This window comes from Canis aureus, chromosome 19 (assembly GCF_053574225.1).
Source record: "Canis aureus isolate CA01 chromosome 19, VMU_Caureus_v.1.0, whole genome shotgun sequence".
Lineage (NCBI taxonomy): Eukaryota > Metazoa > Chordata > Mammalia > Carnivora > Canidae > Canis > Canis aureus.
In genome coordinates this window covers 40,229,283-40,338,332 of record NC_135629.1, presented here as the reverse complement: position 1 = coordinate 40,338,332, position 109,050 = coordinate 40,229,283, and the positions used below count along the sequence as shown (strand labels likewise).

The window sequence follows — 109,050 nt, the reverse complement described above, 5'->3', positions numbered from 1 at the left end:
GCAGGAGCTGCCTGTGTGAGGTCCACACTCTGCCCACCTGGGAAAAGGAGGGACTCGCAGGACCCCTCACCCGTTCGCCTGGCATCCGGCACTGCCTGTGGGCAGCCCTGTGACCTGGGGTGGAGGAGCAGCCTCTTGGGGCCTCAGAGTTCCGCAATGATAACCCCCGCATCTCTGGGGTTTGGGGCCTGCTGTGGATATAGGGTGAACAGTGCTGGACACACCTCAGAAGGTTTCAGCTTCTGCTTTGCCTGCTGCCTGGGGCTGGGGGCGGGGGTGTATCGACCTTTAATGCATCTTTGCCCAGGAGGGACTGTCCTGCTCTCTGTCTCCTGATGGGGTCTTCCAGATAGTGCAGGGGTGGGGGCTGTGCATCCCGGCGGGCATGGACCCAAGGGCACACAGGGATTCCCGACCACCTGACTGCACCCTTGCTGCCAGACCTTGGGCCGGTGGGGGGTGTGAGGCTGCCAGCCCCTTCCTCTGGGGACTCCAGAAAAGCAGTGAGCGCATCCCCCAAAGTTCATTTTCCATTTCCTGTAGGTCGGCTCTCAACCTGACAGGCGTCCCCTCTCACCTCCCAATCACTGTTCCTCACGCCCCTCCCCCCCACTTTCTATTCCCCACCCCTCCCGCCTACCTAATCGGACGCCCCCACCCCCACAGGGCGGCTTCCTCTCCCGGCGTCTCACTCCCACCGTGGGAGAGGGGGAGGCGGGCCCTCCTGCCCCTGCCTCCCCACAGACCCAATCCTCTCCCCTGCACACCTCTGGGACACCCAGAGGTCCGTCCTGAAACACCCCACCCTTCTGGATCCCTTCTCCCCAACCTGGGATTCGGTGTCCCGGCCCCCACCCTCGGCAAACTTGGCTCCTTTCAGCTCCCCTCCCTTGCGGGCAGAGGCAGGGCGTTCAAGTCCATTTAATCTTGGCAGAATGCAATTTCCTGCTTCAGGGAGCTGGCGGGTTTAGGAGGCTTAATGAGGGGGGAGGGGGGAGACGGGGAAGAAGGAGGCTGCGCTGGGCTAGAGATGGAGACGGAGTCCCGGAGAGGGGTGGTCCAGGAAGCTCGGGACGGGTGTCTGGGGCTTGCCTGGGGGCGGGGGCGGTGTTTGGGATCACACAGGGGTCAGCCCTTGTCTTTGAGCTCCCACTGGTGGTAGGTCAGGGGCTGGGCTCCCACTGGTAGGTGGGGGGCCTCTCTACAAACCTCCCCACCCCCAGCTAGGTGGGGTGGAAATGGGGCGTGGGGGGGGAGTGGAGGGGCCTCAAAATGGCCCACTATCAACAAAATGGGGAGGGGAAGGATGTGTGTGTGTGTGTGTGTGTGTGTGTGTGTGTGTTCGCGTTCGTGAGGCACGTGTCCTCTTGGCCAACAGGGCAGTAGGGGTGCAGGTCCAAGTGTACAGACGGGAGAGGGAGTCCTGGGGAAAATGTGCAGCTGGGGGGACTTTAAATGGATTGTGCGCTCTGGGTGCGTCCTGGGGAAAGTGCAGCTGGCAGGTCCCAGACCCCTAGGTGGGGGACCCGGCAGCCAGGCTGGAATTTCAGTCTCAAATAGGATGCTTATCTGGATACAGCCACCAAGGCAGAGAAGATAAGAGACAAAGGGACCTCTCAGCTGCCGGAAGCCCCACACCTGGTGAGGGCAGGATGGCCCAGAGCCCTGCCCAACACCCAGAACACAGACAGCCCCTGGGGAGACCGAAGCTGAGCATCTTCTGAGGGCCCCTGCACTGCCACCCCATCTCATCCCCTCTCCTCACCCCTCCCCATCTCTCCCTGATTCTGTTCAGCAGATCTGTTCCCGGGAGAAGCCCTTGGAGCAGCCATAACCCATGAAACTGGGAGTCCCCAGGCGGAGCTGGTGGAGAGGGATGGTCAGGGACTGTTGTAGGACCCATCCCCAGCCCACAGGGAGCAAGCCAGGGGTGGAAGGTCTTCACAGAGAGAAGCAGGCAGCCTGGCATCCTCCAGGAGCAGCACCCAGAAAGCCTGGGGGCCTTTGGGGAGAAGATGGGGCAAGGAGGATGGAGCAGGTTTAGGGGCTCTGGAAGGCAGGGCTGGGACTGCCAGAGGTACTTTAAAGCCACTGTGCAGTCTGCGCCCACTCTTTGTTCTGGGATTTCTCATTTCCAGAGGCCTGGGAAGAAGGCCCATGGAGACACTGGAAGGCTGAAACTGGGCCAGGCCCTCTTCTGGGCCTCGGTTGTACCATTTGTGAACAGGATGCTAGGAGAGGGTCTCTGAGGAATAGCCCATGGTTCCTTGGAAGCTGGTGGGCCCTGCTCCTGCCCAAGGGTCGTTGTGGGTGTACATGAGTGGCAGCCAGGTGTGTAGAGGAGGACACAAGGAAGCTGGGGAGGGTGAAGGTATGTGAGGGACACATCCTAGGCCTTGTGCCATCCTAGATGCCTCAAGGCCCTCCCAACCCCCCACCCTCCTGAAAGCAGCATGTTCTCCAGAGGAGGCCACCTATCCCATTGGGGAAGATAACTCACCATCTGCCAGTAGATCGAGCTCAGAGGCAGCAAAGGCCCTGCAGGCTGGGGGTCTCTAAGAGCCCCCTGCCCCAGCCCCTTGCAGGAGGATTGTCTTGGCTCCTTGCCCCTCTGCTTCCCCCTCCGCCTAGTTTACCAGTTCCCTGGGGTCACTGTCTTCTCACTTGGCCTCTTCATCTGGCTGGGGCCTCCCCAAGGACTGCTCCAAGGCCCACATCTCCCTTCCCTCTGCATCTTTGCTGAACTCAGCCCCAGCCACTCTGGCTCTTGTAAGCATTGGTAGAAATGGAGCTCGTGGGCCACTGCTGCTCCCCATGCCCCCCACCCCTGCCCCATGCCCACCTCTAGTCAATTCTGACCTGCGAGTCCCCTTCCAGACAGCTCCACATCTGACCTCTAGGACAGACCTTGGCAGGTCAACCTCCAGGTTCCTGCCCAGGTTTTCCCTTCAGCCTTCAAGCTGTAAGTTTTCTAATTGGTTCTCTGAAGGTCAGTGGCAGGGACTCCTGGGTGGCTCAGCAGTTGAGTGTCTGCCTTCGGCTCAGGTCCTGATCCTGGGGTCCTGGGATCGAGTCCCGCATTGGGTTCCCTGTGAGGAGTCTGCTTCTCCCTCTGCCTATGTCTCTGCCTCTCTCTCTCCCAGTCTGCCTCTCGTGAATAAATAATAAATAAATAATCTTAAAAAGAAAAAAGATTGAAGGTCAGTGGCAGTGTCATCTCCTCTAGGTGGCCTTCCCTGAGTCACCCTACCAGCCCTCTGGTTACCTACCTTCCCCACACCCACCAGGAGACCCCCTGTTGACCCAGAGCCTCAACACCTTGCTGACTCCCACAGCATCTAGTTCATAAATGTTTGGAGGAATTGTGGGCTGGACCCTGGGGTCATGGCAAAGCTGGAACAGGCAGGCCTGTTTGAGGAGGTGTGATCCAGCAGTTCCAGGTGGCTGCTCTCCTAGCACTGCATTCCCATGACAACCTGCATGCAGGTCCTCTCCCAGGGAAGATATTGAGGTCACCTTTGTGGTGAAGGCTCCAGTGAGGGTTAAGTGTGGGTGCCACTATGCAGGTACTGGATTCCTGCCAAGCGGGGGCAGTGGCAGGATATGGGGTCAAGGTGGCTCATCCTGAGCAGACCCTTATCCTGGATGAAAAGGCAAACACTGGGATGCCTGGGTGGCTTGGTGGTTGAGCATCTGCCTTTGGTTCAGGTCGTGATCCCAGGTCCAGGGATCTAGTTCCACACTGGGCTCCCTGCAAGGAGCCTGCTTCTCTCTCTGTCTGTATCTCTGCTTCTCTCTGTGTGTCTCTCGTGAATAAATAAATAAAATCTTAAAAAAAAAAGAAAAGAAAAGTCCAACACCGACCTACTCTCCCATGCAGAGCAATCCAGGTAAGCCTTCATGCCCCTGGGGATGGCACCCAGCTCTCCCTGTCATCCACTGGGGAGACACAGTGAGTCAACAAAGAGGATACAAGCAGAGTGTGTCCTACATATTAGATGCTGCTCCCAGCAATCTGCTCTTGGTAGCTGGTTTCACCCTCCCAGCACCTGGGTGGGGTTCAGTGGGGAGAGGGAGCAACTCGATCTTGTGTCCCAGACAGGAAACATAGTCCCAGAGGGTGGGTGAGTAAATGCATGGGGGCAAGTGAGAGCCGCTTGCATGCAGCCAGACTTGGAGTTGAGGGGTCCTTGGGGGAGCCAGTGGCCTTCTTCCCATGCATGCATGTGTGTGCACACATCTGGCACTCTAGACTTCCTGGCCCTGACACTTGAGTAAGTAGAAGGAGGCACAGTGAAATCAGAGCCCAGTGGCCCTGACTGCATCTGCCCATGGTCGCACATCCACGGAAGCTCTGGGGGTTGTGCAGACCACAATGCCAGAGCCGCCCAGCTTCTGCCTTAGCCCAGGCAGCTCACTGACCTCCATGCTTCTGCAGGACTCATGCTTCTCTAGATGTCAGGCCCTTTCCCACCTGGAATCCATCTCCCAGCCCTCATGGAGCTTTTCCAAGATGTAGGGATCTGGGTGGGGCCTGGGCCTCTCAGGAGCTTGAATCTCCAACACTGACTGTGCCATCAGGTCCCCGAGGCAGCCCCTACCCCTCAGCCCCAAGCCTAGAAGCCTAGCCTCCCAATCCTTGTAGTCAATTTTGTTGAAATTTCAGGCCAAACTGGAGTAGAGAATCAGCAGTAGGGGAGGGGATGAGAAGTTGGTGCCTTCCTCACTGGTGCTTTTCCTCACCCAGTAAGCAGGAGTTCAATGGTAGTCTGGCCCATTTTCTCCAGAACCAGCTCTGCACCCTTAGCCCAGGGAAGACTCCATAGACCCTCTGGAAAGTTCATGGCTCAGAACGCAGATGAGATGTGCAGGATATCAGCACCTGTGGCCTAGTATTCAGCACGAAGCTTGGGCACACATGATGTCTGCAGAATGAATGAATGAATGAATGAATGACATTTGACCAAGACACAGGCAGAGGGAGAGGCTCTCCCCTGGAAGCTCAGAAAACAGACTAGCTGGACAAACAGGGGAGGCTTTTTGTGGGAGACAGCGCTTGAACCAGGCCAGAAGGATCATGACAACCTCTCCAGGGAGATCAAAAAGACATTCCTGGGCAGCCCGGGTGGCTCATCGGTTTAGTGCCGCCTTCAGCCCGGGAGTGTGATCCTGGAGACCCGGGATCGAGTCCCACATGAGCCTGCCTCTCCCTCTGCCTGTGTGTTTCTGCCTCTCTCTCTCTCTCTCTCTCTCTCTCTCTCTCTCTGTGTGTGTGTCTGTCGTGAATAAATAAAAAAAAAAAAAAAAAAAAAAAGAGACATTCCTGGTGGAACAGTAGCCTGGGCAAGGGCTTGAGAGCAACATGGTCCTGGGTGTGATAAGGAGATGGCCCTCCAGGAATCCCGTAGGGGCCCAAGGAGCTGCCTGGTCCTGCCGTGGGACGTGGCTTCCAGGCGCTAAGAGGATGGCCCTCTGGCTGACTGCCTGGGCCCCATGGCAGGCAAAGCAGGCTCTGTTGGTTCTGCCTCACACTTTCCCTGGGATACCTTCAGGGTCCTTGTTCTCTGCATTTGCCAAGTGCTGCCTTTGCCTCAGGTCTGGCCTGATAGAGGGGTGAGGGGTCCCTGGCATGGGAAGATACGAAAACAGCATCCTGGAGTCCTGTGGGGAGAACACGGGGTACAGGTGAGACTTCTAGAGTCCAGGACCTAGAACCTAGGGTTTGTGGTCCCATCTGCCAGAGTGGGGAGTAGTGCCCTTGATCAACAAATGACAGAGGGAGTGGGCTCCCAGCTCTCCTGGGAGCCCCTATTTATCCCCCACAATGAGCCCCATTGTGAGAAGACACTGGGTCCAGGGAAGCAGATGAGGAGCAGTGGTGCTCAGGAGAATTCAGCATCAGAATTTCTTATTTATTTATTTAAAAATAAACCGTACCTCCAACATGGGGCTTGAACTCACGACTCCAAGTGGTGAGCTATACTGACTGGGCCATCTGGGCACCACAGCAATCAGAACTTCTTCTAACTCTGGCTGGAGGAGCTCTCATGCCTTGTGCCCCCACCAGTCCAGGCCTTATCTCCTCCTCCAGAGTCCCTTCCCCATCAGAAGGGAAGTCCCCATCCCAGGATAATGGGAGCCCAGCCTGGTCCCCTTGTGTCCATAAGGCTGCAGAGCCTAAGACCTGAGCAAGCCAACAGTCCAGGACTGGGTCCCCTCTCTGGGTGACTAAAATTACAGCAAGAAATGCCCAGTGTTGGGATCTCTGGGTGGCTCAGCAGTTTAGCTCCTGCCTTCAGCCCAGGGCATGATCCTGGGTTCTCAGGATCGAGTCCCACATCGGGCTCCCTGCATGGAGCCTGCTTCTCCCTCTGCCTGTGTCTCTGCCTCTCTCTTTCTCTGTGTCTCTCATGAATAAATAAATAAAATCTTTAAAAAAAAAAAAAGAAAAAGAAAAGAAATGCCAGTGTTATCCAGAGAATGGGCCCCAGCCAGCCCTGCTTGACCCCGCCCAGCCCAGGGAATAGGAGCCCTCCATAGCCTAGCCTGAGCCCAACCGGACCCCTGGTTGGGAAATGAGGGCTTTCTGAGGCTCTGCATTGACCCAGGGCTTTGGGTTGTTGCCTGAGATCCCTTCTTTGGGCCACTCCAAGCAGCGAGACCCCTCTCAGGCTGGGGTACAGCTGTCCTTGGCTGGGAGGCACTGATTTTGGGGGTACTCAGAGGCAGCTGCAGAGAGGGCAGGGGGATACTTGAGATAGCCCAGGCTCAGGGAAGGAAGTGGAGATGGGTAGTCTGTGGGCCCTGGCCCTCAAGGGAATAGGTCAGGGAGCCATAGCCCAGCCCTCCCCACAAGCCTGGCTCTGCCCCCAGAATGGGTGCCTGAGGCAGGGGGAGTGAGGAAAGAAGACTTGGGGTTTCCTCCTGGTTCCAACCGCCCACGTCTCCAGGTACGTCGTCTCCCCTAGGCAGGAGTTGGGTGCACAGAGGGAAGACAGGAGAAAAGGCAGCCTGTGGTAAGGGTGGTGTGGGAAGACCACAGTGAGGCATGGGGGAAAGAAACTGGGGTACGCAGCACTAGAAGACAAGAATGGAGGTACTTTGGGAGAGGACAACGCGTGGGCATGCCTCAGTTTCCACTCAGGGATTGTGTGGAGCCCAGCGGTGCGTGGGTAGGGGGAGGGCACTTGCCTGCTTCTGAGGAGGCAGCACCACTCTGTGCCCCTGACCAGCATCCTCAGGAATCAGAACCTGTTGGGGCCTAGGCCAGGTTAAATGCCTGGGACTCTCTCCTGTGGCCATGACTGAGGTAAAGGTGGCACATAGGAGGTGTCGGGTGTGCTGTGGGCACAGGAATGCATCCTTCTAGGTGGCAAGGACGAGGTCCCTGGAATTAATCTGGAGACACTGGAGACCTGCAGGGCTGGGAGCCGAGTGTGGGTTTTGGCTCTCTGCCTCCACAGGCCCTGCCCCCTCCCTTCCATGTCCCACCCTCTTTATCCCTCCATCTCGGATGGTGCCTGCTCCTTCTGGCAGCAAACATGAGCTTTGCAGAAACTTGTCTTTGGATTAAAGCTTCAACCACTGTCTCAGGAGAAGGGGGGGCAGGGAGGCCAGCCAGCCAGACCCCATGTGGAGAGTATATGGGACAGGGAAGGAGGCCTCTCTTCCCACCTCAAAACCCCAGGTCATACCTGTGGATGAGCCCCAAGGGAAAGATGAGGGGCTGGGACGCCTGGGTGGCTCAGCGGTTGAGCACCTGCCTTCGGCCCAGGGTGCAGTCCTGGAGTCCCGGGCTAGAGTCCTGTGTCAGGCTCCCTGCATGGAGCCTGCTTCTCCCTCTGCCTGTGTCTCTGCCTCGCTCTCTCTCTCTCTGTGTCTCTCATGAATGAATAAATAAAATCTTAAAAAAAAAAAAAGATGAGGGGAGTCTGGCTGAGTCTGAGGGCAGCCAGCAGCGCCCCTATGATCCAGCTGGGTCCCTTCCTCCCTCTCCTGGATGCCCACAGCTTGCTTTATGGCCCTCCAGGAGCCAAAGGAATCCTTTTAAAATTTAAATCAGGGGATCCCTGGGTGGCGCAGCGGTTTGGCGCCTGCCTTTGGCCGAGGGCGCGATCCTGGAGACCCGGGATCGAATCCCATGTCGGGCTCCCGGTGCATGGAGCCTGCTTCTCCCTCTGCCTGTGTCTCTGCCTCTCTCTCTCTCTGTGTGACTATCATAAATAAATAAAATTTAAAAAAAAATTTTTAAATCAGACTATGGCATGCCTCATCACCCTCAGGCCAGTCCCCCTCTCCTCTCAATCTGAGGCTGCACCTCAACATTCAAGGGGGCTCTAGTCTGGAATCCCAGACAAGGCTGTCCAGGTCCCTGCCCCTCCAGGTCTCGGTATTCCCTTCTATTAAGCGGGTATACAAAGATGTTCTGGCCACTGTAGGGCAGGGGCCTGATCCTTTCTAGGACTCCATAGGTAGTGCAGATAGAGTCCCAAGTTTCTTTTCCTTTTTCTTTCTTTCTTTCTTTCTTTCTTTCTTTCTTTCTTTCTTTCTTTCTTTCTTTCTTTCTTCTTTCTTTCTTTTTCTTTCTTCTTTCTTTTTCTTTCTTTCTTTTCTTTCTTTCTTTCTCTTTCTTTCTTTCTTTCTTTCTTTCTTTCTTTCTTTCTTTCTTTCTTTCTTCTTTCTTTCTTCTTTTTTAATTTATTTTGACAGCTCAGTGGCTTTACTAAGGAGAGCCAGGATTACAGTGGACTTAAGAGTTGGCACTGGAGGGATCCCTGGGTGGCGCAGCGGTTTAGCGCCTGCCTTTGGCCCAGGGCGCGATCCTGGAGATCTGGGATCGAATCCCACGTCAGGCTCCCGGTGCATGGAGCCTGCTTCTCCCTCTGCCTGTGTCTCTGCCTCTCTCTCTCTCACTGTGTGCCTATCATAAATAAATAAAAAAATTAAAAAAAAAAAAAGAGTTGGCACTGGAAAAAAAAAAGAGTTGGCATTGGGGCCCTAGTTCTTGGTTCTTGCCAAAGGTGGGTGCAATACTGACAAAGTGTGGGTTGTCCAGCAACCCCCCTTGGCTTGGCCTGTCTTCTCTTTTTCCTGTTTGACCACCTGGGGAGACTGCCCTCATACTTTCCTTTCCCACCCCTGGCCAGGGAACCACAGGCTTCACCTCTCAAAGCATGCAGCTGGCTACTTCCAGGGCGGTCAGAGCCTCAACGCCACACTGACCCAGGGTAGCCTCAGCCCCTAGGGGCGAGCCTGCCAGAAGCACGGCTGGATCTCTGGGGACCATGGCCTCTCAATCTGGATGCAGCTCCTGCCGGTCACCTGGAGGGCACTGACAAGGAGCTATGTGACTAAACCACAGACCACCGAGAGGATGCAGTAGCAAACAAGTGGAGCCCCCAGTTCCCAAGAGCAGGTCCAGAGGCCAGGGATGGCTACAGTCTCCACGCTGTCCTGTTAAGTTTGGAAATCAGCCCTGGGACACCTGGGTGGCTCAGCAATTGAGCGTCTGCCTTGGGCTCAGGGCGTGATCCCGGAGTTCTGGGCTCGAGTCCCGCATCAGGCTCCCTGCATGGAGCCTGTTTCTCCCTCTGCCTGTGTCTCTGTCCTTCTCCCTCTGTGTCTCTCATGAATAAATAAAAATCTCTAAATCTCTAAAAAAATAAAAAGGATATTAGCCCCTCACAGGACAGTAAGCCCTATCCAGGGGTGGGGAGCCTGGGCTCCACTTTGCCCCCCTGCCAAGCACACACAGAAGCCAGGAAGCTCATCACTGTGATGGAGTGCTAGCAAGTGCCCCGTTGGCCAGGGAAGACCTAGCTCGCCCCCACCTACATTAGCCCTGCTGCCCAACTCTTGGAGACCGTGTGCTATGAAGGGAGACGGTACACAAGGACTGTTTCTTCTTGGCCGGTCCTAATGCTACTATGCCACAGAGGCCCTGCGGTGCAGCACAGGCAGCAGTGCTGGGCAAGGTCCTCCATTTCCTGGCTCACAGGGGAGGGTGACCAAGATGGGGTATTCTTGCCTTAGACCTCTGGTCTGAAGGTACGGACACTGACCTCATATTGCAACACTTCCTCAGGGAAAAACTGGAGCCCGGCTGAGAGAAGAGGGCCAGGATGGCAGGGTGCCCAGGGTCTGCCCACCAACCCCTCCTCTGTTCAGGGGGCTGCCTTCATCTGGGCCCCACTTCCCTGCAGGGAGTAAGGGACCAGGGAAGGCCACACTGCAACTGTCACGGAAGGGACATTCCCCAGTCATTTGGAACTAAGTAAGTCCAGATCCCAGCTTACAGGCCTGGCTGCAGGACTCTCCTTGGGGCCCCCTCCCCCAGGACTGGGCCACACAGACACATGGACCGGGTGTGTGCAGCAGATGTGAGCCTGAGAGGCAGCCAGAAACCCCACGAATCAGAGCCCATCACCGTCAGCTTTGTTGGGGACTGCCCAGGTCTCCCACCAGCTCTGAGGCTCTGCCTAAGGGACTAGACCCCTCCCTGGGGGCAGGGGTGGGGGTGGGGGCCACTCACAGCTGGAGCTTCACTGACTTTTAAGTCAAGGCAGAGTCTACCCTGAGACCCTGCTGCTGCAGCTTGAGACACTCTCTTCTCAGCTTAGCTTTTAGGTAGAGGAGGAAACAGCAAATGTGCACCCATCTCTGCCTCATCCTCAGCTCCAGGTGAATGTGAGGAAAGGGTCCAAGATGAGGGTAGAAAGCTGCTCCCCATCTCTGATCAGAAGGCCCTGGGCCCCGGATGCCTGGGTGGCTCAGCGGTTGAGCATCTGCCTTTGGCCCAGGGCGTGATCCTGGAGTCCCATGATCATGTCCCACGTCAGGCTCCCTGCAGGGAGCCTGCTTCTCCCTCTGCCTGTGTCTCTGCCTCTCTCTCTGTGTCTCTCATGAATAAATAAATAAAATCTTTAAAAAATAAAGGGGGGGATTAAAAAAAAAAAGGCCCTGGGCTCAGCCCCTCCCGTTCAGGGGTGATGATGATCAGATATTATCTGAGCAGAGACCTGAAGGAGGTAAGCCATGGAAGTGTCTATTGGAAGGCCACCCAGACAAAGGGAATAGACATTGCTGGAGCCCTGAGGCAGGAGAGGTGTGGGAGGAGGAGTGAAGAGGCTGTGGCCAAGAACAGGGAAACATGAGTCAGAGGTGGGGAAGGGGGCTGGCAGGTCAACCACTTTTAAGGACAAGGCTTTTACTCTCAACAAAGTTGGAGACTTTTGAGAGCTTTGGGCAAGAGAGAGACCCGACCTGGCTTCCATATTAACGGGGTCTCTGTGCATCCTGGTTGACTAGATTGTAGGAGACAAGAGCAGAAGCTGGGAGCCCAGTAAGGAGACTGGTGTACTTGTCAGGAAAGAGACAAGGTTGGCCATCTGAGTGGTGGCTGCATAGGCAATGGCTGCAGAGCCGGGCACCAGAGAGAAGGTGGGAAGTGGTTACCTAATATTTTGCACACTTTAAGTTGCAAGTATTTGCTGATGGTTTGAATGTGGATGTGAGTGAGAGAGTCCAGTCTGGTTCTGTGGCTTTTTGGCCTGAGCAGTTGGAAAGATAGAGCTCCTCCAACTGAGTTGGGCAAAGGCAAGAAGTAGCTGGTGGGTGCTCCCAGGTGGGCTCCAGATCCAAGGTCTTCTGCACACAGCCCCTGTCTTAAAGCAGGCTCCACACCCTTGCCCCCCCCCCCCCCCACCGCAGTGGCTGGTGCTGCCCAATCATTACTACTCCAGCACCTGGAGCAAAGGCCTCTGCAGTGACAGCAGAGGAAACAGAATTCCCATCCCAATTCTTAGTGAGGAGGCCTCTCTAGAGCCAGATAAAGATTGAGCTCTAGACCCAAGACTTCGGCTCTCCAGCAGGGGCTGGGCAGGCCCAAGTGAGTGAGGGATGGCTGTCTGGCTTCTGTCTAAACAGGATATGCTCAGGCTGGCCGACGGTCATGGGTCACTTGGCAGCCAGCCAAGCCTGGGCCCACCCAACCCCCACCTCCCTCACACATTACACACACACACACACACACACACACACACACACACACACCCCAGATGAGGGGCATGGGGTAACATGTGAGGATCTCAGAGCCCTGTGTTCTCCCTTTCTTGTTCACTCTGAACTCAGAAGGACCTAGGTCCCCAGCAACATCTCTTAGGGTCTAGCTGGGAGTGCAGGACCAGCAGCAGCCCAGGGAAACTCCACTGGGATTGACTTCCTGGGAGGTAATATCTTCCCAGAGGCCTAAAGGATCTAGAAGTAAATAGGAAAGGAATTCCAGGTACAGGGGAGCAGTACGTGCAAAGACCAGAAGATGAGACAGTGGAGAGCTCCTGCCTGCAGGAAAGGAATGAGGCAGCCTCCAGAAGGGAGGTTTGCCCCTTGTGCGGATGGGACAGTGTTTGAGGGTAAAGGAGGGGGCCGAGGGCTCAGGTCTAGAGGAAACTCGGTTGACACTGGTGCTGAAGTCTGGGAAGAACATTCCTGGTAGAGGCGACAGCAGCAGAAAAGGCCTAGAGGAGGATTTGGGAAGCAGCCAGGAGGTGGCTTGTTCCAGCTTTTGATGGGCTCTGAGCCAGCCCCTGGGGCTGGCTGGGCAGGAGGAGGCTGAGGTGAACCCCATCCTGAGCCTGGGCTGCAGGCACTCCTCACTGCCCCACTCCTGGTGCTGCCCGAGCAACACCTTGCACCCCCTCTCAGGGCCCCCTTTGCAACACTCCCCTTCTCTGGGATCTAGTTCCGGGAGGCGGCGGGTGAGGGCTGCGCCTGGGGCAGAGGAGATGAGAAAACCAGAAAGTGGGGAAACCTGAGCCAGCAACACTGAGGCGGGCGGGCCAGGGCTTGCTTAGCCTGCTAGGCCCGGGAAACAGGTTCCCCGGAGACTGGGCCAGAGGAGGGGGGGCTGGCTTTGTTGCCACCTTCATCCAGGGGGCATGGCAGGTCTCTGAGGCCCAGGCCTCCAAGTCTGGCCTTCTAGAGGCTGAGGCTGGAAGGGCAGAGCATCTCTCAAGGTTGCCCAGCATAGCAGGCTTCTCTCACCCACCTGGAGGTAGGCCCAACAGAGGCAGACAGGAGAGACAGACAGGATGGACAGGGTCACACTTCTATCCCCCACAGCACAGTCTGGAAAAGCCAGAAGGAACAGAAACAGGCATGTGTATGGGCAGAAGCAAGGGCTGGGCCAGGTTGAAAGGCTGGGAGTGTTTTGGGGAGGAACCCCAAAGTGCTCCTGCCCACTGACAGCACCAGCCCATCACCTGGAGGTGGTGACTAGGACAAAGGGGCCCAATTCCTTCCCAGTTATAACCCTTGTGGTTGGGTTTTGTAGCATTTCAGAAGCTCTGGGAGGCTGAGCCATGAGTGTATGACCCAAGACCATATGGCCAGGATGTCATCCCAAGGGTCTATCTTATAGGTACTCAGAGACCATCTTGAAAGGGAGAGGGGGCTACACCAGGAGGCTAGGTCAGAGGAGAAACCGGACCTGGCCTAACCATCTCTGTGTCCACCCTCACCTTGTATATCCGGACCAGAACCAGGAATGTCCATGAGAGCTGGAGGAGAAGCATGCCTGAGATCGAGTGTCCTGCAGAGGAGGCAGAGAGGCATGGCATGGCAGGGTGGGGGGTCAGCCTGGCCTGGCTGTTTCACTTCAGGTGACCCCACAGGGCATCTGAGGTGGCTCTCAGGTGGAGATAGCAGCCAAGCAAGGAGCTTGCTTTTGGAGAGCAAGACAGGAGGACTCTGGGTGTCAGCTGAGTGTTTGGTGGGGGCAGCCAGTCCAGAGGAGCTAGGTGGTAAGACCAGGAGTTGGCTCTTGGCCTCTTGGTTCTTGGCTCATGTTCCCTCTTGGATCTGGTGCTGCAGGGATTTGCTCTCTTATTCATTCAATAAAGATTTATTGAACTCTGGAAGTGCTGCGCCGGGCTCCAGCACTCATTGCCAGCCCTGAGCGCCTGCCTTGGTTATAGACCCTTGGCTCCATGTGGGCCCCACAGCCTGGCCCTTCCCTCCTGGAGCCTTCCCATAACTCCTGAAAAGACCAATTTTTTCTAACCCCACAGCCCAGTGGCTACAGGCCTCATGCCACTTCTCTCAGTATTCTCTCCTTTATCCGAATAGTGGGGACTCAGGAGGAACTGCGAAGTACCTGGAGGTAAATAACCATAAATTCTGCTGGCACACAGGGCCCCCCAACCTGGCACCCAGGGTTGGTGTCAAGGCATCTTTGGATGCTTACATTAAAGGATAATTGTAGGAGGGCCCACTATATTCCTCCCAATAATGCATATTTCATATGTATAATAATGTAAGTAGGGATAGAAAATGGCCAACTCAGCATGGACACCAGATGGGGGTGCAGTGTGGCTTCACTACTGCAATGAGAATTGCTTTTCTTTTTTTTTTTTTTTTTTTTTTTATTTTTCTTTTTTTTTTTTTATTTTTTTTTGAGAATTGCTTTTCTTTCTCTCTTTCTTTCTCTCTTTCTTTCTTTTTTTCTTTCTTTCTTTCTTTCTTTCTTTCTTTCTTTCAAGATTTTTTTTAAAGATTTTTATTTTATTTATTCATGAGAGACACGGGGAGAGAGAGAGAGAGAGGGTCAGATATATAGGCAAAGGGAGAAGCAGGCTCCATGCAGGGAGCCCGACGTGGGACTCGATCCAGGGACTCCAGGATCACACCCTGGGCCAAAGGCAGGCGCTAAACCGCTGAGCCACCCAGGGATCCTTTTTTTTTTTTTTTTTTTTAAGATTTTATTTATTTACGAGAGAGAGAGAGAGAGAGAGACAGAGACATAGGCAGAGGGAGGAGAAGCAGGCTCCATGCAAGGAGCCTGATATGGGATTAGATCCTGGGACTCCAGGATCACACCCTGAGCAAAAGGCAGATGCTCAACCACTGAGCCACCCAGGTGTCCCAAGAATTTCTTTTATTTCTATCTATTACTCAGCCTTCTCAAATTGTTTAGAAGACAACTGGCATTCCATTGTGAGGTGGAGATAGGTCTCTTCCCTCTCCCTGTCTCCGCACCCCCCTTCAGAAGGGCTTCATGCACTAGGTCCATTCTATGTGTTTGAGTAGAGATCCATGGACAATTCAATTGAGTCTCTTTTCTTCCCAACCTAGCACCCTGGAGCCTTCAGTAAGTCTTAACAGTTCTGCTTCAGTGACATGATGATGATCATGCTGGGGATGGTGACAGGGGTGGCTAGGGAGACTGGGGGTGAAGGGGAATAGGAGAATGTGGAAGAGTTGGTGTTGGAAACCATAGTGATGGTGATGTAAGCTGCACTGGTAATGGGGGTGCAGTGGTGGTGACTTCAGGGGTGACCCTGGTCCAGAGGAGTAGGGATTATCACAGTGTTAATCGTGTTAAAACACGATTATCACAGTGTTTTAAATGAGACATAATGGGATGCCTGGGTGGCTCAGCAGTTGAGCGTCTGTCTTCAGCTCAGGGTGGCTCCTGGAGTCCAGGATCAAGTTCTGCGTCGGGCTTCCTGCATGGAGCCTACTTCTCCCTCTGCCTGTGTCTCTGCCTCTTTCTCTCTCTCTCTGTGTGTGTCTCTCATGAATAAATAAATAAAATATTTTTTAAAAATAAATGAGGGCAGCCCCAGTGGCGCAGCGGTTTGGCACTGCCTGCAGCCCAAGGCGTGATCCTGGAGACCCTGGATCGAGTACCACGTCGAGCTCTCTGCATGGAGCCTGCTTCTCCCTCTGCCTGTGTCTCTGCCTCTCTCTGCATGTGTGTGTCTATGAATAAATAAATAAAATCTTTAAAAAAATAAAAATAAATGAGACATAACAGAGAAGAAGGGTGTAGGTACTGTCACTGTAGCCAGCATAATCCAGGCTGGTGTGTCCTTGCTTCAAATGGTCTCTGCTTGGAGCATGTGGGCCAGCATTCCAAATCCAGTCCAGGAGACCCTCACCTGGGTTCTAAACATCTCACCTGATCCTACATTCACAGTCAACCAGTCAGTAGGTCAGAAGGAGAGATGCCTTCTTCCTGCCTTAGCCAGGAAGAGAAGGGGGAGGAGGAAGAGAGTGAAGAGGAGGGGAAGGAAGAGAAAGAGACAGGAGAGAAAAGAAAGGAGAGAGGAGAAAGGAGAGGACAGGAGAGGGGAGAAAGAGGGAGAAAAGAAGACAGGAAGAGGAGGGAATAGAAGAGGGATGGAGAGGAGGAAGGAGAGGACAAAGAGGGCCTGTGCCCCTTGGGACCTCAGCTAAGTGCATGGGGCAGGGCTGACACTGTGGTCCTGGCTGGTGAAGCTATGGTCTTGGGAGTTGGGTTGGGTGTCAGGTCCCTTCCTGGGATCAGGGTAGGCGTTTGGCTCAGTTGCTGGGCCCTGGGGTCATCATGAGGCCAAAATGTCCCTTTCGGGAGAGGAGGCCCAGCCTACCTGGCTTCTCTGGCCGTATGGAACTGTAAGGAGTGGGTCTGTGAGGCTGCTGGTTTGAAATAGGGCTGGAGGCTGGGGAATCACAAGTAGCCCTTGGGTGGTTGGAGAGCAGTGAGGCTGGGCTGCTGCGACCTGGCGGGGCTGGAGGCGGCGAGCGTGTCCGGCGGTGGTGCCAGCCGTCCCAGGGGCTGCACCGCCACCTGCTGAGCGGCTGGGGCAGTCCTGGGTCCTATACTGCGGGACTCAGGCGCGGGGCCCGGCGCGGCCCGCAGCAAGTGGGAAGGAGTGACACGGCAGTGTGTGCGCAGGTGAGCGCAGGCTCGGTGCTCCCCGGCGCGCCCGCCCTTCCCGCCAGGGAGTTGAGTGCCCGGGTAAACACCAGGCGCGGTGCGCGCGGTGTATCCACGGAGAGACAAAGCCAGGGCGGGGCGGGGGCGCCGCCCGCGAAGCCGGGGCGGGGGCGCGGGGTGCAGATTGGTCTCCCCTGGCTCGGGTTGCCCCACCGCCCGGGAGCCCCGAGCCCGGCTCGCGGACAGGTGGAGCGGGGGGCGGGGCGGCGGCCGGGCGGGTCCCGCCCCGGGGGTGGGGCCGGGCGGGGCGGGCGGGGCGGGGCCGCGCTATGCAAATGTCGCCCACGGGCGGCCAATTGCCGGCGCTCCCCGCGCGGCTCCGAGCGCCCCGTCCCGCCGGCGGCCGCGAGACCAGAGCGAGCTAGCGAGCGAACGGCCGCGGTCAGGCCAGCCCCGAGCGCAGCGCAGGGCCAGGGCGCGCCGCGAGCAGCGGCGCAGCCCAGCGCGGCCGCCGGGCCCCAGTCCAGCGCGGCCGCCCGGCCCCAGGCCAGCCAGCAGGCGAGCACCGCCGGGCCGAGCCAAGCGCAGCGCCCCGGAGCCGAGCGCGCGCCGTCGCCCGCGCCCCGCGCCGGGGAATGCGCCCTCGGCGCGCCGGCCAGGGGGCGCCCGCAGCCCACCCGGGGGGAGGCGGCCCCGAGCGAGCGCCCCTGAGCCTTCCCATGGCCCGGGCTGGGGCCCGGGGCCTCGGCTGCTGACGCGCCCGAAGCCCGGGGAACCCGTTCAAGCCGGGCCGCGGCGTCGACCCCGGCTCAGGCACAGAGGCGAGAGGGCGCGGGCAGGGCCATGGCCCCGGGGGGCCGCTAGCGCTGGCCGGCCCGACCCGGAGCCGCTCAGCCGCCGCCGCCGCCGCCGCCCCCGCCGCCCGGGAGCCCAGGCCCCGCCGCCGCGGAGGAGGTGAGTGCGGCGGGGAAGCGGGAGGGAGCGGGCAGGCGGCCGGGCCACCCCGCGATCCCTCCGGGACCTGCGGCACTGCAACTCTGCGGAAGTGTCCGGGGCGCGGGACTCGGGGAGGCCGGGGGCTTCCCGGGGACGCAGGGGCGGTGGGACTTGAGTGGGCGCTGTACCTGTTCGGGCTGCCCCGACCCTTATCGGTGCGACGTGGGCATGTGGCGATGGTGTGCCCTGCGGGGTCACCAGTGTGCAAAACAACTTTTTCTCCTAAGATTCTGGGTGTGTGTGGGGTGTCCCATGCGCCCCCCCCCCAACGTTCCTGGAGCAGGAGTACGACTGCCCCTTCTCCTGGCTCAGCTCTTTCCCACCAATGCCTCAGGCAGAGGGCTCTTCCACGTAGCCTGTGCCTGGCCTGCCTCAGTGTCCCCATCCAGATCGTCTGCTCTAAGAGAAGAGTTACACCGGCAGCCCCCACGTGGAGGGGGGACTGATCAGCAAGGCAGGAGGACCTCCAGCCCTGAAGGTTTTCTCCCAACTCTGTGCTAGCCCCTTGACCCCCCAGATGCCAGCTTGGGTTTGCTTTTCCAGCAGGGACTCTTGCTTGGCTTAGGGGCCTGTGTGAGGAGGTGTAGAAGATCTGGGAAAGCCTGCAGTTAAGCCCCCCACTTGGGCAGGCTGGGGCCCCAGGGGTGAAATGGAGCAGGGGACTCCAGAAGCTTGGTGGGCTCACCTAGAACAGGTGAGACCAGAGAGTGTCAAGGTGGCCCAGGAATGAGGCAGGCCTGGCAGGATGGGTCAACTGGAGCTAAGGCTGAGGTCCTGGCTGCTTAAATAACTTGTAATTCTTGAGATAGCTTTTGAGAACACTATCCCATGAGCACGTGGGGGGGTGACCTGAAGGCACTGGTGTGTCCACTCTGGAGCTGGGCCAGGTTGGGGGTTCCTGTCTTCCTGAATTCACCCAGATTGTCTCCCAGAAGCCTCTGTCCTAGTTGCAGAGATAGGAAAACTGTATCCAGGGGTTGGGAGGCTCATCCCAGGCCCGGGGGTTGGATGGAGCCGGGGCCGGGTTGGATGGAGCCGGGGCCTTTTCCGAGGCTGCCCGGGAAGTGTGCCTAGATCCCTGGGATAAGGTGTGCTGGAAGGCCAGGGCCCTGGGCAAGCCTATCCCTGCTGCTGACCCTCGGTTCTGAAGGAGCCAGGCCCGGAAGTGTGGGAGGTGTGGGGAGAGAAGACCAGCAGCCTAGCCTCAGTGCCCCCCATGTTCTGGTAGGCATATCTTGGTGGGGAGGATGAGGCTGAGCCCAGGTGACCTTGACTGGGAAACCCCTGACCATGAGAGGGGGTTTTCAATCCCACCTATGGTGGGGTGGCTCTGCTTCCTGGTCCTTGGGGTATTGGGGGAGGGGGAAAGCCAAGAAGCCAGAAAGGAGCTCTGGCCTGCGGGGGTGGGGGGTGGGGGGTGGGTACCATAGGGCTAGGGTGCTGGTAATAATTTCATCTCCATGTTCCCCCGCAGCCCCTGCTCCTGCCTGCCTTCCATCCAGGCAGTTCTTAGCTCAGAGGAGCTAATCTCTCTCCTCTGAGGCCGGCTGTTCACCCCCCACCCCCCCTACAAGCCTGGGAGGTCTGGATCAGGCTGGACGATTCGACCACCTAGCCCCCTGCCCTACCCCCAGGTGCCTCCAGACCCCCTTGTCTGGCCGCCCCTTCTCTGCACCCCTTGCCAGCCCCAGCTCCTCGGTTCTTTGTTCGAACGTCTTTCCTCCGTCCCTCCCTCTCTCCTCCCTCTCTCCTCCTCCCTCCCGCCTGCCTCCCTCCCTTGCTCCCTCCCGCCAGGCTTCTTTCCTTCTTTCTCTGCTCTCCTCCTGGTGGGCTCCCAGGTGGCGGTGGCTGTTCCTTCTCTGTCCACCCACCTGGCTCGCCTGACTGGGGGCTCCTTTGGGGCTGGGGCTAAGTGGAGTGCATTTAGGGGCTGGCAGAGGGGAAGTGACTGTGGAAACCTCTCTCTGTCCCTCTCTTCCTCTCATCCCCTCTCTCTTCTCTCCTCTCTTCCTTCCCCTATGCTGCCAAAGAGGGGTCCTGGACTGGGATCTGAGGCCCCAGCAGACTTCAACATCCCCCACTCACTCCTTTAAAGGGCTAGAGCATTGTGGGAGGTCCCTGTAGGGGCCCCAGTGGGGCAAAGCCCTCCACCCTCCTGGCTACCTTGGGGGACTCTAAAGCTGTCCCTGGTGACCCTGACCTTGTTACCATGAAAATGGATGCAGGAGAAATGAGGTCATGAGGGGGTTGTGAGTCATCCTGAGCCCCCTGATACATAGGATCAAAGATCTCTGAGGGACCCGGACTGCATCCTGCACCCCTAAGCCAGGACTGTGTTCCCCAGCTTCTTTCAGCCCCACCCCACTAGCAGGTCAAGTTCTTAAGCAAACACATGCTTGTGAGGACGTGTGTGGGCATGCAAGTGTGGACGTGTGTACATCCACAACTGTTAGTGGGGGCCCCCTGGGTGCACCCGAGGGTGATGGTGGCTGCTTAGCCCTTTCTCCTGCCTGCCCCCCCTCACCAGAGCCTTCAGATTCACTCAGCACCAGCTTTGTATGCCCGCAGACTGGGGGAGGGGCTGGTTCCAGTCTCCCCTCCCTCAGCCAGCCTCCCCAGGAGGGAGCATCTGTGATGGGGGATCTTGAAGGAATTTGAGAGGTGTGTCAGGCCCTCTAGAGAGGGTGTTCCCGCAGAGGGCACCACCTGGGGAACAGGCCAGGAGCCCTGAAGCTGTACTTCCTGTCTGAAGAACCACCAGTGGTTTGTCCTGGCAGGAGAGGCAAGGGCTCCGGGGAGGCGAGGCGAGTGTGGGGAGGGCCTCGGGGTCTGTTGAGTGGGGCCTGACAGATGTGGAGGCTGGGCCTTGCCTCAGCATATGTCAACCAGTGCAAGGGATTAACAGGCTGCTACCTCTCACCCTCACTCCAGGGTCCTAGAAATGGGCCTAGGGTCCTGCATCCCGTGGGAAAGGGGAATTGACAGGGCAGATCCAGAGGATGGGGCTCACATTCTCATTCTCTGTGCCCCCACCCCCAGTGTATCTGGGGGGGGGGGGAATTGGCGCTGATTTTTGCCGGGAGGGAGCAATATGTTCCGACAACTGGTGCTGGGCTGCGTTTACCCAACAGCCAGTCTGCCTGGGGAGACAATATTGGAAAAACATAATATCGAAACTTGGACCTGCTGGGGGTATGGGAGTTCTGCTGGGGACACTGAGGTTGGCTCAGACCCTGCCCCAGGCCTGCTGGCTATCCTAGCTCCCCTCTCTTTGCCCTCTAGAGGCAGAGCTGGAACTTTACCTGGCAGGAAGTCCTTCTGTACATCTGACCTGGATCCCTCCTGCTGTGATTTCAGTAAAAGTAGACCCTGCTATTCTTTGCCTCTCCTTTTCTGGCTGCTGTCTCTTCCACTTTAGGCTGTCTATGTGGGTCTTACTTATCCTCCACTCTTCTCCCATGCCCTCCACCCCAGGAATCAGGTCCGGATTTTCTTGTATGGGGAGAAGAGGTTTGGCTGGAGCAGGCAGGGCTGGATCCAGCTCTTCCCTCATTTCTTGAGGAGCAGCCCATTTGGTTGGAGGTGGGCACTGAGGAGAGAGGCTACTGGGAACTGGAGGAAGCTGTAAGATGGCCTGTTTGAGCCAGACCCTGTGGGTGGAATTTAGGATGCTGGAGGGTGGGGCATTGTTTGAATTTCCAGTGGCCCCTATTAGCTCTGGTGACCCCAGGCTGCACCTGGCTGCTTGGTCTCCAGGCCTGTTGACTACACCTTTGCAGACAAAGGCAGGGACAGGAAAGCATGTAGGGTTTGCACACTGGGGCATTCATAGCTACAGGCTGAGGGTGTGGACAAGGAGAGTTGGTAGGGCAGGACACCCCCATCTGCCTTACACATTTCTGATATGGATTCCCCCTTCCCAGGTGTCCAGAAAGCCCAGCCAGTGTCCTGGGCCCTAGGCCCCTCCCACGATGCCTGTCGCTGGTCTCCTCCTCTGGGCTTCCCTACTGACTGGGGCCTGGCCAGCCACCCCAAACCAGGACCACCTCCCGGCCATGCCTCGTGTCCGGCTCTCATTCAAAGGTAAGAGACTGCCTTGCCGTTGCCCAGCATCATCCTCTGTCCATAGCACTTGGCCCGCTGCAGAGGCGACAGGAAGAGGCAGGCAGAAAAAGATACTTTGTGCAGCCCACGCGGGTCACCCTGGGTATGTGGGTGGGGAGGAGAGGACCGTGGTAACTTGCCAGGAAAGGCTAGAAAGTGGGCCATGTAGACATTTCAGGGATGTCTTCTGAGTCTGGGCCCCTTCTTGAGGCAGAATGTGGGGTCTCTGGCTGGGCGACATAGGGTCTGCAAAGCACCTCCCTCGGTGTGTTAGACAACTGAGGAAGAGAGATGCCACTTCTTCACACTTGTGTTTGTGGAAGCCCTTCCTTGCCACAGTTCTGCATCTGGTCCTGCCCTGGGTGGCCCCTGAGGTGGAGGCTCAGGCAGTCAGGCAGCACTTGAGGCCACAGAAAGCTGGAGGAGCAGGTGTGGGTCTCCATGTGGGAGGGGTTCCCGGAGAGCAGGGAGGGTGCTGCTGGGTGGGAGGGGAGGGGAGGGGAGGCCACCTGGCAAGTTCAGGGACAGCGCATGCTATGTGACAGGTCTGAGTTCCTGAGCTCCCCAATGAGCGCTTTGCTTTGGGAGGCACTGGAAGGCTTTAATGGTGGGTTGGGGTCTGGAAAGTGAGAGACAGGCCCCTCAGCTCCATCACCTTTGTACCTTACCCACCGGCAGGTGAACACACATGGCACACACTCGGGTTCAAGTGTCACTAGCCACTTTCTCAAAGGTGTGTGTGTGATCAGAAGACTCCCCCCGCACCCCTGCCTACGGAAAGGGGATGCTGGGACCTGGGGGACCTATGGTCACTGCTGACTTCTCCTCTGGCCCAAGGTCACTTTGTCCAGCCGCCTGCCTGGGGTGGGGCTGACTTCGCCCTGGCTTGCCAGATTTCCGGGCACATATATTGGGGTGAAAGGCTGGGCTGACTTTTCCTTCCTCAGGTTTGGCTGAGGTCCAGCCTCTACCTCATCACGTTCCCATGTCCCCTTGTCCCCATGTCCCCAGCAGAGCTCCTCCCCTGTCCTCATCCCACCCTGTGAGTTGATAGGGGGATTGGGGAGTGAATTTCTGAGGATGTGCCTGGAAGGAGTCCAGCGTGGGGCCTGAGGAATGGGCGGAAGTGTGATGGGTTTAGTTGTAAGAGCACCCCTGGCCCCCAGGCCTGGGAAGGGGAGAGGTTTATTATGCTGATAACTCCACCCTTCCCCAGCGCATTTCCTCAGAGCAGATTAATAAATCTTGAAGGGGCTTGGCCCTCCTCTCCCTGCCTTCCCAGCCCAGGATGCTGGCAAGGGGAGCAGAGTGTCCCCTCCTCACACAGGGGAAGGAAACAGGGGCTTGTCTCCATACCCCTGGGATCCTAGAACCCAGACATCCATTCTGGGTGTTATATTTGCCATCACCCAGAGACCCATGAGGGGAAGCAGGAGGGATAAGACACAGGGAGGTCCTCTGGACGCATCTTTTAAACCTTAGACCTCCAGAGACAGAGGGCCTAAGACTTTTGTTCCTGTTTTCCAGAGAGAGAAACCGAGTCTCAGGCAAGGGTAGGGCCAAGGTCAGGCAGGAGGCAGAGACGAGGCCAGAAATAGAACCCTGGTGTCCTGGCCTTGCTGACGCCCACATCAGTCAGGTCGATTCCTTCTCAATTAGCTCTGAAGCCGACACCCGCGGTGACTAAAAGCCTGGCTTGCTGGCAGCCATCCTGTGGTGCTGACTGCTATGGCAGCCTGTGGTGGGGCCATAGGAGGCCTGGGGCCACCCCATCCCAGGCCCCTGTGCCCTCATACACACAGGCTTCCCTGCCTTGAATGACCTTCCCCATTCCCCACTCACCATATGGCCTAGTTGTGGCTTAGATGTCACTTAGTTTAGCAGATGCTTGAGTCCCCACTCTGCACCAGGCCCGGTGCTGAGTACCAGGGAGTCTGCAGTGAACAAGATGGTGAGCTCACTGTTACACTGGCTGAAAAGATAATGGACACCCAGTTGGTCAGTACCAGCCAGGAGCCCCGCACTTCCTGCGCCCCGGGCGCTGTGCATCCCCTCATGCTGGATGGCCTCAGCCTGGTCAGGTACACAGAGTGATGCTCAGTAAGGAGTAGGTCCTCACCAAGCATTTATAGAGTGGTTACCAACACCCATAGAAACTGGGATTTTGGGCAGCCTGGGTGGCTTAGTGGTTTAGCACTGCCTTCAGCCCAGAGCATGATCCTGGAGACCCAGGATCAAGTCCCATGTCGGGTTCCCTGCATGGAGCCTGCTTCTCCCTCTGCCTGTGTCTCTGCCTCTCTCTATCTCTCTCTGTGTGTATCTCACGAATAAATAAATAAAATCTTAAAAAAAAAAAAGAAAAGAAAAGAAAAGAAACTGGGATTTCACAACCAGGCCAGGAACTGGGAAGGAGGTGGAGGCCCCTTCTCCTGGGTACACATGAGGGGCACAGAGAGGATTGTTCTCAGAAGCACCGGTGGTCACTCTTGCTCTTTGCCTCAGTTTCTCCATCTGTGCCTTGCCTGGATATAGCAGTGCATACCAGGCCTCAGGGACTCGGCCTAGGCTCCTCCCCTCCCCACCCCTGAGTCCTGCTGCCTTCGGGAGGTGCTAGTTCCTGCCTGGTTGGGCCAGACCCTGCAAGCTGGAGGTGCTGGCATGAGGGGCCACGCTGTCCGGAGCAGCTAAAGGAACAAAAGCAGGAACTGGTCCAGGCTTGGTCTTGCTGCCTATGCATCCGCCTGGGCACCCCAGCCAGGCCTAAGGCTGAAAGGGTGGAAGGGAGATGGGGCCCAGAGTTCAGTTAGAGTCGAGGTCGGAGTGAGGGAAGGCAAGGTGGAGGGTGCTCCTATGGCTCATCTCCTGAGCTTCCATTATTAGCACAACCAAAGTAAGGCAGAAGTGAGAAGATTTCCAGGAGAGGTGAAGTGTTCCCTGATAGCTTCTGCTATCAGACGGCCTGGCGAGTAGCACCCTCTCCTCCACCCATCGTGCCCTGGAATCCCCTTAACCCCAGGGTCCCTGGCCAAACCTGGGTGGGGAAAGCTCTCCCTTCCCGTGTCCTGAGATGACCCAAGCCAGGGGGCACCCCCTCCCTCTGTAGCAGGGGGGTGTGAATGCCCTGCCAGCTCCTTTGTTCAGCTCAGGGAATGTTTACTTTATCCCGGGAAGCCACCTCCACAGTAAGCCACTGCCTGCTGCCTGGGCTGGCTTTAGTCAGGACATGGGGCCAAAGAGGCCTTTAGTGGGGGAAAGAGGTCCTATGATGACACGAGGTGGCTGGGCTACTGGGGAAACTGAGGCAGGAGTAGGGAGGTGGTGAAAAAATCAGGAAGGATGAAAGTAATAGAAATAACAGTAGTTATTCATGATGATAACCACGTGGTGTTCTCTCCAAGGCCTGAGGGGTTCTCCCTGGGTTTCCTGTGAGGCTTCCCGTCACTCAGGAGCAGGATGAAGCTGGAGCCTGGCTCTGCCTGATGTCTGAGCCTGTCCTAGGACTGAGAGAGCAAAAGGTCGGTTGAGGGAAGCAGGCACTGCTCTCCCCCATGAGCTCAGGACAGGATTCCAGGATCCTACAGCATTGGTCTTAGCCTTCCCAGCCTCATTTCCCAAGGAGATGGCTGAGGTCCCACTGGGGAGGCTTCTCATGCCCTCTGCTTATGGAAGCAACAACACTTGAGTTTGCCTGCTTCCTGTAGATCTGGCCCTCCATCACCCAGTCTTCCAATGATCATAGTCCCCTAGGAAGCTCTCTCCTTTTGGAAAGAGGAGAAGGAAAACCAGGGTCTAGGAGAGGCAAGGACTCTTGTGTCCAGAGTAGCCTTGGGATTTGGATCTTCTCTAACTCCAGGTGTAACTGACTTACTCTGTGGGGAAGGACACTCTGCAGATGGAGGGCAATGGGTGGGTGCTGGTCACTGCCTGCCCACCCGCCTCAGCCCAGCCTCCAAGCCTCTGGGGCTAATGGCCCAGCATAGTGCTACTGCTTACATCATCTGTATGTGGCATCAGACAGCCAGAGTGGCCAGGCCTCCTTGTTAGGAAGTGATGACATTGGAGGTTAGGAGAGGTCGTGGTCCATTTACTTCACCCAAGGGGGAATGGAAAGTGAATATGGGTTGAGGTAGAGGTGACTTTAGCTCTGATGGAGCTAAAGCTCTGATGGATGCCCCATCCCCAAGCCTGACTGTAGGGTGAAGAGGGGGCTTGGAGCTAGGAGATTTAGCATCAGGAGAAGGAAGGAAGGGAAGGAAGTTGGGGGGCAGGGGGAGGCCCAGAAGCTTAGGGCCCAGAGGTGGTACCAGGGAGCTGAGTTGAAATCAGGTGTTCCTGACAGCTACAGTGGGATTTGGAGCTAGCAAACTGGGGAGGGGCCAATATTCCAGATAAGCCAGGAAGAGGAAGGTAGAAAGACCCAAAGCATGAACTTGAGCCCAGATTCCTGCATTTGAGATCTCAGTTTTCCAGGAAATAGGAACTGTCTTACTCCTGAGAGGGGACTTGGAAGTGGCCACTTCGGGAGTTGGGAGGTCCTGGAGGCTGACTGGCTGCCCCTTAGCTGACCAGCACTTGACACTCAGAGATAGTGGAGCAAGTCCTGGTGCATGCTGAGAACCTGTCTGAGGCCCACCCTGAGTCATCCGGGCCAGAGCCGGGGCTGTGGGACTTCTACCGTGGTCTTTCCAGGTCCAGCCAAGCCTCAAATGGGACCGCCACTAGCTGGGCCTCAGCAGCCTAGGCCTTGTCTCTGGTTCCCTGGCATGTCGCCCGCCCCTCCCTCCCTGGCTCCAGCTTTCCTTGGCACTGAGCAAGGAGCTGGTGCATGCTCAAGGAGTAAATCATGTTCCTTGGCAGCCCCCGCTGCTTCGTAATCGTAAAGAATTTAAAGAGAAACCGCCAAGATAAAAATCTCATCTCAGCCCATAAAGGTATCTTTCACTCTGGCTTTAGAGGCAGCAGCCTCGGAGTGGGCTCCTGGCTGTCTGCACCTGTGTGCGTGCACCTCCAACCCTGTGACCTCTCCAGAGGTGGTGGGGGCCCAGAGGGTGTCTTCAGAGCTATGGGTACTTGGCCCTGATCCCTGGGAGACCTGCTCCTTCCCAGGCATTAAATGTGGTAGAAGGCGAAGGTGGTGGTAGTGGTGTTTGAAAGGGCTGTCCCTGAAGGCAGACAGACCTCCATTCTGCCCTTGTCAGCTGTGTGACCTCAGGCAGGTGGCTTAGCCTCTTTAGAATCTGGTTCCTTCTGTGTAAGGTGAGGATAGCTGTGGCCCAGTGGAAGCGACATCCTAAGGGCTCAGGCTGCCTTGCTGGCGTCCTGGCCATGGGTAGTTCTCGAGTAGTGAACTTCTCTGTGTCCCTGCTGCATTGTCTGTAAAATGGGGATGAGAGTGGGGCTTACCTCATTGTGCTGTGGGAGGATTAACTCTGTGAGCCCAGTTACAGCCTTGGAGAAGGGCGTCTCAGTAACTAGGAGCCGCACCTAGGGTGGCAGAGGGGCTAGGGCTGGTCCTGGGAGAGGCCCAAGGAGTCCCGCACTGCCTCACCCCTCCCTGTAGATTTCTAACCTTTGCTGAAGGTGACTGTGTTTGGAGAGAACTGCAGGAGGTACCCTGAGCCCTGTGCCAGGAGTGGAGTCAGGTGGAGATAGGTTGCCTCTACTGTGGGCATCCGATCAGGCTTCCTGGAGGAGGATGCATCTCAAACGGAGGAAGGGAAACTGTGGGCAGGAAGAGCAGGAACAGAGGTGAGGTGTGTGTGGCCTAACACGGGTGGGGGGGGGGGAGGCAAGATACCATGGAGTCTTGCTCTTGGTGCTAGGATGGAGCGTTTGTGCTTGCTCTTTGTGGGTTTTAAGTTCTTTGTTCTTCTTGGCAGAGGCACCAAGTGCATACGGTGAGGAAAATCCAATGAGAGTGGTGCACTGGGGAGGGGATGCCTTGTAGGGAGCTCCCCCCACTGAGATGAGCTGCCCACTCTGATACCCCTCCAGCAGCTGTAGTGACCCCTCCCTGAGTGCTGTTCTGTCGTCGTCTGCAGCTAGGGGCGACCAGACGTGGATCACTCACTTGGGCATCTGCATCACTGGGCTGAGAACATGGCTTCCTGGCCTAGCCTGGTGCTGACCTGGGAATCTGAGCCCTGTCTCAAGGGAGCCCTTGGAGTTTTGGAGAAGCAGAGAAGATTCCTGCTGCATTTTTCTTAGAAATAGCAAGAGGGCCTTTGCCAGAGGCCTGGATGCCAGAAGGCTCCGGTCTGAATCCAAAGCTCAGCTCACGTGGGTGCCTGAGCTTGGCAGGCCTGCAACCACCACTGCCTGCCCCTCAACATACCATACCCCAGGCTGCTGAGCGGTCTCAGGGAGAGGGTGGAGGCCTCCTGGGTTCCTGACCACTGGTCCTGACCCAGCGAAGAATGGGCCTGGGTGGTGGCTGCTGTACTAGGATCCAGGAGGCCTGTCTGTCGGGGAGGGAGGCCTCAGCTGGGCCGACTTGTGGCATTCTCACAGGGGCTGCTGGCAGGTATCTCTGTATCTCTGCCAGACGGGGACAGCCCCAAACCAGCAGGTCCCTCCAGGGGTCAGGAAGTCTTTGGGGCATGAGGCCTCAACTCCAGAACCCCCTGCCCCCAGTCTTCTTCCTTCCTTCCTCCCCCTTATCCCCCCCGCCCCCTCCCCCTGGCCTCCCTCCCTCCCATCCCCACCCTGACCCCTCCTTGGCTTCCTAGCCGGACATGCTCTTTCCTCTGAGGTCTGTGCACCCAGCCAAGAGCCATGTTTCTTTCCATTCAGGGCTCTGTGCTGATGCTCTCATTTCCCTCCACGGGCAGAGTCCACGGCTGTGTACTTGCTAGTCAGCCAGCAGGGTGGGCCCCTGTGGATTAGACACTACAGTTGGCAGAGGAACAGCTAGAACTTGGAGGGCCTTGTGGGCTCCTGCGGCACCCCGGGGGTGCAGGGCTGCTGCCTGCACTGGGACCCCATCCTGTCCCAGCACCAGGCCTGTGTGGGGAACTAGCTGCCTTCCCAGATGGATGACTGGCTGAGTCCTGCTTGGGGTCCTGACTCTGTCTTACTGCATCAACCAAGGCTGACCCTGAATGACTCACCTGTTGGATGCCTCACTTTCCCCATCTGAATGTTGGAGAAGGGACTGAGGCTGTCTGGGATGTCCTGGGAATCTCTGGGTGGGTGGTATGTAGGGCTGCAGGGGCCCCAAGAGTCCAAGGAGGGCAGCAGAGTTGGGGGCCGGGTGCAGGGCAGGGGGAGGGTCTTGACACCCACCAGCCTGTCAGTCCCATCCTGGCCTGTCCGTCTGGTTGATTTATCGGAGTAAATGAGCCATGGAGAGTTTGTTGTCTTTTGCAGTCACAGGGAGGAGGAGGTGGGGGGGGGGGGAAGGAGTGAGGGGTTTCCGGGCTAGGTCTGGAATGCAGGAGGCGGGCCCCCGAGGCCTGTGGAACTGGAAGCCTGATCTACTCTCCCCACCTGAGAAATGGATCAGTACAACCCTCCCCTCAGGGCTAACTGTCTTCCCACCCCCTTCACGCTTCTTGGGGTGCATTCCTGTGTGAACTGTTTGCCACCACCTCCTGCCCCATGCCCAGGGGCTACCTGTCCCTCCAGGCCAGCTTCTGCACTGTGACCTTTCTGAACTGGGCTAGAGCCCTGAGCTTTCGCCGGGCTGGTGAATGCCCAAAGATGTCCTCATAGGCAGCTGTGCATGCCGTTAAGGATCCACGGAGGGCCTCCTGGCCTCCTGAGTCACCAGCCCAGACCTAGAATGACCAGGAGCCATGGAGCTGTGGGGGCGGGGAGGGATCACTGGAGGCACTGAGGCTGGAGAGCCCCCTAGCTGCTGGGGCAAAGTGGTCCAAAGTCATCAGACATCGTTGTGGGAGAGAAGTGTAGAACCTTGGGTTTCCGGCAGGCACCATGTGCCAGGATGTGACTCTGCTGCCCCTTCCCCCTGGCTTTTCCTGGGTCAGGATGAGCTGTGCCCCCAGCCTGTTCTCTCCTGGGCGGAGCAGACGGGCACTGGGGCGGAACGGGCGTGGGAACAGCATGGCTGAGCCTGCGGGCCCCAGCCCCAGCCCCAGCCCCCAGCCCCCAGCCCCCAGCCCACAGCCTCCAGCCCCCAGCCCACAGCCCACAAAATGGGAGGGAAGCCTACAGTGCAGCTTTAGCCCAGCTGGGTGGCTCCAGCTCGGCTCTGGCTTGGTGTTTACTGAACAGCTGGGATGTTTACAGTAGCCCTTAAGGAGGGGCCTCTAGTTCCAGAGGATTTCCCAACTTGAGGGTCCCACTGGAACTGTTCAGACTTCACTACCTTCCCACACCACTGGAATAGCACGTTAGGGAGACAGAGATTGCACCCATCCCTCCCCTCACCCGGGCTGGGCCAGTGTCACAGCACCTGCCCCTCCACCCTCCATCCTGGCCTTGTGTCCCTCTCTCCTAGAGGAACCCACATTTCCAGGAAGTGGCTGCTCTAGATGGTGGAATACGGTAACTGGGTCCCCAGTTCAGACTTTTAAATTAAATTCAATCAGAGCGGTTATTGAATATAAACACGCCAAGTCATTTACATGTTAATTATGTTGAATGGACTACGAGGCCATAATTAGTTGCTAATTGGGTGAGAGCGGCTGTAATTGGTTTTGTTGGCACCGACCTGGCTCACCTGCCTGGGGGAAGGGGGCTGAGTGTGGATGGCTCCTGGGGATCTTGTGGATCTCCAGTGCTAGAGAGCCTGGCCCAGGGCTGGGATTGAAGGGGTCAGATATTGAGGGGCTTGGGGCCATAGGAACTGGAGCCTACCCCCCAGGGAGGAGGCAGTTTAAGCCTCAGGCAAAACTCTTGGTCTGGTCTCTAGGGATTCCTATCCAGAACATTTCAGGGATAGAAAAAGGGCTAGGAGAGCAAGCCCCTGGATCAGTAGTGACAGCCTCCCCTGCCCAGCTCTATGTGGGACCTGGCCCTGAAGAAATGGGAAATGCCCCGGAGAGCCCATGGGAGCACCAGACAGATGTCACCCTGGAATATCCAGGGAGATGCTGGGGCTGTTGGTTGGCCAGGCCAGTGTTGGGGTGTCGGCATTGTGTATGAATGAGGTGGGTGTGCTGAGTAGAATGGGGGGAAGGGTGCATGCAAAGGCTTTAGGGGCTGCCCTGCCCCCAGCTCGGCCTGGCTGGGGCTCCCAGGGTTGTAAGGCTGTGGCCAGGGGCTGAGGCCTTCCGGCTGGCCGCTCATTAAAAGAGGATTAGGCTAGGAGCCAGGGGGCCAGCCCAGCCCCCAGGCCTTCCTCTGGGGCCCCTCACAGCTTTGGGGGAGTGTTAAGAGGCTGGGGGCCACCTCTCCCTAGAGTGCATGGGGACATCCAGTAGGGACTGTCTAGGTCCTGCCACTCCTGCTTGCTGCCACTGCTGCTGCCACCTTGTTCACCTCAGTTTCCTTCCTCGGAAGAGCAGGAGGATAAAGCACTGACAGACACCCTGGCCAGCACCCCCACCGCTCATCCCCCACCTCATCGCTCTGCAGCTCAGGGATTAGGGCTGCACTAGCCTACATGAGGTCAGAGGTCAGGGCTGGGCTGCAGGGACCCGTCTATCACCCCCCCAGTACCCCAGCACAGGCCCGGGAGGTGACACTGTCAGTCAGGGCCTGCCACTTTGTGGGGCTGTAACCAAGGGGGCGGGGTGCCCACCTCTGCTCCAAAGACCCCCTTTTGACAGCAGCCTTTGCCTCACTGGCCACAGAGCCCGTGTCCTAGAGACGGGCAGCAGGGGTCAGGGCCTCCCACTTGGAGTCTGCGGGGGTGAGGGCTGTGGACACACCTCCTCAGGGCTGCCCACGCTCACTGCCTCCTTTAAAGTAAGGCACCCGCTGCTTCCCAGAGGGGAGGAAATGGAGACCCCCCAAGACTAAACCCCTATATGCTGAGAATGCTCCTGTCTCTGGACCTTTGCCAGGCCATTCTGGGCCAGGACCCTGAGTGTCTAATGGCCACAGGGAAGTTCTAGAGGCTGGGAACGGCTGCGGAAATGAGGTGTCTGATGCCAGAAAAGGCTCTTCCTTCCCGATGACGGGAAAAGCCTTCCCGGATGTCGCCCCACCCAACCTGTGCCCAGCCTGGGTGAGGGTATGGGGGTGGGGAGCCCTTCCCAGGAGGCATTATCCAGGCTCACCATCCTCTGTCCCCAAGGTCAAAGCTTATCCAGATTTGAGTCGTATGTCCTCAGAAACTTTGTGTCCCAGTCACCCCCATCCCCCCTCCCACCCCAGTATTGCCATGGAGAGGGAGGAGGAGTGACACTCCTGCTATCAGAGCTGGGCCTGGGACAAGTGCATTGGAGGAAAGGACTGGCCTGAGCACATAGCCAGGTCTGCATCACCAACCCTCCTCAAGCACGAATGCCCCCTTGGGACCCCAGGACCCCCTTGGCCCAAGTCTCTGCTCCTTAGTGGGCTGGGGGCCAGGAGGATCTAGCTCTGCTGACACTACAGGTATCAGAGTAGGAAACCTAGGACTACTCGTCCACTTCCTTCCCCCACCCAGGCTTCTTGGAGGAATGAAGGTCTCTAGCTCCTTTGCCCTATGACAGGGTGGGGAGGAGGAGACAAGACACCAGTTTTACTTCTCACCCTGTGACTTGAGGGGAACATCACTCTTCCTTGGGCTTCAGTCTTCCTGTCTGGAGCTGGGGTACAGGACTGTCATGTGGCCCCTTGTTTTAATTCTTTCCTACAATCTGGCATGAGTGAGATGAGCCCTCCAGCCATGGGTTGCTAAGTCCAGAGCCTGACACCCAGTTCACTCTGGGATCCTGGAAAAGCCATCCTTCACTTCAGTTTGTCTTTCTGTAAGCTGGGTTTAGATGGATGATTCAGGATTTTTTTGTTTGTTTTAAAGATTTTATTCATTTTTTAAAAGATTTTATTTATTTATTTATTCATGAGAGACACACAGAGAGAGAAGCAGAGACACAGGCAGAGGGAGAAGCAGGCCCCATGCAGGGAGCCTGACGTGGGACTCAATCCCAGGGCCCCCAGATCACGCCCTGGGCTAAAGGCGGCGCTAAACCACTGAGCCACCTGGGCTGCCCAGATTTTATTCATTTATTCATGAGAGACAGAGAGAGAGAGAGAGAGAGAGGCAGAGACACAGGCAGAGGGAGAAGCAGGCTCCATGTAGGGAGCCCAATGTGGGACTCGATCCTGGGACTCCAGGATCACGCCCTGGACCAAAGGCAGGCGCTAAACTGCTGAGCCACCCAGGGATCCCCTGATTCAGGATTTAGCTCTGCTCCTGTGAACTGGGGGTGGGGTGGAGTGGAGACAGGCTGGAATTAGGGGAGGGTAGCGCTGAGTCAACAGGAAGCCCCTTCCTGCCCCATTATCGTCTCTGCTCTGTACCCCAACACTAGGAAATAGTATAGCAGGAATGGGACTGAGGGTGGATATCCTCCAAGAGATGGTGATATCTGGGAGCCAGCTTGCATGGGGAAAGAACTTGGACCCTCATCTCATTCTCTCCTGGCCAAGGCAGAGACAGCCTGTGAAGAATAGTCGGGGGAGGGCCCAAAGAGTGCTCCGCTGTCAGTATTTCCCGGAGTTCAGAGCAGGACCCTCACCTTAAAGGATCACCTTGAATATTGGTACTAGGAGGGCTCAAGAGACCGTCTAGAGAGGAAAATGAGGACAGAATGCCCTGACTGGGGTCATGAAGCCTGCACCGGAGCCAAAGACTTCTGACCCTTGGTCCCACCCCTTTCCTACCCCTCATGGCCTCGTGGGGACTCCCCCTCAGAGTTTCCACAGTGACCGAAACATCACGTCCTGTGACAACAGAACCATTGACGCCATATCCCATGGCCACTGGGAGGCATCCCCAGGGTCCTGAGTCATGTGCCGTGTTGATGGAAGGGGAGTCACCTTCAGGCCCTCACCCTCCCAAGGGCAATTCCCTGCCCAGGACAGTCCCCCCTCCACCCCCAGGACTGGCTCTGCCTGGGCTTGCCTTTCCTTCAGTCCCAAAGGCCATAGACCTGGGTGGGAATCCTACCCCCATGCTGTTGGGCCTGGTCCTTCTCTGTGCTTCCATGTCCTCATCTGTAACCTGTTGTGATGTTGTGAGCTCAGGGTTTTGCACAAAATAGGTGCTTGATGAGTAAGTGGGAGGCTCCCTCCATCCCCACTTCTGGGGCAGGGAAGGCAGGGAGGGAGGGGAGGGATGAGGGAGTGCAGGTTTAGGAGGTAGGAGTCTCCCAGTCCCCATATAGGTCCCCATGTAGGCCTCTCCCCTACCATTCTCCCAAAGGGGGATGGAGCCTGGAGAGCTCAGGCTCTGAGTGTTTTAAGCTCAAAGGGGGACTTGGACTTGAGGCTTGGGCACTGGTTCCTGCAGAGGGCGAGGGTCCAGAGCGCAGAGGCTGGAGGCTGGGCAGGGATGGAGGGTAGGGATTATAACTGCTTGTGTCTCTGGGGCTAGATGTTTGGAGCTTCTCCTACCCCAGGTGCCTATGTCTAAAGGTACCCACTTGAGCCTCTGCCTCCCTCCCCTCCATTGCCCCCACAAATGTCCCCTAACCCAGAAGGACGGGTAAGGGTACAACTCAAGGCCGTGCCCCCAGCCAGGGTATAAATAACCCCTGGCGGGCTGTCCCAGCCTGGGGGGGCTCCGCTGGCAGCCCCACTTCCTCTCTGGCTGCTTCCTGGCCCTGGGGGTGGGGGAGTGTTTACTTTCCTGTTGTCACTATGGCTGGGTGGCCAGGCGGGGGACTCCAAGTGGCCCAACAACAGGTGCAGGACAGGTGCCCAGGCTGCCCTGCCCAGGACTTCAGAGGCACCGCCGGACAGGCGGGCAAAGCCGTAGCCAGGCAGGGATCGGCCCTTTGATCCCTTGGCGTCCCTGCGTCCCAGCGGTTGGCCAAGGTCATCACCTGTATTCTCTTGTGGCCACATAGGGCTGGGCAGGGCAAGGCCTTTGCTTGGCCCGCAGCCCCTCAGATGTAGGCTCTGGGTCTGCTGTGGGAATCTCCTGGCTCCCTGCCCACCTACACCCATCTGAGCACATCCTGGAGCTCCCATCGAAGCTGCTCTCAGGCCCAGCCCCTCCAGCTCTGCTCCAGGGTTCACAGCACACACCAGGGTTCAGGGTCAGCCAGGCCCATCAGAGACAGCTGCCTGAATCAGTGGGATGGGATGGGGCCACCTGCTGGTCCCATTTTCAGACAGCATCTAGGGCATCTGATCCCAGCTGTTCTCCCTCTCCAGGCCTCCCTCTTGATTGCCCCACCTGGGAAATGGGTTACCAGCCATAGGGCAGGAAGGTGGGATATGTATGATTGCCTTCATGAGTGCCTCATGTGATGCAGGATGTGTGCGCACATGCATGTACCTGGGCCGTGTGCATACATGTGCGTGCTCTTCTGTGGGCTGCCATCTCGAGCCTCCTGTGCTGGTGAATATTCATCACCTTCATTACAGTCTTCCCTCTCCTGCTAAGCTAAAAATAGCTGGAGATGGATGGAGGAGGGGCTTGCCAAAGACCCCTTGACTCTCCCCCTCAGAGGAAGGTTCCCAAGTTATCTGGAGTCCTGTGTTTGTCATTGGCCAGTCACTGGCCAAGTTCCTTCCTGTCCTTCATCCCCAGGAAGGAGGACTTTCCCCCAGCCATCGAGGGTTGGGAGGGCCAGGGCTTTAAGACTCATGCAGAAGAGAAACTAAGGACTCAACCGGACCCTGCCCCAGCTTGGGGACATGGTTGCACTAGGAGGAAGACTTCTTTCCTAGCAAAGACTATTCCTGACTGGCTCAGAGTGGCCTGAAAATTCCACCTTTAGCAACCCAGTGGGATCTGGGGGGATCCGGGGGGATCTGGGGGGAGCCCAAAGTCAGTTGGACAGGATAGCTCCAGCGGGCCTTTCTGGTGTCCTGGCCAACCAGCTTCAGACAAGGTGGGGACCCTGTTGTGTGCCAGCTTTGCCCTCTGTCTGGTGGGCAGCTGGGGTGAAGACCAGGCATCCCGGCTCTGTGCCAGCATCTGTGGGCTGTCCTGAATGCACCTGCCCCCCACCCTCTTGCTCATTAACCCTTGTAAGCCCCTGTGGGAAGCAGGCCCCACCCTGGGCGTGGGATCATTAACCCCCACCCGAGTAAAGACTCTTTGATGCCATCACGCGCCCTGGCCCGCACCCACTGCCCTTTCATTGGAACCCAGAGACTGGCTGGGGCTGCTGATGAATCAGGGCTTTAGCTTTGGGTGTGGTCCCTTCGCTGGCCTGCCCACCTGTCCCACTTTCTCCTCACAGCATGTTAGGGACTAGCAAGGGAGCTAAGTAGGCCCTGGGCAGGGAGGAAGCTGGGGTTTGAGATGATCGTGTGGTGGAGGTCCCCCCTTTGTCAAAGGGTCCTGTTGAGATGGTCTCCGATGATCCTAACTACTGCCCTGCTCTCTACCCACAGAGCTTAAGGCCACAGGCACTGCCCACTTCTTCAACTTCCTGCTCAACACAACCGACTACCGAATCTTGCTCAAAGACGAGGACCACGACCGCATGTATGTGGGCAGCAAGGACTATGTGCTGTCCCTGGACCTGCATGACATCAACCGTGAGCCCCTCATTGTAAGGGCCAGCCTAGGTGTGGGGTCAGAGGGATGAGGGATATGGGGCCCTGGGACTGGAAGCCCCATTTAGCGGGCTGTACCCTCTGACCCCCATCTCCGGCAGATCCACTGGGCAGCCTCTCCACAGCGCATTGAGGAGTGTGTGCTCTCAGGCAAGGATGGCAATGTGAGTGAAGTGGGATCTATAGGTGGGATGAGGGGTGAATGGGGGTAGGTGACCTCAGGGAGGTTGTGGGGCCAGGCTGGCATCTAGGCACCTCCTTGGCTTTCCCTCTGGCCCCAGGGTGAGTGCGGGAACTTCGTCAGGCTCATCCAGCCATGGAACCGAACACACCTGTATGTGTGTGGGACCGGCGCCTACAACCCCATGTGCACCTATATAAACCGCGGCCGCCGTGCTCAGGTAAGCCGTGCCCACGTTGGCCTTGTGCTCCCCTGTTAGTAACCACATGCCAGGGTTCTGATGGGAGGATGAGCTTGAGCCCCAGCCCTGCCACTTCCAAGCCCTGTGACCTTGGGTGAGTGACTCCTTTTACTGCCTCACCTGAAGATGGGGCTAATAGCTACGTTTCTCACAGGTTGGTGTGAGGAGGAGGCAGTGAGCTAATGCTCCCAAAACTGTTAGCCTTGTGCCTGGCACGTAGTAAGTGCTCATTCCATTAGTGCAACAGTTCTCCTGGCTGTGCCTGTGGACCATGCCCCTGCAGCCAAGCCAGAGGGCCTGGTGGAGGCCTCAGCATCAGGAGGCTGGACACCTGGGTCAGCTTTTTCCACATGGCCTGGGGAAGAGCTGCCCCTTCCCCAGCTCTGTCTTGCCCTGCCCGCTTCTGCCCTTTTTCATTTCCATGTGTGCATGTTGTACGTGAGCTGGTGTGATCTGGTAGGACATATGTGAGAGTGATTGGACTTAGGGACATGTGTGTGCAGGCGCGTGCCAAGCTGTGTGCATGTGTGTGTGCATAAGCACATATGTGTGCTCTGGGGGCCTGGTTGCTCACGTGTGTTCCTGGGATGTGTGGTGTGAGAGGCTGGCAGCCCGAGCCCGCTCCCCCAGCCCCTGCCACCCCCGACTCTAACCCCCTCTTCCTCATCTTCTCAGGCCACGCCCTGGACCCAGATGCAGGTGGTCAGAGGCCGAGGCAGCAGAGCCACGGATGGTGCCCTCCGCCCGACGCCCACAGCCCCACGCCAGGTGGGACTCATCCCTCCAGGCCCTTGCCAGGCAGCACTGCCTCCAAACTGAACTCACCCCGGGCCTGGCCTTCCTGCTGGGAACCCACACCCCCGAGAGCTTCCTGAGAGAAGACCCCTGTCCCAGTCCTTCCCCCACAGCGCCCTCAGGCATTCCCAGCAGGATTCATGTCAGCCTTGGTGAACCCCCATAGGCAAGACATCATGAAGCCACAGGCAGAAGACAGCCTTGGAATAGCAGTGCCTCCACCCTCAGAACACATGTGTGTAGACATTGCATGAGCATATACCAACATACACTTGGGCATGTGTTGTGTACTCAAACCCACATCTCAGGGTCAGAACACAGCACATGTATGCAATCTGACATATTACTCTCAAGTGTCCATGCCCCATGCCTCTGTGGGTCATGGGTAGACACAGATGTCCTGCTTGAGACTCTGCTCCCCTGGGTTGGAAGGGGCAGAGCTGTCTGTCCTCTAGTCATGACCCGGGACTGGGCTGGGGGGGCTGGGGCTGCCAGTGAATGATAGAGCAAGTGGTCACTTGAGCGTGTGTGTTTGTGACAGGGAGTGCTGAAAAGTGGGACCGCTCAGACTGCACGTGTGCCCAGGGTGTGAACGGTGGGTTCCATGTGCTGCCAGTGATATGTGCCAAGATGTGTGTGCAGCCCCATGTGTGCAGAAAGTCACGTGTGCAGAGTGTAACTGGAAGCAGGCCTGTGTACACCTTCCCATCACCATCCCTGCCACCTGCCACCACCTCCTTCCTGCCTCTGTCCCTCTGTTCTCCCTCCCCATGAGCTCATCTTGGTCCCAGTGCCTTCATCAACTTTTCTGCTAGCATCTTCAGAGCTGGGCTGGGAGGTATGGGGGGTTTGCGAATCCCTTGTGATCTGGGCTGGACCTCTCAACTCCTGACTCACTGGGAAGACATGGGGATCTGGGGCCTCTGCTGAGGGGCAGGGGGAAAGCCATGACCTATTAGTCTGTCCTGAGGACCACAGGTAGGACATAAAGCTTGAGGACACAATATCCTCAGGGCCCTCTGGCCTGGTGGGACCTGGCAACAAAGGTCAGGGCCACAGGGTCTTGGCCCATACCTCCTGCCCTGGTCAGGTTGGCAGCCCCATGTTGGCCCAGGATGGCAGCCACAGCTCAGAGTTGTACCTCTGTGGCCCGAGGGGCCCTGACCAGCGTCTCCCTGAACCAGTTGGCATAGAGGGGCTTCAACCCCTGATTCTCAGGTCTTGTCTGTTACCTGGGACCAGGAATTACTTCCCTTGGAACGTGCATCATGGCCCTGCCCTGGGAGACCTGACTGGACAGAGTTAAAACCCAAGGATATCCAGGGAGTGAAGGGATGAGGCTTCAGGGTGTCTCTGGAGACTTGCTCTCACCCTGGGAGCCTGATGACCCTTACCCTTCCTGACTATGGGACCAGCTTGGACAATGCTGAGCTCCCCTCTGCCCTGCAGGATTACATCTTCTACCTGGAGCCGGAGAGACTCGAGTCAGGGAAGGGCAAGTGTCCGTACGACCCCAAGCTGGACACAGCCTCAGCCCTCATCAGTGAGTGCTCCTACCCCACCCTGGTTCTACAGCCTAAGTGTATGCCTCTGCCTCTGGAATAGGGAACATGGTACCAACATTTACACCAGGGCAGAGACCATGACCATGCCATCCCTGAACCACCCTCCCATAGGGCCCCATCCCATCAGGGGGAGAGGTATGGACCAGACCCCCTTGTGAGCTGAGGGGCAGACTAGTGGTTGTGAGGGTCTCATCTTGGATGGGAGTGTTTAGCGGGCCAGATCTTACCCTGAAATAGGGTCTATGCAAAGCTAGCCACAGGCTGCCTGTGAGAGAAGATGAGTTTGGTCTGTACTGGGAGTGGTAGAAGGGGAATGGTTCCATATATGTTCTTGGTTTGTCTGGGAGGCTGGGAAAGGCCCACAAGGAAGCACAGATGGAGAGTCCTGGCCCTCTCACCAACTAGGGAGGACAGGGTTTGTTTCTGGTCTGGTCAGGTATCTAGGGGAGCTAGGGGAATGTTGTCTGAGGAGGAGTCCTGCCTCAGGAGCAGCTGCTGCCCCTACCTCCAGGTTGGGCAAGCCCACCAGGACCCTGGTCCTTGTACTTTACCTATTTTCTGGCTGCCTATCCCAGTCTGCCTCTCAGAGCAACTGCTAGGCACTGTGCAACCTCCAGCCCTGGGAAAGGCCTTGGGGCGGGGGTGGACTTCATCCTCCCCCTCTTGATGAGTGAAAAGGTCCTAGCCTGATGGTGGCCCCCCAACCAAGGAGTCTGATGGGGGAAGGCAGGGCCTGTCCTGGGCACATCTAGAGGGAAGAGGTGGAGTGGTATGCTAGAGCCAGTGTGGTCACTAAATTTTCTGCAAATTTTCAGGTTTTTGTGAGCCAGCTATTACTAAACACCAGGTTATATAATTTACAAATAAGTTGCTTTCAAAACAAAGGTAAAAATACTCAAAACTCATTAGTTCCTAATCATACTACTATATTTTATTATTATTTTTGTTTGTGAGGTTATTTACATGTGTTATATTTGTGGGGTAGAAATATGATACGATGGTGCCAGCAGCTCCCCAACTCCACTGTCAGTGATCCCAGGTTAGTGGCTCGAAGTCAGCTGTGGTGGGAGTATTTATACCACCAAAATTGGCTCTTGCTACTAATCAATGCTAATTGCTCCTTTTTTTTTTTTTTTTTAAGATTTTATTTATTTATTGATGAGAAAGATTGAGAGGCAGAGACATAGGCAGAGGGAGAAGCAGGCGGGGAGCCCAATGTGGGACTTGATCCTGGGACTCTGGGATCATGACCAGAGCCAAAGGCAGATGCTCAACCATTGAGCCACCCAGGTGCCCCCCGCCCCCCACCTTTTTAAAGAGCTAATTGCTCCTAATCCCAATCCTCCCTGAGGCAGTTCTTCAGCATTAACCAGCACCCCACTGGTGAGACAGTCATGCCCTGGGGGAGCCTAAGGGGGCGACATTGGGCTGTGCCCCGGTCCTAGCCAAGGGCGGCCCCTGACTGAACCCCCCGCCCACCCACAGACGAGGAGCTCTATGCTGGTGTGTATATTGACTTCATGGGCACCGACGCAGCTATCTTCCGCACGCTGGGGAAGCAGACGGCCATGCGCACGGACCAGTACAACTCTCGGTGGCTGAACGGTGAGGGCCACCTGTGAGATCCTGGGTGGGAGCATGTCCGGGACGCCCCCAGGTCCCCAGGAGGCGCTCATTGGAGGCCTGAGCCCATGACAGGCTAGGACGGGGGAGGGGTCTTGTCTGGGGAAGAGTGGCCCCGGGGTCCTGTTGAGAAAAGAGCCCTTGGGGGAGAAGAGCTTGCCCCGCTGACCGCTTCCCACCCGCAGACCCTTCCTTCATCCACGCCGAGCTCATCCCTGACAGTGCGGAGCGCAACGACGACAAGCTCTACTTCTTCTTCCGCGAGCGGTCGGCCGAGGCGCCACAGAGCCCCGCCGTGTACGCCCGCATCGGGCGCATTTGCCTGGTATGCGCCCGCGGGGCCCCACGCCCTCCCGGACCCAGTGCTGGCTCCAGCGTCCCTGCTCTGGCGGGGTCTTGGGAGTGAGAGCTGACCCGACCCTGCCCCCTGTCCCCAGAACGACGACGGCGGCCACTGCTGCCTGGTCAACAAGTGGAGCACGTTCCTGAAGGCACGGCTGGTGTGCTCCGTGCCCGGTGAGGATGGCATCGAGACTCACTTCGATGAGCTCCGTGAGTACCCAGCGTGCAGGCTGGATCCTATGGCTGTTCTGGGAGGGGTAGGGGCTGGTTGGGTAGTCAGGGCATGTTTGGTGGGCCCCTCGGGCAGAGTGGGCAGGGCCCTGGGGCTCTTGGCTAATGTACCCCCCCAATGTCTTCTCCCTTTGCCCCCAGAGGACGTGTTTGTCCAACAGACACAGGATGTGAGGAACCCAGTCATTTATGCTGTCTTTACCTCTTCGGGGTGAGGCTGGGGCTGGGGCTGGGGCTGGCGGTGGCAGGGCTTGGCTAGACTGAGGGGCTATGACGTGTGGAGGACCCCAGCCTGGTGGCAGGCTATGGGATGGGGATGGGCTGGGGACGGGCCCTGGGCCGAGGGTCAGCAGCAGCCTGCCTTGCCTGCAGCTCCGTGTTCCGAGGCTCTGCTGTGTGTGTCTACTCCATGGCTGACATCCGCATGGTCTTCAATGGGCCCTTTGCCCACAAAGAGGGCCCCAACTACCAGTGGATGCCCTTCTCAGGGAAGATGCCCTACCCACGGCCCGGCACGGTGAGAACCCCAATCATTCCACCTTTTCCTTTCCTTTCTGTTTGTGAAGCTTGCTCTGTGTTAGCTACTTAGCAGATGTGGGGCCCCACCATCCCGGAGTTCACAGCCAGGTAGGAGAGGTGGACCTTACACACAAATAAACCTACCATTTATCCATTTAAATAAAGCTGCATTAAAAACAAAACAAAACAGGGGTGCCAGTTGGCTCAGTTGGTAGAGTACGCAACTCTTGATCTCAGGGTCATGGGTCTGAGCCCCACATTTGGCGTAGAACTTACTTTAAAAAATAAATAAATAAAACAAAATGAAACAAAACACCGTTTACAGCATCAGGCTGTGAAGAACCCAGCCAGGAACCTGGAACAAAGATAGCAGCCAGGTGTGGCAGGCTGCTTGGGGGTGGGGTGAGGGTGCTGCATGGGAGTCAAGACAAAGCTGGAGGGCAGGTTGGAGGCACTGTAGCTAGCTAACTGTAGCCAGGGAGGTGATGGCAGGCAAGGTCTGGCCTGCAGGACCTTCATGGTGGTAGGAGGCGACTCACTTGCTCTTGGTGTAATGCGGGCCCCTACAGCAGTCGAAGCAGAACAATGGGATCCGTTTGGGCTCCTTGTTGTCAGGGCTGGGATGGGGGAGCTGGTCTCAGCCTTGGCCAGGGAAGTCTTCCCCTGAAGGTGAACTTGGAAGCTGGAAGGATGGCCTGGAGTTGGGCTGGCAGAGGTGCAGGGCAGGCAGAGGGAAAGGCACCAGGAAAGGGCACGGCACCTGAGGGTATGAAGAGAACTTGGGGCATAGTCCCTTGAGCAGGGGGGTAGTGGGTGTAGGGGGCAGATTAGAGGAAGGAGACAACAGGGTGGGAGATGAGGACATGAAAAGGGAGTAGTCAGCTTTGCCTAATGCCACCCAAAGCCCTGGCAGTGAGGCCAGGGAGCGGCTGTGGGATCTGGCTATGTAGGACCTTGGGACCTTGGCTGGAACAGCATCTGCAAATAGGTTGGGTGAGGGGGAGAAGCCCGGATGGGGGTTCTGAGGAGCAGAGCCAATGGATGTGATGGGGACGGACAAAGGAGAGGCCGCTCCTGAAGCTAAGGGGTTCAGCAAGCGCCAGGTGGGCCTGACGCTCATCACGTGCCTGCAGTGCCCTGGAGGAACCTTCACACCATCCATGAAGTCCACCAAGGACTACCCTGATGAAGTGATTAACTTCATGCGCAGCCACCCGCTCATGTACCAGGCCGTGTACCCTCTGCAGAGGCGGCCCCTGGTCGTCCGCACAGGCGCTCCCTATAGGCTCACCACCGTTGCTGTGGACCAGGTGGATGCAGCCGACGGGCGCTATGAGGTGCTTTTCCTGGGCACAGGTACCCACTGCTGCTCCCAGACCCTCCCACGCTGGGCCCATTGGGTGGAGGGTGCTGATCCAGGGGGTGGGGACCTACCCTGCTTCAACTCTGCTACCTTCATCCTTTGGAGCCAGGATAACTGAGACAAGGGGTGGGGAAACCCCATCATCATCCCCAGCTCTTGGGGGCTGGGAGAGCAGGGCCACTGGGCACCTGGGAACCCGTGTGTGGTCAGAAAGAGGGAACAGGTGGTAGACACCTCCAGGATCCGTGGGTCCAAATACTGACATACGTGTTCTCGTGACACGTGCACCACAGATCCAGTCCCTCAACACAGGAATACCTCCAGCATCCTATTCTCAGCAGTCCCAAAATGAGGGTCTGGGGTGGGAGGGGCAGACCCCAGCCATGACATCCTCCCCACCCACCCCCAATCCCTTATCCTGGGCCCCTTCATCTGGGGGACATTCTTCAACCTTGGTACAGGTTGGACCTGTCCTGCTCCACTGCCCTTGGGGGGTTGGGGCCTGGTGGGGGAAGGGGCTGAGGCTGGTACCCCTTCCCCAGCGTCCTCAGCCCCACTGAGGCCCTGCCCGGCCCGTTCCAGACCGCGGGACAGTACAGAAAGTCATCGTGCTGCCCAAGGATGACCAGGAAATGGAGGAGCTCATGCTGGAGGAGGTAGAGGTCTTCAAGGTGGGTATGATGCCCAGTCCTATTCACCCTGGCTCTCCTTAGTACCAGCCCCTTACCTTGGACCTCATACCTCTAGATCAGGGCAGGGAAGGAGTCCCCAGTCCCCAAGCTATCCCTGTCTTCTTCTAGGACCCAGCACCTGTTAAGACCATGACCATCTCTTCCAAGAGGGTGAGTTTTGGTGAGGTGGGCTGTTCTCCCTTGGGGTCATGCCCTTGGTATAGGGATGGGGGAACTGAGGCATGGAACAGGAAGGGAAGGAGCCCAACAGGCTGCCGATGGGGGCTGGCCATGGGGAAGGAACTGACCAGCCCCTCCCCCTGCCCTCAGCAACAACTGTACGTGGCCTCAGCCGTGGGTGTCACACACCTGAGCCTGCACCGCTGCCAGGCATATGGGGCTGCCTGTGCCGACTGCTGCCTCGCCCGGGACCCCTACTGTGCCTGGGATGGCCAGGCCTGTTCCCGCTACACAGCATCTTCCAAGAGGTGTGGACCCCTCCCCCCAGATCCTTGGAATTTTAACCACCAGACCGAGGGTCCTGTCCTGGGGGTTTGGTGGTGGATGTGATATTACCCTGGGGGTGATGGACAAGACTCCTTTGGAGTGTTGGAGGTACAGGGACCTAGAGGCGGGCAAGCTTCCTCCAAAATACTTGTTCAGGAGCTCTCCTCATCTAGGCGGAGCCGCCGGCAGGATGTCCGGCATGGGAACCCCATCAGGCAGTGCCGCGGGTTCAACTCCAATGGTGAGTATGTGGTGCATCACCACTGGGCACCCCTCATAGTGCGTAGAGCTGTGCAGCTCTGGAGCTGCTCCCAGGGCTCCCCACTGGAAGGACTCTCACAGAATGAGGAAGCTTGTAATTTGGGAGATGGGATGTCCCTAGCCACCCACTCAAGGAAGAAGTGGATGCCCGATAGTACAGCCCTGCCTTTTTCCAGGGTGGGTTCCCTATATGGGCCCCTTGGCACTTGCCCTTTGCCAGCTTGCAGTCTGCCCGGAGGCAATGCTGCTTTCATGCCGCGCCCTCTTGTTCTACAGCCAACAAGAATACTGTGGAGTCTGTGCAGTACGGTGTGGCAGGTAGTGCGGCCTTCCTTGAATGCCAGCCTCGCTCACCCCAGGCCACTGTTAAGTGGCTGTTTCAGCGAGATCCCAGTGACCGGCGCCGTGAGGTGATTTCCTGTACCCTATAGTCCTCACCGTGGATGTGGGAGTCCCCCGTGCAGTAGAAATTCCATGTGGGTGAAATGTGGTAAAGGAGCCAATCTGGGGCAGCCCCATTCTAAGAAAGCCCTTCTAAGTTCCCTTCCTTTTTTAAAAAAAAAAAAAAGATTTATTTATTTATTCATGGTCTCTCAAGACACAGAGAGAGGGGCAGAGATATAGGCAGAGGGGGAAGCAGGCTCCTCACAGGAAGCCCCACGTGGGACTCGATCCCAGATCCCGTGATCACGATCTGAGCCAAAGGCAGGCGCCCAACCGCTGAACCACCCAGGCATCCCCTAAGTTCCCTTCCTGAAGTGGATCCAGTTTTGTGGAAAGTCTAGGATTTCCATATTACATGGAAACCCCTTATAAGCATGCCTTTTTCCATGAAAAGCTCATACGTGTGCTCCATTGGAGGTATACTTCATTGTATGGAAATACCATGCGGTTGGGTTCCAGGATGTGGAAATTCTGTGGAGTAGCTCTCATTTTATGGAAATGTGTTCCAGACACCCCTCCTTAAGATAGAATCTTCCTGGAGATTCTATAAGGATACCTCAGTTGGGTATTCCCCATTAAAAAGAAATTCTGTGCGATTGCTCCAAAATTCTCTAATTGTACAGAATCCCCTCACAATCACTCCTCCTGAAATGGAAATGTGTACAGATGCCTTATTCAGATGCTATGTGGAAACTTACTGTGGGTTTTTCTTTGTGGAAATTCCACATGAGCCCCTTACATGGCCACTGAGGTGGTCTGCTCCGGGAGCTGGCTGGGCAGCAGGTGGGCACACAAGCCCTGCCTGAGCCCTGGCTCCCTGCCCCTGCAGATTCGTGCAGAGGACCGCTTCCTGCGCACAGAGCAGGGCTTGCTGCTCCGCGCCCTGCAGCCTGGTGACCGTGGCCTCTACTCCTGCACCGCCACCGAAAACAACTTCAAGCACATTGTCACGCGGGTACAGCTGCACGTCCTGGGTCGGGACGCCGTCCACGCTGCCCTCTTCCCCCCGCCAGCTGTGAGCGCCCCGCCACCACTCCCTGGCGCGGGCCCCCCCACACCCCCTTACCAGGAGCTGGCCCAGCTGCTGGCCCAGCCAGAAGTGGGCCTCATCCACCAGTACTGCCAGGGCTATTGGCGCCACGTGCCCCCAAGCCCCAGGGAGGCCCCAGGGGCGCCCAGGCCTCCTGAACCCCAGGACCAGAAAAAGCCCCGGAACCGCCGCCACCACCCGCCGGACACATGAGGCCAGCTGTCTGAGCCCTGCAATGGGCCAGCCTAGGCCTGTCCCTTTTAATATAAAAGATATATATATATATATATGTATATATATATAAAATATCTATATTCTATACACACCCTGCCCCTGCAAAGACAGTATTTATTGGTGGGTTGTATATAGCCTGCCTCAGCGGCAGCAAGGTCCAAAACTTAGACCCACACTGGTCAGAGACCGCAGAAGACAGAGCCCGCCGAACCAGGCCCAGCCAGTTGGCAGGGCCAGGCCAGGACCACACAGTCCCCAGACTCAGCTGGGAGTCCACCTGCTTGACAGCCACCACCGGAATCTACAGGACACAGGGAGGGAGCAGGCTCTACCTGGACAGGGCACGGACTGCGTACCTTTGCCAACGTGTGCTATCAGGCTGTGCCGCTGGCACAGACACGGACGCGAGGACTGCTTTGGAGACGGGGAGTGGGGGTGGGGGGCTCAGATGCACTCAGAGAAGGGAAGAAGGGGCCGTCACAGGAGGCCGGCCCTGCCTGGGAGGGGGCACTCAGTCAAGGCCAGCCCCCTCCCGGGTATTTATTCTCTATTTATTGGGGACAGGAGCAAAGGAGCCCTGCCTGGCTGGGGCACACTTCCAGCCCCTCCTTCCCTCCCTGCCTGGCCACTCTACCTCCTCTTCGCTTTTTCTGGGCCACTGTGACTTGGGGGCTGGGAGAATAGTAGAGGGGCAGGTGCAGGCAGGGCTGAGGGAAGAGGGGGCCATGGTGGAGGCCTGGGGCCTTTAGCCCTCACCCCCCCCCAGGGCTCCCTTCTGCCCACCACTTCAGATGATGGGTGTAAATAGCTCTGGGGGGCTTTGGGGGTAGGTGGGAGGGGCTCCTGGCAGCCCTCGGCTGCCCAGGCCATAGCCTCCCTTGGGTTCCATCTTGCTAATAAACACTGGCTCTGGGACTGGACTTTGGCTTTTCTCCTTGGCAGGGGAGGGAGGATGGGGATTCAGCCTCTGCGCAGATTGTGGCCTAACTGCTACTCCCTTGATGTGGCCTGGCCATCACCCCCACAGCTCCCACAAGCTCAGCTTCCACTCGCTCATTCACAGGTTTGATCACTGGTTTCTCATCTGGCCTTGCGGTGGGCTTTGCACTGGGTGTTAAGGGCTCAGTATTGGCCAGACAAAGCTATAGCCCTCACTCACAGTCAGGCTGCCCCTACTCTGAAAATTGACAACATTCTCATCTTTCCTGCTTCCTTTCAGTGGGCTCTCAGCAGAGGGACTGGTGTGAGCAGATGTCCAGAGGCGGTGAAGGCCAGGACAGGTGGGGTGCTGCTGGAAGAGAGAGAGGAGAGAGGGGCTGAGGGCCCTGGTTCAATTTAATGAGTCAAGCCCTGGCAGAGGAAGCTAAGAGCTGGGGAGGCCTGTGGATCCAGGAGGACTTATGGCCATACCTGGCTGGCAGGGAGAGCCAGGTGGTCACTGGGGGACCGTGTATGGCCCAGTTTAAATAAATACAACAGAAACCAGATTTGCCTTCATGTAACAAACCTGGGCTTCTGCATGGCCCAATATCCCTAGGAGCTGCAGAACCACTTCCAGTGTGGGAGGTGGGGGATGGGTGGAACCTGGAAGCTAAAAGTGGTGCAGATCTTCTGTTGCTCCTGGTGGTTCCTTACCAGACCCCACCCAACAGGGTAGACCTGAAGACACCAGCCTCTGCCCAGAGGCCAGTATCCATTTCCCACTGGTTAGGGACAGTCTCCAATACTGAAGATCTGAGGCCCTGGCACCCCCTTGTGGTCTCTTGGGTCTGCAACAGAGTTGAGTACTAAAAGGCTTTGGGTTTCCAGGAGGAGTCCAACCAGAAGACTCGGGCTCTGAAAAACTTGAGAGCCCAGGGTTTGGGGCTTTCTACAGGAAGTGGGAAATCTCCAGAGCCTGGGAACTCGACACTTCAGGCTTAACTGAACAACTTCCACCCAGCAGTAACTCCTTGTCCCATCCGAACCTATACACAGACTCTACACCCCCTAAGCTGAGGCAGGCATGCCCTACAGATGCCCTTAGGCAGGTCCCAGAGCACCCACAGGGAACAGATCAGGAGTAGAACAGGAAATGAGTCCCACTCCCCCGTGCCCCTGGAAACCTGCTCTAGGACTCATTTTCCCCATCTGACCACAGGCCTGCAAAATATTCTCTGGAAGAGCCAGGCCATCTCTGCACATTAGAGACTTTGTTGCACTCAGGTATACATGTATACATAGGCAGAGGCACAGCAAGTATGCACATATACAAGCATACACGTGCATAAATGCATACCCTCACAGGCACATGCTCACATGCACAGGCACATGCACACTAATGCATGCACGGCTCATGTACATGCATTTATACACCCAGACACAAATACCTTGGTGCACATGTTACCACATAAGCAAAGTACACATACAAGCACATGGAGAAAAATTAACAAAAGTGTGTCTACATATGTGCACACATGCACTCACAAAACACAGACACGCAGGCACATCTGTACATTGAGTATACACATGGACAAGCATATCATATCACTGTGGTTGATGCCAGCAAAGGAGACACACACACACACACACACACACACACACACAGGCACATGTGTGTAGCAGACATGCAGGTCCCCTCCCCAAGCCTGCTGAATCGAGGTGTGTAGAGGCCCTGCTCAGGTCGGATCCAGCCCTCAGTACAAGTCAAAAACAATGTCTTCCCTTCCTTCTTGACTCTCTCAGAGTATGGAACCCTGATCCAGAGTCACCCAGCCCTTCTCAAACACTTCCTTCTGTGTGAGCCTCTACTTCCTCATCAGTAAAATGGGGCTGATGATGTGGGCACCCATCCACCAGGGCTTGTATGAGCTTACAAAATAAGGAGTCCAGGGCTGGGCAGGGGTAGGTGCTCCATGCTTGCTTCTCCCTCTACTCTCTGCTACCCAGCCCCACCCCTACTGCCCTGACTCTAGGGGCTCAGGGTCCTATTTGCCCCTTTCTAAGCCTGGACCCTACTGAGCTGTGGCGCAGGGGCTAGACTGTTTCCAGAGTATCTCCCAGAGGGTTGGGGCTCATAGAGAGGGGTGCAGAGTCAGCAGTTGAGGGATTGGGGCCATGCCAGCCTGATTAGAAGGGGTGGGGGCTGAGCTGGATTCACCTGTCCTTGTCTCTCATTGGCTCTTGGGAACTCCTGGCCCCCAAATCCTACTAAGTAGCCCTACCAGGGGGTGCACAGGTCTGTGGAAAGCCAGTTGATTGCCAGTCCTGGGGTCAGAAGGGTGTTGGGAGACCTGAGGCCAGCCTGAGCCCGGCTCTGGGGATCCTCTCCATCTAGAAGAACCAAATAACCATCCTGTTCACCTGTTGCCAGGACCATGGGGGCTGGGGCCAGCGCTGAGGAGAAGCACTCAAGGGAGCTGGAAAAGAAGCTAAAAGAAGATGCTGAGAAGGATGCTCGAACCGTGAAACTGCTGCTTTTGGGTACGGGTGTGGGTCCAGGTGGGGCCACTGCCACTAGGTGAGGGGCTGGGGGGTGGAGAAGGGGACAGGCAGGTAGCCCTCCTGTGAAACATGGGTGACTTGGGAAGCAGAATGACCCTAAGACAGATCAGGGAACCCAGTGGGACCCCTGGTCCTGATATGCAATACCTTGACTCCCCAGGGCTGGGTACCCCATAGAACCCCTCTCCAGAGAGCCCTGCCTCAGGCATTCCCCCCTCTGGAGAAGTCCTGCTGGGCAGGGATCAGAAACCAGAGGCTTCCTTGGGAGTCTTACAATAGGGCTGCTTCCTTAGAAGAAGAAGATAACAGTCCTCCTGGGAGTGGGCATCCTCTAGGACATCCACAGACAACGGCCCTTAGATTCCAGAGCTTTGTTGTTGGCAGACCTAAGAGGGTGTCCCTTTTTAGAGGTAACAAGGCCCAGTGGAGAATAGAAAAAACACTGTCCATAGTCCCATGGGGGGTGAGGAGAGGTGCAATGTCTCCAGGCCACTAGCTCCCTACAAGTGGAAGAAGGAGCTGCTTTGAGGGGGCGGTGCAGGTTCCACCCAGGTTCTCCAGGATCCAGTCAGGCATCAAGATATTGGGCAGAGGGACCAAGCCAGAGCACCCCAGGGAAGACAGAGGCTAAGCCAGAAATCTCATTAACTGTGCCCAAAGCCCTCACGAGGGCAAGCTCAGAGGGGTTGTCGGCTCTGTCTTCTCCCCCACTCAAAGGCGTAATTCCCTCTGAGCCTCTTGGAGGCACTCCTCCTCCCTGCACCAGGTGAAAGCAGAGGTTGACCCGGCTCTAATAATCCCCTGAGTGCAGTACCAGAACCTTCCACAACGTGGCGCTCCAGGTTTTCTTTATTTTGGTTTCAGCCTAATCAAGAATGCAAATATCAGGGGGCTTGGAAGCTCCCCAGCACACACGAGGTCGAGGTCGTTGATTGCCCTCGCCAGCCCCCTGTCACTCCTGGCATTTACGAAGAACGTTTTTCCTCCAGGGTGCCAGGACCTTGCTTGGGGGGAGTCGGGACAGGTGGAACTGGGGGCTGGACTGGTACCTGCCTTGAGTCCGGTGGCCTGTCCCCATCTCCCGGGCCTGGTTGCAGGGTGAGGGGTAGGGGGAGGTTGTGGGAAGGTGCAGCCAGCTCAGCTCTGAGGCAGGCCTTCCCTTCCAGGAGCGGGGGAGTCCGGGAAGAGCACCATCGTCAAGCAGATGAAGTGAGTGCCTTTGCCCTTTCTGAGGTCCCTGAGGGTGGGGACGGATGCGCTCCGGGCCTGTCCTTCCCCACCAGTCCCCTGGCCCTGACCGGCTCACCCTGGCCGCAGGATTATCCACCAGGACGGGTACTCGCTGGAAGAGTGCCTCGAGTTCATTGCCATCATCTACGGCAACACGCTGCAGTCCATCCTCGCCATCGTGCGCGCCATGACCACGCTCAACATCCAGTACGGAGACTCTGCCCGCCAGGTGTGCAGGGAGGCCGACTGAGCAGGGCCTCTGGGGACTCGAGGCGCGAGACCCGGCTCAGGGCCACGGTCGCCACCAATTCCCACCCTGCCCTCAGGACGATGCCCGGAAGCTGATGCACATGGCAGACACCATCGAAGAGGGCACGATGCCCAAGGAGATGTCGGACATCATCCAGCGGCTGTGGAAGGACTCGGGTATCCAGGCCTGTTTCGAACGCGCCTCTGAGTACCAGCTCAACGACTCCGCGGGCTAGTGAGAGCGCGGGGGGCGCGCGGGGGCGGGGGGTCCCCGGCGGGGTCCCAGGCGCCGCTCCACCCCACCCACCCACACCCCGCGGTCCCCCGCAGCTACCTCTCGGACCTGGAGCGCCTGGTCACCCCGGGCTACGTGCCCACTGAGCAGGACGTGCTGCGCTCGCGTGTCAAGACCACGGGCATCATTGAGACCCAGTTTTCCTTCAAGGACCTCAACTTCCGGTACGACCCGCGCCCGCCCTCGCCCTCGCCCTCGCCCTCCCTCTGCGGCCTGGCTGCTGGGGCGGCGCCCCGAGGCCCCAGCAGACCCGGAGGCCCCTCCCTAGGGGACCCTGCCCCTTCTCTGATACCCGCCGGGAGAAAGGCCCGGGCCCTTCTCAGGGCAGGCCCCTCTGAGGGTTCCCCCCGTCCCAGCCAGCATTAGGAGGCAAGGGGATGCTTGTGGGGCGTCCAGGGGGCTCCCTGCGCGGGTTCAGGCCTCAACTGCCCCCCCCCCCCCAGGATGTTCGATGTGGGCGGGCAGCGCTCAGAGCGCAAGAAGTGGATCCACTGCTTCGAGGGTGTGACCTGCATCATCTTCATCGCGGCGCTGAGCGCCTACGACATGGTGCTGGTGGAGGACGACGAAGTGGTGGGTGCCAAGGAGGGCCTGAGTGCTTAAGGGGGAAGCCGGAGACAGTCCTGCGGGAGCGGGGCGGGGGGGGGGGTCCGAGAGCGGACATTCGTCCCAGAACAGCCCGAATGAGGACACAGGACGGCCAGCAGCCACGCTGAGGGGGGCCGTGGGGGAAGCGGACTTGGGGCTGTCTGAGCCGGATGGCCCCGGGCGCCCCGCAGCCTGTGGGCCTCCGCGCAGGGACGGCTGCCCGTGCCCCCCGTGCCCCCCACCCGACAGCTTCTGCCCTCCTCAGAACCGCATGCACGAGAGCCTGCACCTGTTCAACAGCATCTGCAACCACCGCTACTTCGCCACCACGTCCATTGTGCTCTTCCTCAATAAGAAGGACGTTTTCTCCGAGAAGATAAAAAAGGCGCATCTCAGCATCTGCTTCCCCGATTACGACGGTGAGAACCGCCCCCCCCCCCCCCGCCGCGGCCTGGCCGCCAGGCGGCGCCCCACACCCGTTATCTGGGCCTGCGCTTCTCTCGCCATGGGAAGGACCTGGGACCCCCGAATGGGAGCACCCCTCTTTCCCCGCCAGGGCCCAACACGTACGAGGACGCGGGCAACTACATCAAGGTGCAGTTCCTCGAGCTCAACATGCGACGTGACGTGAAGGAGATCTATTCCCATATGACTTGTGCTACAGACACACAGAACGTCAAATTTGTCTTCGATGCCGTCACCGACATCATCATCAAGGAGAACCTCAAAGATTGCGGCCTCTTCTGAGGTGGGCTCCTCGCGGGCTGGGATGCTCTCCTGGCTTGCCCTTTGGTCTCAATACCTCTCACCCCGTCCCCAGCTCCCCACCCCACCCCACTAGGGAAGACCCCACTGGAGGTCCTGCCCCAGCTCTCTGGACGCATTCCACTGCCTAATGCTGGCCCCCAACTTCCAGGCCCCTACTCTGGACCCTCAGGCTCCACTCCACTGCCCTCAGGCCCTACCCCCTCCAGGTGCACAAGTCCCACCCACCCAATCCCTTTTGACCTTGACTGATCCCTCTGGTTGTCACCACTTACAAGCCCACCTCCACAGGGTCTCTCAGGCCACCACCAATTATTTTGGAGGCCAATTATTTCGGAGCTCAGGGATGTTGACTCGCTTCCTTTTTCTGTTCACAGGTGCCTGAACTCAGGCTTGTTCCTGACACCCTATAGTCCTAGCCTCCTAGTAGCCCTAGCCCACAGGAGCCTATCAGCACCCCCAACACACCCCCAGAATCCTGGGCCCCAGCCTGTGGTCCCACCTGCCACAGACCCAAAACCCTGAGCCCCACTAGCCTTGAGGCCCCCACCCCCCCCCACCCCCCACCCCCTGTGTCTCCCAGAGCCCAGTGCCCCCAACCCCACTGCTGCCCTTCACGGCCTGGCTGCGCTGGCCTTGAGGACCCACCCCAGCCAGCCCCAGCTAGGAGCAGGCAGGACTTGGGACAGCTAGAGCTCACAGTGACTCAGCAGTGCCCAACTGACCAATCTCCTGCAGGTCTCTCTCCCCAGGGGGCCCATGACTCACCTGGTGGGTCTGGGCTCAGCAAACAGCCCTCCCTCCCAGTTTCAAGAGGGGGGCGGGGCAGGCAGGGATTCCTCCTCCAAGCAGACCTGCTGCTTACCATCAGTCCAGTCCAGCCTTACCACCTCCATGTGACAAGTCTGACACCTGCCTACCCAGGGGCCAGTGACTGTCCTTCTCAGTAGCTTCAGGGGTCCAAAGTCCAAGCACTCTGGCCTGTGTAGCTCCTGCATAGATGAATTAGTTAGTAGGGGGCAGGCCTAGGAGCCCCTGGGTGTCGGGAAGAGACTCAAGCTGGACCCTACCCCACATAGCAGGCTCAGCGTAACTACCTGTCCCCTTCCCCCACAGGCTCTGCCTCCTCTGTCCTTGGACACCAGATCCATGTCCTACTTCACCCCCTACACACACACCCACAGTACTCTAGGCCAGCCGGCCAAAGGGATGGTCTGTTGAGGGAGGGTACTGTTGACACCAGCTCTGACCAATGGTCAAACTGTCCTGAGGGGTGGCTGGGGGCAGAGTCCAGCTCCATCGATCAGCCCCAGGCAGAGGATTTGGGACATGACTGAGGCCCACGTTGGGCCCAGAGGGGTCTACCTCAGATGGGGTCACAAGCAAACCCAGGTAACCCTCTTGTCCCTGCCAGCAACTTCTCATACTCTTTCCAATCAGGGCCCATTCCCTGGCATGAAAAACTGAGGGCCATGCCCGAATTTTGTCAGGGACAGAGGCCCATATCCCTACATCCCTGCTCCCTACTTCCTCATCATGCCCTGAGTCCTTGCTGTTGCCTGTGGGCCAAGACCTATGCTGCAGTTGAGGACAGGGGCTTCCGTCTCTCCAGACCAGAGCACAATTCACACTCCCCTCAGGTAGATGCACAGACTCAGCAATAAACCTTTGCATCAGGCCCCGGCTGTCCTTTCTTGTGGGAAGAGAAAAACGTTAATTATCATGAGTCATGGGCATTTACAAAGTGTCCAGCGCTAGGCTGGACATAAATGGGAAGATCAGCCCTTCCAGGGAGAAGCCCCTGGCCCGGCATAAAAGGAGAACTCATGGGGGTATGGGACCAACCTGTGCCTCTGGAGAGAGGTTGAAGGGGAAAGGAGCATGGGAAAGATTTACAGGGATTATTTTGGATCAAGAGGGAGTTCTGTCAGGGAAAGTAGGGTGTCTAAGGCCCAGAAACACAGGCTTGTGGGCCGTAGTTCAACAGGCAGGAGCAGGCAAAGGGGACATGGGGTGGGTAGTCAGTGGGCAGGAGCCAAGTGCCAGCCTGAGGGCCTGAGCTTTCTCCAGAAGGTGATGGGTCTCAGAAGCCCTTGAAGCTAGAACCTAATAGCAGGGCTGAAGTAAAAGAGGCACTCACCTGGGGTGCAGAATTTAAGGTGGTGCCAAAAAGTTCAGTAATTGAGATAAATAATATATGAATGCAATACTTTTTAAATTCAAAATTACTGCAGGGGCGTCTGGCTGGCTCAGTGGGTAGAACATGTGACTCTTGATCTTGGGGTTGTAAGTTCAAGCCCCATATTAGGTGTGGAGCCTACTCAAAAAAAAAAAAAAAGAGAGAGAGAGAAAGAAAGAAGGAAGGAAAGAAAAGAAAAAGAAAGAAAGAAAGAAAGAAAGAAAGAAAGAAAGAAAGAAAGAAAGAAAAGAGAATGACTGCAACAACAAAACCCCATGATGAGCAAAATATCAAAATTGTAAATAAAAACAAGATCCAAGAGAACTCTGCTGAGCTATATATTGGAGCCTGAAGCAAAAGGAAACTGTTGACTCCTATATATGTTTTTATGTATTTTTAATGGTAAATGTTGAGAATATTAAAATAGTTGAAAAAATTTCAAAATAGGTATATGAAAACTCAACATTATTTTAAGCTTAGCTATTTTATCTGTATCTTAATTTATAATCTTCTTTTCCTGGCTTTAATGGAAATAAAATAATCAATAATATTTTACCACTCTTTCTGGAAAAAATAATCATTAAAATGTTTCATGAAAACAGGTATGTAGGGACGCCTGGGTGGCTCAACGATTAAGCGTCTGCCTTCAGCTCAGGGGGTGATCCTGGGGTCCCAGGATCAAGTCCCACATAGGGCTCCCTGCATGGAGCCTGCTTCTCCCTCTGCATGTATCTCTGCCTCTCTCTGTGTGTCTCTCATGAATAAATAAATAAAATCTTAAAAAAAAAAAAAGGTATGTAGGGGCACACATTTTTCCTGGGGGTCAGTGTGAGAGGGTATGGGGGAGGAGAACAGTGGGGCTATGGAATCCATGAGGAAGAGAATTATGTCCCCATTACCCCATGGGACCAAGATCTGCGATGGGGTTCAGCCACAAGGGTTCTGGGTCTGTGCTATTGACCAAGTGCATGTGATGCCCCCATCAAGCTGGGACTGCAGAAGTGTTGAGTGGACTGGGTTTTCCAGACCTTTGGCGACCTGAGTGAGATGTCCAGGAGGCAGACAGATACCCAGGGCTGTGCAGAAGGCAGCATTTTCAATGTCCAGGTGGAACGCTAAGCTCTGAGCCTGAAGTGAGCTGCAGAAGGGGTGTGTGAGGGTGCCCAGGCCTGAGCACAGGGTGGTGGTAGAGCACTGGATGGGTTAGAGAGCTCAGCCACGCTGGTGCTGCTCAGGTGCCTGAGGGGGGGATGGGGCTTGGGCCAATGGTTCAGGACCCTCACTGGGCCGTCTTGGTCCTGGCTGAGCCTGGCTGCTCATCTCCACTACAGACCCTCTCATTGAGCAGTTTACTGGAGTGAGGTGGAGCAGGGGAATAACCTCAGGATTTAGTGGGAGGCCAGGCAGCAGATAAGAGGCTTTGAGGAGCTAGAAGTGGTAGGCTTGGGAGGGAGGAAGGCGTAAGGTGAGGTGGGCTAATAGGGTCTTCCCTGTAGTCACCTTGTCTTGGAAGAAAACTAATGAGCTCCCCAGCCTTCTTGAGCAAGAGGCAAAGAGAATTCCAAACACCAGGCAAAGGCTGCACTTCACCTTGCAGGAAGTCCCCTCCACACACAGTTCTGATTGCAGGGTTCGGGATTGGTATTCCTGGATCTTATGGGCTGGGAGACAGAGCCTGGCCCCAAGTTGCCCTGCCTATGGCCACAGGTATGCTGGGATCAGGGTGGGGGTGAGGAGTGGTGCTGAGTCTCCTAACTCAAAGCCTCCTTGGCCCCATTCACCACACTGGTGTAATTACACCCTAAGGAGCAGGATCAATGGGTGCTCGATGCCTGATTCACAGTGGAGGGCAGAGGATCAGAGCTGGCCACAGTCAGCACAGTGGCCACACCCTAGTCCCATAGGTAGGGGTCATATACTGTGGGCACCTCTAATCACCGCCCTCCCTGCCTGACCTGCAACCCTAGGGTACACCCAAGGGCCCTCACAGCCTTCAGCTCTGGCTCTGGCGGGAATAACCTGGCCCAGCCACTGACCAGAGATTAGACAAGCCTGGTGGACAGTAATGCCGCTGACGTCAGGGCCTGGTCGGGTGGCCACTGGGGGCTTGGGCCCTCCCCACAGGCAGTAGCACAGCCCATGTGACCTGGGCTCATTAAGCCGCTTCAGTGGCCAGAGAGGCTGGGGGCCAGATCTCAGGGGAGAGAGGGAGGGCATGCCAGAGGTGTGGGAGCAGGCCTCAGCCAAGAGGTCGTCAGCTCTGGGGACCCAGGCTGGGGGAGGACTGTCTGCCTGTGGGTCCCTCACAGGGTTCCACACCCTGTATCACACCAACTAAACCCCTGCTTGTCCCTGAAGAAGAGCCTCCCAGACGCCAAAGTGGGCAGAATATTGTCAGGAGCTACGGGTGTGGGTACCCAACCCTGGGGCGTGGAGGTGAGGACCATCCTCTCCTATGAGGCCTTGAAACCCTGCACACGACTCTAGGCCAGTGTCCTGGCCCTGTACACAGCCCTCTACCTGCTGGTGCTAGTCCCACACTCGTACTTATGTTTTCGTGTAGCCAGGCTGTTTCCTCTATCCTTATGGCCTTTCCCCAGACCCTGGCGTGTGTCTTTCTTCCCCTTGGCAGAACCGAGCCCGCAGGCTTTTCCCAATTCATGCCCTCCAACCTGGCAGGAGTTTTCCTGTCTAGACAACTCAGAGGGAGCACCTGGAGACATTGAGGCTGTGTGGTGGGATGGCAGGCGCGGCCATATGAAGGACAGGAAGAGCTGGCCAGGATATTCAGGGGGCATCTTCTATTTGAGTGTCGAAGGACATGTACGAGCCTGCTGAGGAGTGAGGGAACCAGGAGGGCCGAGGGCCAGGGAGGGGAAGGCTGGTGTGTTCTGAGAAAGGCAGGAACATGTGTGGCCAGCCAGGTGGGGTGGGCAGAGGCCAACTGGGACAAGAACTCGGTTGGGAGGATGTCAGGAGGCCAGCTGAGTGCAAGGCAGGCCCCTGCAGTCAGTGGGTACCGATGCTGGGCTCTGAGGAGGACTGGGTTGGAGGCGAGGATGGGCCTCACTGTCAGAGAAGAGTCTTGGGGCACTGTGTGGATGATGTGCTGGGGGAGGTGGTGACGTGGTGAGAGGCGGCTGCCTATGTGGAGGCTGGGAGGACATGACTGAAGAAGCAGGAGGAGAGCAAAGGGCTGCCAAGACCCCGGAAGAAGAGTCTGAGTGATCCTGGGACCCTAAGTTCTGTTTCAAGTCTCTTGCAGCCTGTGTCTCAGGTTCTGGAGATGGCGGAGTGGTAGTGGGGGCTGGGCGGAGGGCTGAGAGAAAGCTCCCCCAACTCTCTATTCCAGGTGGTTGCCCCCATCACTGTATTACAGGGATGGACCTTCCCTCTGGTCCCTGGGAGAAGGCACCCGGCAGCTCTCAGAGTCCCATCCCGGCTGCCAGCTGTCCTGCCACCACAGGCTGGGCTGGGAGATTCGGCAGGTGGCGGGGAAAGGCCTCGGGGCTGTGTTTGCCCTGGCTGGGGCCCAGACCTAGCATCAACAAACAGGCAGCCCCTCCCCTCCTGGCCACAACTGGTCTGGCCCAGGGACCCCACATCATGCTGCCTCAGGCCACCCACAGCAGCCCAGCCCAGCCCAGCCAGCCCCTGCTCCCTCCAGTCAGGATTGAGGACCCCAACACCCACATGCTGGGTGACCTTGATGCCAGGCCTGGCCCCTCAGGAACTGCCAGTGGGAGCACTCAGCCCTTTGGAAAAGGCTACAGTGAGCATCTAGGATATATGTAGCTGGGAGGTGGGGGGCAGACCCTGGTCGGTACCTCCCCTCCTGACTATCCAATGGGCAGTCCTCAAGCCCCTTTGGAGGGCTAGAGACTTAGGGTCCCTCATGACCAAGGTAAGCTCTGATCTGGGGATTATGCTAGCCCCAGATCAGGAGCGAAAGCCAGTCCCTGCCTGTTTTTCAGCCATCAGCCAGACGGGAGCTTGGGTGGTTTAAGGGATTGCCACCATCCTAGTGCTTTTCTCTTTAGTCCTCCCAGCTCCCTGGCACTCCCAGCCAAAGCTGAATCCCCTGCCACCCCCCCTCCCCCATTTACACCTTCTCCTTCATCCACTCCCCTCAGGCCAGGGGAGAGGACAGAGCCATTTCCCTATGATACAAGGGGAAACTGAGATAGGCTAGGGTTTGGCTCTGGTGGTGCTGTGAGTCAGTAAGAAGAGAATCCAGGAGTCCTGACTCCTAGCCCAGGGCAAGAGAGAAGTTAGGCCTGTCTTCTGAGGGCATTCCCTCAGTACCAGGACTGGGGCAGACATGACACAGAGACATCCAACTTGGCTAGGAACAGCAGAGGCCATGGGATTAATCGGATCAGAGCCAGTGGCTGAGAAGCAAGGGACACAGCTGTTCTGGGAACCCCCCCCCCCCAGCTCACCCCCAAGGTCAAGGCCTCTCCCAGCTCCCTGCTGGCTAGGCCTGAGGGGCCTTAACATCTACCACCCACCTCTGAACACCAAGGCCTCGGGCAGGAAGGCAGGCAGGGGTGGGATAGGAGTCCCCAGCCAAGAACAGGACAACCTAAAACCCCTCCCCCATGGCACTAAGTTCAGGGCCCCACTTCCCATGGGCAGATACAGTTGTCGCTTACTCCTTAGAAATAAGGAAATGAGGGGCACGGCCAGGGAGAGCCCAGCGAGGGCTCAGCACAGGCCTAGCCATGCTCACCTCCTGTCCTCACTGGCCCTACCCTGTCTCTCCTGGATATCTGGGGTGAAGACAGAAGACTTGATGCAGGTAGCCCCCGTCCTCACCCCCATCTCATCTCTGTTTGGGGAAGGGTGAGGCAGGCAGAAAAGACATTTTGTGACTGATTGCTATCTGGAAGTTCCCCCACTGAAAGCACCCCTCACCGACGTGAAGCATCGCTCTGTTCCCTTCTGGCTCCGGCGAGGTGAGGGCAGAGCATTTCAGGGGTTAAGGGGGCGCTCAGAGACAGTTTACTCTGGACTGAAGCCTTCCTCCTGCGGGACTCAGTGGAGTCCTCCCGGGGCAACCGCTCTCCTACCTAGGGGCTCTCGAGCGCTCGGGCTGCCCGGTTGCTCCCGGCGGGCGGAGGCCCCCCGCCTCTCCCCAGACCAGCCCCTCCTCCCGCCCGCCGCCTGGGATTGGCGGGCCGGGGGCGGGCCGGGGCGGGGCCGGGCGCCCTTCATCCCCCGCCGCCGCTCAGCCGGGAGTAGAGCGGACAGCGCCAGCCGGAGCGGAGCACCGCGCGTCCCCACCCGCCGGGCCAGGTACCGCTGGGGGCGCCGACCTCAGCCAGGGCACGGGGGCGCAGACCCCACCGCGCACCCTCCCGTCCGTAGCGGGGCTCTGGGCAGCTCCCCTCTCCCGCCCCGCCCCGGGCGGGCGCCCCGGCCTCCCGCCAGCCAGAAACCCGCGCGCTCTGGGCTCGGGTCCGGGGACCCGCCGGTCAGGACTGAGCTCCGGGCTGGCGCTGGTGTCCCGGGAGGGGCACCTCGTCGCCCCGGGGCCTGTCGGCGGGGCCGGGCGGGGCAGCAGGAGGTCGGCAGCCCTCAGGGCTGGGGCCGCCGGACGCCGTGTCGGGGCTCGGGCGGTGCGCGATGGCCTTCCCCAGGCCGGACCCCGCGGGCACGAGCCGGAGAGGGTCCCGGGGGGCCCTGAGAGGGGCCGGGAGCCGGCCCTGGAGCGCTGCCCCGACGGGCGCCGGACAGGCAAATCTGCAGGGCTGGCACGCCGGCAGTCCGAGTATATTTATCCCGGCTGCGCTGGGCAGGGGCTTGAGGGCAGATCGGGCCAGGCTGCCGGAGGGGCCGCGGGGCACATGTTGGTCCCAGAGCCCGTGCCATCTGCAGCCGGGCCAGCGGGCACGGCGGACACAGACGCGTGTGGCTCCCGGGCCCGAAGGCGGGGCTCCGTGCGCGCTCCTAGCCGCCTCGCTCCCCGGCGGGGGTGTGCGAGCCGGCGCCGCGCACTCGGGCGGAGAGCCGCGGCCGACGCTGGGTTTGCAGGAGCCCGCCCCCGCGCGATTAGCCCCTTGGATTGGCCGCGGAGAATGCGTGCGTTTGTTTACACCCGGGGAGGGGGAGGCCAGGGGCGGGGCCTGTGGGAGTCCGCCCTCTCCCCCGCGGGGACCTGAGCCTTGAGCTCAGGTATAGGCTCTGAGACAAGTCTGAGGGGGACTGAGTCAAAGGACCTTGCACCTTGCACCCTGGGGGACACCTCGACCCAGGCTCATCCCTCCTTCAGCCTGCCAGTCCTTCCTTCCATGGCGGCCTTGGGCCACTGTTCTGACTCTGGAAGAAGCCTTTGGACCTTCCACCCCTTCCTCTTCAGTACACAGTCTGGCATGGAGCTCAGTCCCTCCTAGAAAGGAAGAAAATCCGTCAGAGCTTCTCAGTCTGGAGCATAGAAAGCTGGAGAGATCTGGGGATAGTTCCATTTTGAGAGGGGGAGGCTCTGCACAGCCTTGGAAGTCTTCGTGCAGGAAGCACCAGAGGTGAGAGGAATCAAGGGTGGGTGAGGCCAGGCCTGGCGCATCTCCAAGAGGGCTGGAATGACTGGAATCAAAAATGAGAATCTCTGACCCCTTGGGGTTGGGGACAGGGGGCCAGTTCTCTGCGAAGGGTATGGGTGTGTATCTCAAAACTTCACTCTGCCTGGGCTCATAGAGCCCATGTCTTCACTGGCTTCTCAAACCATTCTTTCTTCAGTACTGGTTCTTTTGGCCCACATCACTCTGCCCCCACCCCCACCCCATCCCTACCCCAGTCCAGGGCTCTAGGTGGCCAAACCATGATGACTAGGTTGTTCCTGTCCTGGTGCCTGCTGCCCTAGCAAGTGGCCTTGGAGCCTTGGGCAAATAGAGAAACTGAGACACGGGGATCCCTGGGTGGCGCAGTGGTTTGGTGCCTGCCTTTGGCCCAGGGCGCGATCCTGGAGACCCGGGATCGAATCCCACATCGGGCTCCCGGTGCATGGGGCCTGCTTCTCCCTCTGCCTGTGTCTCTGCCTCTCTCTCTCTCTCTGTGACTATCATAAATAAATAAAATTTAAAAAAAAATTAAAAAAAAAAAAAAAAAGAAACTGAGACACAAGACAGCCTGGGTGGTTCACGGCCTCTGAGTAGGGTCAGTGAAGGTTTTTGAGCCGAACTGACTACACCCTGAAAGTCTAGGCTGAGTGTGGAAACAAGGCACTCATTCTGAGGGGAAAGCGTGTTTTAGGGGCATGGTTGACTGCAAGGGAGGTACAGTTTTGGTATCTGTGTGCACAGAAAGCTGCGGTGGGATGTGCAGCCTATGCCATGATAAGATAGGAACCCTGCAGGCACATGGTCTAGCGCAGACATGGCCAAGGGCCAGGGGCCACTCAGAGCTTGGCTCAGAGGGGCTGGGGGCTTGCTAAGGACCTGGAACCTCTTCTATTCATTTAAGAACAGGTACTGAGCGCCTCCCGTGCGCCCTGTGCACCTTTGGTCTGGGGGATGGAGGGCTGGCCTTTGACTCTGGATAAGAAGACAGATGCGGCGGTGGGGGGGTGGGGGGCACTCTAGAAGACCAGGCAGAGCTGCTGGGGGCCAAAGGGAAGGACCAGCTGCTGGGGCAGGAGGGGCTTTCCGGTCAGCGGCCTGGGGTGGCTTGGTTTTGAATTTCCGCTCTGCGGGCCACGTCCTGTACACAGCCTCTCGGCCGTCACGTCTGCACACGTGCGTGGCTGCTGAGAATGGGGGTCACTTCCATTGACTGTCACCTCTGTGTATCTTTTCTATTGTGCGGGTAGATAAGTGCCGGACTGGGGAGTGGTGAGCTTTCTGGCTGGGACTGGCCACGCAGCCCTCGTGGGCTCAGTCCCACCGCATGGATGTCCCTACACCTAGCTAACAGCGCCATAACCTGCCCTCGTAGGAACCTGCAAATGCTGTGGCTGCCTTTTGCAGGGTCCTCCAGGGTTTTGCCTGGCCATCCCTGCGGTCCCCGCTGGGCCTGCTGCCCACTCTCACCTGGGCCTCTGGCTCCCTCTTCCCTTCTCACTCCTTCTGGGGTTTTCTCTGTTGTTCATTGGCTCTGTTCATTTTCTCTGTTGTTCATTCATTTCTCTGGCTGGTTGGCCATCTCTCCTCTCACCTCCCTGGTTGCCTCTCTCTCTCTCTGTCTCCCCATCTGAATGTCTATCCACCACTCTGGTGTGTCAGTTTTCCTGTTTGGGTACCTCTGTATCCATCTGCATTTCTCTATCTCCCTGTGCCTGCCTGTCTGTCTGTCTGGATCAGTACGCACACACATGTACCATATGGATGTGCTTCCTGTCCTTCCTCTTTCCCTGTCTCTCTCCTCCCTCCCTCTGCCTCTCTGCTTCTGCCTGACAGTGGATGGTGCCTCTCCTGCAGGCCGACCTTGCCTTCAGCTGCCCCCACCAGGGTCTCCAGTGAGTCCTCAGCTGCCTCGGGCCCCTGCTCCTGCTTTCCTTGGGGCCAGAAGTCCGGCTGTCCAAATATTTGGCTGCCTCCAGGGGATTCCGGGTCAGGAGGGAGGACGATGGGCTGGCTGGCCCGGGGTCTCCCCTGCCCCTGGGGGGGCACAGGCACGTGATGTCCTGTCCTTTGCCTCAGCTGGGGCTCGGGCTGCACGTCCGTCTCAGCAGGCTGGCAATGGGGGGAGGGGTCTGCTGCTGGCTCTGGCCCAGTCTCGAGCAGAGAGGCTCCAGCTGCAGCTCCCACTGGGGGAGCAAGGAAGGTCCTGGGCTGGGTGGGAGGGAAGGCCTAGGTGTCTGGGCCTAGGCCCAACTCTAAGCATCTGTTGGGTGTCTAGAAAATGTACCCTGTCACAGGAAAGTCCAACTTCCGGCCTCAGCTGGGCGCCTCAGATCCTCCTAGACACTTCCGGATGCCCAGAACACAGAAGCACAGACCCCAGACACCAGGGCCAGGGAACTAGACTAGGAGGGATTGGTGCTGCTGATACCTCGATGTTCTGAGCCATCTTCCTTTCTCTGGATGTGCTACTTCCTGCATACCACCCACCTCAGTGCCCACCAGGTGTTGGCCACTTACCCAGTATTGTTGGAAGGAGTAGTGGATGGGGTACTGGATCGACAGAGGTCAAAATCTGGAGAAGGGGCTAGGGGTGTATGGGGCTATAGTACTCTCCCATGTTCAGAACACCCTTCCACATGCCCTTTCTCTAGTCGCCTGACCCCAGCAATCATCTCCCCACCAATCCCTGGGGCTGTGCCCTTGAGAACATATAATTCAAACATGTCCATTGAGTCTACTTTCCTTGTTGACTGATAGCTTGTCCTAGGATGGTGTTTTCCCTCTGAAGCCTGGAGAACCAGGTGGACAAAGGGGTGCCATGATAGGAGGGTTACCTTGTCTCAGCCAAGGAGGGGAATAAGGATGGGTGAGCTGGAAGCGGAGGCAGCCCTCATCCCTGAGCCTCCAGGAGTAACCACAGTGGACCCTCAGGCCAGACCAGCTGCCTCTACCCTGAGACGTGGGCTGAGGTTAGGCTTTCCCATGCATCAGATACCTGGGGGCCATGGCAGCAAGTTCTATGGGGTCTGTGGCTCCACTAAGCATATGTGGCCACAGGGCTGAGGGAAGGACAGTGTGGATGCCTCCCTGTAGCTAGCCTGCTACTGCAGACCCACTTATGTCCCTGAGCATTGAGGAGGAAAGCAGGACTCAAGTCCTTGGTGGCTCCAAGGACCTTGATCATGGGACAGAGAGGTATGTGTCCCACAGCAGCTGATGCAAGCAGTGGCCTTGCAGTGGCCTGGATTCCTGGGCCTCAAAATCTTTAATTACCAAACTCAACACCTTTTGAAGTGTGTCTGACAAATTCTCACCCTGTGATGCCTGCGTGGGCGAGCATTACCTGCTGCACTATCCCTGTGGCTCCTGGCCTCTCCTGGCCCTTATCTCCTAGCAGAGCAAACAGGCCCTGGGGCAGTGGCCTAGGCCATCGATTTCCTGCCCAAGTCCATGCTGCACCCATGACAGATGCCATTCTGACGATCTGCCCAAGGTTGCAGTGATCTCTCTACCCTGGAGGCTGACCCCTTCCTGGGAGCCCATGGCATGGTCTGGAACAAAGGCCCTGGGGAGGATCCTCACTCTGTCCCCAGGTTTGCCAGACCTCACGGGACCTCTGGAGGACAAAAGGACACCGAGGTCCTGAGTGAGGAATACTCTGCCCATGGTCATCAGTGAGGCAGGTCCAGGCTGGGACTCAGACTCAGAGTGTCTGCTCTGGGCTTTCCCAACAGTAGGTCAGGATTGGCTGGAAGCTTTCTTTACTCAGAGGCTATCCTTGGATCTACCCTGACTCCTTGCTATAAAGAAGCCTGCTAGGTGGTAGGCCTCAAGGATGGGAGATGTCAGGAATGGGTTGCCAGCCTCAGAGAATGCCTGGGGGCCCACATTCCAGGCTAGCACTCATCTCCACCTTGGCTTCTCAGCCCCTAGTCCTGCCCTACACTGAAGTACAGACTCCGTGACTTGGCCTTCAAGGCTTTGTTGGGTTTGTCTATGGCCGTGGAACCTTCATTCTGCCTCATACCACACCTTAGAGCCTTTGTCCATGCTATGCCTTCTGCTTCAGGTACTCTTTCCTATTCCACACTTTTTGGGACTCCTCCTGAGATGTCAGAACTGGCTCTACCACCTCCTCCTCCAGGAAGGCTTCCTTGATGCCTCTGTCTCCCCTTTTTCAAATCCCAGCACTCTGTGGCTCACATTCAATTGCTGTAGGAGCCATAGAGTGGGGGATATGTTTGGGGATTTTGTCCCTTTCAGACTAGAAGTCACTTAAGGAAGGATATTCCATGTCCTCTCTAGGATCTCAAGCCAGGCCAAGACCCAGCAGTGACTGGTTGTGAGTAATAGACAGGCAATGAAGGTCTAGGCCTAAGTCCTGCTAGGGGGATGGGGAACCTGGAGACAGGAACTCAGGCACTTTGGCCATGACCTTGCAGTGGGCTGTGGTCTCCCTGGAGGTAGTGCCTGGCTGCTAAGGAAGCATATTAAGGCAGAGAAGGGTGCTTTGTCCAAGCTGCCAACTCAGCACACTCTGAGGGCCTGTCCCAGCCTGCCCAGGGTAGGAGGCCCTACCTAGCTGAAAAGGGCAACACTAGCTGAGAGCCAGGGGGCACTCTGGAGTGACTCTGGCATCTCCACACCCACCTGGGATCCTTGGAGAAGTGCTGATGGTGAGGCTTCAGGCAGGCATATGAAGACAGGCTGACTTTGGGGGCTCTCGTCCAGGGGAGGAGAGCACAAGAGGAAATGGCCTCTTGTCATGGTCATGGTCCTGAGTGAGCAGGGCTGGAGGTAAGATAGGTTCAGATGCCAGCATAAGAAGAAGGAGAGGCAGGTTGAGGGAGTCTAAGGGTGCCAAGTATGGAGTCCCCAGGACCAAAATGCCCAGGATCTGAACTCTGGCCTGGGGCTGCCTGGGGCAATGGTAAGCTGGTCCTGCAGTCAGTTCTTTGTGGCTGCTGCCTCCAGGATACTGGGGCCTGAGGTCTGAACCTAGCTTCCTGTCCCCACGTATAGCCCCGAGTGCTAAGAACCCTGGTGCTTTGGGTTCTAAGCAGACCTGAGACCACCAAGATCCAGAGTGGGGATAGGGCATTCAGGGCAAGATTCAGAGTTCCCAAGCAGAGGGGGCACCATGGCATCAAGACTAGGTTCCAGTAGGGGTGACTGGCTGGCTCAGTCGGGAGCATGCAACTCTTTTTTTTTTTTTTTTTTTTTTTTTTAATTTTTTATTTATTTATGATCGTCACAGAGAGAGAGAGAGAGAGAGGCAGAGACACAGGCAGAGGGAGAAGCAGGCTCCATGCACCGGGAGCCTGATGTGGGATTCGATCCTGGGTCTCCAGGATCGCGCCCTGGGCCAAAGGCAGGCGCCAAACCGCTGCGCCACCCAGGGATCCCGGGAGCATGCAACTCTTGATCTTGGGGTTGTAAGTTTGAGCCCCACGTTGGGTGTCATGACTACTTAAAAATAAAACCTTAAAAAAAAAAATAGACTGGGCTGTGGCGGACGTGAATGGCGGTGTTGCCCCCTCCTCGGTCTCCACTCGGGTCTTAGCTCTACTACTGGCCTCCCTGGCCTTCAGGATGTCCTTACAGATCCTGGGGCACTGTACCCAAGTAACTTCTGGGCATGGGGTAGGTGGCTCCCAGCCCCAGGGATAGGAGAGGGGCTAGTGAGAGGCAGGGGGCAGGCTTGGTGTGAGGCAAGGAGGGAGCTGGCTGCTTTGAGACCTAGCAGAGCCATGGCCTAAAGGCAGGGAAGGGAGGACTGACCCAGTGACCCAGGCCCTTCTGTAGCTGCGTCATGTCCTGAGTTCCTGGCCTGGGGTTCCAGGAAATGGGAATTTGCTTTAGGGGTCCACTCCTGCAGGGTGGCCCCTTAAGGGGTGACAGTATTCCCTAGCAGGGGAGGAGAGGCTTGAAGGAGAACATGGCCCTAAGGCCAGGGCTGTGTGGAGGGTGATGCCTGTGTGGCCCAGAGAGCTCGGCCCTGGAACACTCATTTCCTGGAAGGCCCCCCGAGGGCCCTTCGTGGCCAGGCGGGCAGGGCCCAGGTGTCCAGCCACCCAGCACTGCCTCAGGCCTCCTGGCTCCGGGGGGGTAGCCTTTGCGCCTGCCGTTCCCAGCGCCAGCTCTCAGACCACAGAAGGCCCTTTGTACTGGCTGCCAGCAGTGCCCGCCGGGCGGCTGGGAACAGGGCCCACAGCCCTCACCCTCTCCCGAGGCCTCCAGCCGTCGGGCAGTGCCATTCTAGGTTGGCTAGGAGGCCCCTGGCACACAGGGCCAGCACAGGAAACCGTCTCCTGGTATTAATGTCAGGGAAGGGGGAGTCGGTCCAGGGCCCACCCCCAGAGTGGGGCCTGGATGCTCGGGACTCAGCATCCTAGGGTCTGGGCACCACTGGGCTTTGAACTCAGGTCATCCAGCTGATCCTCACTCATAGACAGAGAAACTGAGGCCCCCACGGGCTTGCCTGGGCTGGTATGTGGGGGAGTGAGGGGCACTATGTATTGGCTGAGGTGTCCCCTTGGGATGTCCTGGAGAACTCAGTTATCTGAGCTCTACTCCCCCAAAATGAGGTCCCAGGGAGGCAGCAGGCACAGCTGCATACACACGTAAGTCCACGTGAGACCTTCTGGGAGGTGTGCTCTGGCTGTAGGGAGGCTGGGCCGCAGCCCGGGAGCAGGGATAACCAGAGGGACCCATTGCTCTGCAGAATTCTGTGTCGGTGTGAGAACTAGCGCTCCTGGTGGTGGCCGCTGACCATGGAGGCACCCCTGCAGACGGAAATGGTGGAGCTGGTGCCCAACGGCAAACACTCGGAGGGGCTGCTCCCAGCACCCACCCCGATGGCAGGCCACCAGAGGTGAGCAGAGGGGAGACCCAGGCATGGCTCAGGGCAGGGCAGGGTGCAGAGCAAGGGCTGGAGGTGAGCTGGCTGCTCTGGCCTGTGCCTGCAGGGTCGAGGGCCCCAGACGGAGCTGTGTTGAGGGCGAGGGCTTCCTACAGAAAAGCCCCAGCAAGGAGCAGCACTTCACTGACGTGAGCCGGGGCAGTGGGGAGCTCGGGACACCGTGGGGAGCTTGCGTGCAGTACTGAAGTGCTCTGGGGCAGCTATGGGAGGCTAAGGGCCAGTGAGGGGGCGTGCTGGGAGGCCCTCCATGCTTTGCTGAGTCGTCCCCACCTCCCATCTCCCTCTGGTGCCTGCAGTTTGAGGGGAAGACCTCATTTGGGATGTCGGTGTTCAATCTCAGCAACGCCATCATGGGCAGCGGCATCCTGGGGCTCGCCTACGCCATGGCCAACACGGGCATCATCCTTTTCCTGTAAGTCCCCTCAGCGAACCCTCTGGAGACAGGACCCCTAAACAGGCCAACAGCCATGACCTCACAGGCCCCCAGTTTGCCATCCCAAGACGCAGACTGCAGTGGATGGGTTTAACCCAAACCACAGCTAAAAAAAACCAGCCATGGCCAGACAAATATCCCTCATTTCCCAGTAAACCCGCTGAGATGACAACACAGGGGAAGCCTAACAGACCTGAGTCTATCCTTCTACCACCTTTATACGTGATGAATGAACCCCCGTGGCCAGGCCTTGTGTGGGCACACGTGTCCTTTACCTGGGAGCTCTGCCCTCCAGCCCAAATGGAAAACATGTTTGTTCCAAGAACTCAAGGAGGTGGTGCTCAGAGGCCCCTCCTGGGTCATGTCTCACCCTGGGTCAAACTGGGTGGCATTCACCACTGCTGGGACCATCAAACTTGCACCCCTACCTGTTGGGGGTCCAGACACAGATTCACACACCCACACCTCTCAGGGCTCATCACCCCACCACCAGCAGCCATAAAAGCCCCAGGTGGCTTTTTTTTCATCCATCTTCCTCAGGTTCCTGCTGACAGCCGTCGCCCTGCTCTCCAGTTACTCCATCCACCTGCTACTCAAGTCCTCAGGGATCGTGGGTGAGCCTCCAACCCAACGTGGAGCAAGGGAGGCCTGGATTGGGGAGAGCACTCCTGACTATTTTGAGTCCTTGTCCCCACAGGCATCCGTGCATATGAGCAGCTGGGCTACCGTGCCTTTGGGACCCCAGGAAAGCTGGCCGCGGCCCTGGCCATCACGCTGCAGAATATTGGAGGTGAGGCTGGCAGGCCGACACAGGCAGGTGGTGGGCCAGTGGACAACCTGAAGGCTGGATGTTTTAGCTGACCCCAGCACCTGCCTACCCCTCTCCCCCCAGCCATGTCCAGCTACCTGTACATCATCAAGTCTGAGCTGCCTCTTGTCATACAGACCTTCCTGAACCTGGAGGAGCAAACCTCGTGAGCTCCAGGGTGGAGTGGGGCTGGGTTAGGGTGGAAGGCCTTAGTTTGCCCTTCTGTGTGCACTGTTGGCCCTGGGAACCCGGGCTGGGCTAGTGGGAGAGACGAGACAGTGCTTGCAAGTGGCTGGTGGAGGGGCAGAGAGCTACCAGCACAGCTGACATTTAGTCTACACCTGGTTAGGGAGCACCTAGGGGAATCCCCCAGGAGGGCCAGATCAAGCAAGGGGTAGGGTGAGGCCGAGGAATTTGGGTCCCACCTGGGCCCGGACCTGAGCACGGGAAGTTGGGTCCCACCTGTGAGCACGGGAGGACCTGAGAGCCTTGGGCTTAGCTCTAAGCGCCTGCTATTCCTGATCATGGCTTGGGTGTTAGCCCCTCCCAACCAAGAAATTAAGCCCATGGTGTCCCAGTTGTCCATCATCAGTTTAGCCAGCACTAATGGCATCAACCATGTTTTGTGGGTGGAGACAGAGAAGACAACCAGGCCCTGCCCTAGGCCACACAGCCTACACAGGGGCTTGAAGTTGAGAGCCACTCTGGAAGGAGAAAACTTGTCAGGATTCTTCCCCCGGGTCCTGGGGGGCCCTTCCCAAGGAGTCAACCTTTAGGCTTCCCTGGGAAAGAGGGTCTGATTCCTTATCCCTTTAGTTCTCTGTGCCCCCAGTCCCTTGGTGGGGGTGGGGTGCGAGATGATGCAGGATGCAGATGCCAGGAGGGACCACCAGGTGTACCGGGCCTTGGCAAGTCCCAAGACCCTCACAGAGAATGTCCCACCACCACCACCCCGCCCCCGCCAGAGCCAGGTTCTTTCATCTCGCTCACCACCTCCCTGGGCCCCTTGGGGCCACTTCCTGGGGAGACTGGACCCAGACCTGTGTGTCCTGAGAAGAGCAGCAGTGACTACACCTGTAACAGTCACCAAAGCAGGAGCTGAGCGCCTTAGTCCTCACCTGGCCCAGGAGAGTGCTGAGAGAATGTCCATTTCGCAGATGGGGAAAGCGAGACTCAGAGCTATGAACAAGTATTTTTCAGGGGTCACTCAGTAACACCACTGATGGCACTGATTAGGTATGGAGGCAGTCCCCCCAACCAGGCTGAGCAGACTGATGTTGGCTCCCCACTCCTGTCCCTGCAGGGACTGGTACATGAACGGGAACTACCTGGTGATCCTAGTTTCTATCACTGTCATTCTGCCTCTGGCACTGATGCGGCAGCTTGGTGAGTGTGGCAGGGCCAGGGCCTTGGAGGGGGATGTTGGAGGGAAGCCTGGGAGGGGACTCCAGTCTCACAGCCCCTCCCCACTTTGCAGGCTACCTGGGTTACTCCAGCGGCTTCTCTCTCAGTTGCATGGTGTTCTTCCTAATCGCAGTGAGTCACCCTTCATGCTGGAGTGGAGGGCAGATCTCCTGGGGGCTCCCCTCTCAGGGGGAGGGCAGATCTCCTGAAGGGCTCCTCTGTCAGGGGGAGGGGTAAACCTGGGGTGGGGGCCTCCCCTGTCAGGGGAGGGGTCAGGCCTTTCTGAGAAGCCTGGGTCAGAAGACAGCTCCTTTTGTCCTGATCTAGATGTGGGTTCTAGTGACTTCTGAGCAAACCTAGTCTAGCCCTGATCTTCGCATCCTTTCCCCAACCCAGGTCATCTACAAAAAGTTCCACGTGCCCTGCCCACTGCCCCTCAACTTTGCCAACATCACAGGCAACGTCAGCCTCATAGAGGTCACCAAGGAGGAGGCGCAGCTGCAGGTTGAGACAGAGGCCACAGCCCTCTGCACCCCAAGCTACTTCACACTCAACTCACAGGTTCCAACAGGTCAGGGTGGAGGCGGTGGGCCCTGTGAGAGTGAGGGAGCTGCCCTGACGCAGTCCTCATGTCTCCCTAGACGGCATATACCATTCCCATCATGGCCTTCGCCTTTGTCTGCCATCCGGAGGTGCTGCCCATCTATACAGAGCTCAAGGAGTAGGTGTTTGGAGAGAATGAATGTGGTCCTGACAGGATGGGGTGGGGGGTGGGGAGCGACAGGAGCCAAGTCACTTTATCAAAGATCTCCATGGCTGCCGTGAGGGGTGATGGGGGCAAGAAGGAGACTTCCAGAGCTGCCAAAGGGTGAGGGTATGGTGCCAGAGAGACCCCAGGGCACATGGGGATCTCCGGTGTGGTTCAGCTTGGCAACCAGTCCCCTCTCCTGCTTTGCCATAGTCCCTCCAAGAAGAAGATGCAGCATATCTCCAACTTGTCCATCGCTGTTATGTACGTCATGTACTTCCTGGCTGCCCTCTTCGGCTACCTCACCTTCTACGGTATGGCTGTACCATGGGGGCAGAGCAGAGGCAGGCACCAGGCTGGGGGGCATGGGGCTGGCCAGTGGCCATGACACCCTGCCTACTATAGGGGCTAACTAGGTGTGTGATGCCTAACTGTGCCCTGCAGCTGTGGAGGTGAGTCTGTGGCCACTTCCCACAGTATCAGGGTCATCCCAGACTCAGAGCCACCCTCTCCCCGGGCCACCTGCTGACCACCTTCCCTGCCTGCCATAGATGGGGTGGAGTCGGAGCTACTGCACACCTACAGCAAGGTGGACCCATTTGATGTGCTGATCCTCTGTGTGCGTGTGGCCGTGCTGACAGCAGTCACGCTCACCGTGCCAATCGTTCTGTTTCCGGTGAGCCAGTGGGTAGGTGGACGGATGCAGGGTGGGACTGATGGAGCCAACAGATTGATGACTCTTTCCACCTCCTACTCCCCAGGTGCGCCGAGCCATCCAACAGATGCTGTTTAAGAACCAGGAGTTCAATTGGCTGCGGCACACGCTCATTGCCATTGGCCTGCTCACTTGTATCAACCTGCTGGTTATCTTCGCTCCCAATATCCTGGGCATCTTCGGGGTCATCGGTGAGGGTCTGGCCCAGCTGTATATAGAGGCAGGGCATTGGCCCAGAGAATTTCCTATCTGCAAATCTTGGCAGATTCCTGAGATCATACCCTACATTTAAGTGATGGCTACTGGTCACGTGCACAGCTTGGCTTCTTGTCTGAGATTTTGTCCTTAGGACTACTCTAATCCTTTCTGAGGGCTCAGAACCAGAGTCAACTCCCCATGCTTTGGGACAGAGTAGAGCCCAGGTGCCAGGGGCCTCCACAAAGGATCTCATTGGGTCTTGTCCCCATTTCACATATAAGGAAACTGAAGTCCATAGTGATTACAGGAGTAACAGAGCCATCAGCTGGTAAGTGGGGGGCCTTGATTAAGCTCTAGGATCAGGGGACTATAGGTTTGATGCTCTATCCACTGTCCCATTCCAGTTGGGCCTCTGAGCTGGAAGATCAGACCATTATGAGATATCTTTGGGGTGACCCAATTCAGGAGACTGATTCCCCAACCCAACTCTGCAGGGACCAACACACAGGCCTGGGGGCTGAGCGTCACAGATATCATAGACAGGACTGTAGGTTCTATATATCTGAAATCCACCTCAAAATGATTTAAGCAGAAAGGAATTTATTGGCTCAAATAATGAAAAGGCCATCAGGAATACCTAGAAGCTCAATATCTTCAAGGCTTTGTCTCTGTCTCTTGGTTTGCCTTTTCTCTTTGCTAGCTTCATTCACTGACAGATTCTTCTACTGCCAACAGCACTAGCTTTCCATCCAGGTAGACAGAGAACAAGGAGAGGGACCTGGAGGCCTCCCCAGAATTAGACAGAGTTCTCAAGTGGAGAACTCTCATCTTGAGTCTCCACCAACAAGGAATGATTGATCTCACTGAAGGGTCCACCCTTGGACCTTAGCCAATATGTGGACATGCCTTGTTCTTTGCAGGTGCCACATCTGCCCCATGCCTCATCTTCATCTTCCCTGCCATCTTCTATTTCCGCATCATGCCCACCGAGAAGGAACCTGCAAAGTCTACCCCCAAAATCTTGGTGAGTGGGTCCTGGAGGTTGGGGGCCTGGTATGGGGCTGAGGGGGCTATCCTGACCACACACCTGATTCTGACTCCTGACCCCACAGGCCCTTTGTTTCGCTGTGCTTGGCCTCTTGCTGATGACCATGAGTTTGAGCTTCATTATCATTGACTGGGTGTCAGGGACTGACCTGCATGGAGGAAGCCACTAGGAGGAGACACCCATCCTGTTCTGTCTACTCGTCCAAGTACCCCCAGAGTCTTCAGCCCTTGCTCCCGGATCCAGCCAAGGGGGAAGAGAAAGACATGGTTAACACTATGGCATTTGGCCCTGCCTCACATCCTCTCTGTGGAAGGTTTATGCTAGAGCCAGGACCAAGGCCCTTGGACCATTACCTTGCTGGGCTCCTGGGCTACAGGGGCTTCCAGAGCTGAGAGCAGGGTGGGACTGTATGCTTGCTCCCTTCCTCTTGCCTCAGATCCCACCCAAGTCTGTCCTCCTTGCACAGATGCATACACTGAGGCCCTGCAGCTGCCTCCTGAGGTCACACAGCCTATAGGGCACATAGAGCTGGAACCCACGCCTGCAGCAATCTCCCCACTTTGCTGCTGGCCCATGGCCTGCACCCTGGGGCCTCATCTCCCTCAGTGCACTTTCCTTCCCCCACTCCTTTCCCCGAGGCCCCTTTCAGTCACTTGGACTCAGGCCTTGGATACTCTTGTCTCCATCTCCCATCCCTGTCACCAGAAGCAATCCACCCCCCATACCTAGAGCCAGCAGGTTCTTTTGAGTGTGAGGCTGGTGTGGGCACCTCCAAGGGATCCCTACCCTGCCGCTTCACCAGTCCTGGGGAGGCTGGGACTCCCCCACCCCCACCCCAAGCCTGCGCCATAGCTTACATTCCACTACTGGGAGAAGAAAGAGGCTGGGGCCCAGAGTGTCTCTATCCCTGGGAGCCAAAGACCCCAGGGGCTGGTCTGGGGCAGGAGTGGAGAGGCGGTGGGCCCCCTTTTATAAATATTATACATAAGACCAGCTATGTTGTGTATTCTTGATCCCCGTGGACCCTGTGCTTCTGGAAAGTGGGTGGACATTGGGACACGGATGGCAATGGGGGCCCCTCCTGCCTCCTTCCCTGAGATGAGGGTGGGACAGGCCCCCTTCCTCCCAAACCAGCCAGTGGCATGCTCAGACTCAGCCCTGGACCTGGGCCAGGCTCAGCACAGACCTGCTTTCTCACGGGGTGAGGTGGGGAGGAATTAATGAGGCTTCAGGAAATGGGACAGAGAGAGGCCTCCGGAAGGAGGCAACGTGAGGTGCATCCCCAGCAGCTCCGGGGAGGGTCTGAGCTGGGGGCAGCCGAGCCCTGCGGAAGCCCTGCCGAAGGGCCCCTTGCCCTCCCTAGCTGCCATGTCAACCCTCTGTCAGTGCCTTGAGTCTGGGGACAAAAGTCCAGAAATCCTGTGACCTGTCAGGCGGATCTATTAATAGTAAAACCCAGCGTGAATAAAGGTGGGTTAGTGAGTTCCTATATTAGGACACTGAGTTTTGAGTAGGGGGTCCAAAGCAGGGCAAGGCTAGTCTAAGGATGCAGGGTAGCCTCAGGTGCCTTGGCCCCAGATGGGATTGGGAAGTTGCCCACTGCCTGGGGCAGGCCTAAACCAGTTGGTACCCAGCAAGATGGAGCTGTCCAGGCCTTGGCACCAAACCCTCATTAGGAGAGACCCTGCACCAGGCTAGGCTGCTGGGGAAAGGGCAGCAGGAAAAATCCGGTTTGAACTGGCAAGGCAGTTGCCAGCTTGGGAAACCCCTGAAGAAAGAATTTCCTCAAGCTGGTGGCTGCTAGACCCATGGCAGTGCCAGCTGACCAGAGGGGGGCTTCCTGAGTCTAGTTCCCTTTAGCCCCAGGCGCCTGACTCCAGCTTGGGGACTTACCCGGGCGCCCTGAAGCCCCAGAAAAGAGCTGGACGCTGGCCTAGAGGTGGCTGCAGCCCAGAGTGTACTGGTGTAAGGGCTGCCTTCTGGGGGTCTCTGGCTTCCTTCTGACCAGATTAGGTCACAGCCCTGCATGGGATCTGTGGTTCTTGGAGAGTGGGAGGCAGTGGAGGACAGGGTCCATCCTGCTGACAGACCCTAGGGTCTTTTCTCATACTCCCTCTGTCCAAAGAAGGCTGCAGGTCAGAGCAGCAACAGGACTGCCTGGATTCTCTTAAAACCCCAAGCCTGGCTTTAGGCCTCTCAGACCAAGAGGATATGCCGACTGTAGCTCCACCTGCTCCTCCTCCTTCCCCCCACCCCCTAGAGCTGGGGTGGAAGAAGGACTCTGGCCCCCCCAGAGACCTCTGCCTGCCCAGCAAGGTCTCCTCCAGCCTGGCCAATGGGCAGCATACCCCAGGGGAAGGAGGCAGGCAATGTGGCTACTGGACTATATCTAAAAGCTGAGTGCCCATGTGACTGAAAACGAGTATCCCTTGTCCCTGGCTGTCAAGGTCCAGCCATTCAGGGGTGCCTGGGTGGCTCAGTAGTTAAGCATCTGACTCTTGATTTCAGCTCAGGTCATGATCTCAGGGTCATGGGATAGAGCTCCAAGTCAGACTCTGCCCTGGGCAAGGAGCCTACTTAGGATTCTCTCTCGCTCCCTCTGCTCCTCCCTCACCACCTCCCCCATTTGAGTTTCTCTCTCTCTCTCTCTCTCTAAAAAAAAAAAAAGGTCCAGCCTCTCAGTTTCCATAAGGATGGATCTGCAGGCCCTTGGTCATAACTAAGCATTTTTGTATGTTTTGAAGACTTTCCTAGGTCTTTTTTCTCTCCTTTTTTGCTTTTTAAAATTTGCTCTGCTTGGAATATTAGCAAGGTAGTGCAGCCAGAAAGTCCAGCACAGAGGTCTTCTCTATTTTCACTGCTTTTCTTATGACTTTTAAAATTTTAAGTCAAATTCAATTAACATATTATTGGTTTCAGAGGTAGAGGTCAGTGACTCATCAGTCTTATATAACACCAGTGTTCATTACATCACATGCCCACATTAATGCCCATCACCGAGTAACCCCCACCATCCCCGTCCCCTTCAGCGACCCTCAGTTCCTATGATTAAGAGTCTCTTACGGTTTGTCTCCCTCTCTGATTTCGTCTTGTTTTATTATTTCCTGTCTTCCCCTATGATCCTGTTTTGTTTCTTAAATTCCACATATGAGATCATATGATAATTGTTTTTCTGTGATTGACTTATTTCACTTAGCATAATACCCTCTTGTTCCATCCACATCACTGCAAATGGCATGATTTCATATTTTTTGATGGCTGAGTAGTATTCCATTGCATATATACCACGTCTTTTTTATCCATTCATTCGTCGATGGACATCTGGGCTCTTTCCATAGTTTGGCTATTGTCTAATGACTGTTCATAGTAGTAAAATAAGATGATATAGACCAGGGCACACCTGGGCCGCTCAGCGGTTGAGCTTCTGCTTTTGACTCAGGGTGTCATTCTGGGGTCCCAGGATCAAGTCCCACATTGGGCTCCCTGCATGGAGCTTGCTTCTCCCTCTGCCTATGTCCCTGCCTCTCTCTTTCTGTGTGTCTCGTGAATAAATAAGTAATCTTGTTAAAAAAAAAAAAAAAAGACGATATAGGCCAGGAAAGGGGGCCAGAGCCCCTCCTTAATCTCCTCTGACCAGCAATCTCCCCTGTCCCTGCCCTCCTCACCTGTGTGCACTTGCACACCTTCACCTATTGATGGAAAAGAGATTCTTTTTTTTTTTTTTTAAGATTTTATTTATTCATGAGAGACACAGAGAGAGAGAGGCAGAGACATAGGCAGAGGGAGGAGAAGCAGGCTCCATGCAGGGAGCCCGATGCAGGACTCAATCTGGGGACTCTAGGATCATGCCCTGAGCCAAAGACACTCCACCATGAGCCACCCAGGTGTCCCGGAAAAGGGATTCATTCATTCAACAAGTATTTATTTTTAAAAATTAAAAAAAAACAAGTATTTATTAAGATTTTCCATGTGCTAGGTACTCTTCCAGCACCTGTAAAAACAGCGGTGAACAAAGTGAAGACCCCTACACATCCTGAATTCAGGTGGGGCATTGAATTCACACCAAAAACATGACACATAATCAGTGAGTTACATAATTTGTTATAAGACAGTACACAGGAATTAACAATGACAACGTAAGGACAAAAAAGAACAGGGATTCTAGAGGTGGGCCCAAGGTGAGCTTTACTGAGAAAGAGATGTTTGACCAAAGATTTGAAGTGGGAGGAAGTCATGTGGATGCCTGCAGGGAACATTCCAGCCAGAGGGATCAGCCAGTGCAAAGCCCTGAGGCAGAATGTGCCCGAGTGGGGCAGCCAGGAAGTTGTCATGGCTGATGCCAAGCGAGACCAGAAAGGGTAGAAGGACAAGAGGGGACTTTTGAGGGGGGAAGATGTGGTAGGGCCTTGTCAGCCACCATAAGGACTTTGGGTTTTTTTCTGGAAAAGAAGAGAGCCAAAGCCAATTCCTAAAAAGGAGGGGGCAGGGTCCAATGCAGTAGCAACTCTAAGTTCTGTTTTGTTTTTAAGATTTTATTTATTCATTTTCATGAGAGAAACAGAGAGAGAGAGAGAGGCAGAGTCACAGGCAGAGGGAGAAGCAAGCTCCATGCAGGGAGCCTGACATGGGACTCGATCCTGGGTCCCCAGGACCACGCCCTGGGCCAAAGGCAGCGCTAAACCGCTGAGCCACCTGGGCTGCCCAGCAACTCTAAGTTTAAATGGATTATTTTAGTTGCTACATTAAGATTAGATTCTGGGGTGTGAGATGGTGAGCCAAGGGTGACACTGACACAAGGGCTACTCCAGCTGTTCCAGACAGACTGACCTGTCAGGTAGCTCAGCCCAGGTAGTAGCACAGTTGGACAGTAGAGTCAGCAAAGTTCCCTGATTATTTAGGCATGGAAGGAGGGACAGAGACAAATCTAGGGTGACTCTAAGGCTGTCTAGGGACCAAACTGCCATGGCATCCACAGAGGGAGGAAGTTCTTGGGAGGGAGGAAGATCAGTTTTACCCATGAAAAGCTTTAAACCCCGACTGGACATCAAAATGGAGATGCCAAGTCAACTGCTGGATATGTGACTCAAGTTCATAGAGTGCCCAGCGCTGGAGCTTGGGTCTGGGAGGCAAAGGGGCCTGGATGAGATGAGGGTGGTGGGGGTAGACAAGAGGTCAGCAGTCAGGATGGAGCTCTGGAACACTCCTGTTAGGAAGTAGGAGAGATGAGGTGGAATCAGAAAAGGAGCTGAGCAGGGGTAGCCAGGAAGAGGTAGGAGGAAACCAGGGAGGAAGTGACAGCTGGGAGCCAGGCAGGGGGTCAAGTGCTGGAGGAGGTGAGCCTGGAGCTTCAGCTGGATTCAGGAACTTGTTGGGCCCCAGGGCCCTGGCCAGGGCTGTTTTGTGGAGGGAGGGGCAAGCCTGACTGGAGTAGGTAGAGGAGGGAGAGTATGGCCTGTGAAACCAAGTATAGATGACCTGTGTGAAGTGAGAGGAACAGGGCCAACACAAGCTTTTAGGAAGACTAGGAAGAAGCTACTGGGGCAAAGACATGGGACCATGCTTGGAGGCAGGTGAAGGCCAGGGCTCTAGAGACACTGGGCTGGAAGACAGAAGCTGGAGGTTGGACGGCTGGTAGCAGGGAGTGTGCAGGGCAGACACCACCGGGCCTGGCCAACTTTGGTAGTCAGGGACATGGAGGAGTGCATGGAGGGACCCAGAGAACTCATCCAGATGTCTGCCTTGACTAAAGTCACCCACTTTCAAACAACTTGGAACAGTAATAATTGACTGGAACTTACTTAGAGTAGTCCTGGAAAAAATCTGAAAGAACATAACTGCTTTCACATAAAACAAATAACATAAATAATAAAACACATAAAGTTGCAAACCTGCCCTGCCACACACAGCAGGACCCGGACAAGATTAGACTGCCACCTGATCCCCACCCCCCACCCCCACCTGAGATCTGTAGGAGGCGGACTCTGCTGTCCCCTGGCGGCCACGGCTGGAGTCTGGGCGGCGCTGTGACCCACTCGACACGTTGCAGGGCTGGGTGGCTGGGACGGTCAGCTACAGCTCTGCAGCCGGGCCCTGGGACTCCAAGGCAGTCCCCAAAGGCTTCCCGGCTGGTGCGTGGAAGGAAGGCGGGCAGGAAGGCTCCGGGAGGGACAGGAGGGGGGAAGGTGGCCAAGGAGTGGCCGGGACCTTGACGGGGGGGCATCCTGGGCAGGCGAGTGAGGAGCTGCCAGTCCTACCCTTGGCCAGGTCCGTAGGGGGCCAGGCCTGGACCTCCAAAGGGTTGCCAGATCTGGAAGGAAGGAAGGGGCTGGACTCCCAGAGCTACTCTTGATCTAGCCTTCTGAGAGCTCCTCCCCGCAGGTCGGAACTCCTCTCCTTATCCTGCCCAAGTCTGCGCGGGGGTCAAACTCTCAAACTCGGCGGGCACCCAGAGCCCCCACTGCGCAACCGGCCCCAGGCTGGGCGCGGGCGGTAGACACGTAGCCGCCGGGAAGTGCCCGCCGGGAAGTGCCCGCCGGGATTGTCCCCCAGATCTGCGTCAGATCTCGGATCTCCCATCTCTGCTGTGAATTTGGGGAGGGGGAGGAGGAGGCAAAGGCGGAGGCGGGAGGGCGTCCTGGAATGGTGTGTGTGTGTGTGTGTGTGTGTGTAAAGGTACCAGGGCCAGCAGAGGGGGGAGGTTGTCCTGGAATGGTGTGTGTGTGTGTGTAAAGGTGCCCTGGAATGGTGTGTGTGTGAAGGTGCCAGGTGTGTGTGTGTGTAAAGGTGGCAGGTGTTTGTGTGTGTGAAGGTACCAGATGTGTGTGTGTGTGTGTAAAGGTGCCCTGGAATGGGGTGTGTGTGTAAAGGTGCCAGGGGTGTGTGTGTGTGTGTGTGTGTGTGTGAAGGTGCCAGGGGTGTGTGTATGTGTGTAAAGGTACCAGGTGTGTGTGTGTAAAGGTACCAGGGGTGTGTGGTGTAAAGGTGCCCTGGAATGGGGTGTGTGTGTGTAAAGGTACCAGGGGTGTGTGGTGTAAAGGTGCCCTGGAATGTGTGTGTGTGTGTGTAAAGGTACCAGGGATGTGTGTGTGTGTAAAGCTGCCAGGTGTGTGAAGGTGCCAGGGGTGTGTGTGTGTGTGAAGGTGCCAGGGGTGTGTGTGTGTGTGAAGGTGCCAGGGGTGTGTGTGTGTGTGAAGGTGCCAGGGGTGTGTGTGTGTGTGAGGTGCCGGCCGGAGAGCGCAGAAGGCGGCCTTGGGGCCCAGGCCCGAGGGAGCCTTGCTCGTCTGGGGCGGGTCTCGGGCGGGTCTCGGGCGGGTCTCGGGCGGGTCTCGGGCGGGCCTCGGGCGGGTCAGGCCCGTCGAGCTGGGAGCAGGAGCGCGGGGGACGGGGAGGGGGGGGCCGCCGCGGGGCGCCTCAGAGGGCTCGGAAGGCTGCTGCCCCGTGGACCCGGGGCCTCGCTCGCCTCCGAGCGGCGGCCGAGCCGCGGAGGCCGGGGCCAGAGCCGGAGAGGAGAGGAGCGGAAGGAGAGGCGAAGACTGCGCCGAGGCGGGAGGTGCGGGGCGGGAAGCGGGCCGCGTCGGGCCGCGTCGGGCCGCGCCGGGCTCCCGCGCTCGCCGGAGGCTCGCCAGAGGGCGCCGCTGCCCCGCGAAGCTGCGCCGGGCCTCCGGCGGCCACCGAAGTCCCTCACTCCCGCCTAGAGAGGCCCCGGAAGAGGCGGGGCGAGCGCTCAGAGGCCGCTTCCGGCGTCAGCTCGGCCTGGGAGGCGGGGGGCGGGGGCGCCGTGGGTGGGACCTGGCTGCGAGAATTTGGGGAGGGGGTCGAGAAGTGGGGCGGCGCTAGGGGGCTGCTGTGGGCGGGGTGGAGGACGTGGGCCGGAGGCCGCCGGCGCCTTAACCGGAGCTAGTCTGCGAGCCTGAGCCCTCGGAGCTCCCCGCCCCTTGCCTCAACTCCGAGCCGTTCCCTTTTGAAATACAGTCCCGGGGCTCCTGGGGGGCCTCGGCGCGGCGCCAGGCCTGGGGGCGGGGCGGAGAGTCCTTCGACGGCTGGAGAGATGGGGAGGGAACTCCAGCCCCGCGGGAGGTGGCAAGTCCACAAAGGTGGGGAAAGCAGATCTGGGGCGCGGGGAGCCCTTCAGACCTATTTTCTTTAAATGTTGTCCCTTTGGAGGAGAGGACATTTCTCCAAGTCCGTGGAGAAGGCTGAAGGGAACCAACTGGCCCAAACCTGCTGGAGGAAACAAGGTCCAGGTGTACACGCCCCCCGCTCCTGCCCCTGGAGCTACCTCCCAGCGGATGAGGGACGGCCGGGTCTCCGTAGGCTTCCCTCCACCACCGTCGCCCGCTGCACCACACGGTAGTCACCCCCCGCCTCTCTCCCGCCTTCTTTCTTGTCCACGGGGGCCGTAAGCCTCGTAGCTGCCAGTGGGAACTTTAAAATAGCAGATCCTGTCACCCTCCTTTAAAAACCGCTAGTTAGGGGGATCCCTGGGTGACTCAGCGGTTTGGCGCCTGCCTTTGGCCCAGGGCGCGATCCTGGAGTCCCCGGATCGAGTCCTGCGTCGGGCTCCCGGCATAAGCCTGGGTGGCTCGGCGGTTTAGCGCCGCCTTCAGCCCAGGGCTTGATCCTGGGGTCCCAGGATCTAGTACCGCATCCGGCTCCCTGCAAGGAGCCTGCTTCTGTCTCTGCCTCTGTGTGTGTCTATCGTGAATAAAATATTTTTTCAAAACCGCTAGTTGTTTCCATCACAGTTACATTCAGAATAAAATCTAAACTCTTCCCTGCTCCCATGGCCTTGATGATTCGACCCTGCTTCAGCCTGCACTGGGCTGTGACATCCCCACATCCCATGCTGGCCCAGGACTTTGTCCTCTCTGATAGCATCGCAGAAGTTTTTCTCCAGCAGCCTGAAGCAGGGCCCCACCAGGCTCATTCCTCTGTGTAGTTGGCTTCAATGACAGCATTTGCTCCCTGCAGTAGGGCAGAGCAATGTCCCCCGCTCCCGGGGCTCAATGGCCAGCATCCCTCCCAGGGCAACTCCCCCTTCCTCTTGTCCCTCTACTCCCATTTACCATCTACAGGAAGCCCCTGAGCCCAGGTGACCGGGCCTTGGAAGCACTGCATGGGCTGCTTGCTCTTGCGTCACCTTCATTAGGGCTGTTTTTGCTCCTTCATTAAATTAAATTCCTGGAAGCATTGCTAATGAAGGCCCTAACAAGTCGCTGGAGAGGCTACCAGCCCCAGCTTTTGGATGGCATGACAGGGAGGGCTAGGCAACAAGGTGAACAGAAGAGTGGCTCCTGGGGATAAGCTGATTATCATTTCCCAGGCCCTCTGAGGACCCTGGGTTTCCTGGGGGAGGTGGTCTTTAGAGACTGTGTATATGGCAGACAACAGTGGCAAGTTGGAACTCTTCAAGGGCAAGGAGAGGGACAGAGTTTAGACTTGGCTCCCTGGGCAGTTGTCTCCCAGTCGTGTCAGTAGCAGCCTAAATGCCAGAAACTGTTGGATTTGCAGAGCCTGCCACGGGTCATTGGCCTAGAGATGCTGATGCCTGTTGCAGGCCCAGATGTACCCCCCCTACCTCAGCATCTCAGGGACTTGGGAAACTCCTGCCTGCCCTATTCCTCAGTAGGGCCTCTTGGCAGTCTTTTCTCGCATCACTGTACCTCTTACTCTTGCTATTCTGGTCACGGTGGCTCCCTTTCTGTTTTAGGAACACCTAACGTCTTTCTACCCTAGAATCTTTGCACTCGCTGTTGCCTCCATCTATCGTTCTCTTCTCTTAGCTTGTCATATGATTGATCTCATCATTCAAAGGTCTTCTCAGACTGTTACTCCTGCATATACTCCCAGTGGCTCTCTCGTCACCCTTTTGATTTCCTCTGAAACCGTGGAGTTCATTCCCTGTTCACTTGTTTGCCATGTGCTCTTCAAGGGCAGGGTCTCAGCTGCCTCTCTCTCCCAAAGTTTCTCAGCACAGTGGCACATATGGATTCAACAGTAATCACTAGTTGAATACATAGCTCCTCTTCCCAGACCCTCCTGCCCCCCTGTCAGATGGAGCCCCCTAGCCCATCCAGAAAATTCTGGCCTGAGTTCTCCAGGCCAAAGTCAATGATCTTTGAAGAAGGTGGATGATCAGGAGGGGGGACTCTGGACCTCAAGCCCTCCCAGGCTTGGAACTCTTCCTCTGTGGGTAAGAGAAGCCTGGGAAGAGAGGTTTGAAGGAAGAGGCAGAGAGGGCAGGGTAGCCCACTCCAATCTCAGAACTGCTTCTGGGCTAAGAAGCAGGAAGGGGGAAGTGCAAGGGATGTACCAGAAGGTGGAGCCTGGGTCAGGGCTGTAGGGAGGAACCAGCTCTGGCTACTGAGATCTAAGAGCAGAAGCTGCTGAGGCTCTTATCTGCAAGGCTTGTGATTTGGTGGTCACAGGGTCTCACTGGGGACTTACTGCCACCTAGGAGCCATGGAAATAGGGTGGTCAGGCTGGATTCTGGGTATCCCTGTGGGGTCCTGCTCCTGGACTCTGGGGGAGGGCAGACACACCTACCCTGAAACTGCTTTTGAGGAAGTGCTGGTAGCTTCCCCTTCCTGGAGCCTGTGGGCTGGGGTGTCACAGCCCACTGAGAGGGTCTCCATTCCTCATCCTGTTCAGCCTGGTCCGTGCTAGGAACTCTATACAAGCTGGACCTGCTCTGTAGCCTGTGGTGAGCCCCTGGGCTATTCTAGTTGTCCGAGTGGGCAGGCAGCTGCCACTTCTCCTTTCCAGCCAGAGTGCCACCCTCAGTTCTGTTGGTTGTCATTTCACTTTCTTTTAGGGTCCAGTCCCAGGTGTTGCTGGACCATTGTATACACAGGGACAATCCTGCCTCCTCCTATGCCCATGAGGTACTGGCTAGGCAGCTATTTCCTTTTTTTTTTTTTTTTTCTATTTTCTCCCAAACAACATCTCTTAAAAGGACTCCTAGGTTCCCACATGGGAAGGAAGCAGGTGTCTGTGTTGTGCCTCACTAGATGACCGAGGCTGGGTCCTGTCCCCTTCTGATCTTCAGTTGCCTCAGCTGCAAAGGGTTTCTCAGCATGACCCTTGATTTTCTCACTGGCCCTTCCCCAAACCCACCCTCACTGTCCCACCTCCCAGTTCCCTCTTCCTGTTACAGTTGTCCTCAGCATTCTCTCCTTCTTCTACCCCTTCCCACATGACTTCCACCAAAAGGCCTCCTTCCCAAGCACCATTAGTTTCTCCCTTCTCTGAACACATGGCTATAGCAAATATTGTTATTGTAGCAGCAGGATTAACTGTTTACAGCTTTCCCAGCTCCAGGAAGGGGAGACCCCTGGAAAGGTGGGGTAGGGTTTATGTGATTCATTCATTTAATTTGACAGATATATTTATCTGCCACCCTCAAGGATTATGCTGTAAGGGGTCTGGAATCAGAGGCCCGGGTGGCAGAGATTTACCACCAGGATAGTGGGATCTGGGCCTGGGGCAGGGGAAGCTCCAGGACAGTGGAGTCCTAGAGGCTCAGCTCACAGGCAAAGAATGAGGGATAGGGAGGAAGAATGAGTGGAGTGGGGATCAAGGGGAAGAGCAAGAGGATGGGGTGATTAAGGGCAGTCAGATGGCTTGAGTGCTGATGTGTTAAGTGGGGTGAGATGAAGTGGTCTTGAGTGGAGACAGGACTTTGCAGAAATTGCTATTATAACAATTCATTCCTACTTAAGAGTTTTCCACGTGCCATACATATTCTGAATATTTTACCTACACTTCCTCCCTTAGTGCTGCCAGTGTAGTGGGTAGATATTACTGTTAGGCCCATTTTACTGATAAGCAAACTGAGGTACCAGGAGTTTCTGGTATTTCTCCAAAGTAATTTGCAGCTGTCAAGCTCATAGACTGCTCCCCAGAGTCAACCACTATCAACCACCAGTCTACTACCCCTACCTCCTGCACAGTCCAAACCAGTGTGGGTGGGTTTTATCCTCGGGACATTGGGGAGCCACAGAAGGTTTGTGAGAAGAGAGTGAAGTGATTTCTTTCAGCAGGATCCCTTGGCTGCCATGTAGAGGATGGATTGTGGAGGAAACGAGAGAGCTAGGGAGGAGGCTGGAGGCCCACAATAAGGGAATAGAAGAGGGACACATTTGATGGGGGAGTTGGGAAGGGGAAGAAGCTGACAGGATGCTGGGCTGGGGAGCGGGGTGGTCATGGCTCTGGCTGGTGAGAGGCCACAAGGTGGAGAGACCAGGAACAGGAACCACTGGAGATGCCTGAAGTGTCTGGGGGAGGTTTCAGACCAGTGATGGACATGGGGCTGGTGATTACAAGAGAATCTGGCTGGAGATGGCCAAGTGGGGTTCTAAGTTCCTGGAGTGGGAGGGAGGCATGTGAGTGGAGTGGCAAGCAGAAGCCTAGCCATAGCCCTGGGGCCCCCATGAAGCCAGAGAGGGGGCAGCCGGGAAGGGTGAAGCAGGGGTTGCTGGACACTGTTGGAAGAATGCACAATTGGAGGGAGTGACGATCTGGTGGAAGTGTGCGAGGACTGCACAGTCTGGCCTGGGGCTGGGGGAGGACATGCCTCCCCGTGGCCCTGTCCTGCCCTGCCTCCATCGATTGGGGTCTGTGTCTGCCCACCTCTGGTGAGCCTGGTCTCCAAGGGGCTGACAGGTTCTCCCCGTTGCCCGGCAACTGCAAGAGCTGTTAGCTGTTGCTAGGAGCCAGCTGGGGAGGCCCAAGGAGGGAGGATCAGCTCTCAAATGTGGGGCGGGGCTGGTGGGGGAAGAGGCCGGCCTTAAAGCTAGTTTTGTAGGATATGTGTGGACAGGCTGTGTGTTTTTGGCTGCAAGCACCCATTTTATAGTGTGTTCTGTGGATTTGAGGCATGTCGGAAGCTGGGCCTATATCTGGATGAATAGTGTACATCTCTGAGTGCCTGTGTCCCTGGATGGCCACTTTATTTTTTCATCATGTTTGCTGCATGCTTGTGGCAGGGCTTGCCTGAGCTTTGGCTCCGGGCAGGAGAGAACCTGGAGGAACCACTGGAGGACTTACAGGCCAATGGCTCCCCAACAAGGGAGCCATTCAGATAGGGATCCATAGACCCTCCAGGGAGAGCAGACAGCCTGAGGATTTGGAGCTGAGACAAGATGTGTGGCCCGGTGGTAAGGAGGGAGTTTATGCTGAACAGGGGGCTGTGGGTGGCCAGCTCCCTTCCTGGCTTTGTAGACCTTCTTGGTCTTTGGGCTGGGGCGTCCTCGCCTCATGGTAGTGGGGCCACACAGGACATATTTCTCTGTAACCCTTGGCAGACCTTTCACTGGAAGTCCATTAGAGGTCAGGGCTCCCTTCCTGAAGAGGATCAGAAAGACTGCAATGTTCTGCTAGAAACGCTGCTGGCGTCTACGGCCATACCACCCTGAACGCGCCCGATCTCGTCTGATCTCGGAAGCTAAGCAGGGTCGGGCCTGGTTAGTACTTGGATAGAAACGCTGCTGGCCTCCGTCCACCTTTGCCCAGCCATAGGGGTGCAGCCACTGTCCAGTGGGGACAGGTCATAGGATCAGCGCCACTCATCTATCCAGAAATCAGGTAGACCTTTCTTTTCCCCACCCCCCACCTCTCTCTCTCTGGGCCTGGTTGCCATGTCCCAGGCTAGAGTCCCGGATGACTACAGGCAGGAGGATGCTTCCCAGATCGATGAAGGATGTTTAAAGATTTGGGTGAGGAGAGGAGGCACCCGGCTGAGGGAGACAGCTGGGCAAAGGTGTAGAAGTGGCAGCAGACATTTTTTAAGCTGCAAACCGAGAGAGAAGAGGTCAAACCCGCCTTAAGACAGAGAAAGCCGAAGTTTAGAGAGGCTCCGGGGCTCTGAAGATCCCGAAACAAGTTTATTGGGTTCATTAACTTTAACAGGACGAAGACACGCCTCCTCCACCCCGCTAGCCCAACTTGCTTAAGCTCGAGGGTTGGTTTCTGCCCAGCCAGCGAGGTGCCCCGGATCCCCACCCTCGGGCTACAAGATCCGCCCGCCCCCGCCGTCGGGCCGCGGAGCGCCGAGCGCTCGGCACCCAATCGGAGCCCAGCCCCGCCCGCAGCTCGCCCCGAGCCCAATCCCTCTGGGCTTGGCTCCGCGCCTGCCCCTCTTCCTCCGCGCGGCTCCGCCTTCAGCCCGGGCCCGGGTCTGGGCGGGGCCTAACTGCCATTCGCTCCGCCCTCGAGCCAATCAGCGGCCCCGGTTCTCCCCTGGCCCCGCCTTCGGGCCCGCCCCGGCCCAGTCCCGGGCCTGGCCTGCTCCGGCCCCACCCTCGGCCCGCCCCGCCGTCGGTGCGCGGCGGCCGGGAAGGCGCCGCCCGCAGACGCTCGGAACTGCCGACCCGAGAGCTACTCGTAGAGGCCCGGCGGCGGGAGCCGTGTGGGTCGGGCGGGGCCGAGCCGGGCCGGGGGCCGTGCGGGGGCCGGGCGGCGGCCGGGCCGGCGGACGGCGGGATGGGCTGCACCGTGAGTGCCGAGGACAAGGCGGCGGCCGAACGCTCCAAGATGATCGACAAGAACCTGCGGGAAGACGGGGAGAAGGCGGCGCGGGAGGTGAAGTTGCTGCTTTTGGGTGAGGCCGCGCCCTGCTCTGGGACCCCCGATTCCCCGCCCGAATCCCCAGACGAGGACTTTGACCTCCAGACTAAGGGCCTTCAAGTCCTGACCTCACCCCCTATACCTGGACTTGAACTCCCAGACCCCGCCTGGCCAGGCCACCCAAATAATGGTTCAAAACTCTGGGTTGGCCTACATCTCTGATCGGAAGCCCAGACTGTAGATCAGACCCTCAACTCGCAGACGCCTAACCCCCAGACCCAGAACCTGCTTGACCATCGACCCTTGCTGACCAACCTCACAGACCCTCAGAGTCCCCCTGCCTTGTCCTTCCATCCTTCTCTGGACTTTACTCAAAAACCCAGAACCCCACTTGCCCCCACCCTCAGGCACCACCTGTTTCCCCCACCTGCTCACCTTGTTCCTATTGGGCATAAATATCCATGGGGCCCCTGCCAGCCCCCACCTCCCTCCTTCCCGCTCTTTGCCCCATCCCTACTCTGAACCCTGTATCCTCCACCTGTGCACCCTGACTCCAGGGTACTTCTTGAGTGGAAACTGTGATTGCCCATGAGCCCTCTCTCCTGCCAGAACCCCTAAACCTTTAGATACTCCTCCCTCCATCTGGCCCACCAGGTCGCTCTCTGCACACAGTACTACTCAAACCCCCTGCTTCTCCTCCCCTAAGTCCTTTCCCCACACTTTGGCCTTCCAGATTCCCCCACCCCTCCTGCACCGGTGGGCTGGGCCGGGCCCGGCGGGGTGGAGGGGGCCCAGACTCAGGGGCTGGACTGAGGCTCCACTGGTTGCGCTGGGGGAGGGAATCGGGCCTCAAGCTTCGCGGGGAGATTCCTCCCGCTGGCCGTTTCCCAGTTTCTAAGCCCCGTCTGGGCCGGTGAGGGGGGCGTCTGGGGAGTAGGAGGGAGTGAGTATGGAGGAGTTTGGGTTGCGGCGCCTCCAAGGCCAGGGAAGATGGTGGCGGCTTGAGGGGTGGGGGGAAGTGGAAGTGGTGAGACAGCCGACATGTTGCTGCCCCGGCGGGCGGGCCGAGGAGATATGTTGACGGGTGCTGGGCTTCCCGCACCCTTTCTGGGCCGAAAGGCCAAAGACTTGGCCTCCGGGAGTCAGGGGGCCTGTCAGATCCTGAGGCCCTGTAAGGGGGAAGTGGCGGACCAGCTAGATGAGGACTTGGGGGCCAGATGGAGTTGGGAGGCATCTGAGGTGGACTTTCACGAAGACTGTGGGCCTGGAAGCTGTCCCTAAGCGGCCTCCCGCCGAGAGCAGGTGCGGTGCCCGGTGGCAGCCTGATTCGGGGGCTTTGGGGTTGGGGGAGAGGTGGCCTCGCAGCAGCTCTGGAGGCTGGACAGTGTCTGTGGGGGGGTGTGGCCCCTCAGCCTCAGAGCCGCGGTGGGGTCCCCGGGCTGTGGACAGCAGAGCCTCCTTGCTGGGGGCCTGGCCGAGGGACAGTGTGTCTCCCATCTGAGCCCATCTGTTGACTGTCCCTGGGGGCCTGGCCTCAGGGGCACAGCCCAGAGGTTTCAAAATGGCATCCGTTCCGCCGCCGCTGCGGGTAGGAAGAGAAGGGGCGGGAAGGGGCGGCGGCCCAGCCTCCTGGGCTGTTTTGCGTTGGGCGCTTGCCTCTTCCTGTCTTTGCTGCGAGTGCGGCAGCACCAGTGAGTGGGTGTCGCCAAGGTGGAGGGCCCGTTGCCGCTGCCCACTGGGCCTGGGTAGGGTCCTTCTGGTTTCGCTGTCCCCTGGTGCCCGCCCAGGGGCCTCTGGCTGGCCCCTTCCCGGGCTGATGGGCTGAGGAGACGTGGGACTGGGCCATAGGGCCGTGACACAGAGGGCTCCTGGCCCTCTGTGCACCAACCCCATTCCACTAGTCTTGTTCCTTGGAGCTCAGCTCAGGTTTTGGGCCTGGCATCCCCTCCCACACTGGCCCGGCAGCAAGCAGGGGTGCAGGGTCTGGCTCCGCATTTTCTAGGCTGAGGAGTCCACCTCAGCATCCTGCTCCCCCTCTGGCCTTTGCTTCTTCTGTTGAATGGGCTTCCTGGGTTGGGGCCAAAGAGCGCTGGGCCCAGGATGGAGGGAATAGGGGCCCCGTGGAGGTTCCTGTTGGGGGTAGGGGATGGGAACTAAGTAAGGCCTTGCAGAGGGTATACAGCAAGGGGCTGAGAGACCTACCTCTGCCTGAAACTGCCAATCTGCCATGGCTGCCTGGGTAAGGGTCCTGGCTGGCCCATCCAGGTACCGGGAGGTGATGGGAGCCCAGCTGGGGCAGCTTCAGAGTGCTGGGTGCCCGTCCCATGTAGCGGGAAGAATTCTGTCCAGGCAACGGGACTCTTAGGTTGGGCAATTGCCAGCCTTCCCTTCCAGCCAGAACCACGCCTGCTGCCCCACCCGCATCCTGGCTCCTTGCCCTCCTGGGTAGCCCTGCTGGCGGATGGGCACCGGGGGCAGAGGCAGATGTGGTACATGCCATGAGAGTGTTTTTCCTGGAGCTTGGTCGAGAGGGGCAGAGCTGCTGATACCAGCCCTACTTCTGGGACACCCCCACCACCACCACCTAGTTCAACCTGACTGACCAACAGTTCCCAGGTGGGATGTGGGGCCTTGGCTTTGTGTTTTGGGGGAATGTCTCTGATTTGGGATGGGCTGGTGTGGGCAGCCTACAGAGAAAGGAGAGACTGTCCCTTGTAGGTTTCATGAAGACTTCAGAGTATAAATACAGCACTTCTCTCTTGCCCCTGGCACTTTGTGTCTACTGTCCTAGCTTGGCATGCATTTCCCTTCTTTCCATCTAACTCACTCCTACTCGATTGTTCTTCAAGACTCTGCTCAGGGACCACCTCCCAGGATCCTTCCTTGACAAGGCCCCTTCAGACCAGCTGCTGAAGCACCTCCTCTGGCTCCTGGTGTTACTGCTTCCCCCATCGGAGCATCATATTTGCCTGCTGCCTCTCCTTGAGACTACAGGGGCAGGGCTGTGTCCTGTTCACCTCTGAGCCTTCTGTACCAAGCATGGAGCTTGGTGCCTATTGAATGCTTCTTGTCTGTTTGTCGAATGAACAAAGTGCTACTAGTCTGAGCTCAGTCTTGGGGATGGGTGGGTAGATGGGGGAATACAGTGACGGTCACTGAGCCTGACATATTGTGGGTAGGCAGCAAGGGCTCCACGTCAGGCCAGTGCAGTGTCTGGGATTGGTGGGGGATAGCAAGAGAGTTCTTCAGGTTGTTTCTTCCTTAACTCCCCACCTGCCCAGCTGGTTCCTCAGAGGCAGCCCTTATCCCATCCTGTGCGCGCAGAACTCTTGCAGTGCTCTGTCCTGTAAAGTCCGTAGCCTGTCAGAGGACAGAGCACGCAGTAGGGACTCCAGCTGTTCTTTTTTTTTTTTTTTTTTCTTATGATAGTCACACGGAGGGAGAGAGAGAGAGAGGCAGAGACATAGGCAGAGGGAGAAGCGCTCCATGCACCGGGAGCCCAACGTGGGATTCGATCCCGGGTCTCCAGGATCGCGCCCTGGGCCAAAGGCAGGCGCCAAACCGCTGCGCCACCCAGGGATCCCGACTCCAGCTGTTCTATGAGAGTGGCTGGCCATGCTTCCTTTGGGCTCCGGCAGGCCTGCTGTCTTCGCCGCCCCAGGAGAGGCTGTCTAGCTCTCAGGGCTGGGACCACCCCGCAGCCACGGGGTTCAGGCCAGAGCAATGCCATGGCAGTGCTTGGCCTGGCCAGTGCAGGGACTGTACCTACAAGGCCTCAGGCTTACCAAAAAAAAAGGGAGTTCTGGGGTCTCTGTCCAGTCTGTGTTTCTAACAAGTGGCCTGGCATATAGTCAGTGCCTATTAAGCATGTGTGGAAAGAATGAAGCTCTAGAGCACAGCCATGAACGGAGATAAGTAATTCTGGGGATGTTGCGCGGCTCTTGGTCTAGCTGGAGAAGGGGTAGCCTGGGATCCTGGTTGGTGGAGTAATGAATGGGAAGAGACTGTGAATGGAGTGAGGGTGGGGGTCCTCTGAGTGGCTTTGAAAAATGAGCAGCATTTGCCAGGCATAGGGATGGGGCAGAGGGACCACCTCAGCAGGAGCACTGAGGCTGAAAGGAGGAGGGCTCACCTCTTTGGACTAGCTCTTGGGATCACTCAGACGCAGGTTCCAATCCCAACTCCACCTAGTGCATGAGCTGAGAAACGCAGCGACAGGTAAAATCTTGTAGGTGCTCTGTTCCCCTTCTGTGATCTGGGAACTGGGCGCCTGCCTGCAGCCACAGGTGTTGTGGGGACAGTGCACCAAAGCCTGGGAGTGTGGAAACCAGTGAAGGAGCCGAGCCCCTAATGGCTCCTACAGAGTTGAGAGTTCAGTGGGGAGGGCTCTCCCCAGCCTGCAGGCTGCCTGGCCCCAGTCTGGAGGCCCTGGGGGAATCCCCACCCCTTGCCCTCAGGCAGCTGCTCACAGCAAGTAGGGGCACCGAGGTATATAGACAATTGGTGCCAGCTGGAGTGACAGACTGTCCAGGGGACCATAGGCCCAATCTCTGGGGACTGAGCTGCCTTCCTGGGGGCCTGAGGTTGGGGATGTGGCTGGGCCCTAGGCACCAGGTGGGCTGGTACCGAGGCCAGCCTCCAGCCTACTGGTCCTCCCCGCTGTCTTCGAGGTCCGGGCTGGAGCTCATTAGCACTTGAATGGGGGGCGGGGTAGCCTGGGCCTCCAGTCTCTCCTTCCCACCCCTCCCCCAGGCAGGGCCAGGCTTTGTCTTCCTGAGCAGCATTGGAGCTCCCACGCTGGGAACTGAGCTAGGGTCTCAGCCATTTCGGACTCCACCCTCTCCCCAGTGCTTGCATCTCACCCAGTCCCACCAAGCTCAGCCCCTGCCCATGACCCTAGTGTTGGTGTAGCCAACAGGAGGGACTTCTGGTTAGGAGTGGGACTGGGTTCTTCAGGGGACACCCCGAGCCAGGAGACTGGGTGAGTCAGGATGGCTTTGCAAAGGAAGTGATGCTGGAACTCCGCTGAGGGCATCCCAGGGGGCAGTGAGGTGGAGAACCCCAGATAGGGCTGAGCAGGTGGCAAGGAGAGGGAATGAATTGCCGCCATAAGCTGGAGGTGGAAGTCAAGCCAACTGGGCAGCACAGGCTTCCATGCCAGGCCCTGGGGCAGCATCAAGCCACCCACTGTGCTGAGGCGGACCCTAGGGTGCCAGATGGGGGCTGGCGTGGTCAGGGATCCCTTAGGGCATGGGCAGCCTGTCAGAGATTGGCCCTGGGCTGGCCTGAGCTGCAGGGGTCACTGGGTAACATCATTGGTGTCCTTGGCCTGCAAATGTTGCCCAGCAAGTGACAGCAGGTAGGGGTGGGGCCTCATCCCATCCCGTGGAGGTCAGTAAGCCTCCAGCATCACAGGGGCTGGCACTTCGGGTGGCTTGGGCCACAGGTGAGCACAGCAGTCTCTCTTGGTCTCTGTCTCTAAAAGCCACACATTCTTTTGGCAGGAACAGGATGGAAGACACTCTGTCCACATAAGCTTTGTCCATTGAGGGACCAGGGCCTCGCCCCATCACGCCCTCAGCAGAGGAAGAGATAGTCTGACCTGGAGCCTGAGTGCTGCCTCCCTAAAACCCCTTTATGCTTTGGGAGGCAGGACTAGGCAGCTGGGGGCAGGGCCCAGGTCAGCATCTGTGAGGTCTTCACAATATCTTGGGGCAGGAGTCCCAATCTAGGAGTACAATGAGAGGGAAGGGGTCACAGCTCATGGTGTTCATCTTGGTGGTTTGAGAGAAATAATCTCCTTGGAATAAGCAAACAGCTGCTGGGTCGGGTTGGGTCTCAGCGTTGGCCTTCGGCGCACACTTCCAAGGCTTGGCAGTGAGTGCCAGGTCAGCTTGAAACAAAGCCTGAAGGTGGAATTGTCTAAAGCTTGTTGAGAAGGTATCCTCATGGCTTAGAGGATTCTGGGGTACGAGGCTGCTAAGCTTCAAAATCTGCAGGGGGGTGTTGATGGTGGCACCCACTGTGCCCTGGATGGGAGGAGGGGCAGTGAAGTCTGCATGGCAGGGCTGGGCCTCTCGGGGAAGTGGTGTCCACACCAGAGGAAAAGGAGGAAGCAGCTGGAGGAGGAGGAGCCCAAAAGAGGAAGAGGCTAGAAGGCTGCTCCTACTCTGTGCTGGGGTGGGGGTGCGAGCCCTGTCAACTGGGGGATCTGGAAGGTGAGCCCCACCTGCTCAGGCTCATCTCTAGATAGCCCTCGGGGGGCCACCACTCACCAGTGGTCACTAGGTTGACGTCATTCCAGGCTCCTCTGGCCCTTGTCCTGCCTCAGCAGCCACTGTGCCCAGCATCTCAGAAAAGGTGGTGCCTTTGAGAAGGATTCCAGGCCCCTCCTTTGACCACAGGAAGTGGTGGTGGCTGGGAGAGGGACTGCAGCAGTGGGGGGAGCTAGCAGGAAAGCAGAGGGCTGCTCTTATATTCCCGAGCGGCCATTGCCCTGCAAAGCCGGAAGGCCGGCTACAGGCCCAGATGAATGCCCGGAAATGGAGCAGCAGTCCTGGGATTAGCTCACTCTGGGTTTCCCCTGTCCGGGAGTGGACAGAGGGACCTTACTCTAGCCCTGGGATTGCCCTCTACTGCTACTGTCCGCAGGGCCCGGGGGTCTGGTCACTGGGCGTCAATCTCCCCTTGGTCACAACAGCTGCTGTCTCTCATTGGGCCGTGACTGTCATGTAGGACTGGACTCTGCATGGCCTCATTGTATTTAACCCTGCGAGGCTGGGACTGACATGATACCCATTCCACTGATGGGGAAACAGGCTCGGAGATGTTATGTGACTTATCCAATAAGTGGAGACACCACACGTGACCAGATACTGACGGAGCACCTGTCCACACAACTCCCCCTTCCGTCAGGAGTCTGTGCCCCACTGGCAAGAGTTGGTCAGACAGGATGAGAGTCAGATGCTATGGGTCCACGTGTCTTCTACTTATGCTTGGGGACCTGTTTAGGGGGTCGGGGGCAATTCCTCTTTTAGGAGATTGAAAGGAGCCTACCTCCTCTGGAGGCTGGGGACCCAAGAATCTGTTCATGAATGTGTTTCCTGTTCAGAGCCAGAAGTCTGGTGTGTGGCCACGGGGTGACTCTCCCAGTGCAGCTGCCCATCTGCCTCTCAGCCCACGTTCCCTCACAGGAAGACTCAGATCATTGCTAGGCCACTGAGTACTTGACTCGTCTCCTGACATTATGCTGCTCCTCCCGTAGCATAACTCAGGAGGATGGAGACTAACTAGGTCTGAGGGAGGGTCGGGGCTGTCAGAGTCCCTGACAGCTGGAGGAGGAGGCATAGTAGACCAGGTCTTGGTTGCTAGTGCTTCCAGGGTGGGGGTCCCTAAGTCTGGGAGTTGTCCGGATGAGGAGAAGGGAGGAGCTTGCCTGCAGAGGGCTCCCACTAAGCAAAGGCTGTGGTGGGCTGCCTGCAGCGCTGTGTGGCAGCTGAGTGTGTCCACAGTGTGGGCCAGCAGTAGCATAGTACATGAGATCGGTCCTCATGCTCCTCAGCCTGTGAGTCGGAGTTTTGTGGCCTTGCCTTCCCCTGCGGAGGTTCCTGGGGGGGTCTGCTCTGTCATCAGGCCAGGCCGCAGGGGGCTGAGGAGCCTGGGGAGCCTTAGGACAGCTAGAGCAGATGCTTCAAGGACTTGCTGGGCCATGAGGCCATGCACAGAACAAAAAACCTGCATCTTTATGGCCACTCAAGACCTTGGGTCCCAGAAAGCCCACTCCCCCACCTTCTTCACTGTGTGACCTCAGGCTGTCCTTTGCCCTCTCTGTGCCCGGTCCTGAGACTGTGATGTCATGATTCTCAGCAAGGCCCCATGGCTTGTGGGCACAGAGACAAACTGTGTGCTTGGGCTGGACCTTGGGGCAGTTTGGAGTGAGTGTGAAGATCCAAGGGAGGCTGCTCAGGGCAGGCCTTGAGTTTGGCACACTCTGTGGAGGGCTACAGTTCATAGATGAGAACATTGAGGCCTGGGGGCTGGGCATCTCCCCACAACAAATCTGAAGAGAGGTGGGGTGACTCAGATTCTTCGAAAACAGCAAGGGGATTCCTTCAATGAAGAAGCATCCAAGAAGAGGAGTGTGTCAATTGGCCTGGTTCCTTGTATGACCTGGGCCCTGTCAAGCATCTCCTGGCTCCTGGAAAGGGTGAGACCTGTAGACTAGGCCAACAATGAGCAGGTCTCAGGGCCTCCTCCCTTCCAAGCTGGCCTGCCTTTGCCCAGTGCCTCAGTTTCCCTTTGTCCAGTGGGCAGGGCTCCACTACAGGGGACACGGCCCTGTCCCTGAAAGCCCTCTTCATGTCTGGTAGGTCCCCAAGCCTCTCCCTTACACAGAAAGCTCTGACTTGGGAAGAGTAGACCAGATCTTGGTTGCTAGTGCCTCCCTGGTGGGGGCATCACAAACCCCTGGAAGCCACTGGAGGCTGCCCAAGTGGTAGAGACTGGAGAGAGGGGAGTTCCAGGTTTATGAGGGCAGCTGGGGGAGGCAAGGCCACACTTGTGGGTGGGGGTGTCGCCGCCTCCTGTCCCTGCCCCCCACAGCGCCAGATCCTGATGACAGCCGCCTTGGAGGCAGTGAGGGTACCAAAGAGTAGCACCTGGAGGAAGGAAGAGACGCCAGGGGCGGGGCTTGGAGGGCCTTTGTCTGGCGGGCGCCCTCCCCCTCTCTCCCATTTCCATTGTTCCCTTGTGTGCCGGGTCTCCGGCGGCTGAGGGCCTCCCAGGCCTGGGAGAGAACTTTGAGTGAGGGTCCAGGCACCTCCCCCAGCTGCCCCTGGCCTAGGCGGCTTTTCTGGAGCAAATACTCCCCAGCCCTGCCCATGCCCCGCCTCCTCCACCGTCTCCGGCTGCCGGGCGCCCCCTGGTGGCGGCGGGGCTTGGGACCCTGAGGCCGCAGGGGAGGGGCCAGAGAGCCGAGGGGCCCGGAACCGCTGCCTGGGCCAGAGACGTGGCACCTTCCTGGGATGAGAGTGGGAGGTGGTGGCCAGGCTGCCTTTGGGGTAGGCTTCCCAGGGTTCACCCCCACCTTCTCCCTGTGCCCCACTAGGGCAGCCTGGGGGGTGGCAGTGGAGGCGGGCCTGGTACTGTGGGTTTGAGCTGGGCTGCAGCCCAAGTCTACCCTGTGGTCCCAGCCCTGCTGCTTATGAGAATCTCTGCCCTCAGGCCGCCACGTCAGCTGGCTGCTCTCCCTAGCCCCATGTGTTCCAGGGGAGCCCACCAGCGAGGGAGCTTCTGCCCAGCCTTGTGAGCACAGTCAGTGAGCAGTGTCTGCGGCAAGGCTCTGCAGCGGGAAGGAGGCCCCAGCTATGTAGCAGTACTGGCTTATGTGGAGGGGGAGTGACGAACTCAGAGCCAGAAGCCCAAAAAGGACCAAGTGGCTCTGACTGCTGTCCCATGCTACACAAGTCCCTGCAGGGAACGGCAGTGCCAAGCCAGCTTGTTAGCCACTGGTCACAGCCCTCCATGGTGCTTTGTTGGAAAGCCTCAGACACTCTCCTTCCAATGAGGTGGCCACAGCAGGCCACTCTGCAGGTTGTGGTTACAGTGACCTATGCAGCATGGCCATTGTAGGCTGCAGGAAATGAAAGGTTTGGGGTTGCCTGTGATCTTCCATAGAGGAGAAACATAGTGATGTGATGATAACTTTTATCTGAGCGTTCACCGTGTGCTGGGCACTATGAGAAGCTCTTTGTGTCTAATCCTCCCCTCCCTCTTGAAGGAGATAATGGTGGTGTCCTGTTTCACAGATGAGGTGCCAGAGCAAGGGCAGGAAGGGGATGAGGTTCTTGGAAACGTCAGGAAGGATCAGGGTGGGCACCAGGGCCATGGAAGGTCTGAACCTCTCTCTGGGAGAGGATCTGAGAGTGAGAGATGGGCCAGCTGGCCACTCGAGGCTTGGCAGCCTCTACAGAAGGGAAACTGAGGCCAGAAAGGACAGTGGTATGTCAGGGCCTCCCAGCAGGGGCAAAGCCTGGTCTGGAACATAGAGGGTCCAGGATTGACAGCCGTGACCTGATGCTGGGGCTGGGATGGCATCAGGCAACTCGACCAGTGGTCCCATCTCTGCTGCAGAGGCCCTGGCTGGCCTGGGCTCTTGCTCGGGCAGGTGGAGCTGTGCTGTCTCCCTTCCCCCATCTGTTCCCTCCTCTATTGGGGCCCAGCACTCCCAGAGTGGAAGCAGATGTTCTAATGCAGAGCAGCCGCTGTTGCCAGCACATCGTGGCAATTACTGCCTGCCTGCTGGGGGCCCAGCATCTGCACCCTGGGGCAAGGGCTGCAGAGGTTTCTTCTTGATGGGAAGAGGTCTGGCGCAAAAGGAGCACTGCAGCCAGCCTAGGGAGCCTCTGTGGGCCCCTCTGATCTCACCCAGCTGGAGAGGGGAGCACCTGGTGGGGTCCTCTGCAAGTTGGAGACTCCCGCCACCTTCCGTCATCAGAAGCACTCATCAGAAGCACATTTGCAGCAGTCGTTTGCAGCAGTCCGGAGCCAGCTAGTGAAGACCCCTCCCTTGAGGGGAAGGTCAGGGCTGGGTGGGAAGAGCCAGGTACTCAGCATCAGCAGAGTATCAGCAAACTCCAAGCCAAGTACTAGCTTATCTGATAGGGGAGTACGGTCAGGCCCTGAAGGGATGGGGCCCTGGGGAGGGGGTGAAGGGCGGGGCTGGGACCTACGGCTCCTGGGGTGCCTCGCCCCACCTGTTCCACCATCTCACGCACCTCTACCCCTGCTCCCTAGTCTGCTTATTGTAGCTGCTCCTGGGCCATGGCTCTGCTTCTGTCCCTGTGTTCCCACAGCTTCCTGCCTGGCCACCAGCACCACACCCTTGTCCTGCTACTCACTCCTTCCTGCTTGAGTCACAGCCACTGGGAGGACAAAGGGACTGTCCCAAGTCCAGGGATGGAGGCTCCATGATTTTTGTTTGTCCACCTGTCAAACGGGGGCAGAGAATGTCCTCCTAACCCTCAAAATGTGACAGGAAGGGAGCCCGAGGCCCAAAGGGGATAGGAAAGTGGGCCCTCAGTTGGCTGGGACAGGGAGCAAGTGTCCTGGCTGCTGCCTGGTCCCCCATGTACTGCCCACCTCTGTGTCTGCCAGGTCTCCTGCTGCTAGGAAAATCAGATGCAAAGCAAGTTTGTGCTGTTATCCCTATCTCTGGGCAGGGTCATGGAACACCACGCCACTACCAGGAGAGTGGTCAAGAGGCCAGACAAGGAAACTGGTGCCTTGGGTGACATGGTCCTAAACACACAAGAGGGGATACCTCACCAAAATCTCAGGTCTCCTGTGCCCTGCAGAGGTGTCCACTCTGAGTCTAGGTTTGCCTGGCTGGGGCCGGCATGATTGATGACTCATCACTTCAGATCCTTTGCCTCTGGTCCCCCATTGGGACCCCAATCCTAGCTAAGACCCCTGATTCCTGAGTCTTCCTCTGCCCCAGGATGTGCTTCCTTTCTCCTGCTCTGTGGGAGCAAGTGTCTAGGTGGGAATGACAGCCAGGAGGTCTGTCAGGCTAACACTGCCCTCCCTGGTCCTAGATATTTGGACCCTGGAGGATGGGCCTCTGTGGTTGGGCATCACTCTCAGACCTTCCTAGGCCCTCGCCCCATGTCTCCACTCGACAGGTGTGGCATGTCAGTGTGGGGGACTCTGCTGTTCCTCTGTCACGCACAGCCCAACAGAGAAACAGTACTGCCGTTTGACCAAGCCCATGTCCAGGGGGATGCACTGGGATAGGTGCTTCAAGTGCCTAGAGGCTGAACTGATAGAGAGGCTTGTTGCCTCACACCACCCCCCAGCCTACCCAGAGCCTGTACCCTTGGGGGCTCCCCCTCCCCGCCGCCCATTAGTCCTCTGTCCTGGGAAGCAGGCCTGGGACAGTCAGAAGCCTGGTGATACCAGGCAGCCATTGGCGTTTGTGAAGAGAGCCCAGACCCTTCTCAGGAGGCCACTGGGTTTTGGACATACCCAGCCTATGCCCTGTGAGGGACCCAGCTTGCCTCTGTTTGTCCTGGTAAAATGTAGCTCTGGGGTGGGGTGGGTACGATAAATGGAGGTGGGCAGGGGCCTTGGCAGGGACAGGGTGGGGGTGCTCTACTACCGCTTGGAGTGCACTGCAGAGATTCAAGAGCAATGTCGGCCTGGGAAGGCAGGTGGTGAACCCAGCAACAGGTGCAGTTGAAGCTCGAGGACCTTGTAGCTCAGCTGCAGTACAGGGCTCTTGGGTCAGCCCTAGGAGGCCAGCGAGGTGGGCCACCCACAGGGGGGATTATGACTGCGTGACAGCAGCCACTCTGTTTCCTCATTTGTGAGGTGGGATTGCTGTGATTCAGTTGCTTAGTAGGCGTAGAATAGCATCTAGCACGTAGAGGGCGCTGTTTGTGGCTTTGCCATCAGGATGCTTGCTGACACTATTCTAGTTTATGTTAGCCCCTCACCCTCTGAGATTGTCTTCACCTACCCTGAGGGATGAGGGAGCCAGAGTTCCCGAATGTAACCTCCCCACAGACCCCACCACCTGGCCTGCTGAGCTGCTCAGAGGGACAGACCTACCACAATGATCAAGAGGGTTTAGGACACACATAAATGGGGCATGGGGCACATATGCCCAGCAAAGAAAACTACCTGGGCAAATGCCTAGTGCTGGCAAGAGGCAGAGCCTGGCAGGTGCAGGTGTGATGGGCAGTGAAGGGGGAGGAGCAGAGGGATCAGTCTGGGCAGGTGCTGGGAGGGAAAGCTGGCCCCACTGAGATGTGTTCTACTTGGAGTTTAGGACAGTAAAGGAAGAGATGAGGTCCTGCCCCCACTCCCACCATCCTGTGCCTGGGAGATAGGGTAGCCCTCCTGGTCTTCACACTTCCCTGCAGACTCCCTGGGGAATGTGGGTTTCTGGGCTGCACCCCTCGAGATCTGGCTTTGTGTGTCTAGGGTGGAACCTGGGAATCTGCTTCTTTTTTCTTTTCTTTTCTTTTCTTTTCTTTTCTTTTCTTTTCTTTTCTCTTTTCTTTACTCTTTTCTTTTCTTTTCTTTTCTTTTCTTTTCTTTTCTTTTCTTTTCTTTTCTTTCTTCATTCTCCCAGGCCCTCCTGCAGTAGAGCCACATTTTGAGAAAGACGGGGCAGGCCAGACATCGTAGTCCTATGTGTCTCCCTGCCCATCTGAACCCTGGCTGTACAGTCTTTGGCCAGGACTACTTTTCAGTGCCTCAGTGTCCTTGTCTGTAAAATGGGAACCGAAACAATATGTTTGTGGAGCTAATAGGACAGTCATGGGGAAGAGTAGTAGCAAATCCCTCAGTAGTGGCCGAAGAGAACACAGAATGGGCCTCTGCTAGACTTAGAAACATCTTGCATCAGCCCAGAGGAGTGTACGTATGGGTCCGTGTGTGTGTCTCCCAAGTCCTGGCCTCCATCTGCTTAGGGTAGACTTGGGCCATGCCTGGGAGCCAGCAGTATGACACTGTGCCCCAGCCCAGGCCCCTTGATGGTTCAGAGTATGAGGAGAAGAGGGCCTACTACACTGCTGGAGTGTGCAGGGCTGCTTCCTGCCAGCTGTGCCCAGGCCTCAGGTTGGCAAACCTACACACATGAAAATGACAGAGAGACTCCTGAGGGCTGGCCTTGTCTCCAGCCAAAGCCCCTGAGCTCAGTCAGTGGCGGGTGGGGGTGCCATGGTTTGCAGTGAAGCTTGTGGGAAGCCAAGGCTTGGGGTGAGTCCACCAGGGGTGCAGGTGGTCTAGGTTGCCTTGACCACTGTGGCCCTGCCAGCTGTACCCTTGGTAGCTTTGCTGCCCACCAGGCCCAACTGTCTCTTTCTCCCTGTGCAGTCGATGGGGAGGGGCTGCTGGCAGCTAGGCCACTGGTTAGTTATGCGTGTAGCCCCACTGGGCTGTTCCCTGACCGTCTGTGTTCTCTGTTCCAGGTGCTGGGGAGTCAGGGAAGAGCACCATTGTCAAGCAGATGAAGTAAGTGCTGTGTGTGAGAGGCAGCTGCCAAACCCTGGTTTCCCCTCTTCTTCCTCTGGGTCTGTACTGCCCCCTAAGTAATGGCCCAGCCAGTCTTCACCAGGCCCAGGACCTTGTCCAAGGCAGTCACTTATCCTCAGGTCCCAGGGGGTCGGGGGAAGTTTCCTCTTCTCTGTAATAGACCCTGCAGGCCCCAACAGCTCCAGGAGGCCATGTGTGGTTCTTGTGCCCTATGGGCCCTAACTCCTGACCCCTGGCTGCCAGGATCATCCACGAGGATGGCTACTCAGAGGAGGAATGCCGGCAGTACCGGGCGGTCGTCTACAGCAACACCATCCAGTCTATCATGGCTATTGTCAAAGCCATGGGCAATCTGCAGATTGACTTTGATGACCCCTCCCGAGCGGTATGTCCTCCCCTCAACCCCCACCTGCCTCCCTAAAGGCCTCAGAGCAAGCCTTGTCCTGGGGAACCTGGGAATACACAAGCATGGGCCCCAGGATGGAGGCGTCCCTGCCTTGGACAGGTAGGGTGGGGGGTGCTCCTGTGACTGGCTGACACCTCATCACTGTGCCCAGGATGATGCTAGGCAGTTGTTTGCACTGTCTTGCACTGCTGAGGAGCAGGGCGTGCTCCCTGAGGATCTGTCTTGTGTCATCCGGAGGCTCTGGGCTGACAACGGTGTGCAGGCCTGCTTTGGCCGCTCCCGGGAGTACCAGCTCAACGACTCCGCTGCCTAGTGAGTACTTCAAGGGGCTGGGCAGGGTTCGGGGGTTCGGGACCACAGGCTGGAGTGGAGGGCTGGAGCACCCTCAGAAAGACACTGCCAGTCTTTGTTTACGAAGCTGATGACTGTCAACCAAGGCCTTGGTGTTTTTGCCTTGAGGTGGGGGGCCTGGCATTGAAAGCCGGGAGGGGAGGAAGAGCCAGCAGGGCTGCTGTTCCTCTACAGCCAATTGAGTCTAATCTGTCTGTAGACGTAATCATTCTAAAGAGCATTTGCTGCCACCCGTGCCAAGCCCTGTGCAAGGCTTGAGGGACCCAGTGATGAGTGGAGCAGACAAATCCCTGAGCAGTGACTACTCCAGGTCGGGGTCGTGGTGGGAGTGGGGGAAGGTCCAGAGGAGGGACTGCCTCAGCCAAGTTCTGCATGAGAGATGGGCAGAGGAGAAATAGGAAAAGCTCCTTGAGGGGCGAGGGGTGGAGCGCAGCATGTACACAGTCCTGGGGGGAGTAGTGCTGGCCGCAGATGTTCAGACTGGCCGGAGGGGAAGACACCAGGAGAAGAGACTGGGAGCTGCCAGATGTCGCGTGCAGATGACAACCCAGGGCTCCGCTGGGGAGTCACGGGGGTTCTAGGAGTTCCAGAGGCCCGGCCCATAGGCTTATGCTCTGAACTCCACCCCTGAGCTACCTATCAAGAGCCAGGCCTACTGCAGGGGGCTGAGCACCCATAGAGAACAGGACAGGTTGGTGGCCAGTGCTGATGGCCGTGGGGCTGTAGGGGACATGCACAGGCTTTTTGGATTGTGTCACCCAGATAGGGAGCTGTCCTTGTGCTCATACCTGCCCCTCCCACCTCCACTGAAGTCAGCCCCTCTGTTTGCCTCCCCTTTCTCTCCTGCTGCCCATCTAGCCCTGAGCCTGCCCAGAGAGGGGCTGGGCCAGGGCCAGGGTAGGTAGGAGGCCAGCCCTGCCTGGCCCTGAGCCCTGCCCAGGCACATGGACTGATTCCCTCTCCTTACAGGGGCCTCAATGCTCTTGTGAGTGCCCCCCACAGGAACTGCAGAATCGCAGCCAAACGCAACAACACAATGGGGCCTCTAGACCTCAGGGCCTCTAGACCTCAGCGCCCCACCCCCAGAGGTCACAGAGGCTCAGCGCCAGCAGAGCAGGCAGGGGTAGGCCTTGTCAACCATTAGCACCTGTGTGTCTGGGGCATTCAAGGAGATGGGGATGGGGCCACCTTCAAGGCCACTCCCAACTTGTTCATCGTGCATTCTTCATTCCCCAGACATAAAGCACCCACTGTTTGCCCAGCACTGTTCTAGGTGTGGGGGTTCAACAGTGATCCTGCCCTCCCAGATCACCCCGGGTGGGGAGTGGATTGGAATGCTGCAGGGAGCAGTCCTTCGAGGTTGCTGGTGGGTGGTGGGTCCCTGTCTGTGGTGAGCCCTGCTGGGGAGAAGGGAGAGGCTGGTGTGGAACCCAGCCCCTAGGCAGGAGCTTCTCCAAAGGCTTCAGGGTCCAGTAAGCGGGTCATAGCACATGCGTCATGGACCCTCGTGGTCCTTCCTGTTTTTCTGTTCTGTCCCCGCATCTCTGAGGTCATTTCCCGCTGGCCCCAGCAGGCCTGCGCCAGGATTGAGACACCAGCACTGGGTCAGCAGCTCGAAGGACCCAGTCCCCAGGGCAGAGCTAGTCCCAGGGCCTGGCAAGGGGCAGTGTTGATACTAATCAAGGGAGCTGGTAATGAGGAGCCCCTGGGACTCCTGCCAAACAGGTGTCCATGCCTTCCCCCTGAGGAGCCCAAATTTTATTGGGCACTGGGCGCAGAGCCCATTGAGGCTGGCAGGCCCCAACCTGTCCAACCCCACACCAAGGGCCACAGCAGGCTACTCTGCAGTGGGTGCCATAATTGTGTCAATTAGCATCCTGAATCCCTCGCAGAAGGACTAATTTGCCCCCTCCCACCCGCCTCAGTCTGCAGCCCCACTGGCTTGGATCCGGTCCGAGGCAGGCCTGGCTCAGGCCTGGGTGCTAGGGCTTGGCTGGCCAGGCATAGAGTAGCACCTCCTCTGGGCCTATTCCACAGGCAAGAGGCGAGGGATTCTGGTCCAGTTTTTCTCGTCTGAGCAGTGAATGTAATGAGGGCAAGGGTCAAAAAGGCAAGGGCTTTGTCTGAGAAATGAGGGGATGGGAGGGAGAGGGACCTGGGTCAGCTTGCCCAGGGTCCAGGTACAGAGGCCTCATGCTGGCCCCCACTGACCCACCTGCCCCCACCTCTAGCTACCTGAATGACCTGGAGCGCATTGCACAGAGTGACTACATCCCCACACAGCAGGACGTGCTACGGACCCGTGTGAAGACCACGGGCATCGTGGAGACGCACTTCACCTTCAAGGATCTGCACTTCAAGTGAGCTGGCATGTGGCAGGGTGGCAGGGCAGGACTTGGAAGCCTTTGGGGTGACAGATGGTGGGGGGCACCCTCACCCAAGGCCTGTTAATGGTGATGCTGGGCAGGATGGGCTATTCTGGGAGTCCCCAGCCCTGCTCCGAGGTTTCTCAAGGCTGTGTGGTCGCCAGTGGGTCACCTACTCTGTTGCCTCCGCCCCCTGTGGCTGCCTTGCTGACCAAGTCTGGCCCTGCCTGCGCAGATATACTGGCCCAGAACCAGGCATAAGGCAGACAAGTATGGATAATTCCATGACAAGAGCTGCCCCACTCTGAGCCGGTGTCTGTCCTCGGCCAGCTTGTGCAATGGGGACCCTCTTGGAATTGCCTTTTCTGGAGCTAAGGTGACCTTGTGTCTGCAGGATGTTTGATGTGGGTGGTCAGCGGTCTGAGCGGAAGAAGTGGATCCACTGCTTTGAGGGTGTCACGGCCATCATCTTCTGTGTAGCCTTGAGCGCCTATGACCTGGTGCTAGCTGAGGATGAGGAGATGGTGAGAGGCCGAGAGGCCACTGGGGGGATGTGGGGGTGAGGGGCAGGGGCAGGTGCTGACCGAGCTGTCCTGCCCCCAGAACCGCATGCATGAGAGCATGAAGCTGTTTGACAGTATCTGCAACAACAAGTGGTTCACAGACACGTCCATCATCCTCTTCCTCAACAAGAAGGACCTGTTTGAGGAGAAGATCACACACAGCCCCCTGACCATCTGCTTCCCTGAGTACACAGGTGTGGGGACTGGGCCTCTGGGGAGGAGCTGGTGGTGACCAGGTGGTGCACAGGCGCCCCCCGCTGGACAGAAGGGTAACTGCAGGACATTCATGCAGGAGCTGGTGCCTCACTTAGGCTTAGGTCCTTGTGTCTGCACATAGGGCATGTACCCCTTACATGTGCACAGTCAGGAGCCCCTCTTTATACACTCAGGTGTGCATGTACACTCACATTGTCACCCCTGACACGTGCACATGTTCTATGTTTGTCTGTTTACACGCACAGAACTTTCTCGTTCATGTGGGACAGGCCTGCCTATCGTACAGGTGGCACAAGTCCTCACCATTGTGTCTCCCACAGGGGCCAACAAGTATGAGGAGGCAGCCAGCTACATCCAGAGTAAGTTTGAGGACCTGAACAAGCGCAAGGATACCAAGGAGATCTACACGCACTTCACGTGCGCCACTGACACCAAGAACGTGCAGTTTGTGTTTGATGCCGTCACTGACGTCATCATCAAGAACAACCTGAAGGACTGCGGCCTCTTCTGAGGGGCAGTGGGACCTGGCAGGATGGTGAGCCTGGGGTGGAACAGAGTGGAGCCATAGAGCCTAGAGAATGGACCGGTGGGGGTGGGGAGGTTGGGGTGGGGCGGGGGTGGAGAGCCTGGGAGCCCAGGGCAGTAGGGCAGCTGGATGACTGAATGAGGGGCGCCAAGGAGGCAGCACACAGGTAGGCTGGGCAGAGGTCCTGACAGAAGCACCTGGCTGTGCACTAGGGGAGAGCAAAAGGGCTGACTTGACCTCCCTAGGAGAATATTTACCTCCTCACCCCCAAAGCCACTGGCCAAGCTGCTGGCCCCTCAGTGTGACTAGTCTGGGCTTAGCCCTGTAGTCTTTCCCTCAGAGCTATCTGAGGGTCCTGGGCTGACCCTGGCCCCATCAGCCCTGGGGGAGATGGGGAGGACTCCCGCTAGTGCTGTAGACTCCCCTCCCTCATGTAACCCAGCAACAGACCCTGGCTTCTGGGCAGCCCTTGTATCCCTGGTAACAGGGGAATGAGAAAAACGAGAGGGTCATTGTTTAGGGAGGTGGGAGGAGAGGCATACTCTGGCTACCTCCCGACTCACACTCTGACTGTCCCCCATCTCCAGGGCCACCGCCGACTCTGCTCCCCCCAGCTCCTGAGGAAGACGGGGGCAAGAGGACCACACTCCCTGCCTGCCCCCCCTTCCCCAGCTGCTTTCCCCCCTCTTTACTCTCTCTGTTCTTGGCTCCCCTGTCCCCCCGCCTCAGTTCCAGAGACTCGGGGTGGGGAGGAACTGCCACAGGCCTCCCTGTTTGAAGCCACCCCTTGTCCTAGGTGCCGGGAATGACCGCGGTACCCCCTTCCCGGGCATCTGTTTTGGTTTTAACCATTGTCTTATTCTGTGACGGGGGAAGGGAGCATATGCTGAGTCTCCCAAGGCCCGTGTCTGGAGGGGCACTCACTTCTCCAGCCTGGGACCCCTGGCTTCGCTCAACACCAGCCCCTGACCCAGCCCAAGTCCAAATGTTTACAGGGAGCCTCCTGCCCGTCCCACCCCTCCAGCCGCTTGGAGGCCCCAAAGGAAAAAGCACAAGAAGCGTGAGACGCCACCATTCCTGGAGACTACAGTCCACCTGCTCATTCTCGTAGCTTTTTAAAAAAATGAAAGTAAAGGAAAAAAAAAAAGATAAAACTGCAAACCTAGAAAACTTTTTAGAAAAAAACTATTTAAAACTGTCAGATCCTGACCAGCGCCCACCCAGCCCCCTTCCAGTGATTCCGTGCCTTGAGTGTGTCTGCGTGTTTACACCCATCCCTCTGCTGGCTACCCCCCGCAACCCATGCGGGCAGCTCCCCTGCCCTTCCCCGCCCTGCCCTCCACAGAATTGGGTTCCAAGGGCTGTTCCAGACAACTGCCAACATCACCGAGGGCCCCATCCCAGTGGTCCTGGGCCCTGGCTCCATTAACCTAAATGTAGCTCTTTAGCGCTAACCTAGGAACCGCCGCTGCCTGCTGAGGGCCATGCCCCTCATGCCCTTGCCCTAGGCCTGGGTCCTTCAGCGTTGAACACTTCCTTGCTTTTTTCACATGTTTTATGGAATTGTTCACCTGGTTTGAAATAATAAAATGTAGAAAGAAAAAAAATACCAAGTACTGCTCAGTAGCTCTTCCGTCCAGGGCCAGAGACTGAGACTAAAGCTGCGTCAAGGTGCTAGTGACCAGAATCCTCATTTGTGGCTAGCGCCCGGGGTGCCCACTCCTCCCAGCGCCCTGGCAGCCTCGGGTTTGTGGCAGTCTTCAAGCTCTACCGGAGCCGTTCCTCTAAGGGATTCTTCTCTATGGGGAGCATGCCCAGTGAGCCTTGCAGAAGGAAAATGTGACTTCTGACCTCCCAGGCCCAAGGCTCAGAGACCACGAGCTGCTGAGCCGCTCGTATACCCTCCCCTGTTCAGGACTGGGCTTCTTGGGGTTGACTAAACAGAAAGTTGGGGT

General features: G+C 57.5%; 4 protein-coding genes and 2 long non-coding RNA genes across 10 annotated transcripts; 5 read left to right on the top strand and 1 right to left on the bottom strand.

The window, feature by feature from the left end:
- The first annotated feature begins 17,353 nt into the window (after positions 1 to 17,353).
- On the top strand, positions 17,354 to 47,357 carry SEMA3F (semaphorin 3F). Of its 3 annotated transcripts, none has more exons than XM_077858818.1 (19): positions 17,354 to 17,653; positions 21,619 to 21,778; positions 36,266 to 36,426; positions 36,532 to 36,594; positions 36,712 to 36,831; positions 37,528 to 37,620; positions 39,097 to 39,190; positions 40,698 to 40,817; positions 41,021 to 41,160; positions 41,273 to 41,387; positions 41,550 to 41,619; positions 41,781 to 41,925; positions 43,061 to 43,283; positions 43,873 to 43,961; positions 44,091 to 44,132; positions 44,292 to 44,449; positions 44,642 to 44,709; positions 45,006 to 45,139; positions 46,003 to 47,357. In XM_077858818.1, exons 2-19 carry the CDS (start codon positions 21,667 to 21,669, stop codon positions 46,414 to 46,416), a joined length of 2,361 nt encoding a protein of 786 aa, XP_077714944.1. In that variant the 5' UTR covers positions 17,354 to 17,653; positions 21,619 to 21,666; the 3' UTR covers positions 46,417 to 47,357. The 3 variants fall into 3 exon arrangements, with proteins under 3 accessions (XP_077714944.1, XP_077714946.1, XP_077714945.1); XM_077858819.1 differs by lacking the exon at positions 17,354 to 17,653 and adding an exon at positions 18,897 to 18,919; XM_077858820.1 differs by lacking the exon at positions 37,528 to 37,620 and having other exon boundaries at positions 17,355 to 17,653.
- A 156-nt stretch (positions 47,358 to 47,513) lies between these two features.
- Positions 47,514 to 54,725, top strand: GNAT1 (G protein subunit alpha transducin 1). Its single transcript, XM_077858821.1, has 9 exons — positions 47,514 to 49,899; positions 51,087 to 51,129; positions 51,238 to 51,379; positions 51,477 to 51,634; positions 51,730 to 51,858; positions 52,138 to 52,267; positions 52,548 to 52,701; positions 52,839 to 53,030; positions 53,425 to 54,725. The coding sequence occupies exons 1-8, from the start codon at positions 49,794 to 49,796 to the stop codon at positions 53,027 to 53,029; spliced, it is 1,053 nt and encodes a 350-aa protein (XP_077714947.1). The 5' UTR covers positions 47,514 to 49,793; the 3' UTR covers position 53,030; positions 53,425 to 54,725.
- LOC144290038 (uncharacterized) lies at positions 50,752 to 54,350 on the bottom strand. 2 transcript variants are annotated; one of them, XR_013357909.1, is made up of 5 exons: positions 54,145 to 54,350; positions 53,816 to 54,039; positions 52,853 to 52,940; positions 52,572 to 52,648; positions 50,752 to 52,317 (listed from the first exon to the last, which is right to left on the bottom strand). It is a non-coding gene; the product is annotated as an uncharacterized LOC144290038 (long non-coding RNA). The 2 variants fall into 2 exon arrangements; XR_013357908.1 differs by having other exon boundaries at positions 52,572 to 52,940.
- Positions 54,726 to 60,413: 5,688 nt separating the features above from the next.
- Positions 60,414 to 75,055, top strand: SLC38A3 (solute carrier family 38 member 3). Of its 2 annotated transcripts, none has more exons than XM_077858816.1 (16): positions 60,414 to 60,524; positions 68,511 to 68,660; positions 68,755 to 68,836; positions 69,005 to 69,120; positions 69,682 to 69,755; positions 69,839 to 69,931; positions 70,034 to 70,115; positions 71,253 to 71,335; positions 71,427 to 71,485; positions 71,750 to 71,914; positions 71,995 to 72,074; positions 72,315 to 72,415; positions 72,653 to 72,777; positions 72,863 to 73,007; positions 73,935 to 74,038; positions 74,127 to 75,055. In XM_077858816.1, the coding sequence occupies exons 2-16, from the start codon at positions 68,560 to 68,562 to the stop codon at positions 74,229 to 74,231; spliced, it is 1,515 nt and encodes a 504-aa protein (XP_077714942.1). In that variant the 5' UTR covers positions 60,414 to 60,524; positions 68,511 to 68,559; the 3' UTR covers positions 74,232 to 75,055. The 2 variants fall into 2 exon arrangements, with proteins under 2 accessions (XP_077714942.1, XP_077714943.1); XM_077858817.1 differs by lacking the exon at positions 60,414 to 60,524 and adding an exon at positions 61,383 to 61,750.
- A 13,429-nt stretch (positions 75,056 to 88,484) lies between these two features.
- On the top strand, positions 88,485 to 108,704 carry GNAI2 (G protein subunit alpha i2). Its single transcript, XM_077858815.1, has 9 exons — positions 88,485 to 88,661; positions 102,604 to 102,646; positions 102,911 to 103,052; positions 103,225 to 103,385; positions 105,656 to 105,784; positions 106,185 to 106,314; positions 106,394 to 106,547; positions 106,890 to 107,104; positions 107,683 to 108,704. Exons 1-8 carry the CDS (start codon positions 88,544 to 88,546, stop codon positions 107,078 to 107,080), a joined length of 1,068 nt encoding a protein of 355 aa, XP_077714941.1. The 5' UTR covers positions 88,485 to 88,543; the 3' UTR covers positions 107,081 to 107,104; positions 107,683 to 108,704.
- Positions 88,669 to 102,597, top strand: LOC144290034 (uncharacterized). Its single transcript, XR_013357906.1, has 3 exons — positions 88,669 to 91,243; positions 91,477 to 101,356; positions 101,871 to 102,597. It is a non-coding gene; the product is annotated as an uncharacterized LOC144290034 (long non-coding RNA).
- Positions 108,705 to 109,050: the final 346 nt, after the last annotated feature.

Excerpts from the sequence above, each read along its gene's own strand:
- SEMA3F (XM_077858818.1), top strand. The coding sequence starts at position 21,667 with ATGCCTGTCGCTGGTCTCCTCCTCTGGGCTTCCCTACTGACTGGGGCC. Across the intron at positions 36,595-36,711 it reads TCTCAGGCAAGGATGGCAAT|GGTGAGTGCGGGAACTTCGT; the intron begins GTGAGTGAAGTG and ends CTCTGGCCCCAG. Across the intron at positions 41,388-41,549 it reads GACTCACTTCGATGAGCTCC|AGGACGTGTTTGTCCAACAG; the intron begins GTGAGTACCCAG and ends CTTTGCCCCCAG.
- SLC38A3 (XM_077858816.1), top strand. The coding sequence starts at position 68,560 with ATGGAGGCACCCCTGCAGACGGAAATGGTGGAGCTGGTGCCCAACGGC. Across the intron at positions 68,661-68,754 it reads CCGATGGCAGGCCACCAGAG|GGTCGAGGGCCCCAGACGGA; the intron begins GTGAGCAGAGGG and ends CTGTGCCTGCAG. Across the intron at positions 72,075-72,314 it reads ATCTATACAGAGCTCAAGGA|TCCCTCCAAGAAGAAGATGC; the intron begins GTAGGTGTTTGG and ends GCTTTGCCATAG.
- GNAT1 (XM_077858821.1), top strand. The coding sequence starts at position 49,794 with ATGGGGGCTGGGGCCAGCGCTGAGGAGAAGCACTCAAGGGAGCTGGAA. Across the intron at positions 49,900-51,086 it reads CGTGAAACTGCTGCTTTTGG|GAGCGGGGGAGTCCGGGAAG; the intron begins GTACGGGTGTGG and ends CTTCCCTTCCAG. Across the intron at positions 51,635-51,729 it reads CTCAACGACTCCGCGGGCTA|CTACCTCTCGGACCTGGAGC; the intron begins GTGAGAGCGCGG and ends GGTCCCCCGCAG.
- GNAI2 (XM_077858815.1), top strand. The coding sequence starts at position 88,544 with ATGGGCTGCACCGTGAGTGCCGAGGACAAGGCGGCGGCCGAACGCTCC. Across the intron at positions 102,647-102,910 it reads ACCATTGTCAAGCAGATGAA|GATCATCCACGAGGATGGCT; the intron begins GTAAGTGCTGTG and ends CCTGGCTGCCAG. Across the intron at positions 106,548-106,889 it reads CTGCTTCCCTGAGTACACAG|GGGCCAACAAGTATGAGGAG; the intron begins GTGTGGGGACTG and ends TGTCTCCCACAG.